Consider the following 121,896-nt stretch of genomic DNA (forward strand, 5'->3'; position numbering starts at 1 on the left):
TGCTTTGGTTTGCGTTTGTGAAATTTAACAAAGATATCGCAAAAAGACTCTTGTTTTGTTTAAAACCTATTTGTGTGAGTTTTCATTTGGGGATAATTACCAGCCGGCTGCAGTGCAAGACGGAACAGGTGGGAACCTCAGGATGATTGGTCAAAGTGTTTATTGCCATCTTTAATACTTTATCAATGCCTTCCTGCTGGTCTTTCCTTCCTAGTCTAGAAAAAAACCTGGAAAAAAATCTGGAATATAATGAGGACTCAGGGAAGCCTCCCACATGGATGGTTGAACAGTAAAAGAGAGAAGGTTAACAACAACACTCCATTACTACTCATCCAAAGCAGGACTTTCCAAACATAGCAACTTTAGATTGTGGACCAACTTCCAGAATTCCTTAGCATGGCTGGCTGAGAAATTTTGGGAGTTGGAGTTTCACAAATCTTAGAGTTGTCAAGTTTGATCTACAGGAAATCTAAGACTTCACTCAATTTGTGAGAATTTCTCCAGAAATCTCTTTTCCTTTGAAGGAACTTGGACAAAGAAACAAACTTCCTTTGTACCGAAAAAGTAGAGGGAAAGGACAATTCTCCTGCAAGGACTTTTTTTTAAAAAAACTGATAAATTCCCAGCAACCAGTAGCAAAACTCTTTTTTTGTAGGGAAAAGCGAGAACTTATTAACTCTTCTTTTATTATTTTTCATTCAGAATGGACATTTGGTGAAGAGAGCTGCTGTAAGTACGCTGGTTGATGTTACATTGGCAAATGATAAACATGTACTGGAAGACATGTCCACGTGGATTCAGACACTGGAAACAGGGAGACTGCTTGGAAGGATGGTTTAATGGTCAGACAGAACCACCAAGCACATGTGATTCTGAGTAGCTGAATACATGGAGTGGAGGGAGGGAAATATTTATACCCTCTCTTGGGGTTTTCCCTAGAGCAGTGAGGGCGAACCTTTTTTTTCTCGGGTGCCGAAAGAGGCGCTATTGCACATGTGCAAGTGCCCACCCCAAAATTCACTGCTTGGGGAGGTCAAAAACAGCTTCCCCCACCCCCCAGAGGCCCTCTGGAGGGTGAAAACTACTTGTTTCCCATCTTCTGGTGGGCCCAGTTGGCTCGTGTTTCGCCCTCCCCAGGCTCCAAAGGCTTCCCTGGAGCCGGTAGAGGGTAAAAACACCTTACCACCCCTAGAGGCTCTCTGGAGGCCAAAAACACCCTCCCAGAGCCTCTGTATGAGCCAAAAATCAGCTGGTCGGCACATACATGGAGCTGAGCTAAGGCAACAGCTCATGTGCCAGCAGATATGGCTCTGCGTGCCACCTGTGTCACTCTTACCATAGGTTCACCATCACTGCCCTAGAGCTTCCTGTTTTTTGACAAGGGCATGTATTCTATTGTTTGCTAAAGGGGTGATGTGCAAATTCTGAGATAAGTCTGGTTGAACTGTGCTGGGTGATGTAATATCCCCATGTGCCACGTGGTGGATTTTGCTGCTAAATAATCATATCATATTCTGGAGAGTCTTAATCCCATCACCCTGGAGCTGGAGGCCTTTTGTTTTGTAGGTAGGATGACCCAATCTCTCTGGGGTTGATTTGCAAGAGCACGTTTCTCCTTTTTCTCATCCAAGGACGTAAAATGTTCTGCCTTTTAAAATATTACCTAACATATTTCATTCTTCTAGTAGGGTGCTAACTTTCTACACATGTTTAGCCCTGCCATTAGGCAAAATGAGAGAGGAGAAAGATGGCACAACTCTGATGTTCTTACCCATGGAGCCATCCTTCTCCTACTTGACGCTTTCCAACTAAAGTCTCCAAAATTCCATCTGGCAAGGCTTATTTAGAGATTAGATAGTGAAAACCAGCCATTCCCAGTCTGTTTTTCTACTGGTGCAGGGGTAGGCAAAGTTGGCTCTTCTATGACTTGTGGACTTCATCTCCCAGAATTCCTGAGCCAATCATGCTAGCTCAGGAATTCTGGGAGTTGAAGTCCAACATGTCATAGAGGAGCCATCTTTGCCTACCCCTGTACTAGTGTGTCGATGAGTTCACTGTGAAGTTTATCGCAACTGGAAAATGATAATTTGGAGAAGTCCCAGAAGGACTTTTCAAAAGGAAACTTGACTTTCCTGGTTCTTCAGCCCTTGGATGAGAAGCGGAATGTCCAAGAAAGTCCAGCTGCTTTTTGAAAAACCGTCTTTGGCACAATCATGACCTTGGGGATTGACATAGAAACATAGAAACATAGAAGACCTCATGGTCCATCTAGTCTGCCCTTATACTATTTTCTGTATTTTATCTTAGCATGGATCTATGTTTATCCCAGGCATGTTTAAATTCAGTTACTGTGGATTTACCAACCACGTCTGCTGGAAGTTTGTTCCAAGGATCTACTACTCTTTCAGTGAAATAATATTTTCTCACGTTGCTTTTGATCTTTCCCCCAACTAACTTCAGATTGGGCCCCCTTGTTCTTGTGTTCACTTTCCTATTAAAAACACTTCCCTCCTGGACCTTATTTAACCCTTTATTATATTTAAATGTTTCGATCATGTCCCCTTGACAATATCCATAGACATTAAGTTGGAGAAGGTTCACAAGACTATAAAACCGAAGTTTTCATAATTGGATCCCAATGCCACCCTCCCAACCAAAGAGTGTTGGAGATGGTTCATAAAGCCCTTCAAATTGAGTTGCCTTATTTGGTCATTTTTACTATAGAGGGGAAAGGGGTCAAATTCCCCGATTAATGTTATTGATTCTATTTATTTTAATCACTTATAAACGTAAATAAAAATGGTTCTGCTTTTTGCCTTGCAATCCTTGGAGTCTGCTTGCAAGGCCACATGTGACCTTTTTGCCCAAGGAAAAAGATTAATATCTTTTCTTTTCATTCAAGTCCAAACCTCATTGCAAATGGATACTCTCGCCTGTTTACATTTTAGCCTGAACAAGCGGAACAAGGAGACGCTCAAGCTGAACAAGGAAAAGGAAGAGGAAAAGGAAAAGGAAAGGGGAAAGGAAAAGGAAAAGGAAAAGGAAAGGGAAAAAGAAAGGGAAAGGGAAAAGGCAAAGGAAAAGGAAAGGGGAAAGGAAAAGGCGGTCAGGTAAGAAAAGGGATTGTCCCCAAATGACCCATTTATCTAACATTCCTGTATCTTCTAACTTTGATCTTCTGGTGTACCACCCAGAAACAATGTTTAAAGCAAACTCCCAAATGTAGCTTATGCTGTACATGCAGCCACTAGGTTTTTAAGTGACCTGGTTAAATTATTTATTTATTCATTCATTTATTCATTTACTTATTTACTTATTTACTTATTTACTTATTTACTTATTTACTTATTTACTTACTTACTTACTTATTTACTTATTTACTTATTTACTTATTTACTTACTTACTTATTTATTTATTTATTTATTTACTTACTTACTTACTTATTTACTTACTTACTTACTTATTTACTTACTTATTTACTTACTTATTTACTTACTTACTTATTTACTTACTTACTTATTTACTTACTTATTTACTTACTTATTTACTTACTTATTTACTTATTTATTTATTTACTTACTTACTTACTTATTTACTTACTTACTTACTTATTTACTTACTTACTTACTTACTTACTTATTTACTTATTTACTTATTTATTTACTTACTTACTTACTTACTTACTTACTTATTTACTTACTTACTTATTTACTTACTTATTTACTTATTTACTTATTTATTTATTTACTTACTTACTTACTTATTTACTTACTTATTTACTTACTTATTTACTTATTTATTTACTTACTTACTTACTTATTTACTTACTTACTTACTTATTTACTTATTTACTTACTTACTTACTGACTTACTTACTTATTTATTTACTTATTTATTTACTTATTTACTTATTTACTTACTTACTTATTTACTTACTTACTTACTTATTTACTTACTTATTTACTTACTTATTTACTTATTTATTTACTTACTTACTTACTTATTTACTTATTTACTTACTTACTTACTTATTTACTTATTTATTTACTTACTTACTTACTTACTTTCTTACTTACTTACTTACTTATTTACTTACTTACTTATTTATTTATTTACTTACTTACTTACTTATTTATTTACTTATTTATTTACTTATTTATTTACTTATTTACTTACTTACTTACTTACTTACTTACTTACTTACTTATTTACTTACTTACTTATTTATTTATTTATTTACTTACTTATTTACTTATTTACTTATTTATTTATTTATTTACTTACTTACTTATTTACTTACTTACTTATTTACTTACTTATTTACTTATTTATTTACTTACTTACTTACTTATTTACTTACTTACTTACTTATTTACTTATTTACTTACTTATTTATTTACTTATTTATTTATTTACTTATTTACTTACTTACTTACTGACTTACTTACTTATTTATTTACTTATTTATTTACTTATTTACTTATTTACTTACTTACTTATTTACTTACTTACTTACTTACTTATTTACTTACTTACTTATTTACTTACTTATTTACTTATTTATTTACTTACTTACTTACTTATTTACTTATTTACTTACTTACTTATTTACTTACTTATTTACTTATTTATTTACTTACTTACTTACTTACTTACTTTCTTACTTACTTACTTACTTATTTACTTACTTACTTATTTATTTATTTACTTACTTACTTACTTATTTATTTACTTATTTATTTACTTATTTACTTACTTACTTACTTACTTACTTACTTACTTACTTATTTACTTACTTATTTACTTACTTACTTATTTACTTACTTATTTACTTATTTATTTATTTATTTATTTACTTATTTACTTACTTACTTACTTATTTATTTACTTATTTACTTACTTACTTACTTACTTACTTATTTACTTACTTACTTATTTACTTATTTACTTACTTACTTATTTATTTAATTATTTACTTAGCCTATTGCCCCCCCCCCCCCACACACACAATCCGGGTCCTCATTTTATCCACCTCGGAAGGATGGAAGGCTGAGTCAACCTTGAGCCGGTGATGAGATTTGAAACGCTGACCTACAGATCTACAGTCAGCTTCAGTGGCCTGCAGTACTGCACTCTACCTGCTGCGCCACCCCGGCTCTTAACTATGTTAAGCAAACCCAGTTAGACAGCAAGCTGCAGATGCAGTTTATTGCATTCCCCTCCCCCAGTTCAACATTATGCTGGTTTGCGGGCATTACAATTCTCAGCTTGTCTAGTGAGGATGACTAAACCGCCATTACGCAGCTATTGAAAGTCAGGTTTGTCTGATCATACATAAATATCAGAATGGACTAACATCTGTTATTTTTCTAGGGTGAACAACAGGCTGGCCAAGAGTAAGCACTACTGGTAAGTTTTCTAGTACAATATTAGTTCCCAAATATTCTATCTATCTATCTATCTATCTATCTATCTATCTATCTATCTATCTATCTATCTATCTATCATCTATCTATCTATCTATCTATCTATCTATCTATCTATCATCCATCCATCCATCCATCATCCATCCATCCATCCATCCATCCATCCATCCATCTATCATCCATCCATCATCCATCCATCCATCCATCCATCCATCCATCCATCCATCCATCTATCTATCTATCTATCTATCTATCTATTTATCATTTTGCCTAGTATGTATAAGGTAACAGATATAAGTATAAACATGATTATGGGTATAGGAGAGATACAAATAATGGGGGACAATAGGACAAAGATGTTGGTGTGTTTATGCATGCCCCTTACAGACCTTTTAGGAATGGGATGAAGTCAACAATAGGACAGTCTAAGGTTAAAGTTATGGGGGTTTGGGGATGAAACCACAGAGTCAGGTAGTGCATCCCAGTCATTGACCACTCCTTTGTTGAAATTGTATTTTCTGGGATTGAGTTTCGAGCAGTTTACCTTAAGTTTGTACCTATCGTTTGCTCGTGTATTGTTGCAGTTGAAGATGAAGTAGTCATTAACAGGTGGGACATTGTAACAGATAATTTTGTGCACTATGCTTAGGTCAGACCAAAGGCAGAGTAGTTCTAAATTGTCTAAGCCCAGAATTTCAAGCTTGGTGGCATAAAATATTCTGTTGCGAGTCGAGGAGTGCAGGACTCTTCTTGTGAAATATCTCTGGACTCTCTGAATTGTATTAATGTCTGATGTGCAGTGTGGGTTCCAGACAGATGAACTGTATTCGAGAACTGGTCTAGCAAATGTTTTGTATGCTCTAGTTAGCAGTAGAGTATTACCAGAGAAAATGCTATGCAAGATTAGATTAACAACTCTTAATGCCTTTTTGGCAATGTTGTTACAGTGAGCTCTGACACTTAGATTATTAGAGATGAGTATAGAAAGGTCCTTGACAGTCTCACGTCCAAGGAACTTCTATCTTTTCTTACTGAAGATTAAATTCGAATTGCAGTCTCCCATTTCCAGATTACCAACCATTTTCAAAGATGAGCCATCTTGGTTAATCACTGGCAAAACACACATAGTGATGGGCGAACCCAACGGTGTTCAGGTTCAGCCAGTTCTGACGAACTTTACGCAAAATTCGTCCGAACCCGAATGGGGAATTCCACCAAGAGATTATGGGGGCAGAGCTTTGACGTCACGTATACCAGCAGGTTGCTAAGGACGCCAAGGTGATCACTTCCTGGATATTTATTTTTACATGAAAGGACCACCCTTTGCTTGCAGCGCTGCTGTGGCATCCTTTTTTGTAAAAATAACAATGTTTATTTTTACGTGAAGACCTCCCTTTGAAGGAGCTGGGGAATCCCTCCCACGAAGAGATTCCGGGGGCGGAGCCTTGACGTCACCAGGAGGTTGCTAAGGACGCCAAGGTGATCACTTCCTGGATTCCATGGAATCCAGGAAGTGATCACCTTGGCGTCCTTAGCAACCTGCTGGTGACGTCAAAGCTCCGAACGCGATCCTGAACTTTGCCCAAAGTTTCAAAAAAATTTCGGGTTCTTGTTCTGCATACCGAACATCGCAAAATTCGGTACGGTCCCGAATTGTGCGGGTTCGGTTCGCCCATCACTAAAGACCCCCCCCCCCCAAACCAGGCAAAACTTGGATAGAAATGTGAAGAATACTACAAGCCACCCTTCTCTATTGTTCCTTTCTGTCAAAGTCCCACGGAATCTTAACACTCACATAGCACTGAAACTTTATGAATAGAGAAGAACATTAAACTCACATTTTAATGGCAAGCCCGACCATCACATTCCTTTGGTATCTGGGGGTGGGTATTATGAGGTTTCTCTGAAGCATGGGCAGAGTTGCCCACACCTTTTTGCCACCAAGATGTTTCAGAATGCCAGGGGAATCGTGAGCTCATGGAAAATGACCTTTAGCTCTTTGGAATCGCCAGCCAGACATAGACCCAATTTGCTTCTGCTGTGTTGGTTGTGCTTTGGGTCATCTCATCCTTCTGTTGTTCTAGGTGCTGCCAATGTTGGACGGAAGACCAAGCGGTTAGACATGTGTCTCTTTTCCTCCTAATTAGAAGTGATCGCTCACCTGATCACATGTACCAAAAAGCAGGGTTGGTGGTGGGAATAGTGATTATTGATTTCTGTCTGCTGGGTTTAGGGAGCTTTCAATGATAATAAAATAAGAGTACTGTATAATAAATTTTTGTTCTTTTATGATTTCAATGGCCTAAAAATGATCGAGTTTCAATTGCAACAAATATCTATCTATCTATCTATCTATCTATCTATCTATCTATCTATCTATCTATCTATCTACCTACCTACCTGTCTACCTGTCTACCTGTCTACCTACCTATCTAATCTATCTAATCTATCTAATCTATCTATATATCTATCAACCCAATTGCCTGCCTGCCTACCTATCATCTATCTATCTATCTATCTATCTATCTATCTATCTATCTATCTATCTATCTATCTCTCTCTCTCTATCTATCTCTATCTATCTCTATCTATCTCTATCTATCTATCTATCTATCTATCTATCTATCTCTATCTCTATCTATCTATCTATCTATCTCTATCTATCTATCCATCCATCCATCCATCCATCCATCCATCCATCCATCCATCTATCTAATTTATATGGTGCCCAACTCTTCAAGGACTCTGGGTGGCTTACAACAAATAAAGAAAATATTTAAAAGAACAATTTAAAAACAATTTACATGACCATCAGCCTCCTCTGTCTTGTAAGCCTAGCGTCAGCCTTGGACCATAGGAAGGATTCACTGCCATGTTCTTTGATTAAACTCTCACTATTTCTCCATGGAGTGCAACAGCCGTGCTGTGGCCATTTCCAGCAGGACACATTTAGTCCTCAATTTACAACCATTTGTGTAGTCAAGTTAAGACTACATTGAAAAAGTGACTTAGGACTGGGGTTTTTCACATGCTTAATGGCCATCGCAGCATCTCCATGGCCGGTGTTCAAAATTGGAGCATTTGGCAAGGGTTTTGTACTTATGGCAATAGCAGTGTCCCCCAAGGTCACCTGATTGCCACCTTTTGCCACTTTCTGACAACCAAAGGCAACGGGGAAGCCGTATTCATTGAACAATCTTGTTACAAACTTTGCAACTGCTGTGATTCACCAGTGTATCAAGAAACGTCATTACATGGGAGAAAGCTCCCTTAATAACTGTCTTGCCTGGCGACAGACATTTTGGGCTCAATTGTCATCCTAAGTTGAGGACTACTTTTACAACGCTATAAAAAGTTTAAAAGGGAACTACGCGAACTTGTGTCAAATATCCGCTCTACATTTTGTCTTAGAAAAGCTTTTCAAAGCAGTTCTTCTAAGCACGTGGTTCAGAAAATGATAGAGTGATAGAAAACGATAGAAAAACCACACAAGCAATGGAGTTCCAAGTCCCAGATAGGGCTAATTAACCATCAATTTTGTTGTTGTTTGTTGTGAAGTCTGACCCAACAGGCCTTCCTGTCCTCTATCATCCCCCAAAGTCCATTTAAGCTCACACCGATTGCTTCGGTGACACCATCCAGCCACCTCGTTCTTGTGTCGTCCCCTTCTTCTTTTGCCCTCAATTGTTCCCAGCATTAGGCTCTTCTCCAGTGACTCCTTCCTTCTCATTAGGTGGCCAAAGCATTTGAGCTCCATCTTAAAGATATAAAGAGCAGTCAGGGTTGATCTCCTCTAGGATTGTTTAATCACCTAGCAGTCCAAGGGACTCACAGGAGTCTTCTCCAGCGCTGTAGTTCAAAGGCCTCAATTCTTTGGTGTTCAGCCTTCCTTATGGTCCAACTTTTACAACTTTCTGGTGGTCCAACTTTCACAACTGAGGACTATGTATGTTTAAATGTTCTTTAAACATTTGGATCATGTTGCTCTTTATTTTATTTATTTATTTATTGGATTTGTACGCCGCCCCTCTCCGTAGACTCGGGGCGGCTAACAACAATGATAAAACATAAATGCTCTTATGTTTCACCCACATTGTTTTTAAAATCCCTACCCAAAGGATAAATGGGAACACTGAAAAGCAAAATACTGGGCCTAGGAAGCCTAGAACTAAGACGCCTTAAACAAGATCTAAGTATTGCCCACAAGATCATATGCTGCAACGTCCTGCCTGTCGGCGACTACTTCAGCTTCAATCACAACAACACAAGAGCACACAACAGATTTAAAGTTAATATTAACCGCTCCAAACTTGACTGTAAAAAATATGACTTCAGTAACCGAGTTACCGGACTCCATAGTGTCATCCCCAAACCCCCAACACTTTACCCTTAGATTATCTACGGTTGACCTATCCAGATTCCTAACAGGTCAGTAAGGGGTGAGTACAAGTGCACTAGAGTGCCTTCCGTCCCCTGTCCTATTGCTCTCCTATATCTCCTATACCTTTCTTCTATTCCTATATCTCGTCTTCTATTCTTTCATTGATATGTTCTATTACTTTATCTTCTTTTCTATTATTTCTTAGATATATTTTACTATGAGTATCTCCTCTATAACCTTCATCATGTATTTTACTATGTTTATATATATATATATATCCTATTACCTCATATGTTCAAAATTCAAAATTCAAAATTCATCCCACTTTATACAAATAATTAAAAAACAAAACCTACAACCCGATGACCTACTTGTAAGTTTCGATGTCGTGTCCCTGTTCACACAAATACCTATTACAGAAGCCTTGACAGCTATCCAAGACAAACACAAACCCCCCAAATATATCCTAGACCTTACCAACCACTGCCTGACCAATACATACTTCATCTATAATGAACAAAGATATAAACAAATAGAGGGAGCCCCCATGGGATCACCTCTATCACCTGTCATAGCCAACCTCTATATGGAATATTTCGAAAATAATGCTTTAGAGCAAGCCAAATACAAACCCAAACTTTGGCTGAGATATGTTGATGATACCTTTGTAATTTGGCCACATGGTAAAGAAAAACTAGACAATTTCCTCACTCATCTCAACAGCCTACACCCCAAAATACAGTTTACTATGGAAACAGAAATCAATGATCAACTTCCCTTTCTAGATGTACTGGTCTATAAAAAACCCAATGGCAGCCTAGGACATACTATCTACCAAAAGAAAACCCATACCAACCGTTATCTAAATGCACACTCACACCACCACCCCGCACAAATCACCTCAGTGGCCAAAACTCTCATCACCAGAACCAAACGCTTAGCTGACCATGAGCACTTAAAAACTGAATTGAACAAACTCAAAGATGTACTAATTTCTAATGGATTCAAAGAGAAAACAATAACAAACCTAATCAATAAAGAGACACCCCCCAAAAAACAAGATCAAGAACAGGACAATGGCACCACCATCCTTCCTTACATCAAAGGCACCACGGATAAAATTAGTAAAATTCTACAAAAACATAACATCAAAACCTCATTTTGCACTAACCAAAAAATATCTAATATCCTAAGGAGCCCCAAAGACAAAATCCAATTAGAATACCAAGGAATCTATGAAATCCCTTGCAAAACATGTGCAGCCACATACATTGGACAAACTAACCGAAGAGTGAGCCAGCGCATGGCAGAACATATGAATGCAGTCAAGAAACAGGAGAAGACCTCCTCCCTTGTCCAGCACATTAAAAGAACAGGGCACGAAATTGACTTTGAAAAAACTAAATTACTCCACAAAACAGAGAATTTATATAAAAGAATCTCTCTAGAAGCTATCGAAATTGAAAAAAGATCTTTTTGTTTAAATAAAAGGGATGATACCTCGCGCCTGCCAGAGATTTGGAAACCAGCCTTAAACAAAATAAACACTTCATTATAATCAATATGTCAATCCTTTAATTATTATGATTTTAGAATTTTATATTTGGAAATCAGACTTAAACAAAACACTTCATAATCTTCATGCCATTCCTTCTATAACCATGATTACACCAACCAATCAGATCACGGAAGCATAGTCACCCAATCTATTTGCTACATTCAAAGCAAATCTCCACCCCCACACTACATGCTAAGAAGAAATGTCAGTTGCTAATATTCATTTGCAAAAACACAAAGATTGGAACTCCAGCCTGATGATGGTGAATGTGATTTCACCGAAACGTCGCATAGACATGCAAAACATTACACAGGGCAAAACCCGAACTCAGAACAATCTACATATATATATATATATATATATATATATATGTTAAATGTTTTTAGCTGGAATTTTAAAATTAAGGGAGACTAGGATAGATCCATTTCGGCCTTATTAGGCCTCATCAGCTAGCCACACCCTTTCTTTACTGGGATTCGATCTGGGAAGCTTCTGCATTGTAAAGCAGAGAGCTAGCAATTAGACCCATCAGATCTGAATCCTCCCAGCTCTGTACCAGGGAGGGGGTATATGTTTTTCTTATGTCGGATCACCCTGGTATATTTTTAAGGAACGTCACAGCTCCTTTTTTTGGGCATGGGCAAAAAAATTGCAAGAGCAGACATGTACCACTATGGAAAGTAACAACGATAATGGGGGGAAAAAGTAATACCAAACACCTCCGAAGTATTGCCTCGTAACTCCACCTCCTCCCTTGGGGAGGGAAAGAGGCAACAGACACGAGTAAAAGCGGTAGATCCCCCTTTAGCCAGCATGAGCAAGCCCACAATTAGGCTTGCCGCAGAGGGGAGGGAAGGGTGTGGCCCTATGACGCGGGCAATGAGCAGACTGAATAATGCTTTATAAAGGTGATTGTCTCCCATGGCATTTTTAATACTCTGATGAAGTTAGCAGCACGCTAACGAAAGCTAAGTGGTTTTATTAAAATTTCTATGTTCCGGTGATCGAGATGGCTGCTGCCTCATCATTCACACACACACACACACAGATATATATATATATATATATATATATATATATATATATATATATATATATATATATATATATATATATATATATATATATACACACACACACACACACACACTAAAACCCTCATTGTGTATTGGACATAATAAATAAATTAAATAAATAAATAAATAAATAAATAAAAAATAACCAGGGAGCCCAATTATCTTCAGAGACTTCCAGTTCCACAAAAGTGTTTTCATATTTGGACCTGCTCTCAGATGTCAGAACAGATAATCAAAACTCTGGGAAACGATTGAATGATATACCAGATTGGGAGGGGGTCATTTAATCCCAAACTAAAAAGGGTCTAAACAAACTAATCTTAATTCTTTGGGGTTAATTGATATAGTCAATGGACACAATTTTCTTCTCCCTCTGTAACCCAATTATGGCCAGTGAGTTCCCCAAAACTTTGATGGATGGCTTTTTGACCAATGCCTTGCATCAGGCTGGACAACTAAATGGAGCTGGACGTCCTTCCTGATATGGAGTTCACATCAAATATTTTCCTTTTGTGCCCAGAGAGATAAATATCTGCCACTATCTAGGATCAAACTCACAGTCTCCTGATTGTGAGGTAAGAGCTCCACCTCTGGGTCACCACTCCTCTCCTTTTGAATTAATCCGTAAAACAATTTTAATCCATAGTGTTGTGTTTGGGCCTGGGCCAGCTGTTGCCCCCACATATGTGAGAGATGCATCACAAAGTGATTGCGAAAGCCTGGCTGACAGCCAGGAAAACGTGGCAGACAACCCAGGGGATTTAGCAGACAGCCCGTCGGATAGCCTCTCTTCTTTGGATTCGGATGCAGAAGAGATAATCAATATGCGTAGCCGTAGAGCAATGCAAAGAAGGGCTCAATTAAGGGATTATCACCGGTGATTATGGTGTCACCTGTGTTTGGGTGTGGTCTACAGAATGAGGGCTGGGTGTGATTTCTATATTGAGGGCTACAGTTATAAAAGAGAACAGAGGCAGAGGCAAACTGTGGATGTTTATCTGTGTGGTTTGCGTGGCGTTGTGGTTCCTGCTTTGAAGCCTCTGCTCTGTGCCTTTGGATTTCAACTCAGCATTGTCAGGCAAGTGGGAGTTGAAAACTCTGGGACTTGCTGCTGCTCTCGTGCCTCGAGAACTCAGAGAACTCTTGGAACGTTTCTGCTACGTGATTTTTGTATTTGTTTGCTTTTTCATGAACTTTGTATCTAGCTGAATTTTCGCCTCGAACTGTGTTTTACTCCTGAAAATAAGGACAGTTTTCTTTAGCCTTTTCTTTTCTGTTTAATACAGGTTTGCTGATTAGCAATGCACATGTGTGTCTGACCTTCTTTCCTGGACCGTTAATTATCGCCTGAGCCCGGTCAGGCAGAACACATAGGATCCTTTTAATCCATTGGATTGTAATAATAATAATAATAATAATAATAATAATAATAATAATAATAATAATAATAATAATAATAATAATTATTATTATTATTATTATTATTATTATTATTATTATTATTTATTGGATTTGTATGCCGCCCCTCTCCGTAGACTCGGGGCGGCTAACAACAATAATAAACACAACATCTACAATCCAATAATAAAAACAACTACAAACCCCTATTATAAAACCAACATACCATGCATAACTTGTAATGGCCTAGGGGGAAGAGCTATCTCAACTCCCCCATGCCTGGCGGTATAAATGAGTCTTGAGTAGTTTACGAAAGACAGGGAGGGTGGGGGCAGTTCTAATCTCCGGGGGGAGTTGGCTCCAGAGGGCCGGGGCCGCCACAGAGAAGGCTCTTCCCCTGGGGCCCGCCAAACGACAGTAGATAGATTAAGTAGGCAATAAATCCACACTGAGGCACCACTGCTGTTCTGCAAGGTACATTGGTTAAGTCGTGATAATTTATTTTCAAGAAGAAGCGTTTGTACAGTTGGTACCAGACAAAGGTTCAACACCAAGTTAAAAAGAATCGTCTGGGTCAGCAATGATATCCTTGATGAAAAGACTGGGCAGAGACCATGTAGACCAGTGGTGGTAGGTTTTTAGTACTATAAAGAAGAAAATAAAACATGCTTAAGAGTTTGAATATCATGAGACCCTCAATAAACACTCCTCTTCACTAGCAATAAGATCTACACAAAATGATTAATTCCTTATTTATAGAGAAGGAAGCACTTGGTAACATCTGGAGTTTCCTATAGATAACAATTGTGCAGAGTATATAGCCTGAAGTTGTTGATGCTGGAGATAAATGGCTCCATATCTGATTGGGAGCTTCCCACTAAAAGCAGAATTCTAACCCAGGAAAGTACCTGATAGGTTTCAACAAGGAAGTTGTTATATTTGTCTATGCTGCTCCGTGCTCCCCTGCCCTGATTCCATGAATTTTACTTTATGCAAAATCAGCTGCCTAATTCATGACTGATCCTACAGCTAAAAGGGACTTTGGCCAGAACTGGAGACTGGGATTTTACCAGCAGGAAGCTACATAATAGAATTAAGCCTTTAACAAAGAGGTTCAGAATTACATAAACTTACCAGGATTTCGGGTCCATTATAGGTATTCTACAACAGAAAAACAAAAACATAAAATTGGGTGTGGGGGAATCAGGAATATAGTTTCTACACTAATTTGTTGGGTTTTTTTTTTTAAAAAAACCCCCTATTTTATCTAAGCTGCTGTACAGACCCTCTTGAGAATGTTGAATTATAGAGTATCTCAAAAGGGATAAAAGATAGCTCATGATGAATTTATACAACAGGCTAGAGCAGGCCAAAATGAAATGAACTATGACTTAGGATGATGAGAGAAAGGCATCCATTGTCTTATATTAACTCTAAATAAGTTTATCAATGACTGTGTAGGGCTCATTGTAGGATTACACCAGAACTGTGGAAACTGCTGTCATAACTTGACATGATAGAAAGATAGAAACATAGAAGACTGACGGCAGAAAAAGACCTCATGGTCCATCTAGTCTGCCCTTATACTATTTTCTGTATTTTATCTTAGGATGGATATATGTTTATCCCAGGCATGTTTAAATTCAGTTACTGTGGATTTACCAACCACGTCTGCTGGAAGTTTGTTCCAAGGATCTACTACTCTTTCAGTGAAATAATATTTTCTCATGTTGCTTTTGATCTTTCCCCCAACTAACTTCAGATTGTGTCCCCTTGTTCTTGTGTTCACTTTCCTATTAAAAACACTTCCCTCCTGAACCTTATTTAACCCTTTAACATATTTAAATGTCTCGATCATGTCCCCCCTTTTCCTTCTGTCCTCCAGACTATACAGATTGAGTTCATGAAGTCTTTCCTGATACGTTTTATGCTTAAGACCTTCCACCGTTCTTGTAGCCCGTCTTTGGACCCGTTCAATTTTGTCAATACTGTATCTTTTTGTAGGTGAGGTCTCCAGAACTGGACACAGTATTCCAAATGTGGTCTCACCAGCGCTCTATATAAGGGGATCACAATCTCCCTCTTCCTGCTTGTTATACCTCTAGCTATGCAGCCAAGCATCCTACTTGCTTTTCCTACTGCCCGACCACACTGCTCACTAATGACATAAAGTTGCATTTATGATTGTGTCCCTTAACAATGGAATTGCCATCCCAATCGCCATTGGGAAGGACTGCCTATAATGTCCCAAAGGGGCTTTTTAAAGAGGCCACTGGATTTTGGGGTTTTTCTTGGAAGACTTTTTGCTTCTCATATAAGAAGCAGCAGGACACGATTCAGTGATCAATCTGCATTTAAAAGACACAGGCCACTCTTTTGAAGACAACAAAGTCCACAATTTCAAACCACTGGTTTGAAAAAGGGGTCAAAGAGGCCATCTATTTATTTATTTTTATTTATTTATTGGATTTGTATGCTGCCCCTCTCTGCAGACTCGGGGCGGCTAACAACAGTGATAAAAAACAGCATGTAACAATCCAATACTAAACAACTAAAAAAAACCCTTATTATAAAACCAAACATACATACAAACAAACATATCATACATAAATTGTAGAGGTCTAGGGGGAAAGAATATCTCAGTTCCCCCATGCCTGACGGCAGAGGTGGGTTTTAAGAAGCTTACGAAAGGCAAGGAGGGTGGGGGCAATTCTAATCTCTGGGGGGAGTTGGTTCCAAAGGGACGGGGCCGCCACAGAGAAGGCTCTTCCTCTGGGTCCCGCCCAACGACATTGTCAAAATTAAACATCCCTTTCAACACAGTCCTTTCAACAGTTCCAAAAAGGTTCCACACCTATTTGCAACTGCCAGTGATCTTAATGACCCACTAAATGAATGAGAATGACTCTCATCACATGAACAAAGTATGGCAGCCTCTGTTTGGCGATCTTGGCTTCAAGTGTTATTTTTGGTGAGGTTTGGTCTAAGAGTTCTCTTGTTGTTTTTGCAGTCCATGGGATGCATAATACTTGCCACCAGCTCTAGAGTCCAGTTCTAGTATACCTTTAAACTGCAGTCAATCTGCGAATCTTTTTTTTTGGACTACACAAAATTGTATAGTTTGCAGATCTCTGACATCTACTGTTGAAAGTGAGACTTTGCAACACTGGCTCTTAAACATTCATACTACTGATCATTAAGAGCAATAGATATAGAGAGAGCAATGTTTCTCAACCTTAGCAATTTTAAGAGGGGTGGACTTTTAGAATTCTTCAGCAAGCCATGATGACTTTTAATTTGGGAAATTGAAAGCTATACATCTTAAAATTACCAAGGTTGAGAAAGACTGAGAAAGAGGCTCAGATTTAAACAAGGTTAAACAAGATCTAAGTATTGCCCACAAGATCATATGCTGCAACATCCTGCCTGTCGGCGACTACTTCAGCTTCAACCACAACAGCACAAGAGCACACAACAGGTTTAAACTTAATAGTAACCGCTCCAAACTTGACTGTAAAAAATATGACTTCAGTAACCGAGTTGTCGAAGCGTGGAACTCATTACCGGACTTCATAGTGTCATCCCCAAACCCCCAACACTTTACCCTTAGATTATCTACGGTTGACCTATCCAGATTCCTAAGAGGTCAGTAAGGGGCGAGTACAAGTGCACTAGAGTGCCTTCCGTCCCCTGTCCTATTGCTCTCCTATATCTCCTATACCTTTCTTCTATTCCTATATCTCTTCTTCTATTCTTTCATTGATATGTTCTATTACTATATCTGTTTTTCTATTATTTCTTAGATATATTTTACTATGAGTATCTCCTCTATAACCTTCATCATGTATTTTACTATGTGTATATAGATATATACCCACTAAAACCCTCATTGTGTATTGGACAAAATAAATAAATAAAATAAAATAAAATAAATAAAATTCTATCTGGGTTCCCAGTTTATCTCTAACCAAGTCTCCTCCTTCTTGCCTTTTTCTCCTAAGCAAACACATATGGGTGTGCCTTCTTGAATCTCCTTGCAAGGATGTAGTTCCAGGTATTAAGATCTTCTTCCTCCTTCTTATAGCTAAACTATCTTTCCATTAAAATAACAAGACATGTTTTGGTCTTTGACAGGTTGGATTCTCTCTCTAAGAAGACAAAATGTATTCTCCAACACTTACTCCGTTGTCATTGAAGCTGTTGTCGCCAACCTTATTGTTATCAAAGCTTCCGCGATTCTAAAAATGAGAGCACAAGAGCATATGTTAGGGTTTTGTCATCTGTGGTAGGCTGACTTTGAGGAATATCCATTTATTTGCCTATATATTTCAACATAGAGGAGCAATAGAGGGACCTTTGAGATCTGCTAAAATATAGGCAGCCAGCAGAATTCAGAGTTGAGCGGCATATAAATTTAATTAATAATCAGTTAATAAATAATAAATGAATAAATGTCGATTCTTTCCTCTAAAAAATAGGCAGTTCAGATGCCATGTAGAGGTAGCCCTTAACTTACAACCGTTCGTTTGATGACCATTCAAAGATACAACGGCACTGAAAGAAGAGACTTAATGACCATTTTTCACACTTATGAAAAACTGCACCTTCCCCTTAGTCACATGATCAAAATTGATCCTTTGCAATTGACTCATATTTATGACGGTTACAGTGTCCTGGGTTCACGTGATCTCCTTTTGCAACCTTCCGACTGATTCACTTAACAACTGGAAGCTGCTTCTTCTATTTATTTATTCATTCATTCATTCATTTATTTATTAGATTTGTATGCCACCCCTCTCCGAAGACTCGGGGCGGCTAACAACAATGTAAAAAAACAATGTAAACAAATCTAATATTAAAAATAATCTAAAAAACCCCAATTTAAAGAACCACTCATACATACAAGCATACCATGTATCAATTCTATAAGCCTAGGGGGAAGTGAAATTTCAATTCCCCCATGCCTGACGACAGAGGTGGGTTTTAAGGAGCTTGCGAAAGGCAAGGAGGGTGGGGGCAATTCTGATCTCTGGGGGGAGCTGGTTCCAGAGGGTCAGGGCCGCCACAGAGAAGGCTCTTCTGGGTCCCACCAAACGACATTGCTTAGTCAACGGGACCCGGAGAAGGCCAACTCTGTGGGACCTAACCGGTTGCTGGAATTCGTGCCGCAGAAGGCGGTCCCGGAGATATTCTGGTCTGATGCCATGAAGGGCTTTATAGGTCATAACCAACACTTTGAATTGTGACCAGAAATTGATCGGCAACCAATGCAGACTGCGGAGTGTTGGTGTAACTTTGGCATACCTTGGGAAGCCCATGATTGCTCTTGCAGCTGCATTCTGCACGATCTGAAGTTTCTGAACACTTTTCAAAGGTAGCCCCATGAATGGAAGGGCCAGCCTGTCTGGCGCTGTAGAGGCAAGAGGACTGGGGAGCTCATCTCTGGGGTTGCAGAGGGCTGGAATATACAGATCTTGCTGGGGAGAGGCAGATATGGCAGGAGCCATGGGGTAGGCCGCTCTCAGGGAACAAGAGCTCGCTGTTTGAAAGCCATCTCTTGCTCTGGCACCATAGGCTCAACCTGGAGTACTGGTGATAGGCAAAATCTGAACTCTGGGCTCAGGCTGTTGTTGCTCGATGCCATGCCAAGTTTCCGAACACTTTTCAAAGGTAGCCCCATGTAGAGAGCATTACAGTAGTCGAACCTCGAGGTGATAAGGGCATGAGTGACTGTGAGCAGTGAGTCCCGGTCCCATTTTACAGTGAGTCCCGGTCCCATTTTGCCCCATTTTACAAGGAAGCTTGTAAAATGAGGCAAAATTCACTCAACAAACATCTCACTTAACAACAGAAACTATGGTCTCAATCGTAAGTTGAGGACCACCTCTAGTATGTGGACTAGAGTGAGCATCTTGCAACTTTGAACTCCATATTGTCCTCTTGGAAACCTTCCCTCCGAAGAAAATTTCCTTCCAAATATTGATTTTAGGATTGAATTGTGAGTTCTGCTCAAAACTGGCATCTCTACACTTGTTAATACGTACCCCTCCAAAACGTCCAGAATTATAGCTGTTCTGAAACATAAAATGAAAACAAGACAATTTGAAATTAAGTGCAACCTAAAGGTTCAGTCTTATGACAAATAGCAGTTGTCCCACCATCTCCCTAAACGTACAAAGTTACTTTTGCTTTGTTTACGGAAATACAACAAAATGGGAAAATGCATATTGAGGTTTTTAAAATAAAACATAAACAATTGGCTAGGAGATTGGCTATTTGGGACAAAATCTAGACCTTTCGTGGTTGATCAGGCCGATTAATGCCATTTATTATTTATGTTACATGACATATATTTTGCCCCCCTCGTAACTCAATTAAACATGTGCTGCAAATACATTTCTTTAGTCATTGTATTAGATATCTTTGAGAAAAAAGGAATATGCTTAGCTTTTGGATGAGTTGATATATACCCACTAAAACCCTCCTTGTGTATTGGACAAAATAAATAAATAAAATAAAATAAATAAATAAAATTCTATCTGGGTTCCCAGTTTATCTCTAACCTAGTCTCCTCCTTAGAAACATAGAAGACTGACGGCAGAAAAAGACCTCATGGTCCATCTAGTCTGCCCTTATACTATTTCCTGTATTTTATCTTACAATGGATATATGTTTATCCCAGGCATGTTTAAATTCAGTTACTGTGGATTTATCTACCACGTCTGCTGGAAGTTTGTTCCAAGGATCTACTACTCTTTCAGTGAAATAATATTTTCTCACGTTGCTTTTGATCTTTCCCCCAACTAACTTCAGATTGTGTCCCCTTGTTCTTGTGTTCACTTTCCTATTAAAAACACTTCCCTCCTGAACCTTATTTAACCCTTTAACATATTTAAATGTTTCGATCATGTCCCCCCTTTTCCTTCTGTCCTCCAGACTATACAGATTGAGTTCATGAAGTCTTTCCTGATACGTTTTATGCTCAAGACCTTCCATCATTCTTGTAGCCCGTCTTTGGACCCGTTCAATTTTGTCAATATCTTTTTGTAGGTGAGGTCTCCAGAACTGAACACAGTATTCCAAATGTGGTCTCACCAGCGCTCTATATAAGGGGATCACAATCTCCCTCTTCCTGCTTGTTATACCTCTAGCTATGCAGCCAAGCATCCTACTTGCTTTTCCTACTGCCCGACCACACTGCTCACCCATTTTGAGACTGTCAGAAATCACTACCCCTAAATCCTTCTCTTCTGAAGTTTTTGCTAACACAGAACTGCCAATGCAATACTCAGATTGAGGATTCCTTTTCCCCAAGTGCATTATTTTACATTTGGAAACATTAAACTGCAGTTTCCATTGCTTTGACCATTTATCTTGTAAAGCTAAATCATTTACCATTTTACAGACCCCTCCAGGAATATCAACCCTATTGCACACTTTAGAGTCATCGGCAAATAGGCAAACCTTCCCTACCAAACCTACTGTTGTCCTTCTTGCCTTTTTCTCCTAAGCAAACACACATAGGTGTGTCTTCTTGAATCTCCTTGCGAGGATGTAGCTCCAGATACTAAGATCTTCCTAGGATGTAGCTCTGGGTGTTAAGATCTTCTTCTTCCTTCTTATAGCTAAACTATCTTTCTATTAAAATAACAAGACATGTTTCGGTTGTCTTTGACAGGTTGGATTCTCTATCTAAGAAGACAAAATGTATTCTCCAACACTTACTCCGTTGTCATTGAAGCTGTTGTCGCCAACTTTATTGTTATCAAAGCTTCCGCCAGTCTAAAAATAAGAGCACAAGAGTATATGTTAGGGTTTTGTCATCTGTGGTAGGCTGACTTTCAGGAATATCCATTTATTTGCCTATATATTTCAACATAGAGGAGCAATAGAAGACCTTTGAGATCTGCTAAAATATAGGCAGCCAGCAGAATTCACAGTTGAGCGGCATGTAAATTTAATTAATAATTAATTAATTAATAATAAATAAATGTTGATTCTTTCCTCTAAAAAAATAGGCAGTTGAGATGCCATGTAGAGGTAGCCCTCAACTTACAACAGTTCGATTGATGACCATTCAAAGATACAACGGCACTGAAAGAAGAGACTCAATGACCGTTTTTCACACTTATGAAAAACTGCACCATCCCCTTAGTCACATGATCAAAATTGATCCTTGGCAATTGACTCGTATTTATGACGGTTGCAGTGTCCTGGGGTCACATGATCTCCTTTTGCAACCTTCCGACCAGCAAAGTCAATGGGGAAGCCAGATTCATTTAACAGTGTTGCCAATTTAACAACTGCCCTGATTCACTTAACAACTGGAAGCTGCTTCTCTTTACAAGCAAGGAAGCTTGTAAAATGGGGCAAAATTCACTGAACAAACGTCTCACTTAACAACAGAAACCATGGGCTCAATCGTAAGTTGAGGACCACCTCTAGTATGTGCTACTCAATTGTAAACCGGTTAGGTCCCACAGAGTTGGCCTTCTCCGGGTCCCGTCGACTAAGCAATGTCGTTTGGCGGGACCCAGGAGAAGAGCCTTCTCTGTAGCGGCCCCGACCCTCTGGAACCAGCTCCCCCCAGATATCAGAGTTGCCCCCACCCTCCTTGCCTTTCGCAAGCTCCTTAAAACCCACCTCTGTCGTCAGGCATGGGGGAATTGAAATTTTTTCCCTTCCCCCTAGGCTTATAGAATTTATACATGGTATGCTTGTATGTATGAGTGGTTTTTTAAATTGGGGTTTTTTAGATTGTTTTTAATATTAGATTTGTTTACATTGTCTTTTTATATTGTTGTTAGCCGCCCCGAGTCTTCGGAGAGGGGCGGCATACAAATCTAATTAATAATAATAATAATAATAATAATAATAATAATAATAATAATAATAATAATAATAAAACTATACTCCTCAGTAAGACCTCAGTATTTACAGCCCCTACTTGACAAAATCATACACTGGGACTGTAATAAACAATTATCATATTTTCTTCAGGGTACAAATATATATGTAGTTTCTAGAACCACTAAGTTTATAGTCAGGGCTGTTCAGATGAGAATATGTTTTATAGAACATATTGGGGTGGTATGCAAAGGAGATGAACTGACTTAAGAATATTTTATATCAGTGTCTTAGATTCGTTTAATATAATCCTTTGCACAAGTTATATTCTCATGTTTTACTACTCAATTTTAGCATATTATACTGCATTTTAACTTATTATTTATTCAAATTCCCTCTATTTCAGCCAATTGTATTGTATTTTAACCAGTCACAGTTTTATGACGACCGATGTGGTCCTTTTCCTCGCTTTGATATGTTCGATTGACTAATCAAATAAAGTTGATATTGATATAGTATGTGGACTAGAGTGAGCATCTTGCAACTTTGAACTCCATATTGTCCTCTTGCAAACCTTCCCTCCAAACAAAATTTCCTTCCAAATATTGACTCGTTTTAGATTTTAGGATTGAATTTTGAGTTCTGCTCAAAACTGGCATCTCTATACTTGTTAATACATACCCCTCCATAAGGTCCAGAATTATAGCTGTTCTGAAACATAAAATGAAAACAAGACAATTTGAAATTAAGAGCAACCTAAAGGTTCAATCTTATGACAAATAGCAGTTGTCCCACCATCTCCCTAAATGTACAAAGTTACTTTTGCTTTGTTTACGGAAATACAACAAAATGGGAAAATGCAGATTGAGGTTTTTAAAATAAAACATAAACAATTGGCTAGGAGATTGGCTATTTGGGACAAAATCTAGACCTTTTGTGGTTGATCAAGGCGATTAATGCCATTTATTATTTATGTTACATAGAAACATAGAAACATAGAAGACTGACGGCAGAAAAAGACCTCCTGGTCCATCTAGTCTGCCCTTATACTATTTCCTGTATTTTATCTTACAATGGATATATGTTTATCCCAGGCATGTTTAAATTCGGTTACTGTGGATTTACCAACCACGTCTGCTGGAAGTTTGTTCCAAGGATGATCTACTACTCTTTCAGTAAAATAATATTTTCTCATGTTGCCTTTGACATATTTTACGCCCCCCTCGTAACTCAGTTAAACATGTGCTGCAAATACATTTCTGCAGTCATTCTATTAGATATCTTTGAGAAAAAAGGAATATATTTAGCTTTTGGATGAGTTGAAAGAAGTACATTGATACCTCGTCTTACAAACGCCTCGTCATACAAACTTTTCGAGATACAAAGATCTCGAAGGTTTAAGATTTTTTTGCCTCTTCTTACAAATTATTTTCACCTTACAAACGGAAGTCTGGAGGTGGGATTTCCCAGCGAGGGGAGCCTCAGTGAAATAGCAGCATCGCAAAAACACAGAGGTCCGGACTTCTGTTGCCAGCGAAACCCTCGTTTTTGCGATCCTGGGATTCCCCTGCTGGGATTTTTCTGCAGCATCGCAAAAACGCAGAAGTCTGGAGGTGGGGTTTTCCATGGAGGGGAGCCTCAGGGGAATCCCAGCAGTGCAAAAACGGGTGCTTCGGCTGGCAAAAGGGGTAAATTTTGGGCTTGAACGCATTAATCGCTTTTCCATTGATTCCTATGGGGGAAACATTGTTTTGTCTTACAAACTTTTCCCCTTAAGAACCTCATCCTGGAACCAATTAAGTTTGTAAGACAAGGTATCACTGTACATTTAAGAGTTGCTATACAGCTTTTAAAAATAGTTTTTAATCTCCTCCTGAGCAAAGATGACAAATTAGCTCCAAGTAAACAGTTATCCTGGCTGCTTATTTATTAAATTTTAATTGTTAAATTTTATACTTACTCCATTACCATTGAAACTGTCCGACCCTACGTTGTTGTTGTCAAAACTGCCTATACTCTGCAAAGGAAAATAAAGAGAGCTAGTTATTTTCTTTTTGCGGAAGAATTAGAAAAAACACTAAAAAGATCCTGGCGGTTTTGTGAATAACAAAGAATTTAACAAACCACAGGAGAGGAAGAAAGGATAGCAGAGTGGAGGGGAGACCAGCGTCAGAAGAGGAGGACCAGGGGAGACATGATAGTACTTTTCCAATATTTATTTATTTATTTATTGGATTTGTATGCCGCCCCTCTCCGGAGACTCGGTGCAGCTAACAGCAACAATAAAGCAGTGTACAATAGTAGTCTGATGTTAGAAACAATTAAAAACCGATAAATATAAAAAAACCAAACATACATACATACATACCATGCATAGAATTGTAAAGGCCTAGGGGGAAGAGGGTCTCAATTCCCCCATGCCTGACGGCAGAGGTGGGTTTTAAGCAGCTTACGAAAGGCAAGGAGGGTGGGGGCAATTCTAATCTTTGGGGAGAGTTGGTTCCAGAGGGCTGGGGCCGCCACAGAGAAGGCTCTTCCCCTGGGTCCTGCCAAGTGACATTCTTTAGTTGACGGGACCCGGAGAAGATCCACTTTGTGGGACCTAACTGGTCGCTGGGATTCGTGTAGCAGAAGGCGGTCCCTGAGATAATCTGGTCCGGTGCCATGAAGGGCTTTATAGGTCATAACCAACATTTTGAATTGTGATTGTAATTTGAGGGGTTGCCACAGAGAGGAGGGGGTCAAACTATTTTCCAAAGCACCTGTAGGCCAGACAAGGAATAATGGGTGGAAACTGATCAAGGGGAGACTCAACCTGGAAATGAGGAGAAAATTTCTTGACAGTGAGAGCAATCAACCAATGGAACAGAAGTTGCCTATAGAAGTAATGAGAGCTTCATCAGAGCCTCGGTTGCAGAGTGGCAAGCTTTATTTCTTTATTTTTATTTATTTATTTTGTCCAATACATAATACACATTGAAGAGAAAGAAATGCAATAATATAAGTAAAGAAAAGAATAGAAGAAAAGATATAAAAGTATAGGTGAACATATTTGAAAGGAAGAAAAGATAAATGAGATAAGGAGAGACAATTGGACAGGGGACGGAAGGCACACTGGTGCACTTATGCATGCCCCTTACTGACCGCTAAGGAACCTGGAGAGGTCAACCTTGGATAGTCTAAGGGAAAAATGTTGGGGGTTGGGGGTTGACACTACTGAGTTAGGTAATGAGTTCCACGCTTCGACAACTCGGTGGCTGAAGTCATATTTTTTACAGTCAAGTTTGGAGCGGTTAATATTAAGTTTGAATCTGTTGCGTGCTCTTGTGTTGTTGCAAGTTAAAAACAGGAAAGGGAGGAAAGGAAAGGCAAGGCAAAGCCCAATAGATGACAGATCTACATAAATCCCTCCAGGACATTGATCCATCTTCTCCTTCTTCTTAGAGCAGCTGCCTTTCCCAAACACACCAATAAACCTAGAAGGCTCAATGGGAATGCCATCTTGTGGCTCACCTTGAAATACTTGAAGTAGGCTTAAATCTCATCAGGTATGTGTGGTCTTTCTATGACCATCCATTGGCTGCTGCAAATTCCCAGGAGATAAACAATTGACGGAGAACTCTCATGCTACAAACTCTTTAAAAACAGTAATACTCAGCAGAGACAGTTGGCGAAGGCAAGAACCCCAGTTCTGGAATACAGTGTTCACTCGATTTTCGCCCGCGAAAGTCGAATTTCCGCGAAGTAGAGATGCGGAAGTAAATACACCATTTTGGGCTATGGACAGTATCACAAGCCATCCCTTAACACTTTAAACCCCTAAATTACCATTTCCCATTCCCTTAGCAACCATTTCCTCACCATTATTACTGGTACTCACCATTGAATAAGACACTTAGTGATCCTGATATTTATAAACATAATTATTTATTAACAATAATTATTATTTTTTTGTTATTTATTTGCCAAAATTGTTAGTTTGGCGATGACATATGACATCATTGGGTGGGAAAAACCCTGGTATAGGGGGGGAAAGCCGCAAAGTATTTTTTAATTCATATTTTTTAAAAAAACCGTGGTATAGGCCAGTGTTTTTCAACCAGTGTGCCGCGGCACACTAGTGTGCTGTGAGACATGGTCAGGTGTGTTGCGAAGCTCAGAGAGAGAAAGAAAACAAGAGAGAGAAAGAAAGCAAGAGAGAGAGAGAGAAAGAAAGAGAAAGAGAAAGAAAGAGAGAGAAAGAAAGAAAGAAAGCAAGAGAGACAAAAAGAAAACAAGAGAGAGAGAAAGAAAGAAAGAGAGAAAGAAAGAAAGACAGAGAGAAAGCAAGAGAGAGAGAAAGAAAATGAGAGAGAGAAAGAAAGAAAGAGAAATAAAGAAAGCAAGAGAGAGAAAGAAAGAGAACAAGAGAGAAATAAAGCAAGGGGGAGAGCAAGAGATAGAGAGAAAGAAAGAAAGAGAGAGAGAGAAAGAGAGGGAGGGAAGGTGGGAGAAAGACAGAGGGAGGGAGGGAGAAAAAGAGCAAAAAAGGTGGAAGGAAGGAAGAGAGAAAGAAAGAGGGATGTAGAGAAAGAGAAAAGAAGGAGGGAGAGAGAAATAGAGCGAAAAGGAGGAAGAGAGAAAAACAATTTGTCCACAGTTTTTTTAGCCCCCCCCCCCCCCACTCAATGTGCCCCAGGGTTTTGTAAATGTAAAAAAATGTGCCATGGCTCAAAAAAGGTTGAAAATCATTGGTATAGGCTATTCGCGAAGTTCGAACCCACGAAAATCGAGGGAACACTGTATTCCATGCTCGATCCGTGAAGCCAGAGCTCCAAAGACTTGATTCATTTAGTACAGATAACATATAGATCCCATAGGAGCATTCTTTCCCCCAACCCTCTCCTTACCCCAGCTGTGGTGTCTTGGAAAGTGAGCAGGCAGATAGCCAGGAAAAGGGCCACCACTTTGGCTTGCATCTTGATGTTGCTTCTGTCTCCCTTTCCCTCTGAAACAGGAATAGGGATAAGGCCACCTGATGCCTCTACTTATACTGGAAGTTATCATGGGCAGTGTCCTTCCATACGTTGAACTATCAGTGCCTGTTATCATGAGCAAATTTGCTTCTGTGAGCCCAGCCTGATTTATCCGTAGAATGACTAAGCCCTTCCTTCCTTTTCCAACCATGGCCAAGATCCACAAATCCTTTGCTCCATATAGCTGACCACACATCCATCTCTCCTCCCTTCTTGACCCCGTATTTCTGTCTTCTTTCTTTTTTCCCATTTTTTAATCTCAGATTATCATGCGCTAAAATTTTTGGCTAATGGAGTGAAATTATATTTTGGAACAAGAGTTTCAAACTCGATTTCATTGAGGACCACATCAGGGTTGTGTTTAGTCTTGGGGGGGGGGCAGTGAGGATTTGATCAGGGTGGACGTGGCCAGTTCAATGCATAGTTCCCTCTAAGCTGAGCAGCTAAGCTGAGCAGTGAGCAATCGCTCACTTAAAAATCATCATCAACTCAGAGTTTTCCAAACCTGCCCAGAAGCCGAGAGGGAAAGAGTGAGAGGGAAGGAGAGAGAGAGAGGAAGAGAGGAAGAGAGAGAAACAGATAGAAAAAAGTGAGGAAGGAAAAGAGAAAGAAAAAGAATGGGAGTAAGGAAGAGAGAAAGAAAATCAAAATCTAGTTTGAAACTAGCTCAACTATTTAAGTGGCATTTTGATATTGATAGAGTTGCCCTATTATGAGCTCACTGTTATAGACACACAGTACAGTATTTTATTTTGAAATTCTCTGAGGCAAAACAGGGTGGGTTTTTTATTTGTTTGTTTGTTTGTTTGTTTGTTTGTTTGTTATTTAATTTATTTATTTATTTTATTTATTTATTTATTTATTTATTTATTTTATTTATTTATTTATTTATTTATTTATTTATTTATTTATTTATTTATTTATTTATTTATTTATTTATTTATTTATTATTTCTGTGCCGCCCAGTCCCGAAGGGACTGCCGCTCAGACACTATACTTTTCCGCCCACCCCCCCAAAAAAATTAGAGGGAACACTGGTTCAATGTCCTTCATATTTATTTATTTATTTATTTATTTAATTTATTTAATTTATTTTGTCCAATACAGAATCATACACAATGAAGGTTATAGAGGATATAGTAAAGAACAATATGAGATATAGGAGAGACTATAGGACAGGGGACGGAAGGCACTATAGTGCGCTTATGTACGCCCCTTACTGACCTCTTAGGAATCTGAAGAGGTCAACTGTGGATAGTCTAAGGGTAAAATGTTGGGGATTAGGGGATGATACTACAGAGTCTGGTAATGAGTTCCACGCTTCAACAGCCCGATTACTAAAGTCATATTTTTTACAGTCAAGTTTGGAGCGGTTAATATTAAGCTTGAATCTGTTGTGTGCTCTTGTGCTGTTGTGGTTGAAGCTGAAGTAGTCTTTGACAGGCAGGACATTGCAGCGTATGATCTTGTGGGCAATACTTAGATCATGTTTAAGGCATCGTAGTTCTAAGCTTTTAAGACCCAGGATTGAAAGTCTAGTCTCGTAGGGTATTCTGTTTCGAGTGGAGGAGTGAAGGGCTCTTCTGGTGAAGTATCTTTGGACATTTCCAAGGGTGTTAATGTCTGAGATGCGATATGGGTTCCAAACAGATGAGCTGTATTCGAGGATGGGTCTGGCGAACGTTTTGTGAGCTCTGGTAAGTAGTGTGAGATTTTTACACTACTACTATTGCAGGTGCCTGCTGTGGTTGCCCGAGTACTCTGCAAGCTCTGTTTTCAGCTCCCATGGTCTCCTGCAACCCTCTGCCAGCAAAAAGGGAACTCGGGAGGGCTGCCTTGGCCATCATGAACTCCATTTTCACTGGCAGAGGTGCTATGGGCCAGTCCTTTACTGTTTCTAGGGTAGCCCTGTGGGACAGAGAGGGCTAGATCCAGCCCACAGACCTTGAGTTTGACACCCCTGTTTTACAACATTAAGGCTACATCAGGCCTTAATGTAAAATTAAGCATGTCTCACTTAGCAACAGAAATTCCGATCCAACTATGATTGTAAGTCGAGGACTACCCTAACTAGTTGAATTAAATTATGATCAGTTTCATTTGGCTAATTCATCAAACAGTGTGAGTCCAGATACTTTTTTCCAGGAATGCCATCCAAATACCAACTTGTTATTATAAGTTAAAAGAACAGGCTTATTCTGAGAATTTCAGGCATGGGGGAATTGAGACATCTTCCCCAGGCCTATATAATTTATGTATGGTATGTTGTGTGTGTATGTTTTTTAATTATGGGGTTTTTTAGTTTTTAAATATTAAATTTGTATTTTACATTGTGTTCACTGTTGCTGTGAGCCGCCCCGAGTCTACGGAGAGGGGCGGCATAGAAATTTAATGAATAATAATAATAATAATAATAATAATAATAATAATAATAATAGGACAAATAAATAAAAATAATAAAATAATAAGAGCAAGGGAAAGAAAATACTATTTTTCCAAAGTGCTTCTATTCTTCCCTTCCTCCATCACAAATATATTCCCAGGGTTCGCCTGTTTATTTTTTATTTATTTATTTATTTATTTATTTATTGGATTTGTATGCCGCCCCTCTCCGGAGACTCGGGGCGGCTAACAGCAACAATAAAGCAGTGTACAATAGTAGTCTGATGTTAGAAATAATTAAAACAATAATTAAAACAGATAGAAAAAAGAGAGGAAGGAAAAGAGAAAGAAAAAGAATGGGAGTAAGGAAGAGAGAAAGAAAATCAAAATCTAGTTTGAAACTAGCTCAACTATTTAAGTGGCATTTTGATATTGATAGAGTTGCCCTATTATGAGCTCACTGTTATAGACACACAGTACAGTATTTTATTTTGAAATTCTCTGCGGCAAAACAGGGTGGGTTTTTTATTTGTTTTTTATTTATTTATTTATTTATTTATTTATTTATTTATTTATTTATTTATTTATACATACATACATACATACATACATACATACATACATACATACATACATACCATGCATAGAATTGTAAGGCCTAGGGGGAAAGAGTATCTCAGTTTCCCCATGCATGACGGCAGAGGTGGGTTTTAACCAGCTTACGAAAGGCAAGGAGGGTGGGGGCAATTCTAATCTTTGGGGGGAGTTGGTTCCAGAGGGCCGGGGCCGCCATAGAGAAGGCTCTTCCCCTGGGTCCCGCCAAGTGACATTCTTTAGTTGACGCGACCCGGAGAAGACCCACTCTGTGGGACCTAACTGGTCGCTGGGATTCGTGCAGTAGAACGAATGTTTAATGTTTAACCCCACATTAGGGTTTTTTTTGTGATCATTTAAACCTTGAGGAAAGGAAACTTCATTTTTCTATACCGATTGCCGTTCAGTTTGCGCAATTAATCAGCAATATATGTCCTCTGTTACTAGTCCCATTAGGAACCACACTGGGTGTATCGCGGCTTTGTAATCCTAGCAAATGTAACATACAAATGATTAGCGTCCCCACCCATTTTGACTTTAACAAGGGAGGAGGTTAAAGGCGATAAGAAGATATGGCCTGTTTGAGCTGTAACAACACCTAAAATAAGATCTCTGAAGAAACAGATTTTAGAGCACACGATGGAAGAATTATCAGGCGATATCTATGTAGGCAGAACTAAGTATAAAGGATAAGTAAACCTAATAAAAAATTAAAAATCTGCAAAGTACAGAAGGGAAAAAAAAAAGAAATCTACAGCAGAAATTTTGGCTCTCAATTGGGATCCTAAGTCAAGGACTACCTGTAGGTTTTGCTTTGTTGATCTTGTGCAAGCTGATTTTTATTTAAAATGAATTGAACGCAGACTTAATTTTCCATCATGTGCTATCCTATCCTATCCTATCCTATTCCATTCTATCCTATCCTATCCTATCCTGTCCTATCCTGTCCTATCCTGTCCTATCCTATTCTATCCTGTCCTATCCTATCCTATCCTATCCTATCCTATTCTATCCTATCCTATTCCATTCTATCCTATTCTATCCTATCCTATCCTGTCCTATCCTGTCCTATCCTATTCTATCCTGTCCTATCCTATCCTATCCTATTCTATCCTATCCTATTCCATTCTATCCTATTCTATCCTATCCTATCCTAACCTAACCTAACCTGATCTAACCTAACTTAACGTATCCTATCCTATCCTATTTCAATTTATATTTTATTCTAAATCAAGTACCTGTTTATCCCCAACCTGCTAGGCCATTCATGCAGAGAACTCCATAGTGCAACTGGGAGAAGGAAGTGGTCAAAAGAGAAAATGGATAGCCACATCCAGGAGCTACAATGGCGCAGTGGTTAAAATGCGGTACTGCAGGTTACTTCTGCTGATTGCCGGTTGCCAGCAGTTTGATTCTCAGCAGGCTCAATGTTGACCCAGCCTTCCATCCTTCCGAGGTCAGTAAAATGAGGAGCAAGTTTGTTGGGGACAGTAGAATGATTCTGTAAACTGCTTAGAGAAGGCTGGAAAGCACTGGAAAGCGATCTATTAATGCTAGTGCTATTGCTACCTTAGTTTCATCCTGTGCAATGCAAATTTTTGCTGCTCTTATCAGCTTCTTCATTCGGTTTCTCTGGAGAGGGAATGTGATTTCAAAGTTCCGCTCTTTTCCTGTTTAGTAGGTGCCTCTCTATTTTTGATTTGATTTGATTTGATTTGATTTGATTTGATTTGATTTGATTTGTATGCCGCCCCTCTCCGAAGACTCGGGGCGGCTAACAACAATATAAAAAGACAATGTAAACAAATCTAATATTAAAACAATCTAAAAAACCCCAATTTAAGAAACCAATCATACAAACAAGCATATCATGTATAAATTCTATAAGCCTAGGGGGGAAGGGGAAAAAATTTCAGTTCCCCCATGCCTGACGACAGAGGTGGGTTTTAAGGAGCTTGCGAAAGGCAAGGAGGGTGGGGGCAACTCTGATATCTGGGGGGAGCTGTTTCCAGAGGGCCGGGGCCATCACAGAGAAGGCTCTTCTCCTGGGTCCCGCCAAACGACATTGTTTAGTCGACAGGACCTGGAGAAGGCCAACTCTGTGGGACCTAACCGGTCGCTGGGATTCGTGCGGCAGAAGGCGGTCCCGGAGATATTCTGGTCCGATGCCATGAAGGACTTTATAGGTCATAAGCAACACTTTGAATTGTGACCGAAAATTGATCGGCAACCAATGCAGACTGCAGAGTGTTGGTGTAACATGGGCATGCCTTGGGAAGCCCATGATTGCTCTCGCAGCTGCATTCTGCACGATCTGAAGTTTCCGAACACTTTTCAAAGGTAGCCCCATGTAGAGAGCGTTACAGTAATCGAACCTCGAGGTGATGAGGGCATGAGTGACTATGAGCAGTGAGTCTCTATCCTAGTGTGAGAAGGACTGATAAGCCATTTAAGTAGGGATAAAACCAATAAAGTTTGGCCAGTTAGTTAAATCACCAGGATCTTCTATATCCAATCACAATGACTTTCTTAATAGGTAGAACCTTTAATTCTTATGGATACCTTGTGTTAAATGCCACCATCTCAAATTGATCCAGTAAGTTTTCATGGTTGAAGGTAAGCTTTAAACTAGGATTTAGGTTTCAGGTTGACTAGGACACTTAATTCGATTCTTGTGGGTACCTTTTACCATTGACTCTTCGTGTAGATGAATTTTATTAGGTTAGTTTCTCCCTGAAGAAAAGCCCTGAATGTTTTTTTTTAAAGGTATACTTTTGATTGCATTAGAATCTTATCTTACGGCAACAAGTGCTTCACAAACGGAATGTAATTATATTTTCTTAATCTTCCCTGGAGCACCCAGTTAGAAAATTACCTTTTTTTTAGCAAGGCACAGAAAAGTTGAGATTAAGTAAAAGTCATTTGCTTCCCATCTCATTTTCTGATGCAAACTGATAAAAAGGCTGCCAGTTGAACAAAATCCTTTTCATTGGTTAGGTCCCCCAGAGTTGGCCTTCTCCGGGTCCCGTCGACTAAACAATTTCGTCTGGCGGGACCCAGGGGGAGGGCCTTCTCTGTGGTGGCCCCAGTCCTCTGGAACCAACCCCCCCCAGAGATTAGGACTGCCCCCACCCTCCTCGCCTTTCGTAAGTTATTAAAAACTCATTTTTGTCGCCAGGCATGGGGAAACTAACACACACCCCAGTTGTCAAGGCTGGTGTATGGTTTGATTGGTTGTGTGATTTTTTAATTTTATTACAAGGGTTTTAAATTGCATTTTAAAATTGGATTTGTACACTGTTTATGTTGTTGTGAGCCGCCCCGAGTCGTCGGAGAGGGGCGGCATACAAATCTAATAAATTATTATTAATTATTATTATTGCCAATTTTAGAAAACGTCCTACAAGTAAATTTGGGCCTATGCTGCAGCCTACCGTGCAGGTATACATGGATTAAAAAGTCGTTAGCCCAACAGAAATTAGGAATACAGTGATACCTCGTCTTACAAACACCTCGTTATACAAACTTTTCGAGATACAAACCCGGGGTTTAAGATTTTTTTGCCTCTTCTTACAAACTATTTTCACCTTACAAATCCACCACCGCCGCTGGGATGCCCTGCCTCCGGACTTCCGTTGCCAGCAAAGCACCTGTTTTTGCGCTGCTGGGATTCCCCTGAGGCTCCCCTCCATGGGAAACCCCACCTCTGGACTTCCGTGTTTTTGTGATGCTGCAGGGGAATCCCAGCAGTGCAAAAATGGGCACTTTGCTGGCAAGGGAAGTCCGGAGGTGGGGTTTCCCAGCAAGGGGAGCCTCAGTAAAATCGCAGCATCACAAAAACACAGAGGTCCGGAGGTGGGGTTTTGAGGACTCCAGTGTTTTTGTGATACTGCGATTTCACTGATGCTCCCTTCGCTGGGAAACCCCACCTCCGGACTTCCGTTGCCAGCGAAGCGCTCATTTTTGCGATGCTGGGATTCCCCTGCAGCATCGCAAAAACACAGAAGTCCGGAGGTGGGGTTTCCCATGGAGGGGAGCCTCAGGGGAATCCCAGCAGCGCAAAAACGGGCGCTTTGGCTGGCAAAAGGGGTGAATTTTGGGCTTGCACGCATTAATCGCTTTTCCATTGTTTCGTCTTACAAACTTTCCACCTTAAGAACCTCGTCCCGGAACCAATTAAGTTTGTAAGACAAGGTATCGCTGTACTGCGTCCACTTCTGGAGACCTCGCTTAAAAAAAAGAAACTGATAAGATTGAGCAAGTCAGAAATGGGGAAGAAAAATGGTGCAAGGTCTAAGGGGCAAAACATATCAGGAGAAGTTGGATGAACTGAATATGTGCAGCCTGGAAGACAGAAGGGAAAAGGGGGGACCCGGCTGAAACCTTTAAATATACAGTGTTCCCTCGATTTTCGCGGGTTCAAACTTCGCGAATAGCCTATACCACAGTTTTTCAAAAAGTATTAATTAAAAAAACCTTCACGGGTTTTTTCCTATACCACGGTTTTCCCCCACCCGATGACATCATATGTCATCGCCAAACTAATAATTTTTGCAAATAAATAACAAAAAAAATAATGGTTGTTAATAAATAATTATGTTTATAAATATCAGGATCACTAAGTGTCTTATTCAATGGTGAGTCCCAGTAATAATGGTGAGTAAATGGTTGTTAAGGGAATGGGAAATGGTCATTTAGGGGTTTAAAGTGTTAAGGGAAGGCTTGTGATACTGTCCATAGCCAAAAATGGTGTATTTACTTCCGCATCTCTACTTCGCGGAAATTCGACTTTTGCGGGCGGTCTCGGAACGTATCCCCCGTGAAAATCGAGAGAACACTGTACACGTTTTCTTTTTCCTCCACCAGTTTTCTGTATATTTATGTTTTCAACTTCAGGAGACATCCACTTGGCCCCTTAAAATCATAATGTGGCTTATTTCAGCAGAACGTATTATTACACAATTACAACACTTTGGATTTGTTAACACAGTCAGAGGTTTATTCAATACTGTACGGCGTTTGTGAAAACATTGAATCCACATGTCTTCAAATAATTTGTTTCCTGCAAGGTGGGAAATCGGTTATTTACAAAGAATATCTCCCATAAACGCATGCACCAAAAGAAAGAGAAAATTGCTCAATAAGCAAACTTTGTTTGCTACTGCTTCCCTGAAGTTTCTGGAGCGTGAAACAGCCTTTCCCAAGGCTGAAAATCAGCTGGCCGGCGCACGCATGCGTGTTGAAGCTGAAACCTGGCAACGTGTCCCATGCCGTCTGATATAGCTCCACATGTCACCCATGGCATTCGTGCCACAGATTCACCATCACGGACAGGACATCTTATACAAGGATCTACCCTAGTTCACAGATGATGGTATCCAGGCATCAGGTTCAAAATTTTCCAGGATTCCCAATTCACTGGCTATGAGAAGCACAACAATAGCTGAAATATAAGCTCTTTTGCAAATTAATAATAATAATAATTTATTAGATTTGTATGCCGCCCCTCTCCGAAGACTTGGGGCAACTCACAGCAATAATAAAAACAATGGTATAGCAAAACAAATCTAATATTAAAAAAGAAATCATATAAAACCCTATCGTATTTAAAAACCAAGCAACACATACATACCAAACATAAAATATTAAAGCCTGGGGGAAGGTATCTCAACTCCCCCATGCCTGGCGATAAAGATGGGTCTTGAGTAGTTTGCAAAAGACAAGGAGGGTGGGGGCAGTTCTAATCTCCGGGGGGAGTTGATTCCAGAGGGGCGGGGTCGCCACAGAGAAGGCTCTTCCCCTGGGGCCCGCCAAACGACATTGGTTAGTCGACGGACCCAGAGAAGGCCAACTCTGTGGGACCTTATCGGTCGCTGGGATTCGTGCGGCAGAAGGCGGTCCTGGAGATATTCTGTGCAAAGAGATGCTGTGTAAGATGAGATAATAACCTTGTGGTCATTTTTTGCAACACTGGGCTATCTTCTTTACCTAAATCATCCTGTCTTCTTGATGCTTCCCGGAAACAGCCACATATCAGCAACTTAAACCCATGAAATGCATGGGAATCAAAGTAACAGATACATTATGTGTATCTCCAGTTAGAGGAAGAATGGAAAGAAAGCAAGGAAAATCACTTGGATGCCGTCAGGCAGGGGTTGCAGTTCCCACCGCTATCAGCACAATTCACGTCCAGCGTGCGTGCATCCCAGTGAGATTATGCTTCTGCGCATGTGCAGAATCTCACAAGGGGAAGCATGCAAGAGAGAGATTACAGTGTTCCCTCGATTTTTGCGGGGGATGCGTTCCGAGACCGCCCGCAAAAGTCGAATTTCCGCAAAGTAGAGATGCGGAAGTAAATACACTATTTTTGGCTATGAACAATATCGCAAGCCTTCCCTTAACACTTTAAAGCCCTAAATTGCAATTTTCCATTCCCTTAGCAACCATTTAGATTATTACTCACCATGTTTATTTATTAAAGTTTATTTAAAAAAATATTTATTAAAGGCAGACGAAAGTTTGGCGATGACATGTGACGTCATCGGGCGGGGAAAACCGTGGTATAGGGGGAAAAACCCGCAAAGTATTTTTAAATTAATACATTTGAAAAACCGTGGTATAGACATTTCGCGAAGTTCGAACCCGCGAAAATCGAGGGAACACTGTACAGTGATTTAGTGCATGCGCAGAAGCAAAACAATTTACCCAAATTGCATGTCCCCTTGCAAGATTTTGCACCCTGCGCATGCACAGAAGCAAAATAATAATAATAATAATAATAATTTATTAGATTTGTATGCCGCCCCTCTCCGAAGACTCGGGGCGGCTCGCTGGAATGTGCACGCATGCATGCCAATTACCCAGAGCTGCACACACAGCTCCATTTTTGCTGCCAATGCACAGTGCGACTCAATACTGAATGCCATTAAGATGCAAATGATAGAATGGATCAATTCCCAAATGCATTTCACAGTTAAACTTGGAGTACCTGAGTATATGTACATTGGAAGTCCTCAACATATTTCCCCGTTTTCTTTTTTTGGGTTTTAATGAAACCTAGTCCCATTCAGTCTATGGCGCCAGCAGTTGTACAATACTGTTTCTAACTTTCAAGAATGAGCATAGGGGAAATCTGGCTAAGATTCTTCAACGCAAAGCTGCCGAAATTACAATTAACAACATTCACATCGTCAAGGAATCAAATCAATTCCCAGAGCAATTTTGGCCAGTCCACTTGACCTCCAAAGAAGGATTTAAGAACTTTCCAAAGTCCGGAGGTCTTAATCGGGAAGAGCACACTTGATCCTGAGGACTTGTTCTCTCCGTCCTTCTGTTGAAGAGCTTATGGAGCAAAGGCGGCAGCCTGCAAATGTCCTTTATTCTGGTCCAGAAGCTACAGCACGAATGCTTCACCGCGGAAGAAGAGAAATAAAAGATGATGGGGTCCAAACAGGCGTTGAAGGTGCTGAGAAGCAAGACTTTCATCCGCCACTCGGGATTTTCCCACTGAACGTAACTCACCACGTGGGAGATGTTGTAAGGTGCAAAACAGATGATGAAGACAGCTAAGGTGGCCGCCACCAACCCCACCGCTCGGTGCTTTTTGCTCCTGTGGATACGTGGTGAAGAGATCACGATCCTTACAAAGCCAAAATAGCAGAAGCAGGTGATTAGGAATGGCACCAGGAAAAGTACAATGCTGACCTCCAGGCGAACAGGGAGCAGGATTTGGAGTTGCTTCTCCGTGAAAAGGTCGTAACAGACATTCCGGGAGGGCCCACTTGGAAGGGAATAGTTGTCCCGGTTGAACTCCGTGATATACACAATGCTGCAGTGGCCAAAAGACCAGATCCAAATGACCAGGCTGGCAATTTGAGCATAGACTGCCTGACACCTCAGCTTGTACTGGATGGGATAAGCTACGCCCAGGTAGCGATCCACGCTGACCGCGGTGAGGAAGAGCATGCTGGTATAAATGGTGCTGAAGTAAGCGAAGCCGCTAAGGGGGCAAAGAAAAGGGGGGAAGGCCCAGCGGCCCGCGATCTGCTCTGCCATCTTGAAGAGGAGGAAAACCAGGAAGCCGAGATCGGAAATGGTGAGGTTGAGGAGGAAGATGCAGTTGGAGGTGGCCTTGACTCTCATCTTCTGGATGAAAGCAGAGAGGGCCAACAGGTTGGTGGGAAGGCCAATTAGGACAGTGAGCGCGTAAACGGCAATGTAGGTGTTCCGGGTTTCAGAGTCGGGAGCCATGCTGGAAGATTTCCACCTGTGGGGGGAAAAAAATGAGATGTTAAGAGCGTTCTATCGATTCATCAAGAGAGGAAGAAAGGGGAAATGAAACCCTGCACCTGTATATTCCTGACCCACCTTCACTTTTGAAAACATGGAAAGACGTGATATTGCCGAAAGGGTAAAATATTTAGCTAGGAGGAAAAGCTTAGAAATAATCAATCAAAAGCAAATAGATTCGATTGCTTAATTGTACCTGGATTATCGTTGTATTGTACCTTATGATTCTTGACGAACATATATATTTTTATTTATTATTTATTTATTTATTTATTTATTGTTAGAGTTGGAAGGGACCATGCGGGTCATCAAGTCCAACCCCCTGCCTAAGCAGGAACCCTATAGCAGTGATTTTCAACCTTTTTTGAGCCATGGCGCATTTTTTACATTTACAAAACCCTGGGGCACATTGAGTTGGGGGGGGGGGGGGGCTAAAAAAAGTTTGGACAGTTTTTTTCTCTCTCTCTTCCTCCCTTTCGCTCTATTTCTCTCTCCCTTCTTTTTTCTCTCTCTCCATCCCTTTCTTTCTCTCTCTCTTCCTTCCTCTCTTTTTTGCTCTCTTTCTCCCTACCTCCCTCTATGTCTTTCTCTCTCCCACCCTCCCTCTCTTTCTCTTTCTTTCTCTCTTTCTTTCTCTCTCTCTTGCTTTCTTTCTCTCTCTTGTTCTTTCTCTCTCTCTCTTTCTCTCTCTCTTTCTCTCTCGTTTTCTTTTTCTCTCTCTTTCTTTCTTTCTCTTTCTTTCTTTCTTTCTCTCTCTCTTGCTTTCTTTTTCTCTCTCTCTCTCTCTCTCTCTTTCTTTCTCTTGTTTTCTTTCTCTCTCTGAGCTTCGCGGCACACCTGACCATGTCTCACGGCACACTAGTGTGCCACGGCACACTGGTTGAAAAACACTGCCCTATAGCATCCTAGTGAAATGGCAGTCCAATTTCCTCTTGAAAATGTCCAGAGTATTGGAGTTCAATACTCAAGTTATTTTATTTGTATCTTTTTTTTAATGTACACTGAGAGTAAACGCACGAAGACAAATTCCTTGTGTGTCCAATCATGCTCGGCCAATAAAGAATTCTATCCTATCCTATTCTATTCTACTCTACTCTACTCATTGTTATGGTAACCTTATAATAAAGTAGTACTTGTATTTATAATTCTGACATTATTATTATTATTATTATTATTATTATTATTATTATTATTATTATTATTATTAGTAGCAGTAGTAGTAGTAGTAATTTTTTATTTATTATTATTATTATTTATATTTGTATGCCGCCCTTCTTCAAAGACTCGGAGACATCTTAGTTTGGTCTAACTTGAAGACCAAGTTAGAAAACTAGGGAAGGACAAATCCGAGGCAATTAATCAAACTGCATTTTTATCTTTGGACACAGAAAAGATTGACAGAATCTTTCCACAACAGACTTGCATTGCACATTCGCACTGCCTCTTGCAGCAGGTTTGCTGTCCTTACAGATTTAATGCAAGGCAGGTTCAGAACCCCAATTCTCTTCCCTCCCGGCACTGTTTTCTAGCAGGGGAAACCCACCAGCCCATCGCCCTGCAAAATATTATATTTTTATTTTTATACTTTTGTATTTTTGTATTTTTGTATTTTTGTATTTTTGTATTTTTATATTTTTATATTTTTATATTTTTATATTTTTATATTTTTATATTTTTATATTTTTATATTTTTATATTTTTATATTTTTATATTTTTATATTTTTATATTTTTATATTTTTATATTTTTATATTTTTATATTTTTATATTTTTATATTTTTATATTTTTATATTTTTATATTTTTATATTTTTATATTTTTATATTTTTATATTTTTATATTTTTATATTTTTATATTTTTATATTTTTATATTTTTTATTTTTATATATTTTTAGATTTTTAGATTTTTAGATTTTTAGATTTTTAGATTATTTTTAGATTTTTAGATTTTTAGATTTTTATATTATTTTTAGATTTTTAGATTTTTAGATTTTTATATTATTTTTATATTATTTTTATATTTATTTTATTTTATTTTATTTTATTTTATTTTATTTATTATTTTATTTTATTTTATTTTATTTTATTTTATTTTATTTTATTTTATTTTATTTTATTTTATTTATTTCATTTCATTTCATTTCATTTCATTTCATTTTATTATTTTATTTTTATTTTTATTTTTATTTTTATTTATTATTGTTTAATTCATTATATTTGTATGCTGCTCTTCTCTGCAAACTTGGGGTGGCTCACAGAGTAATATGTGGAGGTCCTGGCTGGGGAACAAATTTGTTTCCGTAACGTCCACTTTTTTCTCCTGCTCCGTTTTGCCTTAAGACCATTGCTGTGCCCAGAGAGGGTTAAAAGAAGAGCAAAAAAATTCCAGTTGGTACCCAATAAAAAGGAAGCTTTTATTCCCATCGCAACAGGTAGCTCACTCCCATTTATCTCAAAAGCTCCCATCATATCCTATGACAGTGATGGTGAACCTTTTTTGGCTCGGGGGCCAAAAGGGTGTGCACGCCTGCGATCGTGTATGTGTGTGCCCTCACCCTCTCTCTCCATGCATGTGCACAATCTCCACACTGCCTCCCAAGCATGTGTACAATCTCCCACACTGCCCACACACATATGTTCACAGGCCTCACTAAAGGCCCTAGACCAGTGATGGTGAACCTTTTTTTCCCTCAGGCGCCAAAAAAGCGTGGGTGCACACTATCGGACGTGCGCAAGTGCCCACAACCATAATTCAATGTCTGGGGAGAGCGAAAACAGCTTCCCCTGCCCCCTAGAGGCCCACTGGAGGCTGGAAATGGCCTTTTCCCCAACTTCTGGTGGGCCCAATAAGATCGTGTTTTGCCCACCTCAGGCTCCAATGTCTTCCCTGGAGCCAGGGGAGGGTAAAAACACCCTCCCCCGTCCCCTTGGAGGCTCTCTGGAAGCCAAAAATGCTGTCCCAGAGCTTTTTTGGTGGCTGGCTCACACATACACGTTGGAGCTGAACTAGGGCAACGGCTCACGTGCCAGCAGATATGGCTTCGTGTGCCACCTGTGGCCCCCGTGGCATAGATTTGCCATCACTGCCCTAGAACTTCGGTAGGCCCCTTGGTTCAGGAGGCTTTCCTGAAGCCTGGGGAGAGTGAAAACAGCCGAAAAGAAGGCCGAAAATCAACTGACTAGCACTGTGGAACTGACATATGGTAGCAGCTCACGTACCCTCAGATATGGCTCCGCATGCCACCTGTGGCACCCGTCCATAGGTTCGCCATCACTGTCCTATGATATTATTTATGTATGTATGTGTGTGTGTGTGTGTATTATGTATGTATGTATGTATGTATGTATGTATTTATTTATTTATTTATTTATTAATGATTTGATTTGATTTGATTTGTATGCCGCCCCTCTCCGCAGACTCGGGGCGGCTAACAACAGCAATAAAACAGTATATAACAAAATCCAATAGTAAAAACAGTTAAAAACCCATTATTATAAAAACCAAACATACATACAGATATACCATGCATAACATTTTAAAGGCCTAGGGGGAAAGAGTATCTCAGTTCCCCCGTGCCTGGTGGCAGAGGTGGGTTTTAAGCAGCTTTCGAAAGGCAAGGAGGGTGGGGCAATTCTAATCTCTGGGGGGAGTTGGTTCCAGAGGGCCGGGGCCGCCACAGAGAAGGCTCTTCCTCTGGGTCCCGCCAAGCGACATTGTTTGGTTGACGGGACCCAGAGAAGACCCACTGTGTGGGAGCTAACTGGTCGCTGGGATTCGTGTAGCAGAAGGCGGTCCCTGAGGTAATCTGGTCCGGTGCCATGATATGCTTTCTGCTATGAAATTAATATACTGCAAAAAGGCCTTGAAGACATGGGTGAAAAGCATTAGCCAAACTTTCAATTTTCTATTTCCACCTTCCTGCAGTATTACACAGGGGCTCTTCGCTTTTTTTTTTTTTTTTGCTCAGCATGGCCTCCTACACCTTACAAAGTTTGAAAAACCAAACAAGCCACAATTTTCCATGTCGGTTTATGGGGGAAATATTCTCCCGTTTATTAGCTGTGCTTCAAACCACATTGTACAACATTTTGGTGCGATAATAATAATAATAACTTATTAGATTTCTATGCATTTCTTGGGAAAAGAACTCAAGGCAAGACACACCCTCCTTTTTTATACCAGTGTTCTACCAGAATTGCCATAGGGTGAATTCCCAAGGGATCGTAGGAGTTGAAATCCAAACTTCTTAAAATTGCCAAGGTTGAGAAACATGGCTCTGTGCACTAAGTAGACATCACTCTATTTGTAGTTATTGTTCAAAAGAGTTGGGAGGCAAATTATGGAGTCCTTATAAAAGGTGAGGGGAGTACAGTGGCACCTCTACTTACAAACTTAATTCGTTCCGTGACCAGGTTCTTAAGTAGAAAAGTTTGTAAGAAGAAGCAATTTTTCCCATGGGAATCAATGTAAAAGCAAATAATGTGTGCAATTGGGGAAACCACAAGGAGGTTGGAAGCCTTGTTTCCTCCCAGGAGATTCCTAGAGAGGCCCCATGGAGGCTTCTCTCTGTCTTTTCTTGCCCTGTTTCCTCCCAGGAGATTCCTAGAGAGGCCCCATGGAGGCTTCTCTCTGTCTTTTCTTGCCCTGTTTCCTCCCAGGAGATTCCTAGAGAGGCCCCATGGAGGCTTCTCTCTGTCTTTTCTTGCCCTGTTTCCTCCCAGGAGATTCCTAGAGAGGCCCCATGGAGGCTTCTCTCTGCCTTTTCCGGCCCTGTTTCATCCCAGGAGATTCCTAGAGAGGCCCCATCGGAGCTTCTCCCTGCCTTTTCTGGTTAGTTTCAGAGGCCCAGGTTTGTGAGTGGAAAATGGTTCTTGAGAAGAGACAAAAAAATCTTGAACACCCAGTTCTTATCTAGAAAAGTTCATAAGTAGAGGCGTTCTTAGGTAGAGGTACCACTGTATTCTCTCCCAACCCATTGTGGATTAAAGCTGTATTCCATATCCTTGGGAATTTTCAGCAAGAAAATCTTTCACTGGACAAACGGACTCCCCCCTGCCCTTGTGATACAAAATTTGTGGTGTATTTGTGATTCCAAATCTGGATTTGGCTCAAAGCTTCAATGGCACAAATCCTACTCTTACTGAGTGGCATGAACTTCTGGGTAGCCTCTATTTTGGGGATTTTACAGAATATTTCCCATTTATTTCCAGTAACCCTTACATTATTAAATATATAGAACATACATAAGTGCACCAGCATGCCTTCTATCCCCTGTCCTAATGTTTTCTTTTTACTAGTATCATGTAAATAAATATTGTTATATATTTGTATACCACCAATGTATTCTCGACAAAACAAACAAATACATAAAAATAAATAAATATGCTCTTTCTTGTGTTTCTTCCAATGACAGACCAGTAATGATGGGCAAACCCAATGGTGTTCGGGTTCGGCAAGTTCGGACGAACTTTACGCAAAATTCGGCCGAATCCGAACTCAAACCCGAATGGGGAATCCCTCCCATGAAGAGATTCCGGGGGCGGAGCTTTGACGTCACCGGCAGGTTGCTAAGGACGCCAAGGTGATCACTTCCTGGATTCCATGGAATCCAGGAAGTGATCACCTTGGCGTCCTTAGCAACCTGCCGGTGACGTCAAAGCTCCGAACGCCGAACACAACCCCGAACTTTGCCCGAAGTTTGAAAAACTTTCGTGTTCGGCATACCGAACACCGCAAAATTCGGTGCGGACCCGAATTGTGCGGGTTCGGTTCACCCATCACTACAGACCAGGAGTGCAAAACCAAAACAAAACAAAACACCCTTCAGGGAGTTTCTTAAATAATCACAAAAATATATTACTTATGCAGATTTTTTTTTTACAAAAAGAGCAACTCTCTTAACATAAATGCAAATAATTCAACAGCTTATTTATACAGAACAGTCTCCTGAGATACTTATTGTTTCAAAAATGTTCTCTTCCTCACATTCTTGCTACATATGCTCTCTGTTTGCTAAAAATTATTTACCAGATATAGCAACTTAGCTTAGGACATCTCACCTAAGGATCTACCCTAGTTCCTAGATGAATGTATTGTCTTGTGTAGTGACATCCAGGAAGTGAAGGGCTAATTTTTTTTTTACTACCCTGCTTCCCCGAAAATAAGACAACGTCTTATATTAATTTTTGCTCCTAAATATGTGCTACGTCTTATTTTAAGGGGATGTCTTATTTTTTTTTCAGTGAAGAAGAATTCACATTTATTGCTGAACAACAAAAAAAGAACATTATTATTATATACTGTACAGTAGTTGTCATCACAAACCAGCATAACCAGACAAACTGTGAATCCTATCAAGAATTTCTGACTACTGCCGTAGCATTATTTCCATGTACAACAATTATACTTTCTTCAAATGTATGTTATATATGTTCTGTTCGGGAATGCTGCAAAACGAAAGTATGCTATGTCTTACTTTTGGGGGATGCCTTATATTAAGCAATTCTACTAAACCTCTCATAGAAACATAGAAGACTGACGGCAGAAAAAGACCTCATGGTCCATCTAGTCTGCCCTTATACTATTTCCCGTATTTTATCTTACAATGGATATATGTTTATCCCAGGCATGTTTAAATTCAGTTACTGTGGATTTACCAACCACGTCTGCTGGAAGTTTGTTCCAAGGATCTACTACTCTTTCAGTAAAATAATATTTTCTCATATTGCCTTTGATCTTTCCCCCAACTAACTTCAGACTGTGTCCCCTTGTTCTTGTGTTCACTTTCCTATTAAAAACACTTCCCTCCTGAACCTTATTTAACCCTTTAACATATTTAAATGTTTCGATCATGTCCCCCCTTTTCCTTCTGTCCTCCAGACTATACAAATTGAGTTCATTAAGTCTTTCCTGATACGTTTTATACTTAAGACCTTCCACCATTCTTGTAGCCCGTCTTTGGACCCGTTCAATTTTGTCAATATCTTTTTGTAGGTGAGGTCTCCAGAACTGAACACAGTACTCCAAATGTGGTCTCACCAGCGCTCTATATAAGGGGATCACAATCTCCCTCTTCCTGCTTGTTATACCTCTAGCTATGCAGCCAAGCATCCTACTTGCTTTTCCTACCGCCCGACCACACTGCTCACCCATTTTGAGACTGTCATAAATCACTACCCTTAAATCCTTCTCTTCTGAAGTTTTTGCTAACACAGAACTGCCAATGCAATACTCAGATTGAGGATTCCTTTTCCCCAAGTGCATTATTTTACATTTGGAAACATTAAACTGCAGTTTCCATTGCTTTGACCATTTATCTAGTAAAGCTAAATCATTTACCATATTTCAGACCCCTCCAGGAATATCAACCCTATTGCACACTTTAGAGTCATCAGCAAATAGGCAAACCTTCCCTACCAAACCTTCCCCTATGTCACTCACAAACATATTAAAAAGAATAGGACCCAGAACAGACCCTTGTGGCACACCGCTTGTAACCTGTCTCTGCTCAGAATACTCGCCATTAACAATAACTCTCCTATGTCTTACTTTCGGGGCTGACTTATTTTCGGGGAAACAGGGTATCACTCTGTGGATGTGGCTTATGCAGGATGCCCTGCATTTTCTTTCAACGTCTTTCATAAAAATCTGGGGTGGAGCTCCATTTTTGCTACCCCACTACGTTTCCGCCCCCCCCGGTCCGGGCAGCAGCCCACCCCTGCATCCAGGGATCGGGTTCTACAGGATTCCCAATTTATTGGCTATGAGAATCACAACAACAGCTGAAATAAAAGCTCTTTTGCAAATTATGTGTTTCTCCAGTTAAATGAAGATGGAAAGAAGGCAAGGACAATCCCTTGGATGCTGTTAAGACTCAAAAATGATGGAATGGAACAACTCCAAAATGTATTTCACAATTAGACCTGGAGTACCTGAGTATGTAAACTTGAAGTCCTCAACATATTTCCCTGTTTTTTGGGGGGGGCTTTAATGAAACCGAGTCTCGTTCAGCCGATGGGGTCAGCAGTTGTACAATTTCTAAGTTCTAACAAACAAGTGAGAAGTTTGGCCAACATTCTTCAACTCAAAGCTGCCAAAATTATAGTTAACAACATTCAACGATGTGAAGGTGTCAAGTCTGGAGGCCTGGCTGGAAAAGTCAGTAATTCCCAGAACAATTTTGGCCAGTCCACTTGACCTCCAAAGAAGGATTGAAGAGCTTTCCAAGAAAGCCGGAGATCATAGCCGGGAAGAGCACACTTGTTCCTGAAGACTTGCTCTCTCCGTCCTTCTGTTGAAGAGCTTATGGAGCAAAGGCGGCAGCTTACAAATGTCTTTTATTTTGGTCCAGAAGCTACAGCATGATTGCTTGACCGCGGAAGAAGAGAAATAAAAGATGATGGGGTCCAAACAGGCGTTGAAGGTGCTGAGAAGCAAGACTTCGATCCGCCACTTGGGACTTTCCCATTTAATGAAACCCACCACGTGGGAGATATTGTAGGGTGCAAAACAGATGATGAAGACAGCCAAGGTGGCTGCAACCAACCCCACCGCTCGGTGCTTTTTGCTCCTGTGGATGTGTGGCGAAGAGAGCACGATCCTTATAAAGGCAGAATAGCAGAAGCAGGTGATTAGGAATGGCACCAGGAAAAGTACAATGCTGAGCTCCAGTCGAACAGGGAGCAGGGATCTGAGTTGGTCCTCGGTGAAACTGGTGTAACAGACATTCCTGGCGGGCCTATTTGGAGCGGAATAGTTTTCCCCTTTCAACTCCGTGATATACACAATGCTGCAGTGGCTGAAAGAACAAATCCAAATAACCAGACTGGCAATTAGGGCATAGACTGAATGACGTCTCACTTTGTAATGGATGGGATAAGCTACGCCCAGGTAGCGGTCCACGCTGACCGCGGTGAGGAAGAGCGTGCTGGTATAAATGGTGCTGAAATAAACGAAGCCGCTAAGCGGGCAAAGGAAAAAGGGGAAGGCCCAGCCGCCAGCGATCTCTTCTGCCATCCTGAAGAGGAGGAAAAACAGGAAGCAGAGATCGGAAATGGTGAGGTTGAGGAGGAGGATGCAGTTGGGCGTGGCCTTGACTCTCATCTTCTGGATGAAAGCATAGAGGGCCAACAGGTTGGTGGGGAGGCCGATTAGGACAGTGAGCGCGTAAATCGTAATGTAGGCACTTCGTTTCTCAGAGTCGGAAGCCATGCCGGAAGGTTTCCACCTGCGGGTGAGAAAAAAGATATTCTAACATTCTGGAAGTTAGTTGAGGGAAAGATCAGGAGCAACGTGAGAAATATATTATTTGACTGAAAGAGTAGTAGATGCTTGGAACGAACTTCCAGCAGACGTGGTTCGTAAATCCACAGTAACTGAATTTAAACATGCCTAGGATAAACATAGATCCATCCTAAGATAAAATACAGGAAATAGTATAAGGGCAGACTAGATGGACCAGGAGGTCTTTTTCTGCTGTCAATCTTCTATGTTTCTAAAATATTATTTGACTGAAAGAGTAGTAGGTGCTTGGAACAAACTTCCAGCAGACGTGGTTGGTAAATCCACAGTACCTGAATTTAAACACGCCTAGGATAAACATAGATCCATCCTAAGATAAAATACAGGAAATAGTATAAGGGCAGACTAGATGGATCATGAAGTCTTTTTTTGCTGTCAATCTTCTATGTTTCTATGATTCTAAAATATTATTTGACTGAAAGAGTAGTAGATCCTTGGAACAAACTTCCAGCAGATGTGGTCGGTCAATCCACAGTAACTGAATTTAAACATGCCTGGGATAAACATAGATCCATCCTAAGATAAAATACAGAAAATAGTATAAGGGCAGACTAGATGGATCATGAGGTCTTTTTCTGCCGTCAATCTTCTATGTTTCTAAAATATTATTTGACTGAAAGAGTAGTAGGTGCTTACAACAAACTTCCAGCAGACGTGGTCGGCCAATCCACAGGAACTGAATTTAAACACGCCTGGGATAAACATAGATCCATCCTAAGATAAAATACAGGAAGTAGTATAAGGGAAGACTAGATGGCCCAGGAGGTCTTTTTCTGCCGTCAATCTTCTATGTTTCTATGTTTCTAAAATATTATTTGACTGAAAGAGTAGTAGGTGCTTGGAACAAACTTCCAGCAGACATGGTTGGTAAACCCACAGTAACTGAATTTAAACACGCCTAGGATAAACATAGATCCATCCTAAGATAAAATACAGGAAATAGTATAAGGGCAGACTAGATGGCCCAGGAGGTCTTTTTCTGCCGTCAATCTTCTATGTTTCTATGTTTCTAAAATATTATTTGACTGAAAGAGTAGTAGGTGCTTGGAACAAACTTCCAGCAGATGTGGTTGGTAAATCCACAGTAACTGAATTTAAACATGCCTGGGATAAACATAGATCCATCCTAAGATAAAATACAGAAAATAGTATAAGGGCAGACTAGATGGATCCTGAGGTCTTTTTCTGACATCAATCTTCTATGTCTCTATGTTTCTAAAAAATTATTTGACTGAAAGAGTAGTAGGTGCTTGGAACAAACTTCCAGCAGACGTGGTTGGTATATCCACAGTACCTGAATTTAAACACGCCTAGGATAAACATAGATCCATCCTAAGATAAAATGCAGGAAGTAGTATAAGGGAAGACTAGATGGCCCAGGAGGTCTTTTTCTGCCGTCAATCTTCTATGTTTCTATGTTTCTAAAATATTATTTGACTGAAAGAGTAGTAGGTGCTTACAACAAACTTCCAGCACATGTGGTCGGTCAATTCACAGTAACTGAATTTAAACATGCCTGGGATAAACATATATCCATCCTAGATAAAATACAGGAAATAGTATAAGGGAAGACTAGATGGCCCAGGAGGTCTTTTTCTGCCGTCAGTCTGCTATGTTTCTATGTTTCTATATTTCTAACAATTCAGCAAGAGAAGAGGAAGGGGGAAAGAAAACCCTGTTCCTGTATATTGCTCACAAACATTTACTTTTGAAAATGTGGAAAGACGGGACATTGCCAAAAAGATAAAATTGCTTATGGGACTGTCTCCTGCATCATGTATCCCAGCAGCCGGTCAGATTTCCACACAGTCGTGCAGAACGCAGCCGCGAGAGCCATCGTGGGGCTTCCAAGATTCGCCCACGTTTCTTCAACACTCCGTGGCTTGCATTGGCTGCCGATCAGTTTCCGGTCACAATTCAAAGTGTTGGTCATGACCTTTAAAGCCCTACATGGCATTGGACCAGATTACCTCCGGAACCGCCTGCTACCGCACGAATCCCAGCGACCGATAAGGTCCCACAGAGTTGGCCTTCTCCGGGTCCCGTTGACTAAACAATGTCGTTTGGCGGGCCCCAGGGGAAGAGTCTTCTCTGTGGCGGCCCCGGCCCTCTGGAACCAACTCCCCCCGGAGATTAGAACTGCCCCCACCCTCCCTGTCTTTCGTAAACTACTCAAGATTCATTTATACCGCCAGGCATGGGGGGTTGAGATATTCCTTCCCCCTAGGCCATTACAAGTTATGCATGGTGTGTTTGTGTGTATGTTTGGTTTTATAATAGGGGTTTTTAGTTGTTTTTTATTATTGGATTGTACATGTTGTGTTTATTATTGTTGTTAGCCGCCCCGAGTCTACGGAGAGGGGCGGCATACAAATCCAATAAATTATTATTATTATTAATAATAATAATAATAATAATAATAATTATTATTATTATTATTATTATTCAGGTCCCGTCAGCCAAGCAGGGGTGGGCTACTCAGTGGGGTAGCGAAAATGGAGCTCCCTCCCAGAGCACCCAATTTGCACTGCAAGATGTTGAAAGAAAATGCAGGGCGTCCTGCATAAGCCACGCCCACAGTGTGGTAGTAAAAAAATTGGTAGCCCTTCACTGCAGCCAAGCAATGTCACCTGGCGGAGCCTAAGGGAAGGGCCTTCTCTGTGGCAGCCCCGGTTCTTTGGAATCAACTCCTTCCAGAGATCCGCCCTGCCCTCACCCTCCTGGCTTTTCAGAAGATTTTATGTGTGGGGGTTTTTTGAGTGGTGATGTGGGTGATGTTGATTATTATCTCCTCTTATTACTTCTAAGTCCATTTGGTAAAAGAGCAGTTGTTTTCAAACTTCTCCTTTCAAAAAGTGAAGATACTTTTTGATATTTTTTTTACGGGTTGTGGAAAGGGCTGTTCTTGTCCTGCACATTGGCAAAAAAGAACATTAAAGACAAGCTGAATAAATGAGACTTTGGACATGATTTAAATATGTTAAAGGGTTAAATAAGGTTCAGGAGGTAAGTGTTTTTAATAGGAAAGTGAACACAAGAACAAGGGGACACAATCTGAAGCTAGTTGGGGGAAAGATCAAAAGCAACGTGAGAAAATATTATTTTACCGAAAGAGTAGTAGATCCTTGGAACAAACTTCCAGCAGACGTGGTTGGTCAATCCACAGTAACTGAATTTAAACATGCCTGGGATAAACATATATCCATTGTAAGATAAAATACAGGAAATAGTATAAGGGCAGACTAGATGGACCATGAGGTCTTTTTCTGCCGTCAGTCTTCTGTTTCTATGATCCTAACTCTGTTGAAGATCTTAGGATACTCATACCAAATGACCTAAGTGCCAAAGCCCACTGCAACAACATTGCTAAAAAGGCTTCAAGTGTTGTTAACTTAATACTATGTAGTTTCTGCTCCGGTAATCTCACACTACTAACCAGAACTTTCGCCAGACCAATCCTTGAACACAACTCATCTGTCTGGAACCCACACCACATTTCAGACATAAATATTCTAGAAAATGTCCAGAGATACTTTACTAGAAGAGTCCTCCACTGCAACAGAATACCCTACACAATTAGACTTACAATCCTAGGTTTAGAAAGCTTAGAACTACATTGCCTTAAACACGACCTAAGCATAGCCCATAAAACCATCTGCTACTATGTCCTTCCTATCAACGACTACTTCAGTTTCAACCACAACAACACACGAACACCCAGCAGATACAAACTTAAAGTAAACCACTCTAAACTCGACTGCAGGAAATACGACTTTAGTAACCAAGTAGCTGATGCATGGAACTCACTCCCTGACTCTGTACTATCATCACCTAACCCCCCAAACCTCACCCTTAGACTCTCCACTGTTGACCTCTCCCGATCCCTAAGAGGTCAGTAAGGGGCGAGCACAAGTGCACCAGAGGGCCTTCCGTCCCCTGTCCTAATGTTTCTCTCTTACTAGATCATGTATACAAATATTACTATACAGTGTTCCCTCGATTTTCGCGGGTTCGAACTTCGCGAAAAGTCTATACCACGTTTTTTCAAAAATATTAATTAAAAAAATACTTCGTGGTTTTTTTTTCCTATACTGTACCACAGTTTTTCCCACACAATGATGTCATACATCATTGCCAAAGTAATAATTTTTGCAAATAAATAACAAAAAAATAATTACTGTTAATATTTGTTTGTTTGTTTGTTTGTTTGTTTGTTTGTTTGTTTGTTTGGATTTGGATTTGGATTTGGATTTGGATTTGGATTTGGATTTGGATTTGGATTTGGATGCCGCCCCTCTCCGCAGACTCGGGTCGGCTCACAACAAAGTGAAAAACAATTTTAAAGCAAATCTAAATTTCTACTAAAAACATTTTAAAAACCCCATTTTCTAAACACAGATACATACACACATACCATTCATAAATTGTATATGCCTGGGGGAGATGTTTCAGTTCCCCCATGCCTGACGACACAGGTGGGTCTTAAGGAGCTTACGAAAGGCAAGGAGAGTAGGGGCAGTTCTAATCTCCGGGGGGGAGTTGGTTCCAGAGGGTCGGGGCCGCCACAGAGAAGGCTCTTCCCCTGGGGCCCGCCAAGTGACATTGTTTAGTTAATTATGTTTATAAATATCAGGATCACTAAGTGTCTTATTCAATGGTGAGTACCAGTAATAATGGTGAGTAAATGGTTGTTAAGGGAATGGGAAATGGTAATTTAGGACCCTGTATCTCTGTATTCTACCAATATGTACTTGACAAAAAAATACCGGTAAATAAAATAAAAATAGACCAGCTCTTGCTGTTTGTTAACTCAATAAACGTTTGAATTAAATTCACTGCATGGATGCTTTCTTCCTCAAGGGGGAGCCACAGCACCAGTTAAACCAAAGACTGTAGCCCAATTCAGTAAATGAATTTATGTATCACTTCCTCCTTTAATCTACCAAATCTGCTAGTCTCCTTCAATCTACTTTTTCTGAAAGATCTTTTATAAGCAGGTATGATAGACAGAGCTTTGAACATTGGGTGGGACGTGGAGAGTGTTTCGATTATATTATCATCTTCATCATCTAACACATGGCAACTCCAAATCTCAACTAGCAAATGCTCTGTCCTACACATTGGGAAGAAGAATCTGAACTCCAAATACAAACTGAATAATCAAATTGTCACAGATAATCCCCACTCGGTTAAAGACCTTGGTATACGAATAACAAAAGATTTACGTGCCAAAGCCCACTGCAACAATATAGCCAAGAAGGCTTCAAGAGTTGTAAACCTAATCCTACGTAGCTTCTGCTCTGGCAATCTCACACTACTTACCAGAGCTTAAAAAACTTTTGCCAGACCCATCCTCAAATACAGCTCATCTGTTTGGAACCCATATCGCATCTCAGACATTAACACCCTTGAAAATGTCCAAAGATACTTCACCAGAAGAGCCCTTCACTCCTCCACTCGAAATAGAAGACCCTATGAGACTAGACTTTCAATCCTGGGCCTAGAAAGCCTAGAACTAAGACGCCTTAAACAAGATCTAAGTATTGCCCACAAGATCATATGCTGCAACGTCCTGCCTGTCGGCGACTACTTCAGCTTCAACCACAACAACACAAGAGCACACAACAGATTTAAACTTAATATTAACCGCTCCAAACTTGACTGTAAAAAAATATGACTTCAGTAACCGAGTTGTCGAAGTGTGGAATCCATTACCGGACTCCATAGTGTCATCCCCAAGCCCCCAACACTTTACCTTTAGATTATCTAAGGTTGACCTATCCAGATTCCTAAAAGGTCAGTAAGGGGCGAGTACAAGTGCACTAGAGTGCCTTCCGTCCCCTGTCCTATCGCTCTCCTATATCTCCTATACCTTTCTTCTATTCCTATATCTCTTCTTCTATTCTGTCATTGATATGTTCTATTACTTTATCTTCTTTTCTATTATTTCTTAGATATATTTTACTATGAGTATCTCCTCTATAACCTTCATCATGTATTTTACTATGTGTATATAGATATATACCCACTAAAACCCTCATTGTGTATTGGACAAAATAAATAAATAAATAAAACAATATTATCATCTTCATTACAGTACTACTATTGCAAAACGCACAAATTCTACAGAGATGCTTTGGCCTGAGCAAACACGTAGACCTTTATGTCGTGAACAAATATCTACACCAGTTTGTTTAATTCCCAGGGTCTATTGTGGACTCATGGCAAAATTGCAAAACTCAAATATGTTTTTCTCTTCTCTGGCCTTTCCGAATACATCATTTCTACCTCGTGTAGTGCTTTGGTTCCCTTGAAATGTTTTTTCTGTATACTTCCACCTTTCTCCTTATATTTTTGTGAGTGGGAGCAAGGAGGCTAAAATGTTATTTATAGAGCTGTTTTATAAGTTTAATATACCTAACCGTTGTCCAGCTTCCTACCCCATAATGGGTGACAATTAAATATCCATCATTCATAACAAGCAGAGCTTCCTCTGTAATTTTGGGAAGGAGTGTAGAAAAATTGGGAAGGTTTCCAATGGAGAAGGGAAAAAAAATAAATGATAAAAGGTATCATTGTATTCATTTTCACATTGTATATTACTTCCTCCAAATATGGGGTGGCAGATAGAGTGCTGTACTGCAGGCCACTGAAGCTGACTTGTAGATCTGAAGGTCAGCGGTTCAAATCTCATCAGCGGCTCAAGGTTGACTCAGCCTTCCATCCTTCCGAGGTGGGTAAAATGAGGACCCGAATTGTGGGGGCAATAGGCTGGCTCTGTTAAAAAAAGTGCTATTGATAACATGTTGTAAGCCGCCCTGAGTCTAAGGAGAAGGGCGGCATAAAAATTGAATGAATGAATGAATGAATGAGTGAGTGATTGAGTGAGTGAGTGAGTGAGTAAGTAAATAATAAATAAATTAATAAATTAATAAATAAATTAAAAAAAAAAAAAGCTGGACACAAAAAGCTACTTCAAATTCCCCTCCAGTTCTGAAGACAAAGACGGGGAATGGACTATTTGTGCAAATATCTCCCGAGAAATGATAAATTTATGATAGCTGCTTGAGGCCTTAAATGAAATATGCCCTCTGGGAAGAGTTCAAGGGTTTTCAATGAAAGACTTTTCATGAAAGTAGGGAAGGGCAAGCTACATACTTTAGATTTAGATTAGATTTAGATTTATTGGATTTATATGCCGCCCCTCTCCGCAAACTCGGGGCGGCTCAGAACTGCTTTTAGGAGAAATGACACTGCACATCAGCACTTTATTGTTCAATCTTTGACTACCTCATTAGCAAAGAAGTATTGATTGATTGATTGATTGATTGATTGATTGATTGATTGGTTGATTGATTCAGTCAGTCAGTCAGTCAGTCAGTCAGTCAGTCAGTCAGTCAGTCAGTCAAGTACATTGGTACCTCTACCTAAGAATGCCTCTACTTAAGAACTTTTCTAGATAAGAACCAAGTGTTCAAGATTTTTTTGCCTCTTCTCAAGAACCATTTTCCACTTACAAACCCGAGCCTCCGAAACTGTAACTGGAAAAGGCAGGGAGAAGCCTCCGTGGGGCCTCTCTAGGAATCTCCTGGGAGGAAATAAGGCCGGAAAAGGCAGGGAGAAGCCTCCATGGGGCCTCTTTAGGAATCTCCTGGGAGGAAATAAGGCTGGAAAAGGCGGGGAGAAGCCTCTGTGGGGCCTCTATAGGAATCCCCTGGGAGGAAATAAGGCTGGAAAAGGCAGGGAGGACCCTCTGTGGGGCCTCTCTAGGAATCCCCTGGGAGGAAATAAGGCTGGAAAAGGCAGGGAGAAGCCTCCGTGGGGCCTCTCAAGGAATCCCCTGGGAGGAAATAAGGCTGGAAAAGGCGGGGAGAAGCCTCCGTGGGACGTCTCTAGGAATCTCCTGGGAGAAAACAGGGCCTCCACCCTGCCTGTGATTTCCCCAATCGCACACATTATTTGCTTTTACATTGATTCCTATGGGAAAAATTGGTTCACCTTACAAACGTTTCTACTTAAGAACCTGGTCACAGAACAAATTAAGTTTGTAAGTAGAGGTACCACTGTACGTGTTTGTAATATATATAGCTATATCATTGTTTATATACATAAGATGGCTACTGATAAGAGGGGACATTAGGACGGCAGAGTAGGCATGCTGGTGCATGCCCCTTACTGACCTCTTAGGAATTGGGTGAGGTCAACAGTAGACAATCTAAGGGTAAAGTTTTGGGGGTTTGGTGACGAAATCTCAGGTAATGAGTTCCAGGCATTAACCACTTTGTTGCTAAAGTCGTATTTCAGACAGTCAAGTTTGGGGCAGCTCACTTTGAGTTTGTATCTAATATGTGCTCTTGTATTGTTGTGGTTGAAGCTGAAGTAGTCATTGACAGGTAGGACATAGTAGCAGATAATTCTATGAGTTATGGTTAGGTCATGCCAAAGGCGACGTAGTTCTAAGCTTTCTAAGACCAGGATTTCAAGTCTGGTTCCATAAGGTATTCTCTTGAGAATAGATGAGTGAACGGCTCTTCTCGTAAAGTATCTCTTGACAGTTCCTAATGTATTTATGTCTGAAATGTGGTGTGGGTTCCAGAAAGATGAGCTCTATTCAAGGATTGGTCTGGTGAAAGTTTTTTATGCCCTGGTTAGTAGTGTGATATTTTCGGAGAAGAAGCTACGTAAGATTAGTTTAACAACTCTTGAAGTCTTTTGGGTGATGTTGTTGCAGTGGGCTTTGGCACTTAGGTCATTTGATATGAGTATACTAAGATTAGATTAGATTAGATTTATTGGATTTATATGCCGCCCCTCTCCGCAAACTCGGGGCGGCTCACAACAATGGTAAAAACAATACATAATAACAAATCCAATACCCACCAATCCAATTACAATTTTAAGCTAAAAAATTCATAAAAACAACCCCAGAATATTAAAAAAACAAGCACACAATCAATCTAACACCAAAACAACATGGGCAAGGGGGAGATGTTTCAGTTCCCCCATGCCTGACGGCAGAGGTGGGTTTTAAGGAGTTTGCGAAAGGCAAGGAGGGTGGGGGCAATCCTAATCTCAGGGGGGAGCTGGTTCCAGAGAGTCGGAGCCGCCACAGAGAAGGCTCTTCCCCTGGGTCCCGCCAGACGACATTGTTTAGTCGACGGGACCCGGAGAAGGCCAACTCTGTGGGACCAAACCGGTTGCTGGGATTCGTGCGGCAGAAGGCGGTCCCGAAGGTATTCTGGTCCGGTGCCAACAGAGTTAGGATCATGTGCAAAGTCTTATTTATTCAGCTTGTTTTTAATGTTCAGAGTTGGCCTTCTCTGGGTCCCGTCGACTAAACAATGTCGTCTGGCGGGACCCAGGGGAAGAGCCTTCTCTGTGGGGGGCCCGACCCTCTGGAACCAGCTCCCCCCTGAGATTAGGATTGCCCCCACCCTCCCTGCCTTTCGTAAACTCCTTAAGACCCACCTTTGCCGTCAGGCATGGGGGAACTAAAACACCTCCCCCTTGCCCATGTTGTTTTGTTGATTGATTGACTGTGTGCCTATTTTTTTGTATATACTGTTTTTATGAGATTATTAATTTTAAATTGTAACTAGATGGTTGGGCATTGGATTTGGTATTATGTACTGTACTGTTTTTTATTATTGTTGTGAGCCGCCCCGAGTTTGCGGAGAGGGGCGGCATATAAATCCAATAAACCTAAACCTTTTTGCCAATGTACAGGACAAGAACAGCCCTTTCCACAACCCATAAAGAAATATCAAAAAATAACTTCACTTTTTGAGAGGAAAAGTTTGAAATCAAATGCTCTTTTACCAAATGGACTTAGAAGAAATAAGAGGAGATATTAATCAACACCACCCACATTGCCACTCAAAAAAACCCTACACATATATATTTTTGGTACAATCTTATCTCATCTCATCCAAATAAGGTTAGGTTTTACTTCCCTTTGCTAAAGTACAGAAGTCACAGAAGTGATTACACGCAGACTAATTTATGCTCCATCTTATATTAGGTTCTAGATCAAGGTCACCCAGATTTAAAAGGGAGAAATAGGCTTCTTTAGACTTGCTAAAAAGGATGTCTGTGAATGGATAGCGAGAATTTATAACACTGCAACCTGTTCTTTACTGTCTGTTCTTCCTTTGCCCACAGGCATGGTAATAACCTCAATTTAGAGGTTTTATTATCTTCATCCATCTTTTCAGCTTTGGCAGAGCCTCCAGAAAAGTTTGACAAGGTGATTATGGTTTACAAAGCATGATGTAAAAGAACCGTGTGTTTGGACAAAGCAATTTGGCTTCTGATTCTCTCATCCCCATGTCGGCATAAACAAACCCAGTTCATTTTGCCTTATGCCCTGGATGGAAACTATATTCCATAGTGGCGCAGTGGTTAGAGTGCAGTACTGCAGGCTGCTTCTGTTCACTGCCGGCTGCCTGCAATTTGGCAGTTCGAATCTCACCAGGCTCAAGGTTGATTTAGTCTTCGATCCTTTCGAGGTGGGTAAAATGAAGGCCCAGATTGTTGGGGGTAATATGCTGACTCTGTAAACAATTTAGAAGAAGCTGTAAACCCCCCTGAAATGGTATATAAGTCTGAGTGCTATTGCTATTGCTGTTATATTGTCTGTTACTTTAATTCTATCATTGGAACACCATCTCTCGGCTGTGGCGAGGAGGGCATTTGCCCAGGTTCGCCTGGTGCACCAGTTGCGGCCCTACCTGGACCGGGAGTCATTGCTCACAGTCACTCATGCCCTCATCACCTCGAGGTTCGATTACTGCAGCGCTCTCTACATGGGGCTACCTTTGAAAAGTGTTCGGAAACTTCAGATCGTGCAGAATGCGGCCGCGAGAGCTATTGTGGGGCTTCCTAGGTTCGCCCACGTTTCTACAACACTCAGTGGCCTGCACTGGCTGCCGATCAGTTTCTGGTCACAATTCAAAGTGTTGGTAATGACCTTTAAAGCCCTACATGGCATTGGACAAGAATACCTCCGGAACCGCCTTCTACCGCACGAATCCCAGCGGCCAATAAGGTCCCACAGAGTTGGCCCTCTCCGGGTCCCGTTGACCAAACAATGTTGTTTGGCGGGCACCAGGGGAAGAGCCTTCTCTGTGGCGCCCCCGGCCCTCAGGAATCAACTCCCCCCGGAGATTAGAACGGCCCCCACCCTCCTTGTCTTTCGCAAGTTACTCAAGACCCACCTATATTGCAAGGCATGGGGGAACTAAGACATCTCCCCCAGGCTTTTTATATTTCATGTTTGGTGTGTATGTGCTGTATGGTTTTTAATTATTGGGGTTTTTATATATGTTTATTATTAGATGTGTCCCATTGTTACACTGTGTTTATTACTGTTGTGAGCCGCCCCGAGTCTTCGGAGAGGGGCGGCATACAAATCTAATAAATTATTATTATTATTATTATTATTATTATTATTATTATTATTATTAATTCCCATGCATTTCATGGGTTTAAGTTGCTGATATGTGGCTGGGAAGCATCAAGAAGACAGGATGATTTAGATAAAGAAGATAGCCCAGTGTTGCAAAAATGACCACAAGGTTATTATCTCATCTTACACACCATCTCTTTGCACATTCCTTGGTTTAGCCTACCCAAATTATCCATATGTATAAATTACTAGCTTATCTCAAATTCCAACTTCCATGAAACTCATCAAACTATTTTCACGGGCCTAGATGTAATAGTGAATGGGTAGTCTTAAGGAATCAGTCACCAAAAGTGTAGCATACTTTTACTCTTTCTTCAAAACCAAATCAAAGTACAGTGATATCTCGGTCTTACGAACTTAATTGGTTCCAGGACGAGGTTTGTAAGGTGAAAAGTTTGTAAGACGAAACAATGTTTCCCTTAGGAATCAATGGAAAAGCGATTAATGTGTGCAAGCCCAAAACTCACCCCTTTTGCCAGCCGAAGCACCTGTTTTTGTGCTGCTGGGATTCCCCTGAGGCTCCCCTCCATGACAAACCCCACCTCCGGACTTCTGTGTTTTTTTGATGCTGCAGGAAAATCCCAGCAGGGGAATCCCAGCAGCGCAAAAACGGGTGTTTCGCTGGCAACAGAAGTCCGGATGTGGGGTTTCCAGTGAGGGGAGCTTCAGCAAAATTGCAGCATCGCAAAAACACAGAAGTCCTCGAAATCTCACCTCCGGACCTCCGTGTTTTTGTGATGCTGCAATTTAATTGAGGCTCCCCTCACTGGGAAACCCCACCTCCGGACTTCCATTGCCAGCGAAGTTTGTGCTGCTGGGATTCCCCTGCAGCATCGCAAAAACATGGAAATCCAGAGGTGATGTTTCCCAAGGAGGGGAGCCTCAGGGGAATCCCAGCAGTGCAAAAGTGGGTGCTTCACTGGCAACAGAAGTCTGGAGGCAGGGCATCCCAGTGGGTGTAAGGTGAACATAGTTTAGAAGAAGAGGCAAAAAAATCTTAAACCCCGGGTTTGTGTCTCAAAAAGTTTGTATGACGAGGGGTTTGTAAGATGAGGTATCACTGTACTTGAGTGGTAGATACCACAAAGAAGAAGGCATCAAATTATTCTGCAAAGTGATAACTTGACTTTCCAGCTAAGATGTGATGCTCAGACATAAAGAAAGACCTAGACAGACTAACACAGTGGGCCCACACCAACAAAATGATGTTTAACATTGACAAGAGCAAAGTCCTTCACCTAGGCAGAAAAAAACCTGGACACACATACAATCTGGGAGAAACCCCTCTTAACAGTAGCGACTGCGAAAGAGACCTCGGAGTCTTGGTGGACAATCAACTAAACAATGTGCAGCAGCAGCTATAAAAGCCAACACAATCCTAAGCTGTATCAACAGGGGAATACACTCCAAGACCAGGGAAGTCTTAATACCACTCTACTACGCCCTGGTCCGACCACACTTGGTGTACTGTATTCAGTTCTGGTCACCACACTTCAAAAGAGACATTGAAACTCTGGAGAAGGTGCAAAAAAGAGCAACCAAGATGATTAAGGGATTGGAAACCAAGACTTACGAAGAGAGACTGAGGGAACTGGGCATGGAGAGCCTAGAGAAAAGGAGGGCCAGAGCGGACATGATAGCAGTCTACAAGTATACGAGGGGATGTCACAGAGAGGAGGGGATCACTTTATTCTTTAGGGCACCAGAGGGCTGGACGAGGAACCACGGCTAGAAGCTGACCAAGGAGAGATTCAACATGGAGATAAGGAGGAACTTCCTGACGGTCAGAGCGATCAACCAATGGAACAACCTACCAGCAGACGTTGTGAACTCCAACACTCTGGACATTTTTAAGAGAAGATTGAACTGCCACTTGACTGGTGTACTATAGGGTTCCTGCTTGGGCAGCAGGTTGAACTCGATGGCCTTCATGGTCTCTTTCAACTCTAACAATAAATAAATAAAAATAAATAAACATACGACCAGCTTCTAAAGAAGATTAAAGTCTTCACCTAGTAGAACTGCTAAATCAGAATGACTCATACTACTAATCTATGTCTGCAGTTCTGATCAAATATTTGATGACACTACAGAAAAAATGCACCAGGCCTGGGCGGGGTGGGTGGGGGATGGGCAGGGAAGTCGTTTCTGCTTGATCGCATATTTCTTAAGAAAAATGAGGAGGATTTGAGACCAAGCCACGAAATGAAATATTTTAGGAAATATTAAAAAGGCAGAATGTTATATCTCCCTAGAGAAACATGTTTTAAGGTCCCGTCGGTTAAACAATGTATGTTGGTGGGGATGGCCTTTTCTGTTGCTGCACCGGCTCTATGGAACCAACTCCGAGGTGGCACAGTGAGTAGAGTGCAGAACTGCCGGCCACTAAAGCCGACTGCTAGATCTGCAGGTCAGCGGTTCAAATCTCATCACTGACAACCAATCATAACACAAGCTCAAATTCAAATTTAAACACAGGCACTCCAGATATCTCTTCTTTTCCCCCCTGAGGCTCCCCTCCATGGGAAACCCCAGCTCCGGACTTCCGTGTTTTTGTGATGCTGCAGGGGAATCCCAGCAGGGGAATCCCAGCAGCGCAAAAACGGGTGCTTCGCTGGCAACGGAAGTCCGGAGGTGGGGTTTCCCAGCGAGGGGAGCCTCAGCGAAATCGCAGCATCACAAAAACATGGAAGTCCGGAGGTGGGGTTTCAAGGACTTCCGTGTTTTTGTGATGCTGCAGGGGAATCCCAGCAGGGGAATCCCAGCAGCGCAAAAACGGGTGCTTCGCTGGCAACGGAAGTCCGGAGGTGGGGTTTCAAGGACTTCCGTGTTTTTGTGATGCTGCAGGGGAATCCCAGCAGGGGAATCCCAGCAGCGCAAAAACGGGTGCTTCGCTGGCAACGGAAGTCCGGAGGTGGGGTTTCCCAGCGAGGGGAGCCTCAGCGAAATCGCAGCATCACAAAAACATGGAAGTCCGGAGTTGGGGTTTCGAGGACTTCCGTGTTTTTGCGATGCTGCAATTTCCCTGAGGCTCCCCTCAAACCCATCTAGTTCTGTCTGCCATTAAACCACCTCTCCAAACCGTCTCCATGTTTCCGGTGTCTTTCTCCCCACTTGGAACTGAACCCAAAAAGATATTTCTTCCAACAGGAGCAAAGAACGATTTGTCAAAACAGAATATTACTTGGCAAGAAGTCTCTTTTGGAGCGTAGAACGCTGTTCAACTCACAATTGTTTGCTTTGGGAATAGAAGCCCAGCATCCTGCTGATTTGCTTCTGTTATTCCTCCCTGTCTTTTATCTATTTGCATTGTGATAACAGGGAGGAAGTTTGCCACTGCTGCTTCTAATGAGTGGAAAAGAACTAAAACTAGAAGTCCACCTCTCCGAAACTGGACATCTCATAAGTTTTCTTCTCTTTGGATCAGTTTAGAGCAAGGATGTCAAACTCAAGGCCCGGGGGGCGAATCTGGCCCACGGGGTGCTTAGATCTGCCAGCGAAGGACTGGCCTGTGGTGCCTCTGCTAGCAAAAATGGATCTCTGGAGGGTTGCAGGCGAAGACAGAATATTTTGACGCCAGATTATACTGGGAATGCATGCCACTGTTCTGTCGGGCTCTCTGGTAGAATCCTCCCAAAAATTCACAGGTACAAATTTCAGACACACACGTTTGAAAATTCGGGCTCAGGAAGTGGGAAATTAGAACAGAGCAAAGAACTGCTTTTAAAAGAGTCTTACAAAAGTGTAAGACTTGTATTACTGAGTGGTGTTCCTGGTTCTCCCCCCCTCTGGAAATCCATTCCTATTCCCACCATTCAAAGGATGTCCATCCCAAATTTTATTCAGGGGGTAGGCAAAGTTGGCTCTTCTATGACATGTGGACTTCAACTCCCAGAATTCCTGAACTACCATGATTGACTCAGGAATTCTGGGAGTTGAAGTCCAAATATCTTCAAGTGGCCAAGGTTGGGAAACACTGTTCTAGTCCAACCTCCTTCTTAGGCAGGAAACTCTACACTACTTCAGACATTTGCTTAAAAACTTCAAGTGTTGTTTTTGTACTATCCTGTACCATCCTTCTTATGAAATGGTAAACTACGTCCTATCTTCCTTTTGCATGTGATATTGTAGCTGTCTGGGGCTTGATGTCTGAGATCAGAAAAACCTGGTGGCCACCGTATAGTTGTCTGGATATACAATAATATTTGCCATCTGGACACATCATTTCCTTGGACATCAGCCTCACCGCTTATTATGATCCTTCCGAGACAGATTATAGAAGGCCACGCGTTCAACTGATGACAATGATGTCATTAGACTAATCGAATGGCAAACTGCTGCTAGCAATGGCAGTTGACCTTTGTTCTCAATAGCCCAGAAGAGGAAATTGCTTTGGATCTAATTCTATTGCATTGGTCTCTGATAAAGTGGATAATGTATTTGTGGATGGTGCTGGTAGAACTGATTCACTTCAGAGATGGCACAGCATATCCAAGGATGGATGTAATAATTCAACCTGATGCTCTCCAGGCATATTGGGCTACATCGCCATCATCTGCAGTCAGGATAAAGACATTTGGCTCCAGAAGTATAATTCAATACTTTATTTATTTATTATCTATTTATTTATTTATTCATTAGTCCAATACACAAATACATAGGAAGAAAAATAGAAATGTGGTAATATAAATGAGGGAGAAAGTGAATTTAGAGGAGAGGATATATGAAAGGAAGAGAATATATATGATAGGTGAAGGAAAGGAAAGATTAGATTAGATTAGATTTATTGGATTTATATGCCGCCCCTCTCCGCAAACTCGGACAATTGGACAGGGGACGAAAGGCACACCAGTGCACTTATGTACGCCCCTTACTGGCCTCTTAGGAACCTGGAGAGGTCAATCGTGGAGAGTCTAAGGGAGAAATGTTGGGGGTTAGGGGTTGACACAATTGAGTCCGGTAATGAGTTCCACGCTTCGATAACTCCATTGTTGAAATCATATTTTTTTACAGTCAAGTTTGGAGCGGTTCGTATTAAGTTTGAATCTGTTGCGTGCTCTTGTGTTGTTTCGGTTGAAGCTGAAGTAGTCATTGACCGGTAGGACGTTGCAGCATACGATCTTGTGGGCAATACTCAAATCGTGTTTTAGGCGCCGTAGTTCTAGGCTTTCTAGACCCAGGATTGTTAGTCTATTTTCATAGGATATTCTGTTTCGAGTGGAGGAGTGGAGGGCTCTTCTGGTGAAATATCTTTGGACATTTTCAAGGGTGTTGATGTCTGAGATGTGGTATGGGTTCCAGACAGATCAGCAGTAGTCTAGGATGGGCCTGGCAAAAGTTTTGTAGGCACTCGTGAGTAGTGTGAGATTGCCTGAGCAGAAGCTGCGTAGGATCAGGTTAACAACTCTAGAAGCTTTTTTGGCGATATTGTTGCAGTGGGCTTTAGCACTTAGGTCATTTGATATTAGTATTCCAAGGTCTTTTACTGAATGTGGATTAGCATACTGTCACAACTTTATGAAGCAAAGCTCTGGAGTGGGAAATGATTAATACCTAGATGCACCACAGGTATATGCACATGTTGCGCGTACGCGCAGAAGGAAAAAACAAGAGGGCGGCGCCTATAGTGCCACCTGGAGAACTGGCTCGGACGTGGCAGGCCTGGGTCACTGCCGGTTCTAGTGACCCAGGCCTCCAAGTTCTATAGAACCAGTCCAAACTGAGAGGAATCCACCTCTGTCTGGGTGGGACTGACCAGTAAACTTCTCAGACCTACTCCTCTTCAACTAAGCAGAATTGATAGTGTAACAAGCTGCAAGGTGAAGCACTTTACACAAACTACATTTTTTCATGGAATTTATATCTACGGAGAGGGGCGGCATACAAATCTAATAAATAATAATATTTATTTATTTATTTGTTTGTTTGTTTGTTTGTAAATTCCATGACATAAATTCAGTGACCAAAACAGTATACAATAACATAGTTAAATCCAATTAATATAAGCAGTCAGTTACTGATTGATTATTGATTGATTGATTGATTGATTGATTGGATTTGTATGCCGCCCCTCTCTGAGAACTCAGGGCGGCTCACAACATATCAGAAACAATATAACAAATACAGTAATACCTCATCATACGAACTTAATTGGTTCCAGGAGGAGGTTCGTAAGGTGAAAAGTTCGTAAGACGAAACAATGTTTCCCATAGGAAACAATGTAAAAGCGATTAATGTGTGCAAGGGGAAAACAAAATGCAAAATGGTGCTCTGCTGGGCGCCCCCGCTCAGCTGTCACCTTTTGAAACAGCTGGGGGGCTTCTCGGCGTTCTCCTGAACCCAAAGCCAAACTTTTACCGAACTTTTCAGGTTCGGAAGGCCGCCAAGAAGCGCCGACACCCAGCTGTCACCTTTTGAAGCAGCCGGGGGCTTCTTGGTGTTCTCCCAAACGCCGAACCCGGAAGTTCGGCAAAAGTTCAGTTTCGGTTTCTGGAGGCCGCCGAGAAATGCCTGGCTGTTTCAGAAGGTTACAGCCGGGCAGCGCCACCCAGCGGAGTGCCATTTTTGTGATCGGCGGCGGGTTCGTAAGGTGAAAAAATTTGTAAGAAGAGGCAAAAAAATTCAGAACCCCGGGTTCATATCTCAAAAAGTTCGTATCACAAGGGGTTCGTATCACGAGGTACCACTGTACATCTAAAAATCCAATTAATATGGCTAAAAAGATTTTAAAAAGCTCTAATATGATTTTAAAACATTCATCACCATTCACTCAACAAAACATACAAATACACTCATCGGTCAAGGGGCTAGCACCTAATGGCTCGAAGCCTAGCGGCATAAATAGGTCTTTAAGCTTTTACGGAAGGTGAGGAGGGTGAGGGCAGTGCGAATCTCTGGGGGGAGCTGATTCCAAAGGGCTAGGGCCGCCACAGAGAAGGCTCTTCCCCTTGGCCCTGCCAAACAACGTTGTCAGATTGATGGGACCTGGAGAAGGCCGACTCTGTGGGACCTGACCAGTTGCTGGGATTCATGCGGCAGAAGGCGGTCTCAGAGGTAATCTAGCATTATAACATTATAAAAGGCTAAACATTAAAAATCATTCATACAATTACAACCACAAGCATACTAAACATTCAATGGCCTGAGGCTGATTTTGAACCAGTTTTCCAATGGATCACCCCGTACAGTTTCCTTCCTCAAGTCAGCTACAAGAATTTGGTGAATCCCCTTTATGGTCATCATAGATGTTGTTGAATGATTGCTTTATTTGGGGCGGGGGGATTTAACTGTTTTACATCATTACTGCTTTATCATGCTATTATATTGGTTATTTTTATTACTGTTCGCTGCCGTAAGGAGTTGGGTGGCTTAAAAGTCTAAAAAATTAAAATTAAAATTAAAATTAAAATTAAAATTATTAAAATTAAAATTAATTAAAATTATTAACCTCCTCTCAGCAAACAACAGAGAGATGATGGAGTCTACGGAGAGGGGCGGCATACAAATCCAATAAATAATAACGACTCTGGCATAAGCCGTTGAAAGTGGTCCTAGTGGTGCTTGGCACGCTGGGAGCAGCGCCAAAGGATCTCAGCGGACATTTGAAAACCATCGGAATTGACAAAATCTCCATCTGTCAATTGCAAAAGGCCGCTTTACTGGGATCGGCAAACATAATTCGCCGCTACATCATGCAGTCGTAGGTGCTTGGGAAGCGCCCGACTGGTGATGAAATACGAAATCCAGCATAGTGATCTCGTTTGCTGTGTTGTACTGACATAATAATAATAATAATAATAATAATAATAATAATAATAATAATAATAATAATAATTTCTCCATCTCCTGATGAAGGCCCCCATTTGACTGGGGACAAATAGGAGGGTATCTAAATAATGGAAGTGGCAATAAGAGGACACCTGCTAAGGTCAACTCACCTATGGGCTCTCCTGCAATCTACAACCAGCACTGCTCGCCTTTTCTTTAGAACTTCTGGAGAATCTGAGGTTCTTTGGTTTCCGCTTGATTGAAAGGAGAAGGAATGACAGAAAAAAGACCGTTCCGTCATCTTTGTTGTACTGAATAACCTTCTTCATTTGATTACCAAATGAGCCTGTTTTCTAGTTCCATGTAATATGCTCAGTCATAAACTAACCACACTGGCGGGGTTTGCATATTGTAATCAGTTAACGTGTGTTTGTTTGGCTTGTGGTTCAGGTTGTCTTCGAAACATCCATAATATTTACAAGCTTCTATACATAGATCAAACTCAGTGGCTGGGGGCAAGATTCAGCCCAGGGGTGTTTAGATCTTTCTCATCCCTAGATAAGGATAGGGGTTGGGGGAGGACTTTTTCCTAGGAAAATGATGCTCCAGATGAAAGCAATTCTATCCTACTTCCCATAGCATCTCAGTCTCAATAGTAATATTTCCCAGAACTAATTGAGATTGTTGGATGATCACCAGGCTGCATAATTTTTTAAATGCCTGCTTCCACCCACTCCCCCAGTCCCTATAATTCACTGGAAGTCATTAGAACTAATAACTTTGGAACATAGAAACATAGAAACATAGAAGTCTGACGGCAGAAAAAGACCTCATGGTCCATCTAGTCCAGGGGTCGACAAAGTTGTTCAGAATCTAGGAGCCAGCCAAAAAATTTAGGAGCCAGAATTTTTTTTAAGCAAACTTGGTTTTTTGCCGAGTCTCCACCTGACATCGCTTTCACCCCCTCCCCCCCGGCGCAGGCCTGGCTCCGCCGAGCCGGCTCTGCTGTACTCCCGTCGGGATCCGAGGGGAGACCGTTAGTCAGAAACCGAAACAGAGAAGAAGGAAAGGGAGACCGGGCCGGGGACGCGGGTGAGGGGGGGAGGAGGGGTTACTGGTCGGAAGTCACCGCGCACGCGGCCGGAGGAGGAATGAACAAAACCTCACGCCGGGAGGGGAGGGGCTTCCGCTTCTCTCCGAAGGCGGGTGAGCGGCCAAGATCGGAGCGTCTGTGTGCGGTGGGGGGGAGTGAAGGGGTTCGAGTAGGAGGCGGAATGGAGGCAAGGGGGGGAGGGAGAGACGCACACAAGCGCAGGGGACGCTGGGAAAGCAGCTCGCTCCGAGGTTGATGGGCGGAGCTACGGAAGCCAAGATGTACCATTTCTGGGCGTAAACACAAGGCGGGAAAAATATACTGTATACCAGTGATTTTCAACCTTTTTTGAGCCGCGGCACACTTTTTATATTTACAAAATCCTGGGGCACACCACCAACCAAAATGACACAAATCTAATAAATAAAGAAATAAATAAATAATAAATAAATAAATAAATAAATACATACATACATACATACATACATACATAAATAACCCCCTCATATATACAATCCCATGTAACATCCCCTTATAAATACAGTCAATCATCAATCATCCCTCCTGAAATTTATACCACTGTCTCATTTATGGGTTCTTCTCCTGTCTTTCCCCCTTTTCTCTCTCATGTTTCTCATTTCTCTCTCTTCCTCCCTTTTTCCCTCATTCCTTCTCCCTCTCACTTCTCCTCTTTTTCCATCCCTGTCTCTCTCCCCCCCTTATGTGTGTGTATGTATACACACTCCAACCATTTCCAAAACCAGTTGAGGGCTGGGTTTTTTTTCTCTTTTATCCTTTTCAAAAACAGGTGTGGGCTGGGGGGGGGGTTTCTTATTATTTGGATGCTTTTTACCATATGCTTCAAGAATCACCTCTCTCTCTCTCTCTTTTGTTTCTCTCTCCTCTCATTCTCTGCCTCAATCATTTTATCATTTCTCCTTTTTTCTCCCCTTTTTGTTCTCATTTCTCTCACTCTCCTTTCCTCTCCCTATCTGTCTTGCTTTCTCTCTCTCTTGCTATCTTTTTCTCTCTCTTGTTCTCTTATTTTCTCTCTCTCTCTTGTTCTTTCTCTCTCTCATGCTTTCTCTCTCTTGTTCTTTCTCTCTCTGTTGCTCTCTCTCTTATTTTCTCTCTCTCTCTCTCTTTCTTTTCTCTCATTCCCTCTTTCTCTCTATCCTTTCTATCTCTCACTCTTTCCTTCTCTCCCTCCCTTTCTCTCTCTTTCCATTCCCTCTTTCTCTCTATCCTTTCTATCTCTCACTCTTTCCTTCTCCCCCTCTCTTTCTCTCTCTTTCCTTTCTCTCATTCCATCTTTGTCTCCTGGGGCTGACTGCGCCTGCCCTGTACCCCCCACCACGGAGGGAAAGCATTTGGCATCGGCACCGCCAACCCCCCCCCCCTCCACAAGCAGCAAAAGCCTCTGCGACTGAGCCGGAAGGCAAACGGTGCACCCCGCCGCTTAGGCTTTTGCTGCTCCTGGGGGGGGGAGGATTTTCTCCTCCGCGCCCCCCCGGCAGCCAAACGTCGCTGGTGCAGGAAAGCAGCGTGTTAAAAGGCGCGCTGCTTTCACGGAAAACAAACCCGGCTTTCCTGGCAACGGAGGATGACAAGCAGGAAGAAGCGGGGTGGAGCAACGCCAGGCTCAAGCAGGCAGCTTCCGCGCGTTTCTTTCAGCGGAAGAGGAGGAGAGGGAGCGGATCGGGTGGGCGGGGGCAGCGCCTTCTACTGCCGGCGCCTCCCCGCCCCCGCCCCCCCCAGGCAGGCAGGGGAATGGGAACTGCGCGCCCATGGAAAAGGGCACGCAGGGGGGTATTTTGGGGTGTGCGGGTAGCGGCGGCGGGCAATAGCCGGGGGGCGGCTTCTGCAAGTGGGAGCTCCAGGGCTGAAGCCTCAGCCCTGGAGCTCCCACTTGCAGGAGCCACCTCGCGGCACACCGGTTGAAAAACACTGCTGTATACACATACAGTACAGCAGGCAACATTTTCTAGGCGCCAGACAACATTTTCTAGGCGCCACTGGCGACCAGGCGCCTGGGTTTGTCGAACCTTGATCTAGTCTGCCCTTATACTATTTTCTGTATTTTATCTTAGGATGGATATATGTTTATCCCAGGCATGTTTAAATTCAGTGACTGTGGATTTATCTACCACGTCTGCTAGAAGTTTGTTCTAAGCATCTACTACTCTTTCAGTAAAATAATATTTTCTCATGTTGCTTTTGATCATTCCCCCAACTAACTTCAGATTGTGTCCCCTTGTTCTTGTGTTCACTTTCCTATTAAAAACACTTCCCTCCTGAACCTTATTTAACCCTTTAATATATTTAAATGTTTCGATCATGTCCCCCCTTTTCCTTCTGTCCTCCAGACTATACAGATTGAGTTCATTAAGTCTTTCCTGATACGTTTTATGCTTTAAGACCTTCCACCATTCTTGTAGCCCCTCTTTGGACCCGTTCAATTTTGTCAATATCTTTTTGTAAGTGAGGTCTCCAGAACTGAAGACAGTATTCCAAATGTGGTCTCACCAGCGCAGTCAACATGTCATATCTTCATTTATCATTCCTTTTCAAAATTACACAAAGACAATGGGTGTATTTCAATTAGAGAAAAGGATAATTATGATGCATTTGATGAAAGCGAGATAGAAGAAGGAGAAGCTATAATGAATTATTTTCTATTTTTGGTTGTCTGATGGATAAAATCCAAATGAGTTCCTTCCCCATCCCAGAACATTAATGAAAAAGAAGGTCTCAATTTACTCATAAGTTTTTCTTGGAAAAATGTCAGGGATTTTTTTTTTTCTTGGAAAGATGTCTGGGAAATATTTCTCAGAACTAATTGAGATTGTTGGATGATTACCAGGCCGCATAATTTTTTAATTGCCTGCTTCTGCCCACTCTCCCAGTCCCTACGCTATACTGGAAATCATTTAGAACTAATGGCTTTGGAAAATGTCGTATCTTCACTTATAATTTGTTTTCAAAATTACTCAAAAAAATAGGTGTACTTCAATTAGAGAGAAGGATCAAGATGATGCATTTGATGAAAGCAAGATAGAAGAAGGAAAAACTATAATGAATTATTTCCTATTTTGGTAGACTGAGGGCAATGCCAAAATCTTCAACCTTACATTATCTACAATAGACCTCTCCCCTTTTCTAAGAGGTCTGTAAGGGGCGTGCATAAGTGCACCTTTGTGCCTACCATTCCTGTCCTAATGTCTGTTTTATCTTTTCTATCTCTACTTTATACTTATATTATGTTAAACATATTACAGTACAATACTATATTTGAATGAATAAATGAATGAATGAATTAATTAATTAATTAATTAATTTATTTATTTATTTATTGGATTTGTATGCCGCCCCTCTCCGGAGACTCGGGGCGGCTAACAGCAACAATAAAACAGTGTACAATAGTAATCCAATACTAAAAACGATTAAAAACCCATTAATATAAAAACCAAACCTACATACATACCATGCATAGAATTGTAAAGGCCTAGGGGGAAAGAGGATCTCAATTCCCCCATGCCTGGCAGCAGAGGTGGGTTTTAAGTAGCTTACGAAAGGCAAGGAGGGTGGGGACAATTCTAATCTCTGGGGGGAGTTGGTTCCAGAGGGCCGGGGCCGCCACAGAGAAGGTTCTTCCCCTGGGTCCCGCCAAGCGACATTGTTTAGTTGACGGGACCCGGAGAAGATCCACTCTGTGGGACCTAACTGGTCGCTGGGATTCGTGCAGCAGAAGGCGGTCACTGAGATAATCTGGTCTGGTGCCATGAAGGGCTTTATAGGTGATGACTAACACTTTGAATTGTGACCGGAAACTGATCGGCAACCAATGCAGACTGCGGAGTGTTGGTGTAACACGGGCATATTTGGGAAAGCCCATAATTGCTCTCGCAGCTGCATTCTGCACGATCTGAAGTTTCCGAACATTTTTCAAAGGTAGCCCCATGTAGAGAGCTTTACAGTAGTCGAACCTCGAGGTGATGAGGGCATGAGTGACTGTCAGCAGTGACTCCCGGTCCAAGTAGGGTCGCAACTGGTGCACAAGGCGAACCTGGGCAAACCCCCCTCTCGCCACAGCTGAAAGATGTTTCTCTAATGTGAGCTGTGGATCGAGGAGGACGCCGAATGAATGAATGAATGAATGAATGAATGAATGAATGAATGAATGAATGAATAAATAAATAAATATCCCAATGAGTTTATTCCCCATCCCAGAACATTAATGAGAAAGAAGGTCTCAATTCACACGGAAGTTTTTCTTGGAAAGATGTCAGTGGGAATTTACCGGACTAAGCTAAGAATAAGCCATAAGCTCAAGCATGTTTGTTTATTTGAGACAATACCACTGAAGACAATTGTCCCAAACTGGAATTGGTGTGACTTTCTTATTAAGTATATTTTAGGATTTAAAGTGATTGAATCGGCAAAACTAAACACAGTAGAATCCTAAAAGGGGGTTGGTTTAAAAGAATTATTTATTTATTTATTTATTTATTCATTCATTCATTCATTCATTCATTCATTCATTCATTCATTCAGTTAGTTAGTTAGTTAGTTAGTCCAATACCAATTGAAAGTTAAGGAGAATAAAAACGTGTAGTAGTAAATATCATGGAAGGGATAGAAGAAGAGACATGAGAATAGAATACATCGATGAAGAGTAGAGGAAGGATATATGGATGGGAGAAAAGATATATAAAATATAGGAGAGACAATTGGACTCCTTTTTTAGACTTCTCAGGTAGAACAAGCTCACAATTCTGAGTCTACGGAGAGGGGCGGCATACAAATCCAATAATTTATTATTATTAAATTATTATTATTATTATTATTATTATAAAACCAGTGAAAGCCTACCGTCTTAGGCTCTACCGGTGCGCCCTCCAAAGCCATTGTGGGCGCACGTCCATGTGCGCAAGATTTGGCTTCTGCACATGCGCAGCAAGTGAAAACTCACATGAGGATGTGTGCGAGAATGAGATTTTGGCAATCTTCACCAATACTTTTGCTTCCGCGCATTACAGTAGCAAAGAATTGGTAAAAATCGCCAAAATCTCACTCACCTGAGATTTCGCTTGCTACGTATGGGCAGAAGCCAAGTCTCATGCAGGTGCGTGCGGTTGCACATTGGGTATGCTTAGCTGTATGCACATCCCAAAAATCGCCACCGGAACATAGCGCCTCACCGTTCCGGTAGCAGGCCATCAGTGGATAAAACCCAGAAGCAAGGGAACACTATGCTTCTGATTTATCATCACCAGTCCATTAAATCAGTGTTTCCCAACCTTGGCAACATTAACATTGAATAAACATTGAAGTTCTCCCGCATTCTCAAGTCTCTGGCTGTGCACCATTTTGGCAGCATCTGCTAAGGCAGTGTTTTCCAACCTTGACAACTTGACGATATCTGGACTTCAACTCCCAGAATTCCCCAGCCAGCAAATGCTGGCTGGGGAATTCTGGGAGTTGAAGTCCAGATATCGTCAAGTTGCCAAGGTTGGGAAACACTGCATTAAATCACACAACGGTCAGGGTCCAACTTCACGCTATCCTGTACCTGGAGGAGAAAGCTAACTCTTTATGGCTTTCCAGAAGATAAGGATCAGCGGATCCTTGAGAGGAATTTATGATTGATTGATTGATTGATTTATTTAATTGGATTTGTATGCTGGCCCTCTCCGACGACTGCTCCACAGGAGCTGTTATGGAAAAGGCTCCTATTTCGCCCTCCCCAGGCTCCAAAGACTTCCCTGGAACCAGGGGAGGATAAAGAAACCCTCCACACACACACACACATACCTCTGGAGGCTCTCTGGAAGCCAAAAACGCCCTCCCAGAACCTCTGTGCAAGCCAAAAATCAGCTGGCCGGCACACACATGCACGTTGGAGCTGAGCTAGGGCAATGGCTCGTGTGCCAGCAGATATGGCTCCGCGTACCACCTGTGGCATCCGTGCCATAGATTCGCCATCACTGTACTATACACTTGTATTTTTTTGGGTGTAACGAAATATCGCAATCAGTGTGTAGCAAAAAGTAAACAAAACGAAGGGGGAAAACCCCCCACACTCATAGTAAGAACCCCTCAAATGAGGAAAAGTCATTTTTTTTACCTTTTTAATGATTTATTTTATTTTAAATAATTTTTTATTAGATTTCTTCATTAAAAAACATATAACATACAATAAAAAAGAGACCTCATATGAGCCGGGGTGGCGCAGCAGGTAGAGTGCTGTACTGCAGGCCACTGAAGCTGACTATAGATCTGAAGGTCAGCAGTTCAAATCTCATCACCGGCTCAAGGTTGATTCAGCCTTCCATCCTTCCGAGGTGGGTCAAATGAGGACCCGGATTGTGGGGGCAATAGCCTAGCTCTGTTTAAAAAGTGCTATTGCTAACATGTTGTAAGCTGCCCTGAGTCTAAGGAGAAGGGAGGCATAAAAATCGAATAAATAAAATAAATAAATAAATAAATAAATAAATAAATAAATAAATAAATAAATAAATAAATAAATAAATAAATAAATAAATAAATAAATAAATAAATAAATAAATAAATAAATAAATAAATACACAAATATAATACATAAGTATATACAGTGATCCCCCGATCATTGCGAGGGTTCCGTTCCAGGACCCCTCACAATGATCGGTTTTGCGCGAAGTAGCGCTGCGGAAGTAAAAACACCATCTGCGCATGCGCAGATGGTGTTTTTACTTCCGCCGCAGCAGCGAGGAGCCGAAGATTGGGGTTTCCCCACCGCCCACGCAAACTCCTCGCTGCTGCCGCGCCCGCCGCTCGCCCGCCCTTCGCCCGGCCACCCGCCGTTCGCTCGCTGCTCGCCCGGCCACCCGGGTTCGTTTGGCTTCGGGACATGCCGGCGGCGATGTTTTAAAACAGCCGCGCGGCTTCCAAACCAACTGAGTCCCGAAGTTCGCCTTTGACTTTGGGACTCAGTTGGGAAGCCGCGCGGCTGTTTTAAAATGTCGCCACCGGCATGTCCCGAAGCCAAACGAACCCGGGTGGCCGGGCGAGCAGCGAGCGAACGGCGGGTGGCCGGGCAAAGGGCGGGCGAGCGGGTGCTGGGGGGGGCTTCGCCCTCCCGCCAGCAAGAGGGGGAAGACCCAGGGAAGCCGCCCAGCAGCTGATCTGCCCAGCGCCATCTACGCATGCGTGCCCATAGAAAAAAAGGGCGCGCATGCGCAGATGGTGTTTTTACTTCCGGGTTCAAAAATCGCCATAAAAAAAGGAAAAAAAAGAAAAAAAATGACCAAAAACAAAACAAAAGAAAAAAAATAAAGGCAACAAATACTAAAGAAGAAAAAAAAATCTCATCACAATTGTTAAATAACAATATCATGCTTTGGGAGGAGAAAGAAGAAAAAAAACCCCCTGAGTTTAATTCTGTCTTTCATCTGGCATTGGGTTAACGGTGTTTGATCATTCATCTTGGTTTATTAAGAATTTGTCCGTAAGTTCATTATTTCCTTACCGCCTTATCTTAAAAAGTCAATTAATCACAAGTTTCAGATCCGCATGACAAATAATCTACAGGATCTCAAATTTCATTTTGAGTCATATAGGCCTGAGCAGGGTTATACAACCAGGTTACCAAGTTCAAAAAACTCCAACTATTCGCTTAACAGGTTATGGCAGAATAGGACGTAAAGTGAGGCAAAACTCACTTCACAAATGTTTCATTTAACAAACAGAAATTTGGCAGACAGTTATCATCATCATCATCATCATCATCATCATCATCATTATTATTATTATTATTATTATTATTATTATTATTATTATTATTATTTAGATTTGTATGCCGCCCTTCTCCAAAGACTCGGAGCGGCTCACAAGATACAATATAAACAATGCAACAGCAAATCTAATGAATTAAAAATGACAACTAAAATCCCAATATATTGAAATCAGTCAGCCAATTCATTCACAACCACACATCACATTTAGTAAACCGTGTGTGTGCATGTATGTCTTGATCTAATTGCCCCAGGCCTGGCGACATAAGTGAGTCAAGACTCTTGCAAAAGGCGAGGAGGGTGGGGGTAGTGCGAATCTCTGTAGGGAGCTGATTCCAGAGGGCTGGGGCCGCCACAGAGAAGGCTCTTCTCCTTGTCTGGCCAATGGGACCCGGAGAAGGCCAACTTGTGGGACCTAACCGGTCGCTGGGATTCATGCGGCAGAAGGCGGTCGCAAGTAGGGTAATCGGTCGCTGGGATTCATGCGGCAGAAGGCGGTAGGGAAAGCAAGTAGGATGCTTGGCTGCATAGCTAGAGGTATAACAAGCAGGAAGAGGGAGATTATGATCCCGCTATATAGAGTGCTGGTGAGACCACATTTGGAGTACTGTGTTCACTTCTGGAGACCTCCACCTACAAAAAGATATTGACAAAATTGAACGGGTCCAAAGACGGGCTACAAGAATGGTGGAAGGTCTTAAGCATAAAACGTATCAGGAAAGACTTCATGAACTCAATCTGTATAGTCTGGGGGACAGAAGGAAAAGGGGGGACATGATCGAAACATTTAAATATGTTAAAGGCTTAAATAAGGTCCAGGAGGGAAGTGTTTTTAATAGGAAAGTGAACACAAGAACAAGGGGACACAATCTGAAGTTAGTTGGGGGAAAGATCAAAAGCAACATGAGAAAATATTATTTTACTGAAAGAGTAGTAGATCCTTGGAACAAACTTCCAGCAGACGTGGTAGATAAATCCACAGTAACTGAATTTAAACATGCCTGGGATAAACATATATCCATCCTAAGATAAAATACAGAAAATAGTATAAGGGCAGACTAGATGGACCATGAGGTCTTTTTCTGCCGTCAGACTTCTATGTTTCTATGTTTCTATTCCAGAGGGACGGGGCCGCCACAGAGAAGGCTCTTCTCCTTGTCTGGCCAATGGGACCCGGAGAAGGCCAACTTGTGGGACCTAACCGGTCGCTGGGATTCATGCGGCAGAAGGCGGTCGCAAGTAGGGTAACCGGTTGCTGGGATTCATGCAGCAGAAGGCAGTAGGGAAAGCAAGTAGGATGCTTGGCTGCATAGCTAGAGGTATAACAAGCAGGAAGAGGGAGATTATGATCCCGCTATATAGAGTGCTGGTGAGACCACATTTGGAATACTGTGTTCACTTCTGGAGACCTCACCTACAAAAAGATATTGACAAAATTGAACGGGTCCAAAGACGGGCTACAAGAATGGTGGAAGATCTTAAGCATAAAACGTATCAGGAAAGACTTAATGAACTCAATCTGTATAGTCTGGAGGACAGAAGGAAAAGGGGGGACATGATTGAAACATTTAAATATGTTAAAGGGTTAAATAAGGTCCAGGAGGGAAGTGTTTTTAATAGGAAAGTGAACACAAGGACAAGGGGACACAATCTGAAGTTAGTTGGGGGAAAGATCAAAAGCAACATGAGAAAATATTATTTCACTGAAAGAGTAGTAGATCCTTGGAACAAACTTCCAGCAGACGTGGTAGATAAATCCACAGTCACTGAATTTAAACATGCCTGGGATAAACATAGATCCATCCTAAGATAAAATACAGGAAATAGTATAAGGGCAGACTAGATGGACCATGGGGTCTTTTTCTGCCGTCAGACTTCTATGTTTCTAAGTAAGTACTGTATTCATGAAGGTAGCCTACTTCATAGCACTCTCAAAAGCAAACCGTAGACAAATCCAAACAATTAGAAGACACTAATCTGTACTTTTAAAAAAATGTGCCTATTTAGCCATTACTCTTTTTTGAACAGAAATGCAATATATCACACCATAATGGAGACCAATCAATGAAGAAACCCTGGTACCTGCTCAGTTTTCAGATCAAGTTTCAGCTGCTGGTGCTGAGTTTAATTTCCTTTTATCCTTTTTAATCTCATTATCGGGCTTGGGAAGTAGGAAATTAGAAGAGAGCAAAGAACTGCTTTTAAAAGAGTCTTAAGTGTAAGACTTGTATTACTGAGTGGTGTTCCTGGTTCCTCTAGTCTGCCATTCCCCCCCCCCCCCGCTCTGGAAATCCATTCTTATTCCCACCATTCAAAGGATGTCCATCCCAAATTTTATTCAAGGGGTAGGCAAAGTTGGCTCTTCTATGACATGTGGACTTCAACTCCCAGAATTCCTGAACTACCATGATTGGCTCAGGAATCCTGGGAGTGGAAGTCCATGAGTCATAGAAGAGCCAACTTTGCCTACCCCTAGTGTTCTGTCAGGCTCTCTGGTAGAATCCTCCCAAAAATTCACAGGTACAAATTTCAGACACACACGTTTGAAAATTCAAAACAATGTTCTTTATAATGAATATTCACTTAAACCAAGCCCTCTTTTGGTATAGCCAAGAGCACTTGTCTCCAAACAAACTGGTAATTTGTACAAGTCCCTTATCAGTTCTGTGATACTTAGCTTGCAGCTGTGAGGCAATTCACAGTCCTTCTTCTTTCACAAAGTGAAACACACTTTGCCCTGGTTTAGTTTCAAAGCGGGGGAAAATCAGCACACAAAAGGTCCAAGTCAGTAAAGCAGTCACGAAACACAAGGATCAGATAATCCTCCACAATGGCCAAACCCACAGGCTGCTCTTTATAGCAGCCTCACTAATGACCACAGCCCCACCCAACCACAGGTGGCCTCATTTTCTTTGATAATAATTTCTCAGTTGTTGCTGCCTATGCATCGCTCTCCGCATGCGTGGCTGTATCATTAACTCTTGTTCTGAATCCAAGGAGGAGCTAGAGAATTGATCTCCTTCTGAGCTGTCTGCCACACTCTCCTCCTCCCTGTCACTCATGTCTTCTTGGTCAGAGGAGCCTTCATCAGCAGATTCCACCGGGGGGCAAAACAGGCCTGCAGCATGTGGATGTCTCCCCCACATCCACAGTCCTTGGGGCAGGAGCTGAGCCAGAGCTAAACACAACACCTACTATAGCTAAAGGTCTGTAGAGAGTCTAAGTCATCCAGGTCAAGGTTGTCCCAAAGGTGCTTTCTCAGGAGGCAACTGGAGTCTCTTGTTTCTTTTTCTTTTGAGCTGAAGAAAGAAGCTTCTTGGATGAGAAGCAAGACATCTTCAAAAGAAAAACAACAACAATTGTCTCCTGAAAAAGCACCTTTGGGACAACCCAAAGGTGGGGTTGAGAATCTCTACAGATTTAAGGTTTGCTACATTGGATGAATGATCCAAACTCCCAAAAATTGGACATCTTCTACTTCCATGTTTCTCAACCTTGAGAACATTTAAGAACTACGCTGACTCTGAACTGATTTAACTGTTGTTCATAAAATTATACACCACAATATCCTTCCTGCTATTGACTACGCCTTCAACAACAACAATAACAACAGCACAAAAGCACATAACAGATATAAACTAAATGTAAATCACTCCAAACTAGACTGCAGAAAATATGACTTCAGCTATAGAGTGGTCAACGCCTGGAATTCACTAAACCCAAAATCTTCAATCTTAAATTATCTACAGTTGACCCATCCCCTTTTCTAAGAAGTCTGTAAGGGGCGTGCATAAGCGCACCATTGTGCCTACTGTCTTTTTTTCCTTTCTATCACTACTTTCTACTTATGTTAATACAAACTATAATTCTATAAGTGTTTGAGAAATAAATAACAAATAAATAAAAATAAAAGATTCTTGAGAAATTTCATTCCAGTGTATGGCATTCAGCTCCCAGGATTCTTGGCAATGATCCTTGCTGGCTGGGGAATTCTGGGAGCTGGAATTGTCCCTTTGAAAAGTGCCCAGGTTAGACAAAGCTGTATAAAAAAAGCACAACAAAGAATGTTCTTTCTGCGCCAGCTCAGGAAGCTCAAACTGCCCAAGGAGCTGCTGATCCAGTTCTACAGAGGAATCATTGAGTCTGTCATCTGCACCTCTATCACTGTCTGGTTTGATGCTGCAACCCAACAGGACCGACACAGACTTCAGAGGATAATCAGAATTGCAGAAAAAACAATTGCTGCCAATCTGCCTTCCATTGAGGACCTGTATACTGCACGAGTCAAAAAGAGGGCGGGTAAAATATTTACTGACCCCTCACATCCTGGACACAAATTGTTTCAACTCCTACCCTCAAAACGTCGCTACAGAGCACTACACACCAAGACAACTAGACACAAGAACAGTTTTTTCCCGAACACCATTTCTCTACTAAACAAATAATTCCCTCAACACTGTCAGACTTTCTACTAAATCTGCACTTCTATTCTACTAGTTTTTCTCATCATTCCTATCACCCATTTCCTCCCATGTTGACTGTATGACTGTAACTTGTTGTGTATATCCTAAGATTTTTATTAATATTGCTTCTTCATTGCTTATTTGACCCCTATGACAATCATTAAGTGTTGTACCACATGATTCTTGACAAATGTATATTTTATTTTATGTACGTTGAGAGCATATGCACCAAGACAAATTCCTTGTGTGTCCAATCACACTTGGCCAATAAAAATTCTATTCTATTCTATTCTATTCTATTCTATTCTATTCTATAAGCAATATCCAAAAAATTGGTGGGGGAGATTCAGCTAACCCCATCACTAGGGGTGGGCAGGAGGCAGGATGGGGTGGAACGCAGTTTTACCAGCGGAAATGAAGATGCGTGCGCAGCTCCAGCTGATCGGTGGCTGTCACTTTCTGGATTATCTGTATTGGCTCGGCTCTCCTTTTTTCCCTGCTGCTGCTACTGCGTCTGCGCTCCTTGCTTTTTTCCTCTTTCCTCCTTCCTAGCCTCGGACGAGCTTCCCTCTCTCCTGCTCGGCTCCCCTCCAGCCTCTCGCGGCCACCTCCTGCCTGAAGTGCAAGCAGAAGGTGTGGGTAGAAGTGGCGCTGGCTGCATTTATACTACTGGCACCAACCATTTGCCTAGTTACCCAGCCAGAGGCAGGGAGGAGATCCAGGAAGGAAACGCGAAGCAAATTTATTTATTTATTATTTATTTATTTATTAGATTTGTATGCCGCCCCTCTCCGTGGACTCGGGGCGGCTAACAACAATAATAAAACAGCATATGACAAATCTAATATTTAAAATAACTAAAAACCCTTATTAAAAATCAAACATACACACAAACATACCATGCATAAGTTGTATAGGCCTGGGGGGAAAGGAATATCTCAATTCCCCCATGCCTGACGACAGAGGTGGGTTTCAAGGAGCTTGCGAAAGGCAAGGAGGGTGGGGGGGATCTGGTTCCAGAGGGTCGGGGCCGCCACAGAGAAGGCTCTTCCCCTGGGTCCTGCCAGAAGACATTGTTTAGTCGACGGGACACGGAGAAGGCCAACTCTGTGGGACCTAACTGGTCGCTGGGATTCGTGCGGCAGAAGGCGGTCCCAGAGATATTTATCAAATTGTCACCTCAGCGAGAGACACTGGTAAGGTTGTAAGTCGAGGACTTAACAGTTCACTTGAGCGATGATGATTGTTCAAGCCACTCCCACCTGGTCATGTGACCATTAAGCCACACCCATAAAATAAGCCACACCCACAGTGTGGCAGTAAAAAGTTTGGTTGCCCATTACTGCCCACCACCATCCTCAAGATGGCCTTGAATGAAAGCATTAGAAAAAGAAGTTTCCGGGACATTAGTGAAGTTAAAATTCATTAAGAGATTTAACTTCAGGGCTAAATAAGTCAGGTCTGTTCAATTTCCAGGGTCTGTGTTTGCACAAGCAGACGATGTAAGTTGGTTCATATAAACCTTTGTGGCTTAGCATAGTTTGCCCTCTTTGGTCTGTTTATAGTTCACTATATAGTGCCAAGAAAACAACGCGAGTGTAGCCAGTAGGAAATGAACTAAACTAGAAGCTGGCTTTAGTCTTCATCGGACAAACCCTGACTATGGGTTAAATCAGTGATTTTCAACCTTTTTTGAGCTGCGGCACATTTTTTACATATACAAAATAATGGGGCACCTTGAGCAGGGGGGGAGTGGGGGGGCTAAAAAAGTTTGGACAAAAAAAAATTTTCTCTCTCTCTCTCTCTCTCTCTTCCTCCCTTTCGCTCTATTTCTCTCCCTCTTTCTCTCTCTTCCTTCCTTCCTCTCTCTCCATCCCTCTTTCTCTCCCTTCCTTCCTCTCTTTTTTGCTCTCTTTCTATCTCTCCCTCCTTCCCTGCCTCTCTTTCTCTCTCTCTCTTGCTTTCTTTCTCTTTCTCTCTTTCTCTTGCTTTCTTTCTCTTTCTTTCTCTCTCTCTCTTGCTTTCTTTCTCTTTCTTTCTCTCTTTCTCTTGCTTTCTTTCTCTTTCTTTCTTTCTCTCTCTCTTGCTTTCTTTCTCTTTCTTTCTCTCTCTTGCTTTCTTTCTCTTTCTCTCTCTTGCTTTCTTTCTCTTTCTTTCTTTCTCTATCTCTTTCTTTCTTTCTCTCTCTTGCTTTCTTTCTCTCTCTCTCTTTCTCTCTCCTGCTGAGCTTCGCGGCACACCTGACCATGTTTCGCGGCACACTGGTTGAAAAACAATGGGTTAAATAAAGGACCAGGTTAAATGTTTTGTTCCAATGCATTCATTCGTTTACATTTGCATTCCATGTAATATCCCAGCTCCTCAGTTTATAAATGCCTGTGTAAGATTACATAGTTCCTAATAGCCACTTGGAAATTCTTTCTCCCTTCCTCCCATTCCTTTTTTATCCCCAACCACTGTTTATATATAACAGTTGCTCTTTCAGGATTGTACCCCATGCATCAAATAAAGTGACCTGCAAATGCCTGGCATTTATGCAACAGTAAGACTGTTAGTCTTTCTAAAGCACCTGAAGGCGAGACAAGGAACAACAGATGGAGACTGATCAAGGAGAGATTCAATCTAGAAATAAGGAGAAAATTTCTAGCAGCGAGAGTAATCCACCCATGGAAGAGAAGATGACTTCGGTAATCCTTAACACACATACGAACTGAATAAACAATCTCTCACTGCTAACCCGCATTCTGTAAAAGACCTTGGAATACTAATATCGAATGACCTAAGTGTTAAAGCCCACTGCAACAATATCGCCAAAAAAGCCTCTAGAGTTGTTAACCTGATCCTACGCAGCTTCTGCTCAGGCAATCTCACATTTACTCACAAGAGCCTACAAAACTTTTGCCAGACCCATCCTAGACTACTGCTCATCTGTCTGGAACCCATACCACATCTCAGACATCAACACCCTTGAAAAGGTCCAAAGATATTTCACCAGAAGAGCCCTTCACTCCTCCACTCGAAACAGAATATCCTACGAAAATAGACTAACAATCCTGGGCCTTGAAAGCCTAGAACTACGGCGCCTAAAACACGATTTGAGTATTACCCACAAGATCATAGGCTGCAACGTCCTACCGGTCAATGACTACTTCAGCTTCAACCGCAACAACACAAGAGCACGCAACAGATTCAAACTTAATACGAACCGCGCCAAACTTGACTGTAAAAAATATGATTTCAACAATCGAGTTATCAAAGCGTGGAACTCATTATCGGACTCAATAGTGTCAACCCATAATCTCCAACATTTCTCCCTTAGACTCTCCACGATTGACCTCTCCAGGTTCCTAAGAGGCCAGTAAGGGGCGTACATAAGTGCACTGGAGTGCTTTTCGTCCCCTGTCCAATTGTCTTTCCTATCTTTCACCTATCTTATATATTCTCTTCCTTTCATATATCCTCTCCTCTAAATTCACTTTCACCCTCTTTTATATTATCACACGTCTATTTTGCTTCCTATGTATTTGTGTATTGGACAAATGAATAAATAAATAAATAATTGTGGGGGCTTCATCACAGGAAGCTTTCAAGAAGAGATTGGGCTGTCATTTGTCAAAAATTGGCCGGGGGGGGGGGGAGGGGGGTGGACTAGATCAGTGTTTCCCAACCTTGGAAACTTGAAGATATTTGGACTTCAACTCCCAGAATTCCACAGCCAGCGAACGCTGGCTGGGGAATTCTGGGAGTTGAAGTCCAGATATCTTCAAGTTGTCAAGGTTGGGAAACACTGGACTAGATGACCTACAAGGTCCTTTCCAACTCTGTTCGTCTGTTAATTTTCTTTTTCTGTTAATGAAGCTAAAAAGTGCTTAGTTATGTTTTCTAAGCTTCCTTTCCCAATTAATCCCTTTTGTGCAAAAATTCTCTGGAGTGGTCCATTAATTTAAACCTGTCACAGCTTTGTTCCCTATGCCACGCATTTGGTAAACTCACAAGATTCATTTTTCTCACCATGTAAACCCATATATCCTTGAAGGATAGCATATAAATCCAATAAATGAATGAATGCATGCATGCATGCATGCATGCATGAATGAATGAATGAATGCATAAATAAATAAATAAATAAATAAATAAATAAATAAATAAATAAATAAATAAATAAATATTCAAACTACGCTGTGTTGTTTCTTCATGCCACATCAGATGTGTGGGCATATGCATAATTTTATATTTATCTATTTATTTTCTTCAATCCCATTCATTCTTGTTTGTTTGATTGTTTGTTTGATTGATTGATTGACTCAGGGCGGCTCACAACACAAGAATAGAATAGAACAGAACAGAATAGGTACAAAAATAGAATGTATAAGAAATCTAAATTGAAAGTCAAATCTAAAACCCCAATACATTAAAACAATCATCTACACTCGTTCCATGTATATTCCAATGATTGGTTAGAGTTAACCATAACATTCAACGGCCCCAAGCCTGCCCAGATAGATGAGTTTTTAAAGTATTGTGGAAGGCCAGGATGGGGAGGGTGGTATGAATCGCTAGAGGGAGTTGATTCCAGGGGCTTGGGGCCGCCACAGAGAAGGCTCTTCTCCTAGGCCCCACCAGCTGGCATTGCCTAGCTGACGGGACCTGGGGAAGGCCAAATTTGTGGGAGCTAACCAGCCCGATGGGATACTTATTTTTTATTTATTTATTTATTGGATTTGTATGCTGCCCCTCTCCGTAGACTCGGGGCGGCTAACAACAATAATAAAAACAGCATGTAAATCCAATACTACAACAACTAAAAAACCCTTCTTTTAAAACCAATCATACCTACAAGCAAACATACCATGCATAAATTGTAAAGGCCTAGGGGGAAAGAGTATCTCAGTTCCCCCATGCCTGACGGCAGAGGTGGGTTTTAAGGAGCTTACGAAAGGTAAGGAGGGTGGGGGCAATTCTAATCTCCGGGGGGAGTTGGTTCCAGAGGGCTGGGGCTACCACAGAGAAGGCTCTTCCCAGGGCCCCACCAAACGACATTGTTTAGTTGACGGGACCTGGAGAAGGCCCACTCTGTGGGACCTAACTGGTTGCTGGGATTCGTGCAGCAGAAGGCGGTCCCTGATATAATCTGGCCCAATGCCATGAAAGGCTTTATAGGTCATAACCAACATTTTGAATTGTGACCGGAAACTGATCGGCAACCAATGCAGACTGCGGAGTGTTGGTGTAACATGGGCATTTTTGGGAAAGCCCATGATTGCTCTCGCAGCTGCATTCTGCACGATCTGAAGTTTCCGAACACTTTTCAAAGGTAGCAGTTCTAAGCTTTCAAGACCCAGGATAGATAGTCTATTTTCGTAGGGTATTCTGTTTCGAGTGGAGGAGTGGAGGGCTCTTCTGGTGAAATATCTTTGGACGTTTTCGAGAGTGTTGATGTCTGAGATGTGGTATGGGTTCCAGACAGATGAGCTATATTCGAGAATGGGTCTGGCATAGGTTTTGTAGGCTCTAGTCAGTAGTGTGAGATTGCCGGAGCAGAAGCTACGTAGGATCCGATTAACAACTCTGGAAGCCTTTTTGGCGATATTGTTGCAGTGGGCTTTAGCACTTAGGTCGTTTGATATTAGTATTCCAAGGCCTTTTACTGAGTGTGGGTTGGCTGCGAGAATTCTCACACTATCAGACTGGAAATGTTCACTTGCTTATTTTACGTTTGTGGCATTGTTGGGTCTTAATACTAGGCAGCAACAAAACTAATGAACCCCACATGTGACTCATATGAATCTGAACTATTTCATTGGTGTTTGACAAGGTCAACAGCAAAGAAAGGAAATTATTTCAAAGAAAGGCAGTTGATTTCTACAGTAAGATAACTCCTCCCAAGAATTATGAAAACAAACCTCACCGTTCAATATTTACCTACGAGTTCCTTCTTCAGGGCATGTCCATTATGTGCCTTCAGAAGAAATTCCCTGCCTTCCGGATTCAACATGTGGATAGACACATCACCAAATCCAGGGCCTCTGGCTGGTACATCGGTTTCATTTAAAAGCCTCCAATTTAGTAACCGAGTAGTTGATGCATGGAACTCACTACCTGACTCCGTACTATCATCCCCTAACCCCAAAAACTTCACCCTTAGATTATCCACTGTTGACCTCACCCGATTCCTAAGAGGTCAGTAAGGGGTGTGCATAAGTGCACCAGCGTGCCGACCGTCCCCTGTCCTAATGTTTCTCTCTTACTAGTATCATGTATATAAATATTATTATATCTTTGTATACTACCAATATGTACTTGACTAGATAGGTAGGTAGGTAGGTAGGTAGGTAGGTAGGTAGGTAGATAGATAGATAGATAGATAGATAGATAGATAGATAGATAGATAGATAGATAGATAGATTAGATAGGTAGGTAGGTAGGTAGGTAGGTAGATAGATAGATAGATAGATAGATAGATAGATAGATAGATAGATAGATAGATAGATAGATAGATAGATAGATAGATAGATAGATAGATAGATAGATAGACACACAGACACACACACACACACACAGACACACACACACACACACACACAGATTAAAATAAAATAAAATAAATAGAGCCACCGAATAAATGACTCCATAAACAATTCAGCCCAAACCGTGGATCTCAATATTTTTCCCTCTCCGAGAGCCGAGTCCTAAGTCCCCCAACTTCCTTCCCAGCCCTATACGTCTGAGCCTTCCAACACGTGTTGGCAAAGCATCCTCTAAGCGGGGCGCTTACCTCTCTCTCTTAGGCTAGAAGGGATGGGACTTCGACCCCGGGGATAGTTTGAAAGGACGAGAAATAAATCGACGGGTCGAAACAGGCTGCTTCTGCCCGGTTCTTCGGGGCAAGGTCACCGTTCTTCCCTGCCTGGGGTCCTTTGGCGGCTCGGGGCGCCCTGAAATCTCATTTTTCCTCCAGACGGAGCGCGCCAGAATCGGATGGACTCGCCCGCTTGAAAAGGATACAGGAGTCGCGCTCCCTTCTCAGCCTTAGGGAGGGGCTAGTAAAGGAGGGGGTGGGGTTCGGAGAGAGAGACAGGCTGGCTTGCCTAGCTGGGTAAGTTTAGGAGTAAGGGGCTTTCCTCCGTTTGTTTGTTTGTTTGCTTCCTTTCGTTCCGCCAGGTGCCCCGCGCTGCGCTTTACGCAGCAGGTTTCTCTTTACTCAGAAGTCTGGGTGGACTACTCGGGGTAACGAGTAGAGTTAGGGACGGCTGGGCTACTCAGGGTGCGACCGGGCACCTCCTGGAAAGTAAGCGGGAGTTCCCCGCGAGTTAGCAAACAAGGCTTAGGCATGCCCGCGGTTGGCATGGGGTGGTGTCCGATGGAAAGAGGCTTGGGAGGCGCAAGCGGGCATTCGGGTTCAAGGAGAGGGCAACGAATTCAAACCATCTGTCTGAAGTAGTGTAGGGTTTCCTGCCTAAGCAGGGGGTTGGACTAGAGGACCTCCAAGGTCCCTTCCAGCTCTGTTGTGGTTGTATTATTATTATTATTATTATTATTATTATTATTATTATTAATTAATTAATTAAATTTGTATGCCGCCCCTCTCCATAGACTCGGGGCGGCTCACAGCGATAGCGAACACGATGTAAAATACAAATTTAATATTTAAAAACTAAAAAACCCATAATTAAAAAACATACACACAACATAGGGGGGGCATGATCAAAACATTTAAATATGTTAAAGGGTTAAATAAGGTTCAGGAGGGAAGTGTTTTTAATAGGCAAGTGAACACAAGAACAAGGGGACACCATCTGAAGTTAGTTGGGGGAAAGATCAAAAGCAACGTGAGAAAATATTATTTTGCTGAAAGAGTAGTAGATGCTTGGAACAAACTTCCAGCAGACGTGGTTGGTAAATCCACAGTAACTGAATTTAAACATAAATATATCCATTGTAAGATAAAATATAGGAAATAGTATAAGGGCAGACTAGATGGACCATGAGGTCTTTTTCTGCCGTCAGTCTTCTATGTTTCTATGTTTCTATACCATACATAAATTATATAGGCCTGGGGAAGATGTCTCAATTCCCCCATGCCTGACGGCAGAGGTGGGTCTTAAGAAGTTTACGGAAGGCAAGCAGGGTAGGGGCCATAACAAGACCTGGAAGAGACCTTGGAGATCTTCCAGTCCAACCCCCTGCTTAGGCAGGAAACCCTACACTACGTCAGACAAATGGTTAATCCAACGTCTTCTTCAAAACTTGCTATGTTGGAGCTTTCACCACTGAGGATGTGAAACATGGTACGATTAAACCCTCGGGGACCAAAGGATTTCTCTTGATTTTCCACCTGCCCTGCAATTGAGCAGCCTATCTAATAGGCAAAACCCAAAATCGAAGTCTCACTTTTTCCTCCACATCAAGCACAAAGTCCAGAAGCCGGTTTCCAAGTAGAAATGAAAGTATTTGTATGACTATGGGACTAAAACCAAAAGAGGAATCGGGCTACTATTAAATTTGGAATAGGTTTTATAATTGGTTAAAAAATAGGAACCGAAATAAGAAAATTTGAATGATACAAAATTTGGTATCCATATATCCGTGTATTTATAGGTTAAGTATTTACAGTGCAAACGGTATTACCATATTATAATAAGTATTATATTAAATGGTTAAGTAAGAAAGTAGCATATATGTTTTGACATGAAATATTGTAAACTATATGGTACAGTATATGTTCTTAATTGTTTGTATTTTGTACTTGTTCTATTTGATGTTTATCATTATTTTTTACTTTTTTGTATTTATGTTTTGCATTTTTGTATTTGTATTTTGAATTTGTGTTTATAAATGTTTAATAAAAATATTTTAAATAAAGGGGTGTGCATAAGTGCACCAGCGTGCCGACGGTCTCCTGTCCTAATGTTTCTCTCTTACTAGTATCATGTATATAAATATTATTATATCTTTGTATACTACCAATATGTACTTGACTAGATAGATAGGTAGGTAGGTAGGTAGGTAGGTAGGTAGGTAGGTAGGTAGGTAGATAGATAGATAGATAGATAGATAGATAGATAGATAGATAGATAGATAGATAGATAAAGATATATATTCGACACAATTGATTCGATACAAAATGTAACCCTTCCCTGGTACAGAGCTGAAGGGATTGGATACTGTAGCCTAGAGGATAATTCTCTGCCTTACAAGGCAAAGGTTGCAGGTTCAAGTCCCAGTGGGTATGGCTAGCTGATGAGGCCAAAATAAGGCCGAAATAGATCTATCCTAGTCTCCCTTAATTTTCAAATTCAGCTTAAACATGTGACACACACACACACACACACACACACATATATATCTCTTTATATTTTGAATTTGTGTTTATAAATGTTTAATAAAAATATTTTAAATAAAATAATAAAAAAATTACACGGTGAAACCTAATAATACCTTACTCCTACATAAGCATTTTCTATACTAACAGTCTACTACTTATTTATCTTCCTTTCCTCTCTTCCCTTACAAAGTCACAGTGGCAAATGAAGTTGTTGCAATTTAAGGTCAAATAATATTACACCCATAAAAATATTGGCTTTCTTCATTCATCATATTAATGTTACAGTTTTAAAAATGGAATTTTTGGCCATATCTTGTAATAAACCTAGAGAATGCTTCCCAGAGTCATTTGTTGAGATGGGCAGCTATAGAAAGCAAATAAATAGCATAACATAGCATAACTATGGGACTACCTTCTACTGCACAAATCCCAGCGACCAGTTAGGTCCCACAGAGTGGGTCTTCTCCGGATCCCGTCAATTAAACAATGTCGCTTGGTGGGACCCAGGGGGAAGAGCCTTCTCTGTGGCGGCCCCTCCCCTCTGTAACCAACTCCCCCCAGAGATTAGAATTGCCCCTACCCTCCTTGCCTTTCGTAAGCTTCTTAAAACCCACCTCTGCCACCAGGCATGGGGGAATTGAGATACTCTTTCCCCCTAGGCCTTTACAATTTTATGCATGGTGTGTCTGTATGTATGTTGGTTTTACAATAGGGGTTTTTAACTGTTTATCTTGGATTGTCATATGCTGTTTACTACTGTTGTTAGCCGCCCCGAGTCTACGGAGAGGGCCGGCGTACAAATCCAATCCAATCAATCAAATCAATAGCATTTTTAGATTTATATATCATTTCACAGCACTTTCCAGCCCTCTCTAAGCGGTTTACAAAGAGTCAGCCTATTGCCCCTAACAATCTGGGTCCTCATTTTATTGACCTTGGAAGGGTGGAAGGCTGAGTCAACCTTGAGTCTACTGAGATTCGATCTGCCAAACTGCTGGCAGCCAGTGATCGGCAGAAGTAGCTTGCAGTATTGCAGTCTAACCACTGTGCCATCAAGGCTCCGTTAAAATAAATTAAATAAGTTAAAATTATTTCATAAACGTGAAATATTTTTTTTAAAAAACAAATGGTCCCACTAATTTGCATAACCATGCTTTAGAAATTTGCCCCATTCTTAAAAAACAAAACAAAAAATTCACCCTAAATGGATTGGCCTATCTCACTGAGTCCGTCAAGTTAAATATCGTCTGACTCTCGCTTTTTGTTCATCCAAAGCTCTCGAGCAAAACATTCCAATAATCAATCAGCTTGATTCTACTGGCCTGGTTTCGAAGAGTGCATTATTTCCTGTAATACTCCTTGTTAGATTGCTTGTTGGCCCAGTGATGGCTAGAGATTTTGGGAGTTTATTTATTTATTTTATTTATTTATTTTGTCAAACAATTACAGGGTGATAATTTGTACAAATTAAACTTTATATAAGTCAATGTCGAATACAGCTCATCTGTTTAGAATCCATATCGCATCTCAGACATTAGCACCCTTGAAAATGTCCAAAGATACTTCACCAGAAGAGCCCTTCACTCCTCCACTCGAAATAGAATACTCTACGAGACTAGACTTTCAATCCTGGGCCTAGAAAGTTTAGAACTAAGACGCCTTAAACAAGATCTAAGTATTGCCCACAAGATCATATGCTGCAACGTCCTGCCTGTCGGCGACTACTTCAGCTTCAACCACAACAACACAAGAGCACACAACAGATTTAAACTTAATATTAACCGCTCCAAACTTGACTGTAAAAAATATGACTTCAGTAACCGAGTTGTCGAAGCGTGGAACTCATTACCGGACTCCATAGTGTCATCCCCAAACCCCCAACACTTTACCCTTAGATTATCTACGTTTGACCTATCCAGATTCCTAAGAGGTCAGTAAGGGGCGAGTACAAGTGCACTAGAGTGCCTTCCGTCCCCTGTCCTATTGCTCTCCTATATCTCCTATACCTTTCTTCTATTCCTATATCTCTTCTTCTATTCTTTCATTGATATGTTCTATTACTATATCTTCTTTTCTATCCTTTCTTAGATATATTTTACTATGAGTATCTCCTCTATAACCTTCATCATGTGTTTTTCTATGTGTGTGTGTGTGTGTGTGTGTGTATATATACAAAAACATATATATATATATATATATATATATATATATATATATATATATGTGTGTGTGTGTGTGTGTGTGTGTGTGTGTGTGTGTGTGTGTTAAATGTTTTTAGCTGGAATTTTAAAATTAAGGGAGACTAGGATGGTCCCATTTCGGCCTTGTTCTGGCCTCATCAGCTAGCCACACCCTTTCCTTTACTGGGATTCGATCTGGTGAACTCTACCTTGTAAAGCAGAGAACTAGCAGTTAGAGCTATCAGATCAGAACCCTTCCAGCTCTGTACCAGGGAGGGGGTATATGTTTTTTTTTGTTTTTTTTATGTTGGATCACCCTGGTATATTTTAAGGAACGTCACAGCTCCTTTTTTGCCTCTAGGCCCAACCCAGGACCACTACAAGGCAGTTAATATATTTTATAGCCGACAACTATATTCTGTATGTGTATATATATATATATATATATATTTGTTTTCGTAAATTTTCACGGGTATATGTATGTAGATTGTTCTGAGTTCGGGTTTTGCCCTGTGTAATATTTTGCATGTCTATGCGACGTTTCGGTGAAATCACATTCACCATCATCAGGCTGAAGTTCCAAGCAACAACACGAAGCTTGGAACTTCAGCCTGATGATGGTGAATGTGATTTCACCGAAACGTCGCATAGACATGCAAAATATTACACAGGGCAAAACCCGAACTCAGAACAATCTACATATATATATATATATATATATATTTCAATACGCAATGAGGGTTTTAGTGGGTTATATATATACCCACTAAAACCCTCATTGTGTATTGGACAAAATAAATAAATAAATAAGTAATGATAAAAAGTAGACAATAGGACAGGGACGGTAGGCACAATGGTGTGTTTATGCATGCCCCTTACAGACCTCTTAGAAAGCGGGAGAGGTCAATTGTAGATAGTCTAAGGGTAAAGGTTTTGGGGTTAGGAGTAGAAACCATAGAATCAGGTAGTGCATTCCAGGCGTTGATTACTCTGTTGCTGAAGTCGTATTTTTTGCAGTCAAATTTGGAGCGGTTGACATTTAGTTTAAATCGATTTCATGTTCATGTGTTGTTGCAGTTGAAGGTGAAGTAGTCGTTAACAGGTAGGACATTTTGGTATATGATTTTATGAACTATTATTAAGTCGGAACGGAGACGACGGAGTTGTAAGTTGTCTAAACCAAGAATTTCAAGTCTGGCGGAGTAAGGTATTTTGTTGTGAGAAGAGGAATGAAGGACTTCACCAAATTTGCTGGGCTTCACCAAATTGAGGAAGGCAGGGCTTGTGAAAAATATCACCTCTCATACGGAGGTGTGTTCTTACACTTCCTGGACTTTTCTGTGATGCTTTCAGAACCAATAAATACCTGATTGTTTCCTTTTAATCTTTATTGAGTTTTTTTAGTTATAAACAAACAACATATAAACAAGATATACAAAAATACATGAAATATAAATAGATAAAATAAATACTAACCATTTTGAAACTATTTCATTTCCATTTTATTTTATTTTATATTATATTATATTATATTATATTATATTATATTATATTTATTTATTAGATTTGTATGCCGCTGCTCTCCGTAGACTCGGGGCGGCTCACAGCAATAACAAAGACAATGTAAGAACAAATCTAATAATTTAAAAAACACTAAAAACCCCATTATTAAAAGCAAGCATAGACACAAACATACCATGTATAAACTGTATAGGCCCGGGGGAGATGTCTCAGTTCCCCCATGCTGGACGGCAGAGAGGGGTCTTAAGAACTTTATGAAAGGCAAGGAGGGTGGGGGCAGTTCTGATCTTTGGGGGGAGCTGGTTCCAGAGGGTCGGGGCCGCCACAGAGAAGGCTCTTCGCCTGGGTCCCGCCAAACGACATTGTTTAGTCGACGGGACCCAGAGAAGGCCAACTCTGTGGGACCTAACCGGTCGCTGGGATTCGTGTGGCAGAAGGCGGTCCCGGAGATATTCTGGTCCGATGCCATGAAGGGCTTTATAGGTCATAACCAACACTTTGAATTGTGACCGAAAATTGATCAGCAACCAATGCAGACTGCGGAGTGTTGGTGTAACATGGGCATATTTCGGAAAGCCCATGATTGCTCTCGCAGCTGCATTCTGCACGATCTGAAGTTTCCGAACACTTTTCAAAGGTAGCCCCATGTAGAGAGCGTTACAGTAGTCGAGCCTCGAGGTGATGAGGGCATGAGTGACTGTGAGCAGTGACTCCCGGTCCAAATAGGGGCGCAACTGGTGCACCAGGCGAACCTGGGCAAACGTCCCCCTCGCCACAGCTGAAAGATGTTTCTCTAATGTGAGCTGTGGATCGAGGAGGACGCTCAAGTTGCGGACCCTCTCTGAGGGGGGTCAATAATTCCCCCCCCAGGGTTATGGACGGACAGATGGAATTGTCCCTGGGAGGCAGAACCCACAGCCACTCCGTCTTATCCGGGTTGAGTTCGAGTCTGTTGACACCCATCCATTTACACTTCACAATATTACTTCTTCTAGCTTTACATATATATGCGTACACGCATATATCCGTACTTCTCGTGTTGACTACGGCTCGTAACCGACATGGCTCTGTTAATAAATTGAAACTTGGAAGAAGACCAAAATTTGGACTCTGATTTATTACTCGGGTGTTATTTGGAACGCTGAGACTGACTTGATTACATGTGTTGTATGAAGTCAACCAGTTCCAAGGAAGTTGAATTGATTAATTGGTTGCATTGCGGGAAGTCCATTAACTGGAAGGGTGGAGAGGTTAAAAAGAAAAAGAAAAAAGGAAGAAGCACAAATATTGACTCAGGAGCTATTGTTTGGATGAAAACTCTGGTCCAATTGGAGAAAGGGTTTATGAATATAAGGTACCCGTAGTTGCATAAAGCACTGAACCTTCTGCAGTTTTCCAGGTGATGCTAATTTGATTATAAAACCTCACGAGATGAGCTTTCTGTGTTGTCGCTGGGAAATGGTATTCCTAATAACTGCTCTAAGATATTGAAGATGGCTATAATTTAATATTTTACTGGATAGTAAAACCATGCACTGTAAAACAAGGAGCAGACATAGCCAGCTAGGTGGGCTCACAGTAAAGAATGAGACAGCTAATGGAGAAAAACATTACAGTAATTGTTATTATTCTTTCAATTTAATAAAAGGAGGTTGCTTTCAAAGCATGCTTTCAAGTTCCTTTCAAAGGAAGAAGGTTTTGAGGTGAACGTGGGAATGAAATAGTCTTTCATTCACTGCATATTACTCTGCTGTGGTCTACAAACTTCCTAGATTTCCGTTGTGGCAAGAAATGTCCATCTGGGTTCAGTTCCAAGTGGGAAAAAAGATTTTGGATTTATGGAAGTCGACTGTAAAAAACATGACTTCAGTAACCGAGTTGTCGAAGCGTGGAACTCATTACCGGACTCCATAGTCTCATCCCCAAACCCCCAACACTTTACCCTTAGATTATCTACGGTTGACCTATCCAGATTCCTAAGAGGTCAGTAAGGGGCGAGTACAAGTGCACTAGAGTGCCTTCCGTCCCCTGTCCTATTGCTCTCCTATATCTCCTATACCTTTCTTCAATTCTTATATCTCTTCTTCTATTCTTTCATTGATATGTTCTATTACTTTATCTTCTTTTCTATTCTTTCTTAGATATATTTTACTATGAGTATCTCCTCTATAACCTTCATCATGTATTTTACTATGTGTATATAGATATATATACCCACTAAAACTCTCATTGTGTATTGGACTAACTAACTAACTAACTAACTAACTAACTAACTAACTAACTAAATAAATAAATAAATAAATAAATAAATAAATTGATGAACAGGATCACATGCAAAAAAAGGGGGGGGCAAAGATGCTGAGAATTTGATCTTGTGTTCTGATTGGTTGTCAGACTCCCATGGGCCCATGAAAGGGTAACTTTGTAGGTTGTCTTTTGAGTCCCAGGCTTGGTTGACTCTTGCTGGGTGATGATGTAGTGAAGAGGGCTTGGGGCAATTCCTATTATGTCTGAGGGCTAATCCTACCTTTGTTGGATCTTGGGTGAGGCTCGACTACTGTAATGCTCTCTACATGGGGCTACCTTTGAAAAGTGTTCGGAAACTTCAGATCGTGCAGAATGCAGCTGCGAGAGCAATCATGGGCTTCCCTAGGTATGCCCATGTTACACCAACACTCCACAGTCTGCATTGGTTGCTGATCAATTTCTGGTCACAATTCAAAGTGTTGGTTATGACCTATAAAGCCCTTCATGGCACCGGACCAGAATATCTCCGGGACTGCCTTCTGCCGCACGAATCCCAGCGACCAGTTAGGTCTCACAGAGTTGGCCTTCTCCGGGTCCCGTCAACTAAACAATGTCATTTGGCGGGACCCAGGGGAAGAGCCTTCTCTGTGGCGGCCCCAACCCTTTGGAACAAACTCCCCCCAGATATCAGAGTTGCCCCCACCCTCCTTGCTTTTTGTAAGCTCCTTAAAACCCACCTCTGTCATCAGGCATGGGGGAATTGAGACTTTCCCTTCCCCCTAGGCTTATAAAATTTATGCATGGTATGTCAGTATGTATGATTGGTTTCTTAAATTGGTGGTTTTTTAAAAATTAACTTAAATATTAGATTTGTTTACATTGTATTATTGTTGTTGTTAGCCGCCCCGAGTCTACGGAGAGGGGCGGCATACAAATCTGATAAATGAATGAATGAATGAATGAATGAATGAATGAATGAATGAATGAATAAATTTGCTTATGAATAGCCCTAGCTATCTCTTTATCTTTTAAGTGCTGACATCTACTCTGGACTATTGAGGACGGTGGGGGCTATTAAGAGTGAGTCTGCTTCCTGCCTTTAAAAGAAACATGTTTCTCCATTTCTCATCTAGGGAAATATAATATTCTGCCTTTTTAAAATATTTCCTAGATTTTCTCATTTTCCTAGGAGAGGAGCGGGTGCTAAATTCCTACACCATGTTTCTGATGAGGATCAATAGTACATAATGGAAGGGATCTTCCCTTACTGGGCTTATTTACATTAAGAAAGAAGGCAATGAGAAGCTAAAAATGGAAATATCAAGGTTAGAAAAATCCGATTCAGAAAAGTTAGCAACATCCATAGAAACATAGAAGTCTGACGGCATAAAAAGACCTCCTGGTCCATCTAGTCTGCCCTTATACTATTTTCTGTATTTTATCTTAGGATGGATATGTGTTTATCCCAGGCATGTTTAAATTCAGTTACTGTGGATTTATCTACCACGTCTGCTGGAAGTTTGTTCCAAGCATCTACTACTCTTTCAGTAAAATAATATTTTCTCATGTTGCTTTTGATCTTTCCCCCAACTAACTTCAGATTGTGTCCCCTTGTTCTTGTGTTCACTTTCCTATTAAAAACACTTCCCTCCTGGACCTTATTTAACCCTTTGACATATTTAAATGTTTCGATCATGTCCCCCCTTTTCCTTCTGTCCTCCAGACTATACAGATTGAGTCCATGAAGTCTTTCCTGATACGTTTTATGCTTAAGACCTTCCACCATTCTTGTAGCCCATCTTTGGACCCGTTCAATTTTGTCAATATCTTTTTGTAGGTGAGGTCTCCAGAACTGAACACAGTATTCCAAATATGGTCTCACCAGCACTCTATATAGCGGGATCTTAATCTCCCTCTTCCTGCTTGTTATACCTCTAGCTATGCAGCCAAGCATCCTACTTGCTTTCCCTACCGCCTGACTGCACTGTTCACCCATTTTGAGACTGTCAGAAATCACTACCCCTAAATCCATAGTAAAGTAGCATGCTTTCCTCCTAGCCCAAGAAGAAAGTTAGCTGAGAAGCTCCAAGAAAAATAACATGCAGTTACATGTAGTTATGTATTTGTTAGTTTTATTGTCTTTGTTTGTCTTTACACACACACACACACACACACACACACACACACACATGCCGCATATACTTAATAAAGATTATTTTAAAAAGAAAAAGGAAAATTATCTTACATCCTGGGTGGGGGGTAAGAACAGATGTCTATTATTCTGGTATTGTAAACTTTTGTTTTTATTAAATATTTTTTTTAACGAAGTAAAAATTAACAATTTTAAGGAAAGAAAAAAAATAGAGAAATGTCAGTTGAGTAAGAAAGAAAATGGGGGTGGGAGGAGGAAGAAGAAAAGATAAAGAAACAACTTCTTAACAGCATTTATATCTAGTTCATTCTCTGTATGACATGGTACAATTTCCTGCTTTCCATAGTCTACCTACCCTTTCTAATCACAATTAGTGATGGGCGAACCCAACGGTGTTTGGGTTCAGCAAGTTCGGACGAACTTTACGCAAAATTTGGCCGAACCCGAACCGAACATGAACCCGAACCCGAACCCGCACGGGGAATCCCTCCCACAAAGAGATTCCGGGAGCGGAGCTTTGACGTCACCGGCAGGTTGCTAAGGACGCCAAGGTGATCACTTCCTGGATTCCATGGAATCCAGGAAGTGACCACCTTGGCGTCCTTAGCAACCTGCCGGTGATGTCAAAGTTCCGCCCCCGGAATCTCTTCATGGGAGGGATTTCCCAGCTCCTTCAAAGGGAGGTCTTCACGTAAAAATAAACATTGTTATTTTTACGAAAAAGGACACCGCAGCGGCGCTGCAAGCAAAGGGCGGTCCTTTCACATAAATTATAAACATGTGGGGCCTCTCTAGGAATCTCCTGGGAGGAAACAGGGCCAGAAAAGGCAGGGAGGAGCCTCCGTGGGGCCTCTCTAGGAATCTCCTGGGAGGAAACAGGGCCTCCACCCTACCTGTGGTTTCCTCAATCACACACATTATTTGCTTTTACATAAAACGTATCAGGAAAGACTTCATGAACTCAATCTGTATAGTCTGGAGGACAAAAGGAAAAGGGGGGGGGACATGATCGAAACATTTAAATATGTTAAAGGCTTAAATACGGTCCAGGAGGGAAGTGTTTTTAATAGGAAAGCGAACACAAGAACAAGGGGGCACAATCTGGGGTTTGTTGGGGGAAAGATCACAAGCAACATGAGAAAATTTGATTGGACTGAAAGAGTAGTAGATGCTTGGAACAAACTTCCAGCAGACGTGGTTGGTAAATCCACAGTAACTGAATTTAAACATGCCTGGGATAAACATATATCCATTGTAAGATAAAATACAGGAAATAGTATAAGGGCAGACTAGATGGACCACGAGGTCTTTTTCTGCCGTCAGTCTTCTATGTTTTTATAATGTTTCCTATGGGGAAGATTGCTTCTTCTTACAAACTTTTCTACTTAAGAACCTGGTCACGGAATGAATTGAGTTCATAAGTAGAGGTACCACTGTACTGTCCTTTTTCTAATCAAGTCATTTTTACCTTCTCTCCTCGTTCTCTTCCCTTCACCAGCCAGTCTTCTGTCTGGGTAATTCTTGTTGATTTTTTCAGAGTCTTTCTGTTTTTGTTCATACTATGATCTCACAGCAGTTTGCATACACAAAGACAATATTTTGCAACTTATCTAATGGTCTGCCTAATCATCCAAAAAGGAAAAAAAATGTTTGTTTTGCTTGAATGCTGATCTTTAAAATGTTTATCACTGTGTGTATTTGAACCTAATGATAGTTCCCAAGTGATAGCAAGCCAATATTAAACATATAAACACAGAACCCGCCCGTTCCCTATAAACTGTACCAAAAGTAATCTTTCTCAGATTCTCTTTGGACTTCCCATGTTGTTCCCATATTAACTTAGCAAAGGAAGTGTTTTAATTAGGAGGCATTTCAACTAATGTAGAGGTTGATAATACCTTTTTTGCCAATACTTTTTCAATGGCAACATTTTATGTTTGCGGAAGTTTTCATATATAGTCTTTGCTTTCATGGTGATTTTTAATCAACTTCCTAATTTTTTTTAGCAATAGTTTTTCAAACGGCGATATTTGTTAGATACAACAGCTGTTGAATAGCAACCAGCTAAAATTGGAGTATCTTTAGAAAAAAAGTAGCTGGGCCATCATTCCCCTGTTGCAATAACAGAGCAGAATAACAGAGGTGAAAGGGAACTTGGAGGCATTCAAGTCCAACATTCAAGTCCAACACCCTGCTAAGACAGGGAAACCTATGCTATTTCAAATAAATAAATAAAATTTCTTCTTAAAAACTTCCAGTGTTGGGTCATCCACAAATTCTGGAGGCCAATCTGGTTAATGGTTGCAGGAACCACCTTTCCCCGTAAACTTTTGTTTTTATTAAATATTTTTTTTAACAAAGTAAAAATTAACAATTTTAAGGAAAGAAAAAAATTTCCTTCTTTCCATAGTCTACCTACCCTTTCTAATCACAATTAGTGATGGGCGAACCCAACGGTGTTCGGGTTCATCAAGTTCGGATGAACTTTATGCAAAATTCGGCCGAACCTGAACTTCAACCCGAACGGGGAATCCCTCCCACAAAGAGATTCCTGGGAGCGCTTTCGCTGCGAGAGAGGGCTTTCTCCGTCCGTTTCGGGAATGCCCGCCCCTCCCCTCTCGCAGCCCCTTCGCTGGGAGCACTTTCGTCCCAGACTTCCAGCAAGGGGGCTGCAGTAGAGGCAGGGCAGGTGTTCCCGAAGCGCTCGGAGAAAGCGCTCTCGCAGCCCCCTCGCTGACAGAGAGAGAGGAGGAGAGAGAGAAAGTAAGGGAGAAAGAGAGAGAGAGAGAAATGGGGGGGAGATAGCAAGAGAGAGAGGAGAAAAAAAGCAAGAGAGATAGAAAGAAAGAGAGAGAAAGAAAGAAAGAAAGCAATAGAAAGAGAGAAAGAAAACAAGAGAGGGAGAGAGAAAGTGAGAAAAAGAGAGAGAGAGCAAGAGGGGGAGAGAGAAAGAGAGAGAAATGACTCTTGATTTAAAGCATATGGTAAAAAGCACCCAAATAATAAGAGGAAAAAACCCCCAGCCGTTTGTGTGTGTGTGTGTGTGTGAACTCTTGAACCATTTCCAATAGCTCACCTGTTATTGGAAATGGTTCAAGAGTTCACACACACACACACACAAGGGGGGAGGAGACAGGGATGGAAAAAGAGAAGATAGTAATAATAGTAATGGATTTTGGTTTTGTTTTATTATTAATTTCTTTTAATTAAAAAATGGATTTTTTTTCTTATTTATTTATTTATTTGTTTGTTTATTTGTTTGTTTGTTTATACTTCTATGCCGCCCAGTCCCAAAGGGACTGTCGCTCAGACACTATACTTTTCTGCCCACACCAAAAGAAAATTAGAGAGAACATTGGCAGGAACTAGGTATGTCTAGTTTAATGAAAAAAAGGACCAGGGGAGACATGATAGCAGTATTCCAATATCTCAGGGGTTGCCACAAAGAAGAAGGAGTCAGGCTGTTCTCTAAAGCACCTGAGGATGGGAGAAAAAGAAATGGGTGGAAACTAATCAAGGAGAGAAGAAACTTAGAACTAAGGAGAAATTTCCTGACAATTGCAACAATTGATCAGTGGGAAAACTTGCCTCCAGAAGTTGTCAATGCTCTAATATTGGGAGTTTTTAAAGAAAAGATTGGATAACCATTTGTCTGAAGTGGTGTAGGGTTTCCTGCCTAAGCAGGGAGGTGGACTAGAAGACCTCCAAAATCCCTTCCAACTTTTTTTTATTATTATTATTATTATTATTATTATTATTATTATTATTATTATCATCCAATTATTATTATTATCCAATTATTATTATTGTTATTGTTGTTGTTGTTGTTGTTATTATTATTATTATTATTATTATTATTATTATTATTATCCAATTCTGTTATTCTATTCTATTCCACTCCATTCCAATTGTTCTGTCAGGAAATTTCTCCTTAGTTCTAGGTTGCTTCTCTGCTTAATTAATTTCCATCCATTGCTTCTTGTCCTGCCTTGGGATGCTTTGGAGAATAGCTTGACTCCTTCTTTGTGGCAACCCCTGAGATATTGAAACACTGCTATCATGTCACCTTAAACAAGACATACCCAGTTCCAGCAACCATTCTTGATACGTTTTAGCCTCCAATACCCCAAGGAAAGAATTTCCAAATCGTTTTAAAAAGAAAATCTTGCATATTCAATTAGGTGATGAAGCCCACGCCGTCATTGACATGCGACAGAGACGTTCAGATCAAAGGAAGGAGCAATTAAAGAAATATTACCAGCATTGAATTAGGAACAGCAGGGCTTGGGTGTGGTCCTCATTAGCAGGGAAGGGTTTAAAAGGCAGGCAAGCTCTTGAAGCCATGTGGAGTGTTATCAGTTGGAGTTGCGGTGACCTTCTTTGATGCTCGGCGTCTCTGTTCCTGGCTTGTGGCCCAGCAGTCTGGAAGACCCGTGGGAGGTGTATGTTTGCTATCTACAGCCTCGTCTTGGCAGCAGGAATCCTGTATTGCTGCATGGACTATTCCCTTCATGTATATATTTGAAGTTCCAGCGTTTTCCTGTTTGTAAGGACATTTTCTGTTAACTGTGTTTTTCCTGAATTTTATAAACTGCATTTGCCTTTTACCGGTGTGTCTGGCTTATCTTTTTGGGTTGGTCATAGCTCCTGGAGTGACCCAGACAGAACACCAAGGTTGAAGAGCTACCTTCTGCCTTCAGTGTTGCTTCTTCACAGTTCAGCAGGTCCCAGGAAAAGCATCCCAAAATATTCAAAAGAATATATTTTGGAATGCTACGTTTAAAAAAAACCAAAAATCACCAGTTTGTGGTTGTTATGTTTAATTGTATCTTAGATACATGCCCACTTCTGCATGGAAAGAGGAAGAGGCCAAAGTAGGGGAAAAATAATTTTTATGCACATTTTGCATACTTGGAAAAATTGCTTGTTAAACTCTATTCAGGGGAAAAAATGGGGATACATTGCAACATTGACAAAAAACATTTAGACTACCATACAAACATGAGCCATTATTGTTTTTAGTAATAATTGGTTTTAACTTGTTCTTTTTAATATTATATTTGTATTATATTGTATTGTTATTGTTGTGAGCCGCCCCGAATCTTCGGAGAGGGGTGGCATACAAATCTAATTAATAATAATAATAATAATAATAATAATAATAATAATAATAATAACTGGAACTTCTACCGGAACTACCATTTACCAGTGGCAAAGAACTGGTGGGATCATAAGCCCGAAAAAGTGGTCAAAAATGAGCAAGCAAAACTACTGTGGGACTTCCGACTTCAGACTGACCGAATTCTGAAGCATAACACACCAGACATTGTGATCGTGGAGAAAAAGAAAGTATGGATCATCGACATCGCAATCCCAGGAGACAGCAGAATTGAGGAGAAGCAGCTAGAGAAATTAGTGAAATACAAAGATCTAAAAATCGAGCTGCAACGACTCTGGCATAAGCCAGTGAAAGTGGCCCCAGTGGTACTTGGCACGCTGGGCGCAGTGCCAAAGGATCTCAGCGGACATTTGAAAACCATCGGAATTGACAAAATCTCCATCGGTCAAATGCAAAAGGCCGCTTTACTGGGATCGGCAAACATAATTCGCCGCTACATCACGCAGTCCTAGGTGCTTGGGAAGTGCCCGACTGGTGATGAAATACAAAATCCAGCATAGTGATCTCATTTGCTGTGTTGTATTGACATAATAATGATAATGATAATGGTAATGGTAATGGTAATAATAATTATTATTTATATTACAAATATGGATATTGAAGACACATTGTTTTAAGTACACCTCTAGAAAACAAGTGTTAAAGTTATAGCTAAACATTGTAGAATATTAGCAATGTGAAGCTTCCCCTAACAACCTTGAAATTAATATAGCACCCAAATGTAATTCATAGAAACATAGAAACATAGAAGACTGACGGCAGAAAAAGACCTCATGGTCCATCTAGTCTGCCCTTATACTATTTTCTGTATTTTATCTTACAATGGATATATGTTTATCCCAGGCATGTTTCAATTCAGTTACTGTGGATTTATCTACCACGTCTGCTGGAAGTTTGTTCCAAACTTCAATTCAATTCAAATGACTATTCTTTAATCACCATTTCTAACTGGAAGAAGTAGCCTACAAAATAAGGACAAATTTAAATAGTGATAATAAATATTATTACAGGATATGTATGCATTATCTTAGCTGATCATTTTTTAATGTACGGTTGTACAAGTGTTATATGTACGTTTGTTTTCTTTTTGTTTTTCTCTTTTCCTTTCTGTTATTTTAATGTATATATTTAATAAAGATTTATTTTTTTAAAAAAATATGGACAGACAGCCCACAATAAAAGCATTCGATCTATTTTCATCCACCAAGCTCCGGAAATATGTAGAGTCCATAAATGTCACTGACAGCAGGTGGATATCATAGACTACTATTGGCAAATAAACCATTAATCAGATTATAAGGCAGGCAGGATATTAATTAATAACTATTAATGTTTCTGGGCTTAAAACAAACAATCCGTCATTGCAAACATATGATATCAAAGATGTGTTTATTGAAACCTCGCAACAAAATACCTCCTGTATTAAATTTGTAGGAAAAACAATGGGCTGTGTATTGCCTTGTCTTGGCTATGAAAATCACATTGATTGGCTGAAAGACATATATGTTTCTGCGATATATCTGAAAGATAATGAGCCCACTTTCATTTATATAGTAAATATCCTATTCTTCCATTCAGCGGCGGGCAGCAGGCGGTGTGCCCAAGTGTACGGCTCCAGTAAGAAAATCATGTGTAGTTAATTTTAATTAGCTTAGGAAAGAATAGGATAAAAAAATATACACTAAAAGCATTGTTAGCATTTTCTTTTTCTCTGAATGTTTAACGTATCAAAGAAATATCACTAATTATTATTTTAAGCATTGATTCTGTGTATTTTACTGCTCATGTTTATATAGACTTATATATAGACTTTTATATATTTATAAATATATATTTATATAGACTTTTGCAAAGCCTTCGACTCAGTGGTCCACGACAAACTACTCCTAAAACTCAAATCCTATGGCATCTCAGGACTCCTCCACAACTGGATTACCGCGTTCCTGTCAAACAGGCAACAAATTGTCAAAATTGGTAGCGCCATCTCCACCCCCGCCCCTGTCATAAGCGGCGTTCCCCAGGGAAGCGTACTAGGTCCTACTCTCTTCATTCTCTACATTAATGACCTCTGTGACCATATCGAAAGCAACTGTGTTCTTTTTGCCGACGATGTGAAACTTTTCAACACCACTGATAACACACTCACTCTCCAAAAAGACCCGGACTTTGTCTCAGACCGGTCTAACACCTGGCAACTTCAAATATCAACCAACAAATGCTATACCCTCCACATAGGCAAAAATAATCCAAATCGCACATACAAACTGAATAAACAATCACTCACTGCTAACCCACACTCAGTAAAAGACCTTGGAATACTAATATCGAATGACCTAAGTGCTAAAGCCCACTGCAACAACATCGCCAAAAAAGCTTCTAGAGTTGTTAACCTGATCCTAAGCAGTTTCTGCTCAGGCAATCTCACACTACTCACAAGAGCCTACAAAACTTTTGCCAGACCCATCCTAGACTACTGCTCATCTGTCTGGAACCCATACCACATCTCAGACATCAACACCCTTGAAAATGTCCAAAGATATTTCACCAGAAGAGCCCTTCACTCCTCCACTCGAAACAGAATGTCCTACGAAAATAGACTAACAATCCTGGGCCTAGAAAGCCTAGAACTACGGTGCCTAAAACACGATTTGAGTATTGCCCACAAGATCATATGCTGCAACGTCCTACTGGTCAATGACTACTTCAGCTTCAACTGCAACAACACAAGAGCACGCAACAGATTCAAACTTAATACGAACCGCTCCAAACTTGACTGTAAAAAATAGGATTTCAACAATCGAGTTATCGAAGCGTGGAACTCATTACCGGACTCAATTTATACATGGTATGTTTGTATGTATGACTGATTCTTTAAATTGGGGTTTTTTAGATTGTTTTTAATATTAGATTTGTTTACATTGTCTTTTTATATTGTTGTTAGCTGCCCCGAGTCTTCGGAGAGGGGCGGCATACAAATCTAATAAATACAATACAAATACAATATATATCGCTTCGTAGTGGTTTTAACGCCCTCTCTAAGCAGTTTACAGAACCAGCCTCTTGCCCCCAACAAATCTGGGTCCTCATTTGACCCACCTCGGAAGGACAGAAGGCTGAGTCAACCTGGAGCCGGTGGTGAGATCTGAACTGCTGAACTGCTAAACGCGACCTAAGCGTAGCCCATAAAGTCATCTGCTACAACGTCCTTTCTGTCAACGTCTACTTCAGCTTCACCCACAACAACACAAGAGCACACAACAGATACAAACTTAAAGTAAACCGCACCAAATTTGACTGCAGGAAATACGACTTTAGTAACTGAGTAGTTAATGCCTGGAACTCCGTAGTATTATCACCTAACCCCCCAAACCTTACCCTTAGACTCTCCACTGTTGACCTCTCCCCGATTCCTCAGAGGTCAGTAAGGGGTGTACATAAGTGCACCAATGTGCCTTCCATCTCCTGTCCTAATGTTTCTCTTTTACTAGTATCATGTATATAAATATTATTATATCTTTGTATAGAAACAGAAGACTGACGGCAGAAAAAGACCTCATGATCCAACTATTCTGCCCTTATGCTATTTTCTGTGTTTTATCTTAGGATGGATATATGTTCATCTCAGGCATGTTTAAATTCAGTTACTGTTGATTTACCAACTATGTCTGCTGGAAGTTTGTTCCAAGCATCTACTACTCTTTCAGTCCAATCAAATTTTCTCACGTTGCTTCTGATCTTTCCCCCAACTAACCCCAGATTGTGCCCCCTTGTTCTTGTGTTCACTTTCCTATTAAAAACACTTCCCTCCTGGACCGTATTTAACCCTTTAACATATTTAAATGTTTCGATCATGTCCCCCCTTTTCCTTCTGTCCTCCAGACTATACAGATTGAGTTCATGAAGTCTTTCCTGATACGTTTTATGCTTAAGACCTTCCACCATTCTTGTAGCCCGTCTTTGGACCCGTTCAATTTTGTCAATATCTTTTTGTAGGTGAGGTCTCCAGAACTGAACACAGTATTCCAAATGTGATCTCACCAGCACTCTATATAGCAGGATCACAATCTCACTCTTCCTGCTTGTTATACCTCTAGCTATGCAGCCAAGCGTCCTACTTGCTTTCCCTACTGCCTGACTGCACTGTTCACCCATTTTGAGACTGTCAGAAATCACGACCCCTAAATCCTTCTCCTCTGATGTTTTTGCTAACACAGAACTGCCAATGCAATACTCAGATGGAGGATTCCTTTTCCCCAAGTGCATTATTTTACATTTGGAAGCATTAAACTGCCAAAACGTTATACCACCAATACATACTTGACAAAACCATCCAACAAACAAACAAACAAAGAGGTCATCTACTGGCCAAATGAAAGCTTTTCCCTACATCCCTGAAAGTGATAAGAGGTTACCAGGGAAGGTATGGATGGTATGTATGTATGGGATTATGACTGTTTTATTTATTTATTTATTATTTATTTATTTATTGGATTTGTATGCCCCCCCTCTCCAAGGACTTCATGGGTTTCCTTTTAATATGGGGTTCTGTACTTTTGGATTATATTTGACTTTTTTATTGTTCTGTATCTATTTGTATTTCTATTTATATTTTATTGTAAGCCACCCTAAGTCCTTTGGCAGTGTAGAAGTCAAATGAATGAATGAATGAATGAATGAATGAATCATTCATTCATTCATTCATTCATTCATTCATTCATTCATTCATTCATTCATTTGAATGAATGAATTAAGTAAGTAAGTACACAAACGTACAAATAAATCAATAAATATCAATAGCCGCCCCGAGTTTGCGGAGAGGGGCGGCATATAAATCCAATAAATCTAATCTAAATCTAATCTAATCAATAAAGCAATAAATACACAAACAAAAAATTAATAAAGTGGTCCTCTACTGGCCGAATGAAGGCTATTTCTTGCTTCTGCAAAAGGGAAGATGGACTTCCACCAGGGAAGGTGATTGGTCTAGAGAAGGCCTGGATGTCTTCTTTTCTGACGCGCTGATGTGCTCCAGGCAGTGACATCACATTACATCATCAGATTCTACTCTGAAGATTCTGGGCATCTCGGAATGTCCAGGGTTGCCATAGGGACCGGAGTACACACTTTTGAATTTTTACTGGCCACTCTTTACTGGACGCTGACAGGCTAGAGGCAACATCCATCCACTCTTTACTGGACGCTGACAGGCTAGAGGCAGCATCCATCTCTGTCATCGTTCAAATTATAGCTTTTTCCCCATAATGGCAGGTAGGAATTGGGGACCCTGAATTCAGTCTCACTGAAAGGCCAATAGGTTGTTAGACGCACAGCACATCTGGGGAAAGGAAGAGGTTTGGGGGTGGGCTACCCAAGGGGAGGAAATGGGAACCTCGATAGGGAGCAAGTCGGAAGAAAACCAGTGGGGCGAGCCATCTCTCAGTCCAATTTTGGGAAGTTCTTGACTTGTTTATCTTGGTTTATGGCCCTGTATTCAGTAGAGTTTCATGCCCACTTCCAAGAAATATTTCCCAATGTAGTTTTTGATGGAAACTGATTTTCTCATCACTTCAAAGGTTTAGGAGGGGGACTCATGGAACAGGGGGAGGGAAAGAAACAGGTGTCAGAAAACAGAAACCAAATATCAGGCTGAACTACGTTGCGTTGTTTGTCTGGGGCCAAGAAGACAGTTGGGAGCCCTTTTTAAAAATCTACAGGAATATCTACTTGGGGAGGGCTACTTTTGAGTCCCCAAGTATCTCTTTTGGGAAGGACCTTAAGATCAGGAGGGTGCAGGCAGGGCTACATCTCTCAAAGCTCTCAGGATGGGACTCAGGATGGCTAAACTACATGATCCCTCAACCACCTGGTCTCCTTCCACAGATTTTGTCCAAAGAAGAAAAATGCTCTTTTCTTACTCACTCATTTACCTATCCCTTTTATTCTGGGCCATTTATGCAGGGTGGGGGGATGGCTTTGTGTCTGGGAGAGGAATAGGTGCATAACCTCCCACCCACCTGGATAACTAAGGAGGAATTTCCTGACAGTCAGAACAGTTAATCTGTGTACAGCTTGCATCCCCCAACCCTGCATAAATAATAATAATAATAATAATAATAATAATAATAATAATAATAATAATAATAATAATAGCAATAATAATAATAATAGCAATAATAATAATAATAATAATAATAAAATAATAATAGTAATAATAGTAATAGCAATAGCAATAGCAATAATAATAATAATAATAATAATAATAATAATAGTAATAGCAATAATAATAAAAAATAATGATAATAATAGTAATAGCAATAGCAATAGCAATAATAATAATAATAGTAATAGCCCAGGGAGGGGCTAAGCACCTATTCCCCCCTCCAGGCACAAAGCCATCCCCCCCCTGCATTAATGGCCAATAATAATAATAATAATAATAATAATAATAATAATAATAATAACAACAACAACAACAATAATAACAATAACAATAATAACAACAACAACAACAACAATAATAATAATAATAATAATAATAATAATAATAACAACAATAATAATAATCACAATAATAATAATGATCGTGGAGAAAAAGAAAGTATGGATCATCGACATCGCAATCCCAGGAGACAGCAGAATTGAGGAGAAGCAGTTAGAGAAATTAGTGAAATACAAAGATCTAAAAATCGAGCTGCAATGACTCTGGCATAAGCCAGTGAAAGTGGTCCCAGTGGTCCTTGGCATGCTGGGCGCAGTACCAAAGGATCTCAGCGGACATTTGAAAACCATTGGAATTGACAAAATCTCCATCTGTCAATTGCAAAAGGCCGCTTTACTGGGATCGGCAAACATAATTCGCCGCTACATCACGCAGTCCTAGGTGCTTGGGAAGCGCCCAACTGAGGATGAAATACGAAATCCAGCATAGTGATCTCATTTGCTGTGTTGTATTGACAATAATAATAATAATAATAATAATAATAATAATAATAACAACAACAATAATAACAACAACAACAACAACAACAATAATAATAGCAATAATAATAAAACCACAACAGAGCTGGAAGGGACCTTAGAGGTTTTCTAGTCAACCCCCTGCTTAGTGTTTCCTGCCTAAGCAGGGGGTGGACTAGAAGACCTCTAAGGTCCCTTCCAGCTCTGTTGTGGTTGTATTATTATTATTATTATTATTATTATTATTATTATTATTATTATTATTATTATTATCCTGGACATAATGAGGACCTGGATCCAATTCAGGACATCAGATCTCCTCCGATAGAAAGCGAAAATCCATTTTCTGACTTCTGTCCTTCTTTGGGTGTCTTTTACAGATCCAGCGCACCTCCAAAACCTGGCTGCCTTCAACCCTCCCGTCTCCGCCTCCCTTCAGTCTTTCCACCCACCTCTGCCACCTCCCTATTCAACCCTTCCTGGCACCCTGGACAACTTCCCCGGACCCTCCTCTCTCCTACATCAGGTTTCAGGTTTGTTTATTTCTTTATTTTATTTATTTATTTATTTATTTAGTCCAATACACAATACACATTGAAGAGAATAGGTATGTACTGTAGTAATATAACTAAAGAAAGGAATAGAAGAAAAGATATTTTATATCTTTTCTTCTATTCCTTTCTTTAGTGAACATATTTGAAAGGAAGAAAAGATAAATGAGATAAGGGGAGACTATTGGACAGGGGACGGAAGGCACACTGGTGCACTTATGCACGTCCCTTACTGACCTCTAAGGAACCTGGAGTGGTCAATCGTGGATAGTCTAAGGGAGAAATGTTGGGGGTTAGGAGCTGACACTACCAAGTCAGGTAATGAGTTCCATGCTTCAACAACTCGGGTTCTTTTTTCTCCTTCCGCACATCCTTCCCTCCCTCTTTCTTTCTTTCTTTCTTTCCTTCTTTCTTTCTTTTTTTCTTCCTTTCTTTTTTTCTTCCTTTCTTTTTCCTTCCTTCTCCCTGTGTGTCTGTCTTTCTGTCTTTTTCTCTTTCTGTTTTTCTTTCTGTCTGTCTTTCTGTTTTTCTGACTTTTATCTTTCTATCTTTCCTTCCTTTTTTCTTGATATCTCTCTGTCTTTCTTTCTTTATATCTGTCTTTCTTTTTTCCTTCCTGCCTTCCTCCCTCCCTCCCTCCCTTCCTTCCTTTCTTCTCTTCTACATGCAGAGAGGAGGGTTAATATTGGGCAGCTGTAGGGCCATGCATCTCCTTCTACCTGGAGGACCATGAAGGACCTCAATTGGCAGGCTTAAAGGTTCAGTGTGGTACAGGAGCTCCTGGGTGATTTTCCTGACACTGAATAGTATTTTCCTTCCTTTCCAGATGGTTCGAAAAGAAAATTTCGTTGGGGGGACAAGGAGCCTCCCAGAAAAAGGCTCAAGGAGGACAAAGAGTATTCGGAAGGTGAGTGCAAAATACACTTGGCGCCAGGTATTCCCTGGCCCTTGTTAGCCTTCATACCAGATCCTGGGCTTCAAGGCTGGTGGACCCTTAAGAAGGGAATCCATAGCTGGGAGATAGTGGGATAGAGCATCTTGGTGGGAGAAGTGCGGGAGCCCAAAAGTAGCTCATATTCTGTCTAAGCAACCTAGTTGGTATCCTCCAAACAGGGATTCTTTCTCCTTCCTTCCTTCCTTCCTTCCTTCCTTCCTTCCTTCCTTCCTTCCTTCCTTCCTTCCTTCCTATCTTTGTTCTTCTTTCTTTCTTTCTTTCTTTCTCTCTCTCTCTCTCTCCTTCCTTCCTTTCTTCTTTTCTAATTTCAGAGAGGTGGGGTTCATATTGGGCAGGTGTAGGGCCATGCTTCTCCCCATTCCCAGAGGACCATGAAGGACCTCACTTGGCAGGCTTAAAGGTTCAGTTCAATGTGGTGCTGGAGCTCCTGACATTGAACAGTATTTTTCTTCCTCCCTTTCCAGATGGTGGTCAAGTGCAACAGGGAAAAAGAAAAATGGCTTGGACAGACGAACCTCCAGAGAAAGTCATCAAGGAGGAGGAGGAGATGGAAGTGCCCACCGAACTCCTGGCTGTCCACGAAGACCCAAAGGTGGCGTTTCCCGGAGTCCTACCAGACCTGCCAGATGAACCCTGGGACGACTCTTCCTCTTCCGATGACTCAGATCTCCCCCAGCCCAAGATGCCCACCGAACTCCTGGCTGTCCACGAAGACCCAAAGGTGGCGTTTCCCGGAGTCCTACCAGACCTGCCAGATGAACCCTGGGACGACTCTTCCTCTTCCGATGACTCAGATCTCCCCCAGCCCAAGATGCCCACCGAACTCCTGGCTGTCCACGAATACCCAAAGGTGGCGTTTCCCGGAGTCCTACCAGACCTGCCAGATGAACCCTGGGACGACTCTTCCTCTTCCGATGACTCAGATCTGCCGGATGAACCCTGGGATGACTCTTCCTCTTCCGATGACTCAGATCTGCCGGATGAACCCTGGGACTACTCTTCCTCTTCCGAAGACTCCACGGCAGGCCAGGCCTCTTCGGCTGTGGAGAAGAGCCAGCCCCAAAGCCAAGAGAGGCAGGTCCCCACTGCCATAATCCCACCTTCCCCAAAGGACTGGTCTTCAGCACTTCCAAGTAGCATGGACTGGAGCACCCATGGTGCAGCTGCTTGGAAGCCCACCAGCCTGGGGTCGAAGCCAGCTGGCTTAGGGCCAAACGTTGGGCGCTCCATTAACATTTCACCACCCCCCTATCAAGGGGACACATTTCAGTCCTGGAGAGCGCCACCCCCCCGACCTGGAGGTCTCTCAACAAATCACAAATGAGCAGCGGCCCCTATGGGAAAAGTTGAAACAAGAGGCTCAGCTGGCAAGGAAAATGGCCGCCTTCTGCACGTTACTGGCAAGGATGAGGATCACTGAGGACTTTGAGGAAGAAATGGACGTCTTCTAGCTTTGGCCATCCTTGCCGGTCATCCTCTTGGGCTTCTCCAATAGCAAATTTATAGGCTGGGAGCGCATGGCTACGTTTGGGGTTGGGCTTATGATCATTAAGGGACATTAAGATATACTACTTTAGATTATAGCTGTTATTATAGTTTTATGAATTCAATTGATAATCCTGTTATCTTGAGTGGTTGTATTGTTAATTTTGGTTTCAATTGTAATATTTAAAGTTAAATTCAAGTTCAAAAGTTAAATTCAAAAGTTAAATTCATGTTCAAAACTTAAATTCAATCTGAAACTCGAATTCCTTTTAACATAATGTTCAGCTTTACTGTATATATGTACTACTTTAGATTAGATAATGTTCTTATTGCTGTTATCATAGTCTTATGAATTCAATTTATAATCCTGTTATCTTGAGTGGTTGTATTTTTAATTCCTCTTTCGATTATAATGTTTAAAGTTAAATTCAAGTTCTCAGTGTATTCCCTGCATTTATTTATTAATTATTAAATTATTTATTAAGTTTGTATGCTGCCCAAATCTCGAAGGACTCCATCTTTATAATCTGTTTTACAATAAAATGTTATTTTTTTTAAAAAAAAACCTGCAGTTAAATATTTCTCTCCCTCGGCGGAAGACATTGGTTTGAAAAGGAAATCTACTACACAGTCATACACACTCAATCCAACTAGTTGTAATACAGGAGTCAGAAAAATTGGGGGCATCAATTCCCTCACGCCTGGCGACAGAGGTGAGTCTTCAGCATTTTGCGGAAGGCGAGGAGGGTAGAGGCAGTTCAAATCTCCGGGGGGAGTTGATTCCAGAGGGCCAGGGCCACCACAGGGAAGGCTCTTCCCCTGGGTCCCGCTAGGCGACATTGTCGACGGGACCCGGAGAAGGCCAACTCTGTGAGACCTAATCGGCCACTGGGATTCATGTGGCAGAAGGCAGTCTTGGTGGTATTCTGGTCCGAAATCCTTGAAGGGCTTTATAGGTCATTACCAACACTTTGAATTGTGACCGGAAACTGATCGGCAGCCAGTGCAGGCCATGGTATAGGATTTCTTGCTTGGGTGTGTGTGTGTTAAACTAGATGACCTACAAGGTCCCTTCCAACTTTGTTAATCTGTTAATCCGTACTGATGAGAGTGAATACCAACACTAAAAGTCTATACAGGCTGAAACTCTTAAGATGGACTGGTCTTTGGTCTTGGATGGGGTTGAACTGCCCCAGATGGGACCCAAGGCACAATCTGGGGGTTCTCCTGGAGTGGGCAACCCCTGCTCAAGAAGTTAGTAACCTAAAAGTATAAGAGAAGGATCAATGATGATGCAGATTTACCAAAATGGAGAAGTCAACATTACTATTTGTCAGTAATGTGATGTAATGTCGCTTCTGCTTTGGTAATCTCATACTACTAACCAGAGCATACAAAACATTTGCCAGACCAATCCTTAAATACAGCTCATCTGTCTGGAACCCACACTGCATTTCAGACATAAACACTCTATAAAATGTCCAGAGATACTCCACTCCTACAGTTCTCCACTTGCAACAGAGATGCAACTAGATTTACAATCCTAGTCTTAGAAATCTTAGAACTACGCCGCCTTAAACACAACCTAAGCATAGCTCATGAAATCATCTGCTACAATGTCCTTTCTGTCAAAGTGAAGTGTCATCTGTCAGAAATGGAGCAGGGTCTTCTGGTTGGGCAGGGGGGAGTTGAACTAGATAGAAACATAGAAACATAGAAGACTGACGGCAGAAAAAGACCTCATGGTCCATCTAGTCTGCCCTTATACTATTTCCTGTATTTTATCTTACAATGGATATATGTTTATCCCAGGCATGTTTAAATTCGGTTACTGTGGATTTACCAACCACGTGTGCTGGAAGTTTGTTCCAAAGATCTACTACTCTTTCAGTAAAATAATATTTTCTCATGTTGCCTTTGATCTTTCCCCCAACTAACTTCAGATTGTGTCCCCTTGTTCTTGTGTTCACTTTCCTATTAAAAAGACTTCCCTCCTGAACCTTATTTAACCCTTTAACATATTTAAATGTTTCGATCATGTCCCCCCTTTCCCTTCTGTCCTCCAGACTATACAGATTGAGTTCATTAAGTCTTTCCTGATACGTTTTATGCTTAAGACCTTCCACCATTCTTGTAGCCCGTCTTTGGACCCGTTCAATTTTATCAATATCTTTTTGTAGGTGAGGTCTCCAGAACTGAACACAGTATTCCAAATGTGGTCTCACCAGCGCTCTATATAAGGGGATCACAATCTCCCTCTTCCTGCTTGTTATACCTCTAGCTATGCAGCCAAGCATCCTACTTGCTTTTCCTACACTTTGAGCTACAAGGTCCCTTCTAACTCTGAGGTTTTGGACTGGCTTTGATATCAGGAGATATCATCAGATGAAGCATAAAACAGGTCGGGATCCAAAGAAGGTAAAAGTATGTTCCTAACTTCTGCAGTTGCATAGCCATCCGCTGAAACAAGAAAAAAAAGAATTCTCCTTACCGTAGCCACCTTTCTGGACTGCAGCACTGAGCCAATAGTAACTGTGTGTTCTCATTTCCTCTGTGAGTACACAGAGCAGATGCACCAAAGACAAATGCCTTGGGTGTCCAATCACATTTGACCAATGTTCTGCTGGCGTGTTTCAACCGCCTGTAATTACAGGGTAAATTAGTCCAGGAAGACACACACCACACGATAAAAGGAAAACCCAAAAGTTTTTATAAACAGAAAAACAGAAACAGCTCCCTTTTTAAATGTCAAAGGGATTTTCTGGTACACACAAGGCACAGGTGGAATGCAATCCAATGCCCTTCGAAAGGCGAGGAGAGTGGGGGTGGTACAAATCCCCAGGGGGAGTTGGTTCCAGAGGACCAGGGCCACAACAGAGAAGGCTCTTCCCTGTGGACCTGCCAGTTGGCATTGTTTGGCTGATGGGACGTGGAGAAGGTCAACTCTGTGTGACCCGACCGGTCACTGGAACATATGAGCAGAAGACAGCCCCATAAATAATCTGATCCAAAACCATGTAAGGCTTTAGAGTTAATAACAAACATATAAATCAGCCGATCGGCAACCAGTGAAGTTCACGGAGTTCTGGACTGATGTGGTACAGATCAGGGTTTACCTGATCTTTGAACAAACAAGCCATTTTTATTATTATTATTATTATTATTATTATTATTATTATTATTATTATTATTATTTTAATTGGATTTGTATGCCGCCCCTCTCCGCAGACTCGGGGCGGCTAACAACAGTAATAAAACAGTATATAACAATAATCCAATACTAAAAACAGTTAAAAACCCATTATATAAAAACCAATCATACATACAGACATACCATGCATAAAATTTTAAAGGCGTAGGGGGAAGTGTATCTCAGTTCCCCCATGCCTGGCGGCAGAGGTGGGTTTTAAGCAGCTTTCGAAAGGCAAGGAGGGTGGGGGCAATTCTAATCTCTGGGGGGAGTTGGTTCCAGAGGGCCGGGGCTGCCACAGAGAAGACTCTTCCCCTGGGTCCCGCCAAGCAACATTGTTTGGTTGACGGGACCCGGAGAAGGCCCACTCTGTAGGACCTAACTGGTCGCTGGGATTTGATATACAATAAAAATAAATAAATAAAAGGTCAATGTTTAATTTCAGACCAATGGGCAGTTGTGGGTGGAAATTTCTCCAGAATAGAAGGGATTTTTTATCTGTTCTTTATCTGACCGGTGGGAAGCCATGTAAAAAAGGATGTGATTGTGCTCTCCAAAAGATTAAGGTTTTTTTTTAGTAGTTTTAATAGATTTTTAGTCCAGCACTTTAACTCTGCAACACACTGGCTCTTATATATATTCACCATATAAACAAATAAAATTTTAATTAACCTGCTACTAATTAATAGGGAAGGAGAAAGATATAACACCTAAATACCATTTTCAGTTCACTCTGTGAGTTGTGTCTCTTAAGCCATTAGTGATGTAACTTTGGCTGAAATGTAGATAGCTGGCTTGAATATTTATCTCTATTTATTTAGCTCTATTTCCTCATCAGCCTCGTATTTGCAGAAGCGGGGAAATGCATATGGAGAAAAGATCTCTACTGCAATATAAAAACAAGGAATTAATCATGGGCGAAAAAGAAAAGCAGAGCTATTAAGCCCTTCAAAACATCGTAAGTAAACCAAAACACCTGGCAGCCCAAGAGAGAGGGAGAAAAAACTAGGGCCATCTACAACGTACAGTGTAATGATTACAATAGCCACCATGCACCACAAACAAGCAGATGACTGACAGAACAAATCCCTGAACACCAACTAGCAGTTAAAAGGCATGATGGAACTCTTTAATTTCACAATACAGTGGTACCTCTACCTAAGAACGCCTCTACTTACAAACTTTTCTAGATAAGAACCAGGTGTTCGAGATTTTTTTGCCTCTTCTCAAGAACCATTTTCGACTTACACATCCAAGCCTCCGAAACTGGAACCAGAAAAGGCAGGGAGAAGCCTCCGTGGGGCCTCTCTAGGAATCTCCTGGGAGGAGACAGGGCCTGAAAAGGCAGGGAGAAGCCTCCGTGGGGCCTCTCTAGGAATCTCCTGGGAGGAAACAGGGCCGGAAAAGGCAGGGAGAAGCCTCCGTGGGGCCTCTCTAGGAATCTCCTGGGAAGAAACAGGGCCAGAAAAGGCAGGGAGAAGCCTCCGTGGGGCCTCTCTAGGAATCTCCTGGGAAGAAACAGGGCCAGAAAAGGCAGGGAGAAGCCTCCGTGGGGCCTCTCTAGGAATCTCCTGGGAGAAAACAGGGCCAGAAAAGGTAGGGAGAAGCCTCCATGGGGCCTCTCTAGGAATCTCCCGGGAAGAAACAGGGCCTCCACCTGCCCTGTGGTTTCCCCAATCGCATGCATTATTGGCTTTTACATTGATTCCTTTTTTTTTTTTTTCCCAATTTTTTTATTATTTTTCTCATAAAAACAGACAAATACATACAAACAATAAACATAAAGTGGGGGTATATTTCCCCCGCTTCTTATGAAAGTATACATTCAAATATAGAAAAAGAATACATAATTAAATATATGTTAACTATTATAGTAAAAAAAGTTAATAAATTTGAGTTAAAGTTTTACAGATCTTGATGTGAGTGTTAAGTAGGGTTAGTATAACGTAATTACCAAAGAATACCTTTAATATAATCTTAATTACTATAGTAAAATAGTGTCAAACCTTCAATTCAAACAATAAAACTAAATTCAACTATTATGCATCTTGGTATATTGCTTATACTTATACATACATACACTACTATATCATAATCGTCAAAAAGTCCTTTTAAGCTAATATTAATATTATTATCACCTAGGTAAAAACTAATACAAAGAAAAAGAACTAAAGATATATCTTATTTTTTCTTATCTATCCATTTATAGACATTGTTCCATGTTTCATAAAATTTAGTATCCTCTTGATCGTTTAATCTTCTTGTCATCATATCCATTTCAGCGCAATCTAATATTTTAGCTATGACCTCTTCTTCCTTGGGGATTTCCTCCCCTTTCCAATTTTGCGCATATATTATTCTAGCCGCAGTTAATATGTGTATAATTAAATAAAAGATTTCTTTCTTATAAGTCTGATTTGTGACACCTAATAAGTAAAATTCCGGGGTATTATCTATATCTTGCTTTATTATTTCTTTTAATATTTTTTCAATCATTTTCCAATATATTTTTGCTTTACCACATGTCCACCATTGATGATAGTAGGTTCCTATATCCTTCTTACATTTCCAGCATATTGGGGATGTTTTGGGAAACATTTTTGCTATCCTATTTGGTGGGAGATGCCATCTATAAAACATTTTGATTTGATTTTCTTTTAGGGAAACTGATTTAGTCATTTTCCAATTGTTAATCCATACTTTCTCCCATGTGTCTATATCTATTTCCTTGCCAATATTTCTGCACCATCTTATCATAGTATCTTTTAAAGTCAACTCTATATTTTTATGAGCGATAAGTAGTTTATATATTTTCCCTATCATTTTTGTTGAATTAGTGGTAATTAAAGTAGTTAAAGGATTCTTACTTTTATTAAAAATGTAAAGAGTTTTATCCTTCTGATATCTAGATCGGATCTGGGCGTAGTGCCACCAATCTATTATTATCCCTTCTTCTTGTAATTCAATTCTAGATTTAAGCTTCATCTGATCATTTAATAGTTCTTTATATCTATAAATTATTTTCTTATCCTTTATAGACTTTGGATGTGTTATTGCTTCTAAAGGAGCTAGCCAGTCTGGGATACTTAAAAAATGATTTTTCTTTATGTCTTTCCATACTTCTAATAAGTATTTCCTCAACGTATGCCTTTTAAAATATGAATGGTTTCTGTCCTTATCATACCATAAAAATGCGTGCCATCCAAGCATTAAATCATGTCCTTCTAGGTCAAGTATTCTTTTGTTATCTAAAATTATCCAATCTCTAAGCCATGTTAATGCAGCGGCCTGATAATATAGTTTCCAATTTGGAAGGCCAAATCCGCCTCTTTCTTTAATATCTTCTAAACAATTCATTTTTATCCTTGCTTTTTTACCTTGCCATATAAATTTTTTAACTAAGTTTGTTAAAGTTTTTAAAAAGATACCCCCTGGGTTTATTGGTATTGTCTGAAAAAGAAATAAAACCTTGGGTAAAATGTTCATCTTGATTGTTGCAATTCTTCCTAAGAAAGATATTTTCAAATTATTACACATTGCTAAGTCATTTTTAATTTCTGCTAGTAATTTCATATAATTATCATTTTTTAATGTTATTGTTTTCGCTGTTAAATTTATTCCTAAGTATTTTACCTTTTTTACAATCTTTATTCCAGAAATACTTTCTAATTTCGTTTCTAGTGTTTTATTCATATTTTTAGTCAAGTAATGTGTTTTGCTTTTGTTTATCTTTAAACCTGCTACGTTTCCATATTGTTCAATGGTTTGTAGTAAGGTAGGAACTGTTGTAATCGGCTCTTCAATTATAAACATTAGATCATCTGCAAAGGCCTGGAGTTTGTAAGTTTCATCTCCTACGGTTAAACCTTTTATTTTGGGGTCCGCTCTTATTTTAATTAATAAGGTTTCAAGGGTCATAATAAATAGCAATGGTGATATAGGACATCCTTGGCGAACTCCCTTATTTATGTCAAGTATTGGTAATTGACTGTTATTCAATATTATATTCGTTGTTTGTTTTGAATATATGGTATCTATTAGGTTAACAAATTTTGGGCCAAATCTCATTCTATTTAATTGCATTTTTATAAATATCCAATTAACGTTGTCGAAGGCTTTTTGAGCGTCCAAAAACATTAAAGATGCCGTCTTGTCTGAGTGTTGTTCATAGTACTCTAGTATATTTATTACAGCTCTAATATTGTTTTTAATCTGTCTCCCTGGAAGAAACCCATTTTGGTCTTGGTGTATTATTCCATTTATAACTCTTTTGAGTCTCTCTGCATAAATGGCAATAAAGATCTTATAATCTACATTTAATAGTGATATAGGCCTATAGTTTTTAATCTTTTCTGGTTCTGTACCCTGTTTATGTATTAAGGTTGTCAGTGATTCTGACCAAGATTTGGGAATTTTTCCCTCAAGTCTACATAAATTAAAAGTTTCTAACATATGGTTTCTTATTGTTTCGTTGTCTATCTTGTACCATTCTGCAGGTATGGCATCTGGGCCTGTAGCCTTGTTGTTTTTCTGTTTTTTAATTGTTATTAAGAGTTCCTCCATTGTTATTGGTCCGTCCATGGTGGCCTGTTGATCTTCTGTTATTTGTGGTAAATTTGAAGCCTCTAAATAGTTAAAAACTTCATCTTCGATAACATGATCTTTAGCATATAATTCTTTATAAAAATTATACACAATGTCTGCCTTACCTTCTGTGTCATATTTTATTTTACCATCTTTATCTTCTAATTTTTGGATTAATTTTGATTGACTCTGTTTTCTAAGTTTATACGCTAGCCATCTGCCAGGTTTATTTTCATGTTCAAAATAATGTTGCTTTGCTCTTTTGATCTTTTCAGTTAGTTGGTTTTGTTCTATAACTCTGATTTTATGTTTAATTACATTTATTTCTGTCTTTAGATCTCTGTTCTTAATATGTTGCTGCGATAAGGATTCTAATTGTTTTAGTTCATTTGTTAATTGTAAGTACTCTAATTTCTTTTCCTTATTGTGTTTTGCTGTATAAGATATTGTTAAACCTCTTATATACGCTTTAACTGTATCCCATAAGTTCTGTGGAGTAGTGTCTGATGTTTTATTAATTTCAAAAAATATTTTTAATTCCTTTTCAATCCAATCCTTATATTTCTTATCATTTAATATATACCTATTCATCCGCCAGTTGTTCTGTTTGTTGTTCATCGTCATATAGACCACTATTGGGTTATGATCAGCCCATGTATTAACGTCTATCTCGACCTCTCTTATCTGTTCTGCCACCGTTTTTGGTGCCCATAACATGTCAATTCTCGTCCAAATTTTG

At 40.8% G+C, this 121,896-nt stretch overlaps 4 protein-coding genes across 5 annotated transcripts; 1 reads left to right on the plus strand and 3 right to left on the minus strand.

Annotated features, from left to right (window-relative positions):
• Nucleotides 1-14,319: 14,319 nt before the first annotated feature.
• Nucleotides 14,320-38,944, minus strand: LOC139173978 (insoluble matrix shell protein 4-like). The gene is made up of 8 exons (XM_070763961.1): nucleotides 37,667-38,944; nucleotides 24,648-24,704; nucleotides 23,369-23,398; nucleotides 21,566-21,622; nucleotides 19,885-19,914; nucleotides 18,022-18,078; nucleotides 14,975-15,001; nucleotides 14,320-14,484 (listed from the first exon to the last, which is right to left on the minus strand). Exons 1-8 carry the CDS (start codon nucleotides 37,742-37,744, stop codon nucleotides 14,479-14,481), a joined length of 342 nt encoding a protein of 113 aa, XP_070620062.1. The 5' UTR covers nucleotides 37,745-38,944; the 3' UTR covers nucleotides 14,320-14,478.
• Nucleotides 37,882-38,928, minus strand: LOC139173976 (free fatty acid receptor 3-like). The gene has a single exon (XM_070763957.1). The coding sequence runs from the start codon at nucleotides 38,926-38,928 to the stop codon at nucleotides 37,882-37,884; it is 1,047 nt and encodes a 348-aa protein (XP_070620058.1).
• Nucleotides 38,945-46,948: 8,004 nt separating the features above from the next.
• Nucleotides 46,949-87,826, minus strand: LOC139173977 (free fatty acid receptor 3-like). 2 transcript variants are annotated; one of them, XM_070763959.1, is made up of 2 exons: nucleotides 87,607-87,826; nucleotides 46,949-48,195 (listed from the first exon to the last, which is right to left on the minus strand). In XM_070763959.1, the coding sequence occupies exon 2, from the start codon at nucleotides 48,177-48,179 to the stop codon at nucleotides 47,208-47,210; it is 972 nt and encodes a 323-aa protein (XP_070620060.1). In that variant the 5' UTR covers nucleotides 48,180-48,195; nucleotides 87,607-87,826; the 3' UTR covers nucleotides 46,949-47,207. The 2 variants fall into 2 exon arrangements, with proteins under 2 accessions (XP_070620060.1, XP_070620061.1); XM_070763960.1 differs by lacking the exon at nucleotides 87,607-87,826 and adding an exon at nucleotides 61,551-61,658.
• Nucleotides 87,827-108,696: 20,870 nt separating this feature from the next.
• On the plus strand, nucleotides 108,697-113,948 carry LOC139174340 (uncharacterized). Its single transcript, XM_070764638.1, has 4 exons — nucleotides 108,697-108,703; nucleotides 110,773-110,925; nucleotides 111,770-111,877; nucleotides 112,822-113,948. The coding sequence occupies exons 1-4, from the start codon at nucleotides 108,697-108,699 to the stop codon at nucleotides 113,220-113,222; spliced, it is 669 nt and encodes a 222-aa protein (XP_070620739.1). The 3' UTR covers nucleotides 113,223-113,948.
• The last annotated feature ends 7,948 nt before the right edge of the window (nucleotides 113,949-121,896 follow it).

Source organism: Erythrolamprus reginae, chromosome 11 (genome assembly GCF_031021105.1).
Source record: "Erythrolamprus reginae isolate rEryReg1 chromosome 11, rEryReg1.hap1, whole genome shotgun sequence".
Classification (NCBI taxonomy): Eukaryota; Metazoa; Chordata; class Lepidosauria; order Squamata; family Dipsadidae; genus Erythrolamprus; species Erythrolamprus reginae.

What these genes read in the sequence shown, in the direction of transcription:
- LOC139173976 (XM_070763957.1), bottom strand. Translation starts at nt 38,928, where the DNA reads ATGGCTCCCGACTCTGAAACCCGGAACACCTACATTGCCGTTTACGCG.
- LOC139174340 (XM_070764638.1), top strand. An exon ending in TCTCCTACATCAGGTTTCAG is followed by an intron (nt 110,926 to 111,769) that starts GTTTGTTTATTT and finishes CTTCCTTTCCAG; the next exon opens with ATGGTTCGAAAAGAAAATTT. An exon ending in CAAAATACACTTGGCGCCAG is followed by an intron (nt 111,878 to 112,821) that starts GTATTCCCTGGC and finishes CCGATGACTCAG; the next exon opens with ATCTGCCGGATGAACCCTGG.
- LOC139173977 (XM_070763959.1), bottom strand. Translation starts at nt 48,179, where the DNA reads ATGGCTTCCGACTCTGAGAAACGAAGTGCCTACATTACGATTTACGCG.
- LOC139173978 (XM_070763961.1), bottom strand. Translation starts at nt 37,744, where the DNA reads ATGGGACTAGGTTTCATTAAAACCCAAAAAAAGAAAACGGGGAAATAT. An exon ending in ATTCTGGACCTTATGGAGGG is followed by an intron (nt 21,623 to 23,368) that starts GTATGTATTAAC and finishes TCTTATTTTTAG; the next exon opens with ACTGGCGGAAGCTTTGATAA. An exon ending in ACAGCTTCAATGACAACGGA is followed by an intron (nt 15,002 to 18,021) that starts GTAAGTGTTGGA and finishes TTTCTGTTGTAG; the next exon opens with AATACCTATAATGGACCCGA.